Consider the following 144,179-nt stretch of genomic DNA (forward strand, 5'->3'; position numbering starts at 1 on the left):
TTTAAAGACTCTAATAACCAATGAGGCTTGATCCAGATCTTTGATAAGGATAACAAAAACCCTGCAAGGTTAAACACAACTGTGACACCTTTTCAGTTTTGTTCTAAGATACAGCTGCTTTTGATTTGGCTGAAGTCTAGTGAACTGTTTTGTTATTGATGTTATAAAGATAAGAAATTATGAATCCAACATATTGCATTCAATGCTCTGATGGCTATCTTCCTTTAAAATCCACGGTTGACATGCTATATTCCACTGAAGAGATGAGTGTGGTATTCCTCCTCACCCTCAGCTTGGCACCTTGTAAAGCGTGACCTGGAGATCAAAAGCAACGTCTGTCAGCCTGCTGACTAATTCTGCTAAAATCCAAAAGCTTTGACTCAGTTCTGTTATTAGGAAGCTTTCATCACTTCATCTGCTCGGACACTACTGTTTATCAAATCATATCATAATCACAACAAACTCCTTTCAATCTTAAAGTGGACTTCAAAGGTGTAATAGGCATAGTTTTGCCTGATTCTTTTCTTTCTTTGTCGTCCCTTGATGTCTTTACTTACTACAACATCTGCACTTTCTTCCGCTGTTAATATTTTCTGTGCTTCCAATTTCCTTCCTCTTTTCTCTTGCCCTCTCCTTCTCTGTCTCATTCATTTTTCTTCACCTCATTCACCACTTGGCTTCACTTGCATCTCCCCCTCTCGGCCCTCCGCCGTCTATCTGTCCCTCCATCTCTCCCTTCGGTTCTCTCTGATATGTCTCTGGGTTTCCTGTCCTTTGTGAAACTCTCCTTTCTGTCACATCTTGTTTTCCTCATTCTGTCCTGTTTTAATCCAGTGCCCGCCCCTTTGTGCAGCAGAGTCACGCTATTGGAGGAAACGGGTGAACAGTGGCTGCTGAGTGACAGGCTATTCTGAGCCGACCGTGGAGGTAAACATGGGGAGGTAATGGAGGTAAACGTCCGGTTGCTTGGCTGGGTGGTGCACAAACAATAGTCCAACAGGTTCAAGCTGGACGGTGACTCAGTCACAAGAGTGTGTGTGTGGTGCCTGAACATATTAAATATAATTTAAAAAGTTACTTCTTGGGTCGCTGCAGAAGTTTGATGAACACATTTAAGGAACTTTTTGATGGCTGACTTAGTTTCGTCTGAAAACAGGTCACTTGGTTGAAATGTTGAATTTTACCTTCAGTGCTCCTTAATTACAATAAACACAAGACTTTCTCAGAAAATTTGACTTGTCAACAAATACTTACCAGCCACTTTGTTTATTTATTGCTTAACACCAGTAATCACTGAGACAATCACATGACTGCATCTCAATGCATTTAGGTACCTAAAAGTGTTCAGGATCCACTTAGCTTCAGAAACGGCAACAAAGGGGATTCAAAAGACGTGAACATAATGTTACTTGTTGGCGCCAGGTGAAACTGCGAATCCCTGACAGTCACGCTAACAGAGACTGGTGTAAAAAGAAATCATCTCCAGTGAGCTGCATTGTTTGGATAAAAATTTCCTGGCTGATTGTTTTGCACTGCTTCTTGTATATTGAACATATGGCTCTTTCAAGTGTTTGCTTTTAATTTCTTTTTACTCTTTTTATATATATTCAGTACAGACCAAAAGTTTGGACACACCTTTTAATTCAATGAGTTTCCTTTATTTTCATGACTATTGACATTGTAGATTCACACTGGAGGCATCAAAACTATGAATAACACATGTGGAAATATGCACTAAACAAAAAAGTGTAAAACAACTGAAAATACCCCTTATATTCTAGTTTCTTCAAAGTAGCAACCTTATGCTGTGATTACTGCTTTGCACACACTCTGCATTTTCTTGATGAGCTTCAAGAGGTCGTCACCTGAAATGGTTTTCACTTCATAGGTGTGCCCTGTCAGGTTAATAAGTGGGATTTCTTGCCTTATAAATAGTCATGAAAATAAAGAAAACCCATTGAATTAGAAGGTGTGTCCAAACTTTTGGTCTGTACTGTATATATATATATATTTATTATTTTGTGCGAATTGGACAATATAACGTCCCTGAGGGAAATCAATAACATAATCTAGAATCTTATTTTTCTCATGGTGTTTCAGCATTCTCTCCAAACAAGCTAGGGCAGCCAGGGCTTTCAAGCTGGGTGTGCATGTGTGCGTGTATGGTTATTATGGGATTCATTTTATACTTCTCAGGGTGTTTATGTTATGTAAGCTGCAGATGACAAAACCTGCAACCAAAGATAATAAGGGCAGCCTTAAGAACTTCTTTCAGTATCCACTTTAATCAGAGACAAGTAAAAAGATAGCACTTAACAAAAATAGAGAGAAATGTCTTCAGATGTTTCTGTCAGCCAAAACAATTCTGTCAGTCTGTAGGGATTTCAGGTAATAAATGTCTATCTCTCTTGTGCTTTCCTCTGTAGGACTTTTAGGATTTTCAAAAACCTCTGAATTTGCCGGTTGGTTTGATGGATTCTCCTAGGTCAGACTATCTACTTATCTTTGTCCTGTTTTGTTTTGAAGCTTTCTTTCCAGCCCTTCATTCCATCGTGGTACGATAATTTTTATCTATGCGTGCAAACAGGCAGCAGACTGCTACTTTTAAAAAATGTAAATATGGGTCCTGCTAGCATGTGTGTGGTTCTACATTTGTGGTGTATCTTTAAAGTGGGTATTTTACATACACACCCATGCGCACGCACACGCCTATAGCCACACAAAACATGGTGCTCAGTGGGATGTTTCGCCTTTTGTATGGGGTATCGTGATGTTACGGCTCGTTACACTTTAGGAGATGCATGTGAGATCAAAATGAAATGCATGTTTACACCAGAGCCACTGCAATATTTCCAATCATGTCAAGTAAATCAAAAACAATTCTGGGTGCTTAAATCAAATTGTCTAATTGGTATAGCGATGGTGGAGCAGAAGTAATTTTTGTTTGTTTGTTTTTTTTAATCTTGTGGGCTAATGTGTGCGTTGGTCAAAGACAGGGGTGTCCAATTCTGTTCCTTGAGAGCTACTATTCTTCAACTTTTAGCTGAATCCCTTCTCCAACACACCGGAAAAAAAAAATGGCTCAATAATGGGGATTTATATCAGTCATTCCATTCAGGTGTTGGAGCAGGAATGATTTTAAAAGTTGGAGGATATTGAGGACTGATTTAGGGAAACCCAGAGGGTGATTATTGTTGGGAGGCCACCAGTCTGCTTGGTGCCATTTTTCCTGTGCAGGTGTTGTTTGCAGAGAGACTTTGCAATTTTTTGATTGCGGTTGCTTTGTTTTGGCTTTTGTTTGGCGTGCAAAATGATGGCAAATCTATGACTGTGGGCGGTGGTGAACTTGCCCTTTGCCCTTAGATGGTCTGTTTCGGTCCATCAGTGTTGGGGTGTTTGCTAACGAATTTGGGGAGCTGGTCCTGACTTGGTGGAGTACAATCCACATCCTCCCACCCTTATTGTGGGCACACACACATCATACAACACAAACACCATTGATATATAGCAACAGGCGAAATAATATTGTTTCACAAATTAACTAAAGTAGCTCTTAATTCATCATGTCGCTGTGTGTGTGTGTGTGTGGGTGTGTGGGGGTGTGTGTGTGTGTTTTGTAACAATTTATGGAAGAGATTTTTAAAAATAATAGGTGTAATAGTAGTAGGACCTTCACAAAAGGCTGAGGTGGGTGAAGGTGTCAGTTTAAAGTTCATCAGTCAAAACCCCTTAAAATGAATCAGACATACTTTCTTTTCTGTGTCTGGGGGCGTTAAGTCACATGAGGCACACACACACACACAGGAAGTGTGTGAGGCCCTGTCTGTCTGGCAGGCTGCAAGATGATTCTCTGTTTTTGGACCACTTGCTAATTTATTCACATTTCTGGCCAACGTAAACCAACATCTAGAATTACACAGAGATTCAGACATGCGCCAAGTTATGCTCACTCACATTCATATCTGTGGTTCATTTACGACCTGTAACTAAGATCAACCAGAGATCCTCATAAGACGATTACCATAATGACTATTGTGTGACTTATGATGGACTTAATGCTTTTGGTTGTGTGGCTGGAATGCATCAAATCCACACTTTTCATGCCCCAGAGCCTTTACTTTACACAAGTTCAGTAGAACAAGATCGTGGTATTCATGAAAACGGTGAAATGGGTACTGCATTTACATTTATGTCTGTGTGAGGGGGAAAAATGTACAGACTGTATTTGCCTTAATAGATTTACAGTTCACACTCCTGCAGGCAAATTCTATGCAAATGTTAGCATTTATGTGGCATAGTTAGATCCTGACTGGATTTTTGTTTATTTTTTTTCTTTGTAGATATGCAAAAAAAAAAGAAGTCTGACTTCAGGTCAAAAACTTCTGGCACTCCACAAAGGAAAAGATGGTAAAGTAGTGAGGAGAAAAATTATAAAAACTGTGTGGGCAAGAGAAAGGGCTGAATGTGCAGTACAGCATTGTTGAACATTATTCCCAATTTTTGGCTGGGAAAACTGGTGGAGTGCTGGGAAAATCATGTCATGCTTCATACTTAAATCTACTTCTTCAGCCTCACGTGTTCTCTTTTGCTGTCGCAACACATACTCTTTTACAAATCCTTCCATGTCAAAGCTGATATCTTTTATCTGGACACTTTGTTTTTAATTTAAAGTAGAGTTTGAACCTTTTCTCATTAGCAAAGAAGAAGAAAAATTGAGAATGCCAGTATTTGGTTTGATTCAAAGTAACCCCATCCCTGAAAAATTCAATTATATCATTATATTATTAATTTTAAAAAAAGAGCTCAGTACCTTTTCTTTATAACTCCAAGTATATTTGTTTAACAAGGAGCAAAAGTGTCAGATTGTAGCGATAGCTGCTGCTGCTGTTGATGTTGGTGTCACTTCTGAAATTCAAACCACACATCAGGGCCCATGTTTAGGAGTGAGTGGATGGGAAGGGGATGCGGAGGGAGAGAAGTGTAGACTAGGGGTTAAAAGCAGACCTCTGAACCTCCTTGGAGTGTTTACATAGTGGTGGTAGGATATCCTGCTACATGATGAAATCGTTACTAACCTGCCTGTGTGTGTGTGTGGCTGTTGAGTGACCATGCCAAAGGTTAAGACTCTTTGCAGAATCAAAGTGATACTGGGCAGCAGCTCTAGACCCAGTTGGTGCCATGATCTGTGAAAAGGTGAACAGACAAAAGGCACTTCTCATAGTTGTGATTTTTGTTGTTTTACACCTGCAAATAGTTACAGTCCCTGTGAGTCTATGGGTTTGTTTCTAACCGCATCACCAGCTTTACTTTGCGTACGAATTACGCAGATTTTATGTAAATTTCACAAGTTTTATGAGAAATTATATTTATTGCTGCAGATTATGTGTCTACGCATTCACTGGGAAAGGAAAGGCAAGTTTATTTATATAACACCACCATCACAAAAATAAATTCAATGCTGTGCATCAAGGAAAAGAGAAAAATGTTCTCAATATTATTGAGACTTAGAATATTGCACAAAGAAGCACATAATGAAAACAGATTGAGAAGAAAATTTTAAATCCAAGTTTTAAAGTTCATTTCTGATCTTATCTTTAATTTCACACTTCAAACAGGCTCTTCATTAGCCATATTATTTGAATTAAATGTCCAATATGTGTATTTGAAAAATGAATTAAACCCTGATTTAACAGAACCAGCAGCAGAGTTCTGCATGGTCCATACTTGGAAAGCAACTCAAAAATGTATTTCAACCTAAGACCATAGAGTGCTTTATAATATTAGGACTTTTATCCTTTTTATATACAAGAAGGCAGTACAGTAATCAAAGACCTGGTGTTATTATGACTGATTTATTATTATTATTATTATTATTATTATTATTATTATTATTATTATTATTATTATTATTATTATTATTATTATTATTATTATTATTATTATTACACTATTAGACTAGTAAAAACATTTTTTACAGAAGTCTAACCTACTGAAAAGAAAGGCATGCACTAGTTTTTCCATCCCGTTTTCATAGGTAATCCTTTTATTCTGGTTAGGATTTTAAGATGATGGTTCGTTGTTAGTAACAGACCAAAATAGCAAGGTTTCTAGCATGATTGGTTAAAACATTGCATTAAGTTGGAGGAAATTAATTTACATTTTATACCAACACCTCTTCCCTGAAGAAGTATACTGTTTAAAACTATATTTTGTCACTAACATGACAATCCCTTTCCATGTCAGAAAAGGCATTTGTGTTGATTTTTTTTTAGCAAACAAAAAATACAATTTATTTTATTTGCCAAGCAATTGTTGTTAGTCATATAGTGATTTATATTTAAGATTTTAAAGATTTTATCGGTGTCTTTAGCTCTGACATACAATGTAATTTGCCCCGTCGGCCACAAACGTTTTGACGTCAGCAGTGTAACTCCGTATTAGCGCCTTACTTTGAAAGGCTCATGTTGAACTGATCAAAGAAATCCTGTCAAGCTTTAATCTAAAACAATGTAAGCAAAGACCTCAAATCCTGTGTGTAACGTGTGTCTGGCTCTGTGACAACATTAAATTTAGCAACTATCAACTAATGCTGACGCATGGAGGATGTTGGTATTCCTCAGCTCTTTCTACAACTTTAGCCAACAGGAAAGCCTCCAAAGTATTCATGTGCTCCTTTAATCTTCACTGTTAAACCATTTCTATTGTAGTATTTTCATATCCAATCAGAAGCACAACACGGGAAACGGCATTGGTTGCTGCAGCTGCTCTTACATCTTGCGCAAACTGCTGTCTATACAATAAAATGTATAACCTTCAGTGGGCATTAGCACTAATTAAGTACATGCATTTGTATTTATCTCTGTGCTTTGCACAAGTCTTTAACTACGCCAGCTTAAATTGATGTGACTAGCGGGATGTCCAGAGCCTCTGAGCCAGGAGTGTGTACATGAACGGGTATACTTTGTGTGTGTGAGTGTAGTGCAGTTTTATTGTGAGACCTTGTTGTTGTTGATGAGGAGAAATAATCAATTTTGGAATTTAAATACTTTATCAGCTGACCATTTATTTGCCACTATATAGCAGAGTGTTTTGGGTCATCATCGTGTTGGGTCCGATGTTGCTCAAGACCAAGTTTCTCTGCAGGCTGCCTGCAGAGGAGCACTTCAGTTTTAGCAGCCACATCCTAACTAAATTGACTTTAATATCCACTTAAAGCACATTTGCACTAGCAGTGGAAGCTCATGTGAATTTTAATCTTAGTTTTATGTTTCTAGTTGGAAGGAATGAAACTCAGAGAGGCATCTTCTGCTGCTGTAACCCAGTAAGTTTCAAGAATCCATGCGTTGTGGCTGTAGGTTTTATTTGACTCAATATTACTTTTCTATTGTCTCAAACTTGCCTCCCTATTTTCTTTGACACCAACAATGCATTCTGTCCATGCAACTGTCACTCACTGGATGTTTTCTTCTTCTTCTTCTTCTTCTCTGTGTTTATTCTCCATATAGTTGGTAGAGCTCCTTGATCAGGAGCTTTGGAAATACTCCAACCACCCCGTTTGGCCCCAACATATAAGGCACCTTCAAAGTAACTTAAATCTCTTTTCTTCCTCAATCTGATGCTTAATTTAACCTTGAGTAAGAGGCCAAAGTAAACATAGTTGTAGCCATGTGAATAGCTGTGTTGTTATTTGTGTTAACAAGCATTTTAACAGGTGTACAGGGAAGATTTTTTTATTTCTGTACTGTGCTGTGAATCATGTGAAAGCATGGTTTTATTTAAAAAATTGTGCAATGGATATTTTGTTTATTTTCTACTATGTATTTAATGCGCTGCACAGCATAAATACAGCCTATAAATTCTGTTAAATTACATTTTAGCTACAGTCATTTGTAATACAACATTTTAAGAGGGTTGTGAGTCACTGTACAGTACAGGTTGTTTCCAGTCATGTTTTATCGGCCATCAGAATACATTTCCGGTGCCCGTGTTTCTCTTGCACAAAGTCGGCATTACTGTTTGAAGGCAATACGAATGTTCTCCTTCTGTTTCTCTCCAAAGTAAATATGGACAACTTCGAGTTTCAAAGACAATAGCAGGCCAGCCTATGCACATTTCCTTCTCCCATCTAGGAGGAAATTTTATATTGTCACCCTCTGTCTCTCGTCTCTGTGTGTGCGTTCAAGTAATGCGTAAAAGTGGAGAGGTGCTGAAAGCCACAGACGCGAAACATATTCAACAATGTGGTAGAGGCTCACTCTCACAGACACGGAGCAAAAGAGGAAACCAGAGCGAATGAACCGACGAAAGACAGGGAGTAAAAAGCCGTTTTTAAGAGGTCTGTCTGACACACATCACCTGCGTGCACAGCCTTCTTCCATTTGTTAATTTAATAGCTGTTTTTTTTTTCTTCTTCAGCTGAAGAGTAAATAAGAAATGCAGATAAGGCCAATAGTGAATATATTAACTAAAGAAGAAGAATTACTTTATTCATCCCAGCAGGGAAATTATTTCACAGTTACAGCAAGAATTTTTTATACACAGATTAACACACACACGACAGGAGCTGCGTCTGCAGGCAGCCAGCTGAGCCGGCGCCATTTTTGAAGGAGGACATGCGGCAAAGGTCGTCAGGACCGGGAGTCGAACCCATGACGTCCGCGGGTCTAGGGCCTCCAAATGTGGGGCGTGCTAACCCCCGGCGCCACCACAGCACGCCCCAAAGTATTAAACAAATATGGTTGATGGATGGCATAAATGTTTTAACCCCTATCAATACCTGATCTCATTGGGGGGTTTTTGTCTTTTTTTTTCTTGTTTTGTTTTTTTTTTTCTTTGGGGGGAGATCATGTTGTGATGGCTGTCACAGCTACAGATTTATATTAGATTGCTAATCCCTGTTGAGTCCACTGGGTGGTGGTATATGCACACATTTAGGATGCTACAGTAAATGGACTGTAGCATCCTAAAAACGTTGCTTTTACAACATCAACGTGTTGTAAAAGCAACACTCTAATGTGCCCCAAATTGTTTTAGCTACCTCTAACTTCAAGAGAGGAAAATATAATTTCACTTCTCCCTTGTTGTCAGTTTGATTTATTTTGATTGTGGTCCTAAATTTAGAAAAACACGTGAAATGTCTGTAATCTGTTTTCATCACATTAAAAGGCAAGTCCTTCTCATCCATCAGATTACTTTTGATGCTTTCAGTACTGGACTCAAAGAAATACATGAAACCTTTGCTCCCAGACGTTTACATGCGCTACAAAGACGCTTCTCCTAATATTTTACACAATATTCACGCAATATTCTACCACAAAGTGTTCACAGCAAGTAATCGCGTCAAACCAACATTTGGTTTCATGTGTTCCTAGAAAGAACCAATTATGATCCGTTTTCATCTCAGAATTTATTTTACAATCTTTGGTATTTCTAATACCATATGAGCTATTGTCTTAAGGTTTTCAAGGCTGTTGTGCCCACAGAATCATGGATCCTCCACCATACTTCAGCATGGAGCTAAAAGAAATTAGCTTCTATTTCTACATCAATGCATATTTATACCTTAGTGAAACAGAAAATCAGGGGTTACTTAAGAAGTTAATGGAAATGCTGATTAATTTTAAAAAGCATACATTTCAAACAGTTGTATTCAGTTGCATTTATTTTTGAATGAATTGTTTGAAATGCTGACATTTGCGCCAGCAGAGATTTAGATAAGAACTTTTTTTTAATTAATTTATTTTTTTATTAGATTTTTCTCTCGTTTAATAAGTATAATCAAATTAAAAACAATTTTTTTTACACTTCTAACGAGAGATTGGGCTATTGCAGTATAAGCTTGCAAAGTTTCAGATATTAACTATTATACAGTTAGAATAAAAGTATCTAATACCTTTCCCTGAAATCTAAATCAAGAGATTTAGAGAGTTTCATGATGTCTCTGAAAAGCTGTAGGTAAATGTCTCTGGATTGCATGGATCCATTCTTTAATCAAGTTAATGTTGACCAGGAAGTTGTTTGCAAGTTCACCATAGCAACTAAATATAAAGCAGACTCCTTTACTAGAGCTGCCACACACATGAGGTTGAAACTGGACAGTGATTTTATAGTCCAAGACAATTCAGCTTTCTTGTTTTCATAGAAAGCACACTTTTCCTTTGATTCTGCTGTATGCAAATAAACCCTCTTGGAGAAAAACAGGACGTTTAAAAAGAAACAACCTGCTTCCCTGAGCAGGCTCCACGAAGGGCCAGTCTAATGTAGAGAACGAAACAGACGTGGACCAAGCTGTTCCACTGGAAAGGTTTCGCTCTTCATTTCAAGCAGTGGAGACTTTTGGATTAGTACTCACAATCAGTTCGCAACTCTCAAATCATATGACATTGTATCATATTAATTATGTAATATTGATGGTTTGCCTTGGATTGTTGGTTTTGTCATGGATAAAAAAATGCTATCAAAACATTTTCTACATGCATTTCTTGAACTCTTACTGTTCAAGCAGACAGATTTCTACTTTGTCTTGTTTTTCTCAATTGAAAACACTCACTAGAAAACGTTTACAGTTTGTTTTTTTTGTCAGTTATTAGAAAACAAGCAGGATTATATGTTTAATATGACATTTACTACAATTAAAACTTTCACGCAACTAAGCAAGGTCAGTTACAGCGGACAGAATGAGAAAGTCCAAAACCGAAGCCTTAAAGACGTTTTTAACGCTTGCCTAATATTTGCTTAATTATTTTAGTGTCACATCCTTTTTATATTCCCCACTGATCTCCTGTTTAGTCTCAATGTCATTTTGATTCTCTCTTACTCTGCTTGTGAGAGGATCTTTCAATTCTCTCACATATATTTCAAAACCCAATTAAGCTGCTTGAAAGCTGCAGTAAAATCCCTGTAATACCTTTTATGGAATTACGTAACATGTCACGCTCACAAACAGAAAAACAACGACAAAAAGTAAGAAATTTAGAAAAGAACACTTTTATCTTGTTTCATGTTTAAAAAAAACAACAAAAAAAACTTTAATTTATTGACTCAATAAATTAAACATCGGATCAGTTTATTTTTGTCATACATTTGATGCAGCAATGAACAATCAGTAAGAGCAGATTGTTCTTTAGTCAGTTAGTTTAGGGTCAAATAAAGTCCAAATACGGCTCTAGTCACATCAACTTTCCCTAAGCCACACCCACTGTCAACATGGCATCCTTCCTGCTGCGTGTCTCACCCTTCCTCACCCGCTCATTTCAATCTTACCCCCTTAAAGCCCAGACACCCCCCATGTAGCCTCTGCCTTTAATCTTCTGACCATCTTTAAACTATCTTCCCCCAATCTTCTTCCAAATGGCTGTAAGTGACAAGCTCTACAAAACACACGTTTAAGATAACTAGCGCTTAAGAGCAGAAAAATAAACCAAAAACTTAACTACCATTTATTAGATTTTATAGTAATCATTAGAAACGCCAGATACTCCCATATATCAACCGTGAAACGTATGCAAAAGTAATTTATTATAGAATATAGCATTGAGGTCCTGTGCCTATTTGTGTCGGTCCATAAGTTAAAGGCTCAACACAGCAGGGGCTGATTCTTTATTTGGGTCACAGGAGTGTTAGAGAGTTAAACTGGACTGAAATGGTGCAGAGTGAAGAAGGGAGTGATATCAGCTCCAATAACTGGTCTGTCACCCTCGATTCTGCATGCACCCACATCTAAAGGAAGTATTTGGAGATGTTGTCATTTAGCAAAGATGAGACTTTAATGATTCACCTTCAAGAAGAGGGTGTTTTCATGCAAACTTTCCATCCAATCTGAGTGATCTTGAGTTCTTGCTAACTGTTTCAGTGGCCATTTATAGGCACAATTTTTGACGCACCCTGAAAGACGTCCGACTTTAATTGCAATGAGGAATTTTGAGGAGTAAAAAATGAGCGAGAGGATTGGCGCAGTAAAAGCAGAGCGGCGCGGAGAAAAGATGGATTGTGAAACAGACAGAGTTTTAGCTGGACAGAAACAGATATGCTGATGGGGAAAGACAGAGAGACAACCGTGCTGCCAGGAACATTACATAACCCTCTAGGATAGGAGTGAAGGAAGGAAGGAGAGGAAAGAGGATGGAAGGATGAACAGAGGAGAGAACGGGCAGAGAGAGGCGTCATGAATAAACAGAAGCCAGTTTAAAGTGGAAATTCAGCCACACCCGTCTGCTTGGGTCATAAAGATATGTTGTTCAGTTTGAGTGTGGGAGTTTTCATCATAAAACTGAGCTTTCTTTCAACATTTTTAACCAGAGCAGAACCTACATTAAGATCACAGCTTAAATACACTTGAGAGCTCTCACTCACTTCACCAATAAACTGGACAAAGTCATGAAGGCAGCCATGGGTTTTAGTACATGTTTACAGTACACACAATATGTGAATTTTGCAGAGATTATAAACAAGGCCAAATCAAATCGAAGCCATAATCCATGATAATCCTATAGAAACCCCAACAGCCAGCAGGTCATCCAGCTATCTAGCAGCTCAACAGGGATCCAGTCAGTCGACTGTCCAGAATGGGTTTCATTCATTTTACTGCCTGAATAATAAGTCACTCACATGAAGAGTTTTACAATCCTACATTTGTAGGTTTCTCAACACCATTTATTTTATTTGCTGCATGTTGAGATTAATTGCTGTAAAGAGATATCCTCTAGAAAGCATAGTTTGTCACACTCAATTGGAAAATTTTAAAGGTTGCCAAATTCTGAGTAGTCCTTGGAGTGAGATAAAATGTGGAAAATGTGGGTCTGTATATATATATATAATTTTTAAAAGTCAGTGGAAAATATTTAAACTGGGATAGCACTTTCGATCACACATAAGAGAAAATAAATATGGCCGCTTGACTGGTCACATTAGTATTAATCTGGCTAAGCAGTTCACAAGATCAACATAAGCACAGGTTAAGAAGAGGATGATAAAATGACTACATGTTAAGTAGAATCTCAGGATATTCATTTTTTCTTTCTTATAAAAATTTTTTGATTTTGTGTTTCAGATAACGTATTACGTTATTATTTGAATGTTATATACTTATTATTGCTGCCTCCAAAAAAAAATACTAGAACACCAATGAAGGGTACTATGTGTATAAAATTGTGTACAGTAGATAAAATCAAGTGCATGCTTAAACACAGAAGTGCTCTATGCTTGTACTTCCAACACGTCACTATCAGGGACACAGACACAGGAAAGGATGGCTCCAATTGCTCACAACTATATAAATAAGCTTATCAGGTTTGATTATCTTGTTGTGTGTAAAAGTGAATTAAAACTGAAACCTTATAGGGCTGTTGATCATCAGTATATCTGGAAAAGAAGGACTAAAGCATGACAGTGGATCAGTGATGCTCTGGGTTGCTTTACTTCCTCTGGAATTTGACGCTTGCGGTGCAGAATTAAAGGAGGGTTCAAATTTCAGGAAATCCTGGGAGAAAACATTATGTTGTGTGTGAGGAAGCTGAACCTTGGACCTTTATTGAACTTTCACACAAGCAAACCCTAAGAAAGCTTAGCTTAAGAAGTCTTGGAACATACTAGAAAAGCCATCATATTTCCTCAAATTAAAGTAGTGGGATCTGAAACCAGTAATTTCAACACTCAAGCCAAAGATTGGGAATTAACTGGATATCTTTGTTAATGAGGAGAGGAATGGAGGAGTAGAGGTATAATAAATCATTTTGAGACTCCAATAGTTATTGAAAGCGGTGTTTTGTGTTGAACTTGGAGAAACAATATGCAATATTACTTGTGTTGTATTACCTTTTTGTTTCTTTGTTTAGTTTATTTAGATCACCCAGTTTCCATATTCTACCAACACACCTATTTTTCCGTGGAGCTTAAATCGTGTTGGTGAACACAGTTCTTGCACAGTTCTTAGTCTGACCAATGTGCAGACTATTCACATTGGTCAGTGAACAGTCGCACGTGGTTCAGGCGGTGTTGATCAGGATGTGTAGATGCAAATCACCGGTAGGATAGATTTCAGCTCAATTATTGGTTCTTGTACAAAACCGGGCATAGTTTTCACTCTGGTGATTTTCTAATTCATGTACTCTTCAATAAAATCTGCAAATATGCTGGATACATTCTATAACTTTATTCAATAAAGTCGGCTAGTCATGAGTCGTTTCCTCGGAGGTACGTGAACGCATCAGCAGTGTCCGCTATTTGCAGGTTCTAAGCGCTCCATTCTTATTGCTCCCGGCTCCTGATTGGCTGAGCCATTCAGAAAGGGGGCGTGTTTGTGTCCTGGTACCAGACTGCTCTGCAAGCAGCTGAAAGGAAGAGAGATTTCCCATCACACACACACACACTTGTCTTTACAACATAAACACACTGCGAGGGACGAATTCACACGGTGAGTGGCTCATTTTCGCCTATAACTAAGATTCGAGGTGTGTCATCGCGTGGTTCGCGACGGCTGCGTGTATTCTCGCGCTGCGCCATTATCAATGAGTGATGCCATTCGAGCCACGGTTAAAGCGTGATTTAGGTCTCGCGATGCAGGGACGTTAATGTGGGCCTCGCATTTCTCTGATCAGGATGCGTGTATCCTTCTTAGACGTTTGCTGTTGTTGCTGGTTCTCATCCTAATGTAAGAAGATAGTGGTCGTGTGAGGAGGAGAGGGACAGGGGGTGGGGGTGGGGGTGGGGGGGCTGTCTCATGCAGAGGTCCGTGGATTCGTGCCTCTTTGTTATGGTGGTGATGCCGCAGTCGGGATGGTACAAGACTGCCCCTGGAAAAAAAAAAAAAATGCCGACGCTGTAGGAATAATGATGAATTCCCTTTATATCCATTCTTTGGTTCCTAGGAAACGATTCATGGGTGTAGAAAGTGTTGTGACTTTGCTCCAATTTGCCTCTGCTACTGTAATATTCTTATATGGGACTACAGTAAGAGGCAGATTATAAACTATGGTGATTTGTTTACTGCTGCACACAAGCCAAAGTCAGAGGCCTGTTACATAAAGGATTTTTTTCCTCATGTTACAGCAGTAATAAGAACAGCCTGGTTTTCTATAGAGAGTAAGCCGGCCATTATACAGTAATACTCCCATCCCCACTCTCTACAAACACACATATAGGCTACAGACATCTGCATGCACACACACACACACTGTGTTTTCTCTGTGTTAATACTGCTTTATCCTTGCTCATATATTTTTTCTTTCTGAGTGTTTTTGTGCTCTGTTCGCTCTGTGGTTGACAAATAGTTAATGGCAATGTAAACTCAATAAATAAATGGCTCGTTTTGGTTCTTTGTCAAATCTATGACCCAGTTTGTATCTATGCATTGCCATTTCTCCCCCTTGTACTTCCATTTTGTGCCTATGCACTCTAAGCATGCTGAATCATTTTATTTTTTATCATAGTTAAGTTTTTTTTTTTTTTACAATTTTATAGTTCCATATTCATAAAACCATCCAATCTAATGTCATTTAAACTACTGTATATCAGAATCGCTATAATCCCATTCATTTTAGCTATGATCTCTTCTAACATGTCTCAGATTATGAGCTCAGATCAAACCAAAGTATATTATATGCTGGAATAACAAAGCCATATGTCTTCATATGAAAAGAATATAAAGTTATTTTACTTTTTTGGCATGAATGACTAAAACTGCAAAGGTGCAAAATGTGTTGCGTTGTAAAAACCTCCACCTACTACATCATCGACATTTTGCGTGGATACTAACAGGGCCAGCCGACTACAGGTCGCAAAGGGAAAACCCAAATTTCTATTCAAGTAGGATAGGCAAATGTAACTTTGATTTACTGCACTATGGATTAATCAGTGGAAGGTATGGGTAAATGAGTAAAAACAAAATCCTTCTTACTATCTACCACATATTGTCTTCTGCTTATTAAAAATTGGACGGCAGATCCGGGAAGGGAAACTCATCCCTTTACGCAGGAGTACTTCTACTCTCCAGCTCATTCTCAGAGATGCAGGGGCATTCCCAGGCCAGAAGGAATATATAGTCCCCTGGAGGAGCTGCTCTACTTACAGCTCTCCCCAGATGAAGGAGGTTCCCACCTTTATCTCTAAGGTTGAGGCTGGCCACTCTTCAGATTTCAGCTGTGTCCGGGATCTCCTTCATTCAGTCTTGAGCCAAATATTATGATGAGTGAAATGAGAACTTTGTTTTCTGGGTCAGCTCTTTCTTAACCACAGTAGACCAGAGCAGCACCCTCATCACATTAGACACTGTCCCAGTCTGTTTATCTATCTCCCCTCCATTTAGCCTTCACTGCTTGAAGTAGAAACTTACCACCTTTGTATCGTTCCTATGATTAATGCCAGTAAAATTGGGTGACCAAAGTTTTCATTGACTGTGTGGAACGTAGAGTAGCAGAGGATGCCCCCCATCCCACATGTGGATGTGTACTGCTGTTTAGCAGAAAGACTGTTTGGATATCTCTCCAGTTGCAAAACATGGTACCAGCCATGGTATGAAAACTGAAGGAGTGCCGTCCATCACTCCAACTAAGGGAACTGTGTTTTCAAAAATAGCAGCTAACCCAACTAAGTAAGCTGCTCAAATTGTTAGATTTACTTTACTCTTTAAAAAATGTAAATGTCTTAAGAGACATTTGCTAAGGTTGAAGCTGGCCACCCTCAGTATTTGTTTAATATTACCGCTTCAGTCAGAAATCAAAATGACCTTACACAAATGTTATAGTTGACATTATTATAAATGTAGTAACGAATATTCAATGTACTTTTAGCTGTAGTAGGAGTCATTTTTGCTTTCTCTTTTAAATATGAGCAATAACAGCATATAGTATACATTTTGGTTTAAATTAATGTGTTGATACATTGGGTATGTGAAACTCTGGTACTTTTTGCTTGAGTTTATAATATTATAAGGATCTCATAAAGGACCCCTGGCTCATCACAAGTAATCTAGTCAGACAAAACTTATGATGCATAAAACTGAAAACATTTTATATTTATCAGTCTAAAGACTTTTTCTCTAAGTAATATTTTGTTGTTGAATAGGTTTCAGAAGCAATAGTTCACCTTTCTACATGGTACAATTACATATACTGTTAAAGTAATGAGAAACTACTTAAAATTATGCCAACATAATAAAATATATCAGACTTATATTTGACTAGCATTACAACAGTAATGCTTAGAACTAAAAATATTTATTACTTTCAACTTCCACACTTTAAAATCATTCAAAGTAACAAACACTTTGTTGTGTAATTGACATAACAACTGACTAAAGACTATGTTGGATGTGTCATGCAAAAACATCGATAAACAATTCTGATAAAAAGGACATATTATGAGTTGATATATTTGATGTTAGTTGGAAGGCCAGCTAAACCAAATACTTTTTTGGTACCTACACAGCTTTGAACTGACACTGGATACTAAAAAATATGTTAAAGTAGAAATGTTTGTGTGTTTCATGAGAACAACCTTTCGTGTGGCGTGTTCAGAAGCACTTTACTGAAAATAGGTGATATAAATCTGGGGGAAAAACTGGAAGCACACTTGCATGGCTACAGTACACTATTATATAAAAAGTGTCTAATCTGGAGTTTGGTTTATCTTCTGTTGTCTTCTGAAAGCCTGACATAAGTAATATCTTCAGAAAAGTCTGTGGTCTGGGCAAGGATTCCAGTTGGGTGTTTATTCGGGGTTGTCCTTGTCATCTGACAAGCAGACCATTTGTCATTCTGTGTTATTCATTTTAGGTCTTCCAGTTAGTTTTCTGAATTGGTTTGAGTCTGTGGTACTTTCTGTACTAGGCAGTTCTTCAATTTCTTACAATTATGTTCTTTGAATGTTGATTTGGATCACTGTCTTCTCCTTTTCACATCAGTGTCCCACAGTCAGACACTGAACACATCCAGTGAAATACTGGGAGTGAATTTAAACAGCATGGCTTGCTTATCTCAACATTCAGCAGATTAAGTCTTATTTGTTTCCAGGGCTGTTTCCCTTCAGCTGCCTTTAAAAGGAATCACAACTGATCTTTAGGGTTCTTCCTGGTGATAATGGTAGAATGGTACCAATTGATCCGTTACCAATAACTGCATCATCAAAGTAGGCAATCATTTAGGTTGATCCTGGAGCGGGTGGACAAAAGTGTCAGGTGTGACGTGTGGAAAAAATGGTCACCAGCAAGAATGAAAGAAAATATGTACAAGACAGTGGTGAGACCAGCAATGTTGACTGGGTTAGTGTCAAAGGGGAAAAGACGGGAGGCAGAACTAGAGGTTGCAGAACCCAAGATGTTGAGGTTTTCTTTGGGAGTGATGAGGAGAGATAGGATCAGGAGTTAATCAGAGGAACAGTTCAAAGGAGCTTTATGGATGTGGAGAAAGAAGACATGTTAGTTGGTGTGAGGGTGGAGGATGCAGAGTATGTTGCTAAATGGAGACCGGTAGCTGGTGAACCAAAACTATCTATTACACTTGTACTCTGTTACTAATTGAGCTCTTTTTTTGTTGGGTGATAGAATTTTAGAATTTCAGCTTCATCTGTCTTCATCATGTCTTTTAGAGTTGCTAATGCATTGTAGATTTTGGATTAACAGTGATGCATGTGCTGCCGTTACTCAGAAATCCATAGTGAATAAATTATTTAGACTTTAATTACTCGCTTTATACAAGTTTTAGATTTTACGCTGACATCTGTATGCTATAATTCTTATGTCCCCCAACTAGTTACTGCTGCGACCACTGAGGGGGCTTTTCAGATTTGTGTCATCACCTATACACAGATGTTTTTATGATCTTTGCGTCTTAATGCTTTGATTGACCCTTTGGTTTTGAATTTGGATCATTTTGGGGTTTTGTTGTGTTTTGGTGTCCGCCATTCCCAGCTTTTCATGTTCTCTCCTCTGTGCTGACATTCTAATTAATTTTTTGTGGTATATTTTTAGGCCCGAGCAGCAAAGCGCTGGCGCAGGCCTATTGAATTTGCAGAATTTCTCAATTCTTTTTTAAATTATTTTTCATTTTGATGTCGTATTTGAGCGAACTCGTCCTACAACGTTCGAGATCTAGGCTTCAAACTCAGTCAGCTCAGTCTTGAGGCAGTGAAGGTCAAAAGTTATCAAAGGAATTTTTGTACATCGAAGCATGTGGGCGTGGCAAAGCCTCAGATCTGACCATTCGCCATGAAACATCAAAGTGGAATAACTTCCCCATATAAGCTCACAGCTGCATCAAACTTTATTTGTATCATCACAGACCAGAGCTCATCACATTCACATGGTCAATTGGTGACATCAGTTTAGTCCCGCCCCCTTCCAACAGAAAGTGGCCTGTTGGAAGGAGCAGTTGGAACAGTCTTTCTTTCTGTTGGAAGAAAGACTTCAGTAAGTCATACGTGCATTATCCTATTTGCAGTAAACTTGTTAGGCTTGACCTTTGTTAGCCTCTAAAGAGCCCAATAGCTATAAATTGCAATTCAGTTTGACTGCGCTTGTGCGTCGTCAGAATAGAAGTATAGAAGTACTTTATTCATCCCAGCAGGGAAATTAGGGAGCGCTGCGGAAGACGTCAGTGTGTGTTGCCTGGCGGACGGCTGTGGGTACTGCGCGAGATCGTTGGCGGTGGCGAGAGCGTGGCGTTGCTGGAACCCCCGCGGTTCCCACGAGGCCAGAGGCGTGCTTTGCTGCGAGGGCCTCCAACGCTGCTTGCGGCTTTAATTTAGTTTAAATTCTCACTAGTTCACTTGTCCTACCAATTACTTCCAGCAGTTAGAAGCAGGTCAGTTTCATTACTTCCTTGTTAGCTACCCTAGCTGTTTTCATTTCCTCTGTTGTGCTGTCTGCTGTGACCTATTATGTTTAGTTCTCCAAGATGTCCCCCTTCCTGTCTCAGTTTTGTAACAGTAACTTATTTTTGTGCCAATTAATTATTATTATTATTATTTTACTCCAGCATGAGACTGTTTTTCCTATTCCATCACATTCCTTGACAGGTTTTTCTTCTCAAATATAAATTTTCAAATTGCTACTGATATTGCTTACATTTTTGCCTCTGATAATGGCAATAAAGTTTGGGAATTAATATGTTTGATAAAATTGGATTTCAGATAAATAGGCTTGACCTCAGGAAAAACTACAACTCTTTTTGTAGTACTTTAATGCTCTGTGCATGAAAGAAACTGTTCTTAATTCTATTATTTCTCACTGTTGTTTTTATAGATGATATATGGTACATTGCTTTGTGTGTTTGTGTTTATGTCAATATTCATATTTATATTTGACAGTTCAAGTAATTATACAACTTAATACAGATCCATTGGTGGTATTTCATACTTGAATAAGTAACTGGTTGTGACTCAGCTATTTTTTTAACTTTTTTTTTTTTTTTGACCATCAAATGCACAGCAGTAACAATGCAAGTTAAGAGTAAATGTGACCTTGCTGTGAACTAGTAGTTGACTAAATTGACCAAACAGAAACTTTGGTGGAAACATCAAAGGTCATGCTCTCCTGCTGACTGCAAGGCTGAAATTGCTATTAGAGCTGACATCAGACAGCGCAGCAGAATGAAGGATGGGTCAGCACAAAATGTCCCTCCATCAAATCCACTAATGCATTAAAACACGTTCCCTCTGTGCAGGACACAAGCAGGAGGTCTTCATTCAGAGTTGAAACCTTTTCTGTTATCAGAAGGAATCTTCTATGTGGAAACTTTAGGGTTATTCTAAAACAAAGGGATTTCACAGGGTTTGACTATTAGGAATATGCTATTTTAATTATTATAGATTAGCTCTAGTTAAATTACAATTTTATTATGTTGTTTCAACAGTTACTCACTGCACTTATAATGAATTTAGTTTCTTTTGAGAGAGCTCTTATCTAACATATTTACCAGTTTTTATGTGCATCCTCTCTAAGGGATCTGCTTTTGAATAGTTAGATATGATTTGGAGAACATCCAACATTACAAACAGTTCCCTCCCGCCTCCTCATGAATTTTCTCCTCACTGGGAATCTGTATCCAGAAGAGCTTAACTGTGAAGCCAATTTCACCATCAACAGCAACATATCAGACCCAGAATCTCACACAGTATGGATAGGTTAGGTTAAAATGATCTATTATGGAGACGTTTCTTTTGTTTTCAGGTTTTCATCTCCCTGTGACTTTGTTTTATCTTAATGTGCAGTTTTGACTCTTTGGATCACTTTGCAAACACACCCCCACTCACCCCACAGAAAACAGCCCCATTTGACAGATCTGTAGGGTTAGTAATTGGGTTGGTTGATGTGCTGACTGTCTGCACCTTTCTTTTCAATACTGATGTCCTAGATGTGCATTTATATGTATGTGTGATTGGTGTGTTGACACAGTGTGTTGTCAGCAGTAATCTAAACTGCTGCTAATCAGACACTGTGCATGGATGTGTGTGTGTGGGTGGGTGTGTCGGAGCCTGTGCACATCAAGAGGGAAGCACACAGGAGCTGCTGAGTCACCATAGGGACTGGCTGGGCAGTCATCGCAGAATTTTGTTAACTGGTTAGACTCTAAACTCAATCACTCATTTATAAATGAAGTGGTTTGTTTTAATATTTTCCTTCCTTTATTTATTTTAGGCACTGTTTTACTATTATTCTATTTTTATCAAATAGCCTTTCTGCCTTGAAGAAGATATTAACAACAAATTGTTGTAAATTTCAGTAACAAGAACATTACATCAGAAATAAAGGCTGAATTAGAAATGTGAATGTTAGCAATTCAACTCCGCAACCAGTTTGATTTATTGATGGTAGTTATTTGTCTGCCAGATTTACTGGATGCCAACCAATGTGTCGAAAGGATAAGTTTGAATTTTGAAAAAAATTCTTAAGTGTAGCTCAATAAATTAGAGCATTCATACATTTTGAAAATAACCATTCACAGCAGGTAGTAAACATACTTTCATTAGACCCACATTTCTCTATTAAATAGTCTAAGAAATTAAATGTTTTTATTGGATATTGACAGAAAATAAACATGAATAATTTATCTATTGAGATAAATCTAGTCACATATATCCTATGTCACTGCAAATATATGCAATTTCAGTATTCTGTGTTATCTTATTACACATTTTATTCATTTGTCATACTAAAAAGTGCTACTCAGATATGTTTCTCTATACATTCAATCAACTTTACTTTTTGTTCTGTTTTTCTGTTTCTGTTTCTCTTCAAGTTGGTAGAATTTTCTTCAGGAGACAGAAAAGTAAATGGAGGGAAAACCCACATCATGCTGCAGCAAAAATAGGTTCTGTTTGTTGAGACAGAAAATTAGATCCTTTCTAGAGAAAATCTCACAATTGGTTCACAGAAAATAGTGCTCACACAACCTAAGAAGCTCTTTTAGCACATGTTGCAATATTGAAAGAAAAATCATAAATACAAAGTAGAATACAGAATCTAGCTAGACAGAAGTTGTCAAAAATAGTTGTGCTTACTGCTTGGTGGCAGAAGCATGTAATCTAAACCCTTTTGTGCTCTATGAATGGAGATGGCGCTCAGCGGCATTTTTAGCCATCAACAAGCATCCTGATTTTAGGAACAGTTAGTTCCCCAGGGCCATTGACCTCTCCATTCATTGCTGTTACATAATTAGTGCAGCTTTTGGTATTGTAGGCCTACTGTGAATTATCACTGAGCTGGACTGTCCCATACCTCTGCTGGAGAGCTATGCTGTTTCTCACTGAGTGAGGAGCTAAAATTGTTGATTTTGTTTGTTTGTCTAGACAATAATTTCTTAAACTTAATAAATGCAACAGATGACCTTGATGAAAGTTATATTTTCGATAATGAAGTGTGGTGAACGTCCTCTTATTTTCCATCTCTTTGTGTGCATAGTTAGAAAATCGTATGCCCTGGATTCCTACATTGTCTGGAAAAGTATGAGAAAAGCAAAAGTACTGAATGTAGTATCAACCATCTTGTTTAAATCGAGAGTAGTCAATAAGCTTATGCAACTTGCGAAATGTTGTGCATTACATTTGTCACGGCCAAATGTTAGCGAAAACTTCAGCGGCGTCCACACCTTCTTTGAAGCACCTTATTTGTTCGATGTACAAAGCAAATAGTGTAGAACAAGGGGCTTGTGTTTACCAGGCTACTCAATATGTGCGATGCCTGAATAAGCTTCAAACTTGGCTTCTCATCAAGTATAGTGACTATTTGCTAAAACAAAAGGGGTGACCTTTGGCAGACCTAGCCAGATCACTCTGGAAGGACTAAATGTAAATCCCTCTGGAATGCTTTGGGGTCCCCCAGAATGAGTTTGAGGTGTCGATGATAACCTGATCTCAGAAGTTGACAAAAAACCATGAGAATTGACAAAGTACTGAAAAATCTGCCCTGCGATAGACTGGCGACTTGTCCAGGGTGTACCCCACGCCTCACTGGTGCCAGAGATAGTCACCAGCCCCCAGTGAGGCAGCATGAGGATAAGCATGAATAGATGATAGAATTATATAATATCATCTCACAATATCACTAGCCTGTCAAGCCAGACGTTGATTCATTATTTTACCAATGATATCTGATCTAAATAAACTTGGCTTCTGAGTGGTCCGAAGTACTTTGTGGTGATAAAAAGCCAAACTATGTTTGAGGAAAAGATAAAATCCAACTCTCAGGCCACTGACTATGCTGTCTTATGAAACCCCTGCACTGAAGCGATAAATAATGCAGCAAAGAGAGCAACAGAGATCAGGAGGCACCATTTAGGATTGGCTCATTTTTATATTGGAACAGCACTGAGTAAATGCTGTATGTGTGATGAATGCATGGGAAGCAGGGGACTATAAAACTGTGAAGGATTAGGGGATAGATTATAGGGGAGCTAACCATCGATGAGAATTGTTGTGAAAAATGTCTTTGTGTTTGAGACCCAGTGAATGACACAGGGAAAACACTGGTGTAGACAAAACTGATGGAAGACAGCGGGATGAAAGAGGCTCAAATTGAAAGTGAGAGCAGAAGTTGTGTGAGGTGTTCGCTGTGCATACCCCTATCTGTGAAACAATGGCCCACAGTCCTTCCTGAGGCCTGCTAACAGTCTACTGTATGTCTTCCTGCTGGCTGCTGGCCATGTGGTGTGTGTGTGTTACATTTGCAAGACAATGACAGCTTGTTTGCCTGCAGTGCAGATGGAGGGGTAAACAGAAGCAGGGAACAGAGAGAAATGGGGTTCTTGCAGTTAAGGTGTCAGGATGCAGGGTTCATGGAATGGATGCTGATTAAAGGTATATTGAACTCTCCATTAGAGTTTTCTTGATTGCCTTCAAGCGGCTGTCAACTCAAAGTCAACACACAGTTAACACACAGGACTAAACAGTGGCACGCATAGCTCAAAGTTGTACATTTTGTTTGGAAAAGGCTTTAAGTGTGCCAAAACGTTGAAAATATGAAACAAAAGCAAATATTGCCATCAAACAACACAAAATATGAAACAAAAGCAAATATTGCCTTCAAACAACACAACGTGCACCAAAGTGTGTAAACTCTTCCAATCAATCGGACAGCAAAACACTGCATTTGCTTGTCATTGTAGCCTGCTGTATTATATTGCTTTCATGCCTATGCCTTTATCTAGGCTGCGTCAGACTTTTCTTCTTGCAAAAAATTGGATCCAGAATCAGAATGCTTTGATGCAATTTTTACTGATTCCATGGTGATTTCTGTTTGGTTACCATGGTTAAAACAATGGCGCTTGGACTGGTTGAAGGACATCTGTGTTCACTGTTTTGGCAAAAGGGTGTGGAAAATACGTCAGTCCAATGAGAAAGAGTTAACATGTTTGCAAGAGGTTTCTTCTGCTCTCCTGACATAGTGATTATGAAAACTGAATGGATTTCTTTAAGCAGGTCAAAGCAATCAAAAATAAAACCTTTATCAAGCAAGTGGTACAAGCTTTAGCCTAGTCATTGATGCTAAACACCAGTTTTACTTTCCCAGACCTGTGTGTCGTGCTAAACATGGATTATGTATATGCATAAAGCCTCCATATGAGGTTAGCGATAAACACGACAACAAAACACGAACAGTGAACATCAAATCGTATCAGCCTCCTCTTTTCAGCCAAATAGTACAACTTACAGAGAATTTCTTGAAACTGATTAAGGAGGTTCTGCTGCAGCACCACAAAGATGTAATATGCCATTGTTTTTGTATGATGCATGATTCGAGTGACTCATTCGGGGTCAAAGGTTAAGTTAGAGATTGGGCTTGTTATGGAGGTATTATGCTGTTGGAGGGAGTGGTGCACTTCACAAAATATCATCATGGAGAAGGAAGATTCTGCGTAAAGATTGGTAGCAACATCTCAAGACATCAGCCAGGGAGTTTATTTTTTGTCCTTACACAAGTCAAATAATTTTTTTGACTCTATTTATTAAGAAAAACTAAACCTGCAATTTGCCTGAACACTGTGTGAACTGTGCTCACTTGAATTAAGGGGAAAATCATTGGAATGAAGCAGCCACACGTAAATAGTAGCAGAAAGGAGACATGGAAGTAGCACAACACAAAGATGAATAAAGGTGATCACTTTCAAATATCTGTTTTCGCCCCTGCTTCAGGAGTATGGACCTGAGTCTGCGAGATGCTCTGGGTGGAGGTGGAGGCGGGGCTCCAGCTGAGCCCCTGCTTAAGAGAGACTTTGTGGCTTCGCTGGAGAAGGAGAGCTACGACGACAAGGTGGGAGAGACCGTTTCTAAGACCGACTACAGACCCTTGGTGGCTGGAAAGGACACCAAGAGTGGTAAGTTGCCTTTAGTGTGCATGAAGAGCTGTGAGAATGAGCTGTGATCCTGTGCCCTCTGTGAAGCTTCACTTTGAATGAACGAACTGAGAATGAGGCGGCTTATAGGCTTTTAGGAAAGTCAGCTGTCCAGTTATTTTTGCATCACTCTGTTTGTTTTCCTTTTTTCAAAGACTGGCTTCAGGCTTGACTGTGATTTCCTGCAAACGAGATTCAACATTGGTTTTATACCATGTAATTGAAATAAGTTTTTTTAAAAGACACAATTGAGCAGATGTTAAGGCTTGTAGAAATATAATTTTTTACATTTTTCTCTTGTTTTTAGTGGGATAAAATATAAAACACATACATAAAGTGATACATGATCCACAAGTGATGCATTGTTTTCAATAGAAAATATAAATGGTACACAAGCCCCTTTACTGTGAGGTCACTAAATAAATTGCAGTGCAATCAATTGGCTTAAGAAGTGACTACATACTAGATATAGTCTACTTGTGAGTCATTTATATTCGAATGAGTTCAGTTGTTCTGACAAAACCTCAAAGGTCAGTCAATAAACAGCATCATGAAAACCAAGGAACTTGACCGACCTGGTGGAAAAAAGCTGTGGTGCGGCTTAAAGCAGAGGCAGTTCAAGGTCAATGTTTTAAATCACAACTAATAAGTAATTTTAAAATGTTTCCTTTATTATGATGGGTGACTCAAAACTCCTGTTCTTTCTGAAACTAGACAGATTTAGTGAAGTGAAGTTGAGTGCAAAAAGTGGCGTGACAGTGTAGAGAGATTTGTTGACACAGTGGAGATGTCGTGCACTCTTGGTGTCGGCGTGAACAATGAAAAAGGTCCAACAAGAGAGAGCTGAGCTTGTATGTTAAGACTGAAGTGATACTGGAGTAAAGTGCAGGGTGGAGAGAAGGAAAACACGTAACATCGTGTTGCAACCGATGAGGATAATCACAGCTCTTACGGGGGGAGTTGTTCAAATATCAACAGGAAGAGGTTCCTAATAGAGCGTCGCTGTTTGTATTCTGATGATTTCACATGGAGGTATGCTCTATTTATCAAATTTAAAGATATTATAGTTGACCCTTTTCTTGTTTTGCTGAGAAATATTTATTACTTTTTTTCCATTACAAAATAACAAAATTATCTTGGTTTCTTGGCTGTTTTGGTAAACGACAGTAAGGTGGTAACATCACTCTAAATGCAGACTTTTCTTAACATTAGCACCAATTCTTGCTAGAATATCAAGCCAATTTAAAAAAATTTAAACTTCATTAAATATTCTCAGAAGATGTGTGTTATCTTAAATTTTTGGAAAATTGAATGCGACACTCTACTGTTGTTTTTGTTATCACATTATGAATCTAGCTATTGGTTTGATCGGTTTGTAGCAATGTGTTGCTTGAATCTCCATGTCAGTATAGATAAAGAAATCTCTTGAAATATTTTTTTAATGTGATTGTGAGTATGTCATAATCTTATTTTATTAAAAATGATCAGATTACATGGATGGACATTACTTGACCTCTGCTTATCACGTAGTCGGTTACATTCATGTTGTCTAACTATATAATCAAAGGATTACCTGAAGAAAACAAACAGTGATAGATGATTGATAAAAGGAGGAACATTCCCTGACATACCAAGGCATAGCTGGCATGACAGTGAACAGCACACATTGTCAGCCCCAGGAGCTGGTTTTTGGAAAGCAGGGTGTTTTTGTTATGTTGTGAGGACATGAATATGCTTATACAGTGACATTGCAGGAACTTGACTTGGTCAGGGGAAAACAAAAACATTTTTTAACTGGTTTATTTAAAGTCCTTCTTAGTAAAGAACATGTATGTCTCCGATTGCATAAAATGCACTGACCTTCATCAAGGGCATCATCTTTGAATCTTAAAATAAATCCGGGGACACACGCAGCAGTCCAATACACACCTGATGTGTCATATAGGCTACAATAAAGTCTTGAAATAATTAGATACCTTTAGTTGGACAATATGTCTATAGTGGCATATTTTATGCATAAAGCTTAAAAATAAAATGAAATAAAATAATTTGTTACATTAAAATAAATTGGGAGGCATGTCAAAAAGAACCCTTTTTGTTCTACCATCACAAACTCTGGAGGTACCTTAACTTTATATGTAAGCTTTGATCACATTATTGATCATTTCAGCCACAAACACTCCAGGTGGGTGTGTCATGAAACAAAAACTGACTGTGGAAAAGCACTTCATGACCACTGTTAAATATGGTGTAAAGTCTCTTATGCTTCTCGCTCATTTTCTCTTCCATAGCTTCTGGACAATTCAAATAAGAATTTGGTGGAATTGTCTAAAACCCGAAACGGTGACAGTGGGTTTCTAAACAGAACGATAAAGTCAAATATATTGCCAAATCAATAAAGAAATGGTTCATGAGACATAAATCCAACTTTCTTTCTTTCATGGATGTTATAATCCCCAGGCCTAAATTATATAGAAATCATGTGGGGCAAACTAAACGGATGAGAGACGCAGAGAGAAGACCTAGAACTATCTCATAGTGTCCTCTAACCCTGTGAAATATTTCAGATGACAAAATGTTTTTTCTAATGAATTTTTCTAATCTCCCTCAACTTTCGCTACAAAGTTCCCTCCAGCTGGTGGAGGAAATGCTTTTTCATTTTTCCCCCTTTCTTTCAAGAAAGACAAATTAAAATTTTCTTTTTCAGATATTTTGTCAATTTATTGCAAAAAACATTTCAAGACCTATGCAGAAGCGAAAGCATCAGCATCCATGACTTTTTAAGATGGTGCACTTTAAAAACAAGCTATGTGTATTCGACTACGCAGATAGCACAGCTAACTAGCCATCTAATATCAGCTTCTTGAATGTGTCGTACTCTGTAAGGAGCAGAACAACAAAATGTGTTGTGTTCAGTGGGATAAGAGGATAATCAAAATAACTGTGAATACATGTGATAATCTTTATAATCAAAATGTTATGATACACTGAGAATCCTTTTCCAGTGAATGTCGGGTTCCAACTGTTAACAGCGGCTCTTTTCCCCACAGATTAAATGTACTCTATTTAAGAGGTTGGATTTTTTCTTTCTGTGTGTGATTATGCTTCTGCAATAAAAGATGAGTGATGAAATTATTTTACACATCTTTACCAGAAGGAGCCAACAGATATTTCTCCATCTGTAAGTGTTATTGCAAAAAAAAAGAAAAAAGAAATGGAGAGAAAATGTCTAAAAATATTTTTATGCATAAAAACGTTTGAAGTCTAATTAGACTTGTTTTCTTATGTGGATGCTGTGTACATTTTAGTCCTTTTTTCTGCTCGAGTACCTTTCAAAGTTAGATTTATGACTTTGACATTAGAATCATATGTTGTTTTTTTCTGGAGTAGCAGCAGCAGTATCCTGCAAGTAAAGTTTCAGCTGTCTGGGTTTGTTTCTGTTGTGCTGGGACGGACTCTCTTTTGCTGAGGCATGATGACACACTGCTGCTGTATATGCATGTGTTCGTGTTTCTTTTACAGTATGTACGTGTAGCACAGGTACGGGAGGACCTCGCTGCGTTGACAGGTCGAGCTCTGGTGTGCATGTTTTATGACACACTGCAGCAGCATGTGACTGCAGCACCGCGTGCAGCATTAGTAGCAGCAGCAGTTCGGGTGAGGTCACGCAAATAAACACACACCTCGGCTGTCGCTGTAATTAGAGTGTGTGTTGGCTGAGTTCAGCAGATATAGTGAAGTAAAGATGATGTAAGTGAAGTTTTTTTTGTAGCACCTCTTTAGCAGACAGGATTGCTGACGGATGTGACATTTAAGCCAGTAGGACAAGGAGCGACTTTTTATCTGTTAGCCCAAATGGCATTTGGTCTCAGCATTGTCTAAAACCTGAAATGTTGACAATGGGTTTCTAAACAGAATGATAAGGTCAAATATATTGCCAAATCAATAAAGAAATGGTTCATGAGACATAAATCCAACTTTCTTTCTTTCATGGATGTTATAATCCCCTGGCCTAAATCCTGTAGAAATCATATGGGGAAAGCTAAACAAATGAGAGATGCAGAGAAAAGACCTAGAACTACTGTAGGTCTCAGGTGTGACCTACATTCTCTGTGATTGAGGGAATCACAATTATATGCTAGGAACCAGGCAACAGTTTTGATTTTCTAATTTAAATACGATTTAAATATTCAGATATGGACTGTATTAAAAGACAATAGTGCCAGAAACATCTGGGCGTTTCTAGATATGTTGCCGCTCTGAATCTTAAACCACAAAAAGTAAAAGCAAAAACAAAAACAGCTAAACTAAAAATAATGGGGAAAAGCCATGTATCACTGTAAGCTTTATCAATCTCAGTAGCCTGTATTTTACTTGGCCCTGTCTGCAAGTTAACTACTTAGTCCCTGCTACACTCTGCAGCTGTTAATGTGTTAAGATGAAAATTGTAGTGCCATGCAATCACAAAGAAGTCTGTGCTTGATAGCTCAGAGGGGAAGCGGTGGTCTCTGAGGTCTTAGTGTTTCCTCAGTCTGGCAGTCACAGTAACTGGATTGGCTTCATTAATTCAAAGGCCATGGGACTGCACAGCGATTACAGAGCATCTGGAATGGGCTGTTATAGAGTTAGCGCTGTCAAGAAACTGTCTACACCCAGACAAACAATAATTCATCTCAAGATCCATTTGTTTTCTGTTCTAGCTTTGTGTTTCTACTGTGATGTCCTCCCATTTCTCTTCATATTGAAGATGATCTCCCTCCATGTATCCTATCAAACAATAACAACCTAAAATTTAGCTTATTACCCATTTAGGCCCATATAAATGAAGAGTCTCAGACTTACTGTCTGGATCAGACCGCAGGGACTGAGCACATTTTTATTACTGGTCTTGACTCTGAACTCATCTGTATTAACAGCTGAGCATCAAATAATGAAAACCTTCAAGGTTTTTGCTTTGGATTATTACATTATTTCCTCTGCTCTCAGAAACAAGGTCATTCCACAAAAACTGCCTGGGTGAAAGTTATTAGCCTTTCTGATGCTGTTAGTCATTTTTATATCCGTTTATCCTGCAGGTATTTTCTGTAGCTTTTTACAAGCTTCTGACAGCTCAGTCTCCTTTAACAAATAGTTCAGCAATCTCAGATTTGATGGCCTTCTGGCTCGGAGCTTTGTCTTCAGTTCACGCCACAGATTTTCAGTGGAGTTGAAGTCAGGACTTTGTGCAGGTTAGTCAGTAGCTTTCAGGCTGGTCTTCTGTGGGAAAGTCTTCATCAATGCGCTTTGGATTGTTATCATACTGGGAAAAAAAGCTACAACTCAGATCCAATTCTGCTACTGACTGCTTCAGGTTTTCTTTCAAAATCGTCAGTCTGTCTTGAAGGAGTCTTTTCTTCAGAAGAGTATTTTGTTTTTGGCTGAAGCTTTGCAGTCCAGTCCAGTGCTTGTGCCAGCTTGTCCCGTGTTTCTCTCTTGTAACATTTCCTAATGATACTTCTGACTCCAGTTTGTGACAAAGTGATATATTTTCAATATCGTCAAATATAGTGTGAAGTCAGCTAACCACAGCTTTACAAAACCGAGATAGGACATCAACTACTTTGAGTTTTTATAGTGTACATCATACTAACTTTGTAGCTTTGTTGTTCTGCCTCAATTAATAAAAATCATCAATTTGTAATGGCATAAATTCCCATGCTTGAAGAATGGCTTGAAGAAGTAGCTGTTTCTTCAAGGCGCAGAAGCTTTCATATCTCAATCTTCAATCAGTTTAATAGCATATAATTTCTGTAGCTCTTCAAAACGTCCTGCTGCTCCAAAGACACAACGATTTTCACAGATTCAGTATTGCTACCTGGGTCCCTGGCTAAAAGGTCCCAAAAAATGTTTGTTTGTTTGCAGACTGTTGCTTGTGTAGTACAGTCTTAGGCCAAGTCTGTTACTTCACAACTCCCAAAAAACCTCATCCTTTAATAAGTTGTTTGCTGTTTACATGTCTGCCCACAGTGTCCAGACCTATAAAGCTTACAGTTGTTGGATTCGCAAGATTTTCTTCTCCTCCTCTTTAACCCCAGTCCTTCTCATTACTGTCTGCTTCCTACCAACCTGGCTGCTATCTATATATCCTTGCACTTTGACCCCACAGAGATGGATCTCGCAGACAATATGTGTGTTTGTGATCTGCAATAAACTGGGGGCATGGATTGTGGCAGTAACAGGGGCAGAGGCAGAGTGATAGCACAGGAGCAATTTAATACGTTCTACTCTAGATTTTCAAGCTAAAATGTCAACATTTCCAAACTTATTTTGTATTAGTACCAGTCCAGCCATCATAATGGGTTCATGGTAAGTTATATTGCTGGCATACATGGACCGCTCTCCTTTCTACTGTACAATATGTTAAACTAAACACAAAAGCAAATATGAGAATATTCTCTGTTGCAAACATTTTAGTTAAAATTGGACTAAACCTTAATCTGTTTATTATATTTACAGTTTTATTCACTGGATGTTATTGTTTCCTAGTTAAAAAGCAAACAGGAAATGTAATAATAGCCTAAATATTCTCATAAGCATGTCAACAGTAAATCGCTCACCATGACCTTGTTGGAGAATCATGACTTGCATGTGAATGCAGCGTCAGCTGTTCTCTTGTCCTCTGGAAGCTGCACTCAGTGAACCAAATTACATATATGTTCATATCCCTCACAAAATACAATTCATCAATTCAAATGGAGCAACTTGGACAACATTTGAATACTGTGGTCTGAAGGAAAAAAATGTTATTTTACTCTGCAGCTCCGCTCAGTTCCAGTAGCTGTTGCTTATTTTACTGAGTACCAAATTGGTGCTATGTAAAAACGATGAAGGTGGAGCCCGAGATTAAATCTCTATTAATCGACTCTTGTCAACGAATTAGTGAAACTCGATCACTCATTCAAAAGCAGCTCAACTACAAAGTAGTAGTTGGGTTAACTCAAGAACTCCTGAGTTAACCCAAGTTGAGATCAAATAAGACTTTAAAAGATAGATACATAAGAATGGTTTGTACTTGCATAGCACTAAATGCTTCACACTACAGTTAGTCATTCACCCAGTCTTATGCTAATGCTACATTGTAGCATGTAGTAAATGACAGACTTTGGTCAACTTCTCATCCTAGTTTTTTTTAACAAGACTTGCAAGAAGTATGTAGTAATTATCAAAATGGAGAATCTTAAGGATCCTAAATAACCTTCTGTCCTTCAGGCTTCTAACTCACAGTTTATGTTTCATTCAACTCATGTGAAACTTATCAGGCAGAGTTTAATTTATGCAAGTGGAAGAGTTAATGGTGCAACACATAGTGCTGAACTTCACTGATTTATTTCCCTCTGAACACTGTGGGAAGCCCAGCAAATTATTTGACTTTAAACCGGACAAAGATGTTTGTTTTTGTGTTGTTTTTTTTCTGCTTGAAGAAGATTTGAAAGAGTCCCCTGATAAGTGATGCGGAAAGAACATAAAATCCATTCATCCACCTGTTTTCTGTACCTTAATCCCTGCAGGGTTGTGGGATGCTAGTGCCTATCCAGTCAGATGTACTATTTTTTAAACAAGAAGGTGTTTGACTAAAGTCTGCAGCTGGCTGGTGTCCTTGGATGACTGTCTGGGTTCAGACGGTGCCTGCACTCGAACAGTGTCTAAATATCTGACATGGAGGGAGAGAGAAAAGAAGAATCCTTCTAGCAAATTTCCAAAAATAAACTCCTCAGACACAAAGTCGTTGCTCCCCTCCCCCTGCACCTCCCTCCGGTAGTTTTTTTCTCACTGCAGTATCACCCTTTTTTGCCTAAATGTAATTATTCCTTATTCAGTAGCATGTAGCATCATTTAAAAATGTTACAGCTTCAAAAAAAAAAGAAGAAAAAAAACATAAGATTTTGTCATACATTTGTAATAATTGTGGAAATTGTGTTTCCATGAGATTACACAAAGTGTTTTGTACTTCTCTGTAATCCTGTGATATATATATTTTTTCTTTTTTACTCAAAGTTCTCATAGCATGGCAATCTCATACCTGCAGATTCCTATCTAAGTTCAACCAAAGTGTTTCATGATAAGGTAGTCATGGTAACAGTATATCCATGAATGGAGCAATGGATTTCATGGATGAATGTGTAAATACTGGGATTTCATTTCTCCTCATTTTTTTTATTTAAAGAAAATTGAGGTTATTATTACTACTGCTCAGTGTTGCTCTCCTGTCACTGCTAAGACTGAAGAGAAATAGAAACATTTGTAAAAAGTTTAATGCTAACTTAAGGCTTAATGGTTTTAAAATCCAGCACAAATAATTGTAACCCCAGGACTCCAATTTCAAGTTATGTTATATTGCATATAAGGAGAAAAAAGCAGGAAATTGCTTTAGTTTTGATCGATTCCAGTGAAAATGGACATAAAACAGGAAAATGTTGCTGTCGAATAGTAATGGAAGAAAACGATTGTGTTGTTTTCTGTCTTCAGTGACTTTGCAGTTTCAGTGTTCTCTACATGTTTCTCTCTGTGGACGTGTGTGTGTGTGCGTGTGTGCGTGCGTGTGGGTGGGTGTGTGTGTGTGTGTTTCGATCCTTTGCACCTTCACTGGTGCTTGCTTCATGCTGAATTATTCAGGATGTATTTACAACTACACTGATGTGGTGCCCGGTACTAAAAATATGTGTCCTCGTTTCTAATGATAGAAAACAGCTTTAAAGCATTATGGTATGCGTAACCAGTCATGCTGCATGTGCCTCTGAGGAAATGCTGTAATGTTCACTTACCTTAAATTACATTTCAGCACCATGGACAGATACATATGTCTCAGTTTACTTGGAAAAATTCTCTACTGTCCATAAGAAATCTATATATTTCAACTTATGGCACAACTATGCTTCATCAACCTATCCTTATACAAATATAATGGCAGTTTGCCCTGCGCTGTTTATGTTGCATATAAAGAAACCCCAAAATTCTGTTTAAAACACTTAGTGAAAGTGTTTGCATGTCCTTTCAGTTCTGAAACACTTTTGTAAATATCTTAATTGAGCAGATATTGTGCAAGCATTTAATATTGATGAGAATCGTAGACAAATCATACAGTTTCACATTCTCAGAGGCCTGAGATGTTTGAGTTATGCAGATTTCACACAGCCAGCACTCTACATTTGAAATCAAATATTCATGTAGTGAAATTAACAGAATGTACTCTTGCAAGTGTTTGTTTTTTATTTTGACATGATGAAAATTTAAATGTGTAGACAACATATCTTTTGTCTCTGAAAGGATGTAAAGGGCTGCATAATTCCAGTGTCTTCTACTTATTTATTTCATAACACCTTTTCCATGTGATTCCTCCAATCTAATTCCTTTAAAACCTTAAAAGGATTTTCTTTGATTTATGAAATGAGTGCAGCATTAAAGAAACTTGGAGAAAATGAAGAATATTGCACTGGCTCCCTGATTTACCTCTGGAAATGACCTCCATTAGACTTTCAAGCTGATCTACTTCATCATTTTGACATAAATAGTAAATGATATCAATCATAACATCTGTGAATATTTTAAAAAAGCATCAAAAGTAGTTATTTCTATGCTTTTTAGGCTTAGTTTGATGATTATAGAATTGTAGTTTTGTGTATTGAGAACTTTATGTCTACTGATATTTTAAATCTGATTATTTATGTTGGCGTTCTCTATTTTTTAGTGGCAGGTCTATTAGAACCGTTCTGTTTTGGATTTGTACTAATAAATGTCAGTTGTACACTTGACAATATCTGGTAATTAATATTATTCTTCCTGGCTTTTAGATTTTAATCAAATTAACTTTTAAAGTGCTTAGTACGAAGTTCATTATTCTCTATAATGGACCCGGGTGAGTTTCAACTCACGTTGTTTAGTTAACAGCGTTTTTATCGAGCTGCTCTATATGAGCTGATGGAGTCGGTGCAGCAAATTCTCCCCTTACTGTTAAATCATATCGTCCACAGCAGAGTTTAAAATGTGTGTATTTTTGATCTATGCCTCAGCGTATCTGTGTGTGTATCAATTCTCTAAGTCACATCAGCTGACAGCACGCGTTACCAAGGGAACCGCTGATGCTGTCTTCCTCTTGTGCGTAACCATGGCTATGTCCCCTTCAGCGACATGTTGTCTGCTCACCTCAGTGTCAAGCGATGTACCATGCGCACACGCTCAGTGTGGAGAAGGTGGTTTTAGTGAAGCAGCAAACAGCTGAGGGGCAAACAGCTGACGGGGCGACGCATAAATATCTACCTGCAGAGTTCAGGCCGCCTCACTCGCTGTGTGAAGAGTTTTCAAATAAATATGAGATCTGGGTGAAGGATAAGTTACTCCAAACTAATCAGAGTTTATTTCTTAGAAGTGCTCTTGTAGTTTATATCTGTTTAAATGATCCCATTATTCCACATTAGGCAGTGCTTGTAGAAAAACGTAAGATTAAAAAAATGTAAATGATGTTTATTATGGCTGCATGCAAGTCTGTAAAGTCAAAAGTTTGGCATTAATCTTGAACTGATTTTCTTCAGGTTCTGGATTGATGTCTTCTATGATGTCCTCTGTTGGACGCCAGGACCCCCCAGGACAGCCCGCCTTCGGCTCCGACTACCTGTCCGGTGAGGGATTAGAAAGTTGACGCTCTCTGTACTGCTCATTCACTGAAACATAGCTGAGGAGATTAATATTAATAACGAAATATAATTAAGCTGTATTACACTTTCGATTGCAGATTTGTGTTTGAGGAATATTCATCAACAGTTTGCTTTTTTAGCAGAAATTAAATTTTGAATAGTCTGAATCCTCTTCTACCAAAAAGACATGGAGTTAGAAATGCCCAACATATTGGCACCAACATCCGTATTAGCCGATATTAGTCATGATAAATTAAACTGACATTAACAATAGGTATTTATTTCCATCTTGTGGCCGTTTGTTTCTGGAGGTGGAGGGGAATTGATTGGTCATGTGGTATTTGTTGGTCATGTGACACTGATAGATTGTGGGGAGTTTAACTGAAGCAGAGGAGCAGCGATGTTGAAATGGTAGTAAAAATTACGTGAGATTGGTCAAAATTGTTTACCGGCCAGATCGAATATTTTCATGACGGTGCCTCCCTTTGGAGTCATAGGTTGGTTCATTCTGCATTGACGTCAACATTAGTCATGGCTGATAATTCTGACAATAATTGCATTATTGTTAACTAATAATATGTTTACAGCATCTTCCAAAAGTATTCAGCTTTAAACATCTCTCATAGTACCTGTAATGAAGAGATCTTCATTATTGGGACTATTTTTACTTAAATCACTGTATAGCTCCTTTAAAAGTACTTTTTGCAATTTATTAACAAGCACTTTATTTAGCACTGCACTTTAAGCATAGGTTTGCACATCAATAACAATTTGCACACAAGAAGTTTTAATTGTATTTATTGAGTATTTTTAGAGATTAGCATGTAGCCTTTTGTTCTGGGCTCTGCACAGCTGCTCCTCATTGACGAGTGAGGTGGTTCCCTGTGGAGGGAGGATAATTGTTACTCAGAGCAATGAGCTACTGGTGGGTAAAACTCAGCAAATGTTTGTGCATAATCTCTTGGGTGTGGAGTGCTAATGTAGAGTGACTCACCTGTCTTTTCTGTGTCCTCTCCAGGGTGTTTGGACAAATTCTGCCCTGGGGGTCCAGACACCATATATAGTTTCCGGGAGAGGCCATTGAAAAGTGTGGGGGGGATTGTTTATGGGTTTTGTGGTGTTTCTTTATGGTGTAATGATAAAACTTAAAATATTTATAAAAAGTAAATGGAAATGTTTGTATTTAGTAAAAGGTATTTTAATTAAATAGGTGAAGATTGATGAATTGAGATTCCCCTGTGAATTAAAGGTGGTTTGGTCCGTCACAGCTGGGACTATTTAAGACTGCAGCTTCACCTGTGAAGTGTTGTTGATTTTGTGTGAAGAATAAACCGCTGCTGTTTCCACCTGACTCTGCCTCAACGCTTCATCCTCACTGTAAAATCCAACCGCAAAAGGCTGCCTTGTTACAGTACCATCATCCAAAAACATAAGGTAGCTGCAAATCTAAAAGACTTGGAAGTTCAAACAGCTGAGGAGCTGCAGAGACCCATTGAGAAAAATATTGTATTGGGACATTATTACTGAAAATTATACATAAAATACTTCCAAATAAGAAGTATTGCAAGTATTTCTTATTATTTCACATTCCAATAAGCTATATCGAAGTTTGTGTTTGTTACATGAGAAAATAGGAAGTAGAATCCTTTTGCAGGGCACAACTTTATATTCCCATACAGTTACTGTTCATGGAAATTATTACCTTGCAAAATCCCATATGTCACATTGAAACTGTTAACAGGCTGAGCGTAGCTTTTTAAAAGCACAGCTAACAGCACTTCAAGTGCAGTTCAGCAAGAACATATTGCCTGCTGAAATAGTGTGCTGTAAATACAAATCCATTTTCAGGCTGGTCCAAAAATTTCCCAGGTGGATTCTTCCAGGACTGAGGATTGTAAATGCAAAGCAGAGCACAGTGTTGTTTCTATTTTTTTTAATACTGGAAGGATAAGGGAGAAGAAGGTTGAAAACTGAAAAAAAGCACATTTGTGAGCTTTAAAATGAAGCATGTATAGTGCTAATGTATAGGAATACAATCATGTCTTCATTTGAAATGACATTCGCTCTGTCCGTTTGTTGGTATGTGTCATCATGTGCCATTAATCTGTTTCACTTCAAACTGTTGGTTATGATTCAGTCTTTCTGTTGCTTTTCTCTTTGGCCTTCTGTCCCTATTGTTCTTCTTCCCATTTTGCTCGTCTCTGTCTCCCTCAGGTCCAGTGATGGGTGGGATGACAGGACAATGGAGCCTGAACAAGACAAAGGACAGCAGCATGCCTGATTCATTTCTAGGTCCACTTCACTTTTTTAACTCCTGCTTAAAATGACGGCTCCACCTCCGCTCTAATTTTACATTTCCTTGCGAAAGTATTCAGACCCCTTGAACTGTTGGACATTTTGTCATGTTAGAAACGCAAACCTCACTTTGTGCTCAGATCAACAGAGTCGTTCTTCTTCTTTTTTTAAAAAAAAAAATAAGAGTCATAAAACTGTGGGAAACCATTTGCGTTCAGGTTTCCAGAGACAATATAATGTAGAACCTAATTTTGCAGTATTTCCAATTGCATGTTTTTGAAGGTATGTTTCAGGCAAGATTTATGATTTCAGTCTGATAAATATTTTGCTCTGTTAGATTGAATGGAAAGCATCTTGCATATATTTTTTTTTGCAATAAAGTCAAGATATGCTAATTTTGCATTTCTATATCACATTAAAACACACATTTTGTGTTTGTAACATTCCAATATGTGGAAAAGTTTAAGGAATATGAATGCTGTTGCTACGCGCTGCATGTGATAATTTTATTGCACACGTTACGTACCAATTTCGTTCGAGGTTTTAGGGTTTCAACTTACCTGGACAATAATTTTAGGGGATTTTTAAGGTTTGAAAGATATTTTGCCACATGAACAACGTAGAGGGTAAAGGGCGCAAGTCAGAACCTTGTTGCAAGTCGCTGCTTTGCAATTGTTGCACTTGTGCACTGTTTACACTTCACATCTGTGTATTGCTTCAGTCCCTGACCTGCCCATACGTATGTGGGTCACTGCATCACAGGTTCTATCTTTGTCCTAGAAATCTGCTGCTCCACACACATTCGTCCTTACCTTCTGTTTTATTTCTGTTTTTATAGCTTTCGTTTTCCCTCATGAATCCTCAAACGGATGCTTAAGTAAAACATCAATCAACCCCTTTTGGCATCTATCTTCGCTGTAGTTTTAAAATAAATGTCCACTTTATCAAACGACATGAGCATACATTGTGACTACATTGTCAAACATTTGCAGTTGAGGCTATTTCACATTTTCATTGCAGAAAATGTGCGGTATCCCTAGCAGAGCTAGTCTAATGCAAATACAAATATTTACAATTATTCTTTTTCAGAAAAAATGTACTCAATATCAACATATTACATTCACACAGTGTTTCTATAAAGGAGACAGAGTACAGAATTTGATATAACTCAGTAGTTTGTTGAGCTGATTTCTTTCAGCAATGACTTATTTTTGTCTTCTGTAAGAGATTCACAGCCTGTCATTTTGTTTTAGATTGGTTCTGCAGCAATTTGTCACTACTGAGGCTGGTTCTACTGAATCATGGACTGTATTTGCTTTTTTGTCTTCAAAATTATTTGGATCGAAAGTGTGTATATGTGACTTTCATCAAGACTGTCTTTGTTTGCCTACTGACTGATAATCTATTTCTGTGTCCTCTGTTTCTCCAGCAGGATTCTCTCAGTCTGGGATGGGTGGGACCATGGGGTCCGGCCTGCCACCATTCCAGACCACTATGACCTCTAGTCTGGGCCACACTGGGATTAGTCCTGCTATGGACACCCAGAAGAGCTCCGGACTGTTTAGTGTGGAGAACAAAACCGCCACTAGCCTCAGCGGAAGCAACACTTTCAAAACCAGCGATCCGTTTTCGTCCGGTGGCCCAGGAATCCACTCAATGGATCCATCTGCAGGTATCAGAATGCTGCATGTGCGGCTGACTGGGGAATAAGGAATTGGAGGCATTTAGAAAGAGGATGGAGGCATGAAATACAGGGCCTTACAAACATATTCACACCCCTTTACTATTTATTCGTTTTACAACCACAAACCTGAATGTTTTTATTTTGAATTTGTGTGATTCTTTTGAGGTGTGTCTCAGGAAGCTTTGCCCATTCTTTTTTTAATTTAACATAGGGTCTATTGGCTTTTTTGGTTCGGGTCCGCGGCCATGTCTTTTTAGGTTTGTTTGTGTTCCACACACTTTCTATTTTGAGGTGATGGATTAAAGAGAAATCTCCAAACATTGGGAGATTACTTTTTATTCTAACTCTGCTCTAATCTTCTTCCTAACTTTAACCCTGGCCTGTTATCTTTTATCTTTTTCTTATATTTTCTAACAAACCTCTATCACCTTCACAGAACAGCTGGTTTTATTCTGAGACCAAATTACACTCAAGTGATCTCTGTTTAGCTGCTGGGTGACCTTTAAAATTTGCTGATAATTGCCACATTTTACAGATTATTTTTTGTAAAAACCTTTAAAAAAATTTGTTTCATTCCACCTTACAATTATGCTGTATTTTGTGCTGGTCTGTCACATAAAATCCCAAATAATTACATTGAAGTTTGTGGTTGTGTCGGTATGAGAAGAAGTTCAAAAGGTATGAACACTTTAGCAGGGCATTGTGTGTTAATTTGTTTAACCTTTTTGCAAGCTGGAAAATGACTCAGATTTAGGTTATTAAAGAACTTAAGATCAAAGCTCATTTCTCACATGCTGTAAATTTAAACTGACCGCAGTGAAAAGTGGAGCTGGCTGGGTCTGTGTTGCAGGGAAGGGACAGAAAAAAATCAGCTTGATCACACTGGGCAGGCTTTCAGCAGCAGAGGGCAGTCTTTTCTTCTTGTTTCCATTGTCACCAGAGCACCCTCAGCTCTGTTTCTCTAGTCTCTGTCTGGCTCACGGCTTTACATTCTGTCTATTTGTCCAGCGACAGTAAGCAAGTTTTTAAGTCTTTTTTTTTTTTTTTATTTGCTGCACAGCAAAGAGAAAGCAAATCTTTGTAATAGGGCTTGAAGAGGCCTTTAATTATACATTTTTAATGTGTAATATAATTAGTTGCTCGTTGATGAAACTAACAGCGGCGCGTCTGCTAATTTTGTTGTTGCCGAGCAACAAAAGCATATACTCAGGGGGGTGTACATCATGAAAGCTACCATTTTTAGAACGGGGGAGAGAAGCCATGCAATGCCGCCAATACTGATTTCATCATCTAGGCCTGATTTTGAATTCCAGTCAGACTCGCCTGAATGTGTGTTTCACATTCAAATGAGCAGCTTTTTTTTTTGTAGCTTAGCATCCATGATTTTGGATCACTTATTGTTGATGGATTTGTGAGACTCATATATGCTTAAAAGAAAAGTTAAATTGTTTCTCCCAAAAACCAAAATATGAGCAAGGGAACCAGCATGTGTTTGCCCTGCGGTTTTGTCACTGCAGCAGCATTGCTGGAGGTTTCTGCTTTAATGATCTTTTAATAAATGAGGCGGGCAGCTCTGTTTGTTTCAGTCTAAAAATACCTTCCTATCCCCCATTAATTTTTCAGGAAGAGATTGAAGTGATATAACAACGTGCTGCTATTTTAAAACTCTGAGCTGGGCTGACTCTGCCCTCATGCAGAACATCTGTAGTCGTTGTGTGGAGTCGAATCTGTCGACGCTCCTAGTAAAGGCATGAAAAGTGTTAAAATGAAGTATTGTTTTGTCGATGTAATGTTTTATTACTAAAAAAAACCTCAGCCTTTAATTTAAGACTTCTCTCCAATGTAGAGAATAAACTAAAAAAAAACAAAAAACAAATAAATAGTGTGTTTTTTATTTATTTATTTTTCTAATCAAAATTACTTGTAGCACAATTGTTGGTACCTGCCCATTAGACTATTTGTTGCTGAAAAGTTTTTAGCTGGTCAAAGCAAATGGTTCCGGTTAAAGGGTTTAAATTGGAAGTGGTTGAACGGAGAATCTTACTTTGGCATGTTTTTATCTTTTCCTGCCATCCTGCTAATTGTGTTTGGGGGCAAAGTAAAAATAAGTTCTACTTTTGATTATTGATCTGACTATACGGCAAAGTTTATGTGAGTATTTTGTTTTTCTTCCAGCCTTTTAATGTCTTCTTAACATCAACACACACCTAATTGACTTGAATGGCATGTTCTAACATTTCCCATATTTGGCAGAGTTGCATTTGTTTAGCATCTCATTAGTACCCCAGGAAAAACAGAAATCATAGACTGAAAAATGAATTTCCCTAGACATTTGGATTAGTTTGAAGTATAAATGTAAATTATGCGTCGGTTTAATACAGGGGGCAAAGGGGTCCCAACAATTGTGCTGTTTTTTTTCTGTTTAACACATCATTAATAAAGATGCTGATAAATTTGTCAAATTCTGTCAGAAACAGTACATCTTGAAATTAGGAATACTAAATCAAATATTTTTACCTGAAAATGTAATGTAGGTTATTACATTGTGGATTTATTTGGAAGTTATGATCATATTATAGAAAAACAGGGTGAGGAAGAGTTTTTTTTCTCTCTTTGCAGTGCTGGACATAATATCAAAGAGCTTCATCATAAATCTTTTTGCTTGTAATTAATAACTGATAAGCTATCCCTCTCATACTGCAGACTTTTGCCTTTTAATCTAATATGGCTGTTTTTGAGTAAAAGTTGAATGTGAGGGTTTTAACTTTTGCAGGATTCTGAAAATAAATGTCCCCAACATGCAGCTGGTCATCTCATCATGCTCCGCTCTTTGTGGTATTTCAGCTACTGGCAGCTTTACCCACTGTGTTCCTGCGGCGCTACTCTGCATTCACCCTCAGCATGAACCCTCTTTTGCACAAATTTTGAGCTTATCTCTTGGTTTTCTGAAGCAACAAGTGCTCAAACATTAATGTAATTTCTGGCAATTCACCAGAGTTCAAACTAGGAGGAGCACCCATTAAAAACCACATGACATTAACTATAGATGACGATATCCCAGCTGTCTGTTTATAGCAGATTGGAGCTTCACGTCACAGGGAGAAAATAGCAACTTCATTTAATTTACAATGTAGGAAAGGGAGGCAGATTTAAAGGGAAATGTGCTGTTTTCTAGTTTCACTAATATGTAGTGATGTAAGACCCTCTAAAGAGCAAGCTGGGAGCAGAACGATAAAACTGATCTAGAAACGTATTGTAGAAAAACTCAAAGTACATTTTATACTTATGTCTTATTTTTGATATTGGTCCAATCATATTTTTCTTTTTTTTTTGCAAACCAGACCTGTAAAGTGCTTATTAGAAAATAAGAAATGTAATTTGAAAAAAAAAAATGCAAATAGATACAGTGCCTTGTAAAAAATAAATAAATAACCACACTCCTTGAACTTTTCAAATTTTTCACTTTGAAATCAGAAAAATGTATTTTGATGAGTTTCTATGTGATAGACCAAAATAAAATGGTTTATATATACCATATATATATATCTTTACAATCGAAACTGTGGTAAACATTTGTAATCGATCCTTTTTACTCTGATACCCCTAAATAAAATTCAGTACAGTAGGCTTCAGAAGTCACCTAAGTGGCAAATAGAGTCCACCGGTGCGTATTTTATTAAGTATTAAACAAACCTCTGAGAGTCTAAGAGGTTTGTTGGAGAATATTAATGAGTTAACAGCATCATGAAGTCCAAAAAACACAACAGAGACTTCAAGCATAGAGATGTAGAGACATTTAGAAAAGGATTTGATTTCAAAACAAAAATCTTATTTCTGAGAACACTGTTTAATCCATCATTCAAAAATGTACCTGCAGACCTGCCAAAACATGACTGTCCACCTAAACTGACCAATGACAGAGGAGTAATCAGAGAATCCATAGTGACACTTGACGAGCTGCAGAGAAAGCAATGAGAAGTTATATGCAGGGAACAAATATTTCTAAAAAGATGTTCTACTGTCACATGGGACCAAAAATGTAACTTTGTGGCTTACATGCAAAAGACTACTTCCTAGAGCTTCACCTTTCTTCAGGACAATGACCCTACACAGACAGCCAGAGCTTTCTCTTACGTCTCTTAATCCATGTTTCCTTTTCTGTTTCCTTCACAATTAGTTTATGTTGGACTGTCAAATGAAATCCCAGTAAAATACATTGAGGTTTCCGGCTGTATCGTGAAGAAACGCACACAAAAAAACTAATATGAATATTTTTGCAAGGCACTGATTCAAAAGATAAAACAGACAAATAAAGTCATGTATGCTTTGCTTTGTCAAAGCCTGTATGTGTCCTCATTTTGTGGTTCTTTATACCTTTCCTTTTGTTTGAGATGTCCTTTCAGTGTGTCCGTGTGTACATTGGTTGTTGTTATTCTTCAGACACGCATGCATTTGATTTGATCATGCATGCTGCATCCTGTTTGCTATGAGCTTGATTTATTTGTCTTGTTTAGCTTGCTCACGGTCCCGTTGCTCCCAGTGTGCTTGGTTTGTTCCGTTATCTGTGCCTGCTTGATTCACAGGAGCCGCTCGGTCCCTCGGATTGCAACAATGTTGTCTAAAAGAAAAGGATGAGTCACATCCAGAGTTTAGCTTAGCCAAATTTAATTATTCAGATGTTCAAAGCTACTCAATACAACACGATCTCTTTATTAATCATCTCAAAGTCATTGTTTAAAAGAAAATTGATTACTCTCCTGTACAGGTATTTGAACTGTCTATTTTGTTGGTCCAAAACTCACAGAGGAATATGAGGAACAACATCAACAGTGATTTTAGATGAACAATCGTTGCTGCCTGTCAGTCTGGGAAAAATTATTAGGCCATTTCTAAGCGATTTTAAGTCCTTGATGGTACATTGAGAAAGATTATTTACAAGCTAAAAACATTTAAGAAGGTACTTAAGTTTCCCATGTATTGATGAGGATCAACAAATTCACTCCTAAGCTTCTACAAAAGTAGAGATGCTTGTTATGATGCACAGTCCCATAATCAGAAAAAATGTCAATTAGAGCAGTCATAGCAACTGTCAAGCCAGGTGGTGAAGGGTTGATGATATGGGCCAGTTACATGGACACAGGAAATGTTTCTGTCATTGAGTTAACCACAACCTACTCTGCTAATTAGACATTAGAATCAGACCTGAATTCATCTGTTTGAGGCTGAATATTGAGGGAATATTGAATATTAAGTAAGCAGAAGCTACGTTGTAGAGAAAGGTCTGCTAGACTTGCTCTGTAATGATGTGAGAGAGTTTTCAGGTCATGTAGAAAACAACTGCTTCAAGCTACTGCTACTGAGTACTGAGTTCCCTGTCACTATTTTAACTACATACTAATCACCTATACATTTATGTAATATTTCCTAGGAGGAAAGAAAAAATAGCTGTTGAGATAAAAAAGTAAATTGGATGTGCTTAAATGAGACAACATCACCTACAACATCATCATAAATCCTTTTCCCAAACAGCAGTCAGACTATAGAAAGCATCATTTACTTAGAGCTTTGTAGAAAAATTTTGTAGTGAAATGTGTCCAATTCTAAGCATTGATGATTTGTGTTTAAAAAACAAAAATGCAGAAATTTGTTTCATATTTAAAACATCTACAACTACAACATTCTCAGACACAGATAGAGGCAGTTTGTCAGAGTTTGCTAAACTTTTTTTTTTAGATTGTAGGCTACTAGTTGGTCTTATCCAGGCACTTGAATTGTAGATATAAGCACACTGAGTGGAGTCACATTGATTAGTTTTCCTAAAACTTGTTGTTAAAGTGAGCTTCACTCACTTCACTTTCGTCTAGTTTCAGATCCGATCCTCACAGGAAATAAAAATGTCTTTCGTATAAATGCTCACTTAACTACATCCAAGCACAAAAAGTAGAGCCATAAAGCCAATCTTATTATAACATTAAGTCATTAACCCCGTTTGTCTTAGCATGCATCTTTTGTGAATTGATGTCAAGTGGACAGCTCTCATTGTATTTGACGGTGATCTTGGCCACAAACAAATACTTTTGTAGAGTAAATATATCCTGGACTAGACTGATCTTTACTTATTGCCTATGCTGTTCACGTTCTTACCTTGTTTGATTCTTTTTGCTGGAAGAAAGAAACAGTACAGCTAAGACTGATCATAATGTAACTTTTAGAATATTGATAACATAATTTAATAGCTTTGTAAGTTAGGTGGGAAATTTGGGTTTTGTGTGGATCAAATTCAAAGTACTAAAGTTATGCTCTCACTAGGTTGTACTTGGTGCGATGGGTGTTTTAAATATCTGCTCAAAGATGAAAATGGAATCAAATTTACTATAAATTTGCATTTAACTGACAGATGTGACACATGTCATTATCTAAGCACCTTTCAGATTTGTAGCGTAAAATATAAAAAAAAGTTTGGAAAAATATTTGTATTTCCAGATTGCATTCCTCATCTCTTTAAGTAAAAGTTATTTCCATCCATCCATCCATCCATCCATCCATCCATCCATCCATCCATCCATCCATCCATCCATCCATCCATCCATCCATCCATCCATCCATCCATCCATCAACATTTATTACATGTATCTTGGTATTTTTTTTGTTTTGGTGCATTAATTTTTTTCTGTTTCTTTTTGCAAACTGAATTTTAAAGTGTTTTTTATTACAGAATGAAAAATTTCCTATGCGAAATACAAACCATACTCAGCTAAATACAGTGCCTTATGAAAAAATAGTCACACTCCTTGAATCAATTTTTTTCTTCACATTTTGACATTACAATCAAATAGTTGCATTTTGATGAGGTTTTATTTGATAGAACAACTTAGAGCAGCAGACACCTTTTTTATGAATAAAAATGTGGAAAGTGTGTTTTGTATTTGTAATCAGTTCTCGTTACTATGATGCCCCTAAATAAAATTCAGTACAGCTGATTTCAGAGTCACCTTACCATTAAGTAGAGTCCACCTGTGTTTAAATTATGCAGTATTAATCCAGATATTCTGTGAAGCCCTGAGAAGTTTGATAGAGAACTTTAATGAATAACCAGCATCAAGAAGACCATCCATCCATTCATCTTTCCATCCATCTTTTTCTTCAACATTTTTTTTGTTTGTCCCACATTTAAAGCCTGACTACTGTAGAAATATTTGACATATGTCATAGTAAAAAATTGAATTACAATTTTAAGCAAAATATTAGAAATTGGTGTTTGGAAAAGTGGGATCTCTGGCAACTTTGTAATGTGAGACTTTTTTGCTAACCATTGCCTGTGTGGGATCTACTATTCATAGGTATTACATTGGTTCTCAAGCTAATGTTCAACTTCTGCAAGAAAACAAATTGACAAATACAAACTCATGTGTTTGAAGCTGTCTGCTTGCAGTCAATTCACCCAAGATGCTTTAACTTGTACAGTTAAGTAAGTTAACATATTAGCCTTTAATTCATTAAAAATCAGTTCATTTAAGGTAGCCACAATCTGATGGCTGTTTAGCCTATATTTCTCTGACACAGTATATGATTGGTTCCTCCTCTTATAAAACCCTCCCCCCTCGGCAGCTCCCGTCCTCTCTCCCAGTGGCTCAATGGACGACAGCAGTCCCACATCCTCCAACTCTGAGCCCCCCAGCCCAGAGAGAGTGGGGACAGGGGGAGAGACTGGCAAGCTGCGGCGGCAGAAGAAGAAGAGGAAGGGCAGCGATGAGGTCTACGACTTCTTGGATGAGCGGGAGAATAACACTGGCCGATCAGACAAGCACAGGATGCAGGAAGAAGAGGACGACAGAGATGAGGAGGAGAACTGGGAGCGGGAAATCAGAGAGAGTGGAGGAGGGGGTAGGGTAAAAGGCAGGAAGACCAAGAGTCGGGCAAAACTTCCAGAGGAGTGGGGCGCACCCCAGCAACCTGTCTCCCCCACACCGGCTACCGTTGCCCCAAGGTTTCCCCTTGACACAGCCCCTGAACAAATACCTACAAGTTTCACTAACTGCTCCCATGTTAGCCTTGTAGAAGATCCATCTCCACGTGCCTATGAACCCATGTGTGTAGTAGATTACCCTCTGTCTAATAAAAATGGGCCAAAGCCGAATGAAGAAAAAGTTTCAACCAGTAAGCCTGAGGCTAACAGTAGTTTTACCACTAATACTGCCACTAAAAGTGGGGATGTTAGTGAAAGTCTAGCGCTACTGACAGGGGACAATCTGAGCCCAGTCTCCCAGACCTTCTCTTTCCTCGATTCAGTCCTCCAGACTCCTCCAGGCTCTACCCCTGACTCTCAGACCACTACCCCCATCACCAACACCCCCTCTGTTGCCACTGCGTCTCTAACTAGGTCCATTCCTATGGAAACTGCCATGCCTGCTTTGCAACCTCCCTCTGCTTTCAACCCTTCTAAAAGCACTCCAGACCCTGCTTTGACTCCTTCCACCAACCCACCACCCCCAGCTCCTGCAACGGTTGCATCAACCCTCAATGTCAATGCTGAGCCTTTTATCCCCTCAGGCACATTCATGTCCTCCACTGCTGCTTCTGCTGTTAGTTCAGCAACAGCAGCGTTACCAGGTACTCCTGCTCCCATGACCACCACCTCTGCTAGCCTGCTTTGTTCCTCCTCCGCTCCCTTTAAAAATGAAGCCACCCCCTCCTCATCATCAGACACTCCCCAAAAAGGTGTAGGCATGCCAGTTAGTTCACCCAATCTTTCTTCCTCCATCACCCGAGCAGTCCCTCCCTCCTTTCTTGCACACTCAGAGCACCAGGAGTCCTCGTCGACACAGCTTCCCCTTCTGGAAGGTTGGTGAACTACAGGAAAGATAAGAATGACCTTTGGGACTGATTTTAACAGAAGTGTTTATAATTATGCTAGGATAGTCGAAAGCAGTACTGTTTGTCTTTTCGTATGCATGGCTCTGTTTGTGGATTGAGCACCAGGCCTGTTTGGTGGTTGATCCTTTCCTCTTTGGATGTGTAATAGCCAGGGCCCGACAAATTGATCTTCTTGTATTAGTTTTCAATATATTCTTATTATTTAGGAAAAGAAAATCCTCAGTACACTTTTGGAAAGTGAAAATCGGACAGATATTGGAGTCCTGACATGACTTCTCCATACTGCTGGCATGCGTATGGGACAAATGTGTATGTAACAATATTTGTAGTAGTCGGGCCCTCAATAACCAACCCATAAGGGCGTAAACTCTCTTATTTGATGTTCCTCAGCCTGCTTATGTGTATAAGTTTACATGATCATAACAAGTGTATTACCTGACCTGCTGCTTCAGATAGCTGCTCTGCTTGTTCATGTGTCCACTGTTTCATCTGAATATCATCTGCCTGTCTAACCCCTCTGCCATTTCCTTTTTGTCCATAGACGCAAATACCTAACCTAAGTTCATGCATGGCAAAGTCAATTTGCTGTTGCTGTTTTTTAGTGTTCTGAACACTTAGATCTTAACTTACTGTTTAGTGACAAATTGGTGCTGTAAGAGAGCATTAATATGCCTTTATTGCCTTGCAAAAGTATTCATATCCATGAACCTTTCCACATTATGTCACACTACAACAACAAAATTCAGTGTATTTTATTGGGACCAATTCAAAGTTTCCGACGACTGTGAAGTGGAAGGAAAATGATACATGGTTCTCAAATTGTTTTTATAAAGAAAGAAAGAATTAAATGCACCCATTTTTCTCTCGCATCCAAGCTGGGTGGTGCTTTTTAATGGTCTGTCAAATCCCAATAAAATGGGTATGAATAACTTTGCATAGCTCCATGTAACTTTATTTATTAATCAACATAAACAGAGTATAACTTGAGAAAGCACAACTTGCACAATGCTTTACTAGTTTTTAGGCAGTTTTACTACAGACATATCTCTGTTTTTATGTTATTTTACAACCGATGATGAAGAAAAAGGAGCACAGTAATATTCACCTGTATGTGGAAGACTAGTGCATTGTTTTTTTACCTTGATGTTTGACCAGTCAACTCAGCTTTTATGTTAAAGTGTTAAACATTTTCTTTATTTGCATTCAGTTTATAGATTATATAAAATCTATAATATATGATTTTATCGGAATCATCAAAGAATTTCACCTAAGGTTTTCTGCTCTTGTTGCTGTCATAGAATGGTGCAGCTCCTACAAATCTATCATCCACACGCAAAATAAAAACCCTAAGATGATTATATTCTAGTGCTTCCATTGTGTAGTTATGTAGTTTTCACCTGAGCATTCAAACTGAATCCAAATATTGTACAGGAAAAATTATTATTGAATGCAGTTTTATTACTTTTGTAAAAAGTTAAACCTAACCACAGTTCATCTAGGTAAATGCACATTTAATCTTGATTCTCATCTTCTTCACTGACATTTTAACAGACGTGTTTAAGGTTAAATAGTTACAAATCTCTTAAAGCTGCAGTATGTAACTTTTATTTAAAATAAAAAGTTATACTGTGATATTTAGTATTTTGTGTAGTGGAATATGAGACGGATAATCTGAGGAAACAATCTAGCTCCTCTGCCTCCTCCTACTATCTTCTGCAGAAATACACCGATCAGTCAGAAACAAGCAATCAGAGTCGGGAGAGGGGTCAATCACCCTCGTTTATGTGCTGCTCACACCTCCTCCTTGTTCTCTAGCTTCACTATATCTCTATCCCCTCAACAAGGCCTGCCATGAATGCTCAGGCTAGTTAGCATGGCCATTGATGACAGTGAATAGGCAGTTTTCCTGTAATGGCAAGTTGTTTCTCCGCCATTAGCACATAGAGCATCATGTACAGCAGCTTGATTGACAGAGTTAAGACCCTCCTCTTGGCTCGGATTGGTTGTTTTTAACCAGGAGCGTTGTATTTCTGCAGATGGCAATAGGAGCGCTGGGGAAAGGTGGAGGAGCTTGATTTACTTCATTCTATACTGTCACGTTATAGTGACAGTTAACAAATGTGTTAAAAACATATTGTTTTATTAAAATAACATACTGTGGCTTTAACTTGTAGTAAAACTTTAACTTCAAGACGTTTTATTACGTACTTCTACAGCTGACATATGTTGTGGTAGAAGCCTAACACTAGTTTATTCTTAAACATGACAGTGTTTTGTTTGATACAGTCAGGTTCATTCTGGGAGGACTAAAAATGTTTATTTTTTCTTTCTGTCTGCCCTCCCCACTCCCTTCTGTTTTTTTTTTTTTCTTCGTGACGCCGCCAACTACTTGCTTTCCGTCTACAGGTAAGACGCGAGTTTGTCTGCAAATTTGAATATTGAAATTGAGAAGAGTACCGTGAAGTTTGAAAGTACTGTAAAGCATTTGAACAACGTGATAAGACTGAAAAATGTCTGAACTGATTAAGAACAGCTGACTCATATTTAATGATGGGTCAGAGAGTTTCTAAGTTTGCTTTGTTTTAACATGTAAGGCTAATGTTGCACATTGTCTAAATCAGTGTCCTTTTAAGGAATGTGGCCTTTTCCTAGATAAGGAATTGATTTTGTCAAGATTAAAATCAGATATTATCTGATGTGAAAATGATTTTAAAGTTGCTGCACTGTGAGGTGTGGCTCAAAGGATTTTCGCTCCCATTTATGAAAGCTATTCTTACTATAAGTTGTCAGAAAACTGTGATGCACTCTTTTATTCACAACTTTGAGTTTGTATTTACTTGTTTTTGTGAAATGCCTGACTGCTCCACTGAAAGATTCTGTTTATGCCAATTTTTACCAGAGTACATCAAAAGCTGTACTCAGTAATTTGGTTATTATCCTATAGTGCAATGGTAACTGTTTTTGAAAACGGGTACTCAAAAATGTAATAGTGAAACGCAGTGTTTCTGACTTAATGGTTTTGCAAAAACTAAATATTAAAATTATTTTGTTGTTGTTCACAAGACTATTTTCTCATACATGGTTAGTTTTACGTTACTGAGTATTTCAAACACAGATCTCCTTGTAATGGATGTGAGTCCATTGTTATAATCATTGACATTAATATTAGTTACACAGATAATGATTTAGTGTTACTGCACAATGTCATGTCTGGTGAAATTAGATTCCCTCTAATGCTTTTTAAAACAATCTGAGACATTATCTGAATGTTTCAAGCTGTCTGGTGTGATTGTTGGAGGACTGAAATGCTGTTTATCTAGAAAATGGAGGAGGATATCTGTTCAGTTTTAACACTTGAGGTTTGTAGTCTTGCATATGATTTAAATGAAAATGTGTTTTAACTGAAGACATCAACTTTTTTCTCAGCCGGAAGTTTTTAGGCCTAATCCTACCTCAGCATCGGTTGAACCGGTTAAAAAAACAATCAAACTAGGAATCGAGATCTAACTAGAGTGATCTGTGCTTTTCTTACTGACCATCTCATCTGAAAATCAGTGAAAAAAGTTGTTTGAATATTCTATTTTTATTCTCCCTCTCCATCAGTTGACTATTTATACACCTTTATCCCTTCCTTTTCTCTCAACTACATAATTGATGAGCACAACTGCTTTACCCCTGAGATGAAAAAGTGACTCCCAAGTGTTTTTTCTCATGCAAAAGTGTGTATGCTGCTTTGCAGGAGAAGACGTGATGGTCCTCTCTGCTGAGTAGTCTCTGTTCGGCTGTATATTGTCCTTGCATGTGTGTGGAAGGGCGACCTTGTTTTTCTGTACATTGTTTTGTCTTTGCAAGCCAGTCAGAGAAATTGAGATTAAGTGAAATCCATAAGATGGAACTCCACAGGGGACCAATGTGCGCTGTGGATAGCTGTGTAAAGTAGCAAACAGATCCTTACAGTGCAGTGAGTGTAAGCTGTAAAGCACGGAGGTTGTTGTTGACGCTCAGCCCTGCTCGTTGGCGCCATCTGGTGTTGGCCGGTGGAACTGCAGCTGTGGCTGTTCGCTGATGAAGATAAATGGCTTGAGATTCTCAACAAATTGACCCACAAGAAATATTCCAGATGTTTTGCCCTTGAATAGCAGACAGATACAAATGCTACATCAGGAAACTGAGGTTTCTGTTCAGAAAAAATAACTCCAGATTGTGCTTTTGATTTCAAAGGTAAATAAAATAAATTAAAATCCCCTTCTTCATCTACTGTGTGATGAGGTGCTGATTTTCTAAAGTCATTGTTTTAGATTTAATAAACAATTTGGAATTGATTGTCTGGAAAAATATCAAGCACAGTACTTCAGCAGAAATGCCATCATCAGAAAAGTATTCTCTCAGCAGACTGTCCTAGATCAGGGGTGCCCAAAGTCGGTCCTCGAGGGCCGGCACCCTGCATGTATTAGTTCTCTCCCTGGTGGTAGTAACAACCTTCTCAGGATGTCAATGTTCTTCTTAGGCCTTCTAACGAGCCATCGTTTGATCCAGGTGTGTTAAACCAGGGAGAGAACTAAAACATGCAGGATGCCGGACCTCGAGGACCCACTTTGGGCACCCCTGAACTAGATAATGTTGTGGAAAAAAATTGGGCTCAGGCAATTTCTAATTAAGACCTTATTTTAATCATTATAGTATTTTTCTGATCTCAGCACCTTCCATGACGGACAGCTGCATACTAGGTATCCTTCCTCCAAGCAGCTGCTAGTTTTATATATTTTACTTTCATTTATATAGAATAAATCTCTAGAAAATAAACTTGCATTTTCAAGAAAGACCTGTTACTACATTCTTCATAACCATCATCGCTCCCAACAAAACCATTAAAGTTTACATACCTGCTGATATTAGCAGTTTTTATTCACTTCCAATAACATTCCTGCTGTTTCTTACACATACTTGTTGTTTGCAGTTTTTTTTTCACCTGTAACTCTTCTGGGGGGTTTTTTTTAACACAAAAACACATTTGTACATTTCTTTCTTTAAATTACTCAGGTGCACTTTTCTATTCACCTGAGTATGCTACGGTACTTTTCTTTGTAAATTTCCCCTCACTGTACAGTCTATTATTCTTATTTTTTATATCTTTTATCTTTCTGTGAATATGCATGACTTCTCCTTGTCTTTGACTTGCTGCTGGTACACTTGGATTTCCTGTGTGGGACAATGAATCTATTTCTTCTACTTCTATTCATATTTTCATGTCTTGCTTATATTGATGAGATTTTATGCAGGCAAAGTACTTAAGGTGCTAAGCTAATGCTAGCTTGTTTACTAGCTTTTTGTATGACTTGTTGATAGCTCCAATTAGCCATATGACAGAATGATAGAATTTACAGAAAACAAATTCTATCTTGTATTATAAAACTGTAAAACTAGAGACAGAACATCAACAGCACTTACTAGGAGAAGAGTTTAATCAGGTACTCTGATGTTCATTGTTTGAAAAAGCATCAGTCGGGATACAGATCAGTTACTTTGAGTTTGATTTTACATCATTATTTGAATAATATTATGTATTCCAAAACAAGACTCTGTAGCAGAACCAGTTTGTATGTCACTTCATATTTTAGTCTTAGAGACAGAATTGCAAATAGTTCATCACTTCATCTGTCATGGCATTTTATAGATGTAGAAGAAGTATCTAGATATCTTTAGGTCAGACTTCTGATCTCAGGGGTTGCTGCAGAAGAGTAACTATTTGGGAAATTGTTTCACTTACTATAGTAAAACAAAAAACTAAGCAGGTTATTTAAAGTAAAATGATATATCCAGTCAAGTAACTGATGGGTGTTTTAGTAATATTCCTGCACGTCATGCATTTTAAAATACCATAATGTATTATGAAAAAGATTTGTTGCTCTTTCTGCACAGCAGAAATCAATCAACATTCAATTTGGGTTTTATCACTTTGACATTGTAAATTGTGCTACAAGCAATCAGTTTTTGTTATTGTGTTTTCTGTATCAAATTGTTGCATGTGAGGCACCTTATAGAGACCAGATTAATTCCTCTACAGCTGGAGCTGTGCCGCAGTGAAATTTTAAGGGTGGATTATTTTTGCTTCTTGTCCTCCTTTTCTCCCTCTATCTTGTTACCTCCTTTTTTCCACGTTTCTTTTTCTGTCTGTTCCTCCAACCCCCCCCCCCCCCCCCCCCCGATGCTGATGCAATTACAATTTTCCAACTAAGTTTAATCTGCTGTTTCTTTAACATCAGGCTTCTGTTCCTTGATTCCTGTCCTGTCTTCCTTATCTCCTGTGTGGACCAAGCCACCTTTCTTACTCTTCCTTTTTCGCCCGCAGAATCGTCTCCTTCCCATCTCTCCATCCCCCTCCGCGTCTTTGCCCTTTATGTCTCCTCCATCCACCTCACGTCTTCCCCTCTCCCGCTCAGACTCCCTGTGTCGCTGCAGTACTGTAATAATCACCGCATCGACGAATTGGGTTTAGATCTCGCTGGGTAGGGGCAGGGGGCGGGAGGTTTGTTGGGTTGTTGGTGGACTAGGAGGGCGTCGTCAGGGAGATGTGGGAGGCGGTTGCCGTGGAAACAACGAGACTCTGCAAGTGAGGGTTGAGGAGGGGCGGGATGGTCGAGAAGGGTTGGACTGGGTGTGACAGGCAGTGAGCTCAGAGACTAAAAATAGACTCACTCTGACAAGATCCTCCACATCCCCGCAGCCGCCTCCCCCCTCCCACCCACAGTCTTGCTCACTCCTTCGCTCTGCCCAGCACCATGGGCAACCAGCTGTAGTGTCTCCTTTTTCTGTTTTCGTCCTTAGTCAGTCGATGCGATGCAATGCAATCCGTGACCTTCAAAGACGGGACTTTTTCTGTTGTTTTTTTTACCGCAATTACACACCACCCGAAGAGTAATTATTTGTGTGTGATGCATTTATTAGCTCTCTTTTTCTCTTAGCGTTTCCGGTATGTAATGTAATTGTTGCTGAAAGTTTTAGAAGAAATCAACATTGCTCGAGTTGTCAGAGATATTTTGTATTGCATCTGGTCAGATGTAGCAGTAAATTGATAAGATTAATAGTAGCCTAACATCAGCTATTTCTCCTAATGTGTCTCTCACACGTTATCCTGTAAGATGAACTCCTGTAGAAGTGTGATTCATAACAAGAACAAATCTAACACGTGAAGGAGGCACAGTCAGTGTGGTTGTGTTGGTTCATGAACTGACTAATTAAAATAAGCGGAGGGGTGCTAGCACACATGGCTAACATGCATGACTAGCACGGCGCTGCAGAAAGGCTATGTGTGTGTGTGTTAATAATAGAGCTAATCTTATCTGTCAGCTGTGCTGCCAGCTCTGTGATGCTCTGTTTAATGGGACCACAGTATTTAACATTATTGTTGCTGTTATAATCTTGAAGGCAATGTTACATTTTAGATATAGCTAGTGAAGCATTTTTTGTTAGGATGTAGCATGCTAACACATGCTTTCAGACATTAACATTTTAAATATAAGGTCATTTCAAGGTTGAGTCATTTCTTGTTGTGATTTATTCAGCTCCTGTTGGGATGTTATGTAATGGAACGGACAACACGTTTGACCTTGACTGGTAGAAAAGACAGAAGATGTGTATTTGAAAAACGAGCCTTAAATGTCAACTTTGTAGTCTTATGATTTATCAAAGACAACATGTTCCGTCCTTTGACCACAGTTCATGCAGCATAAATTTAAAATGTAAATTCTTTTGTTTGTCTTTGTGGACATTTCCACAAACATATATATATTCTTCTTTTGAAAGAATTTGCTTGACTTTCAGCACGATTAATAGTTTATAAGGATCTGTCCATGTTAGCTGTAGCCTCATAATATTGAACTACTTAAAGTCTCTCCAACTGAACGTTTGGCTGAATGACTTTCAAATGTTTCTGAAAAAATAAACCTACATCGAAGATATTATCCTCTTGTCTTAACCTACGGCGGGGCAGTCTCATAGGCAGGCTAGATTTGAGAACTGAATTTGACTTTCCTCTTAAAAGGGCTTAGACATAACTTGAACTTGGTTAAAAAAAATACTTGTGAACAATTCTGGAGTCAACTAGACCAAATGAGGTTGATGGAAATAGGGTGTAATATAAAACCTTCTGAACATGAAGTTGAAGCGTACATGACATTTGAATTTGTTTCCACAATTAATCAGTGAAGAGAAATAAACTGAAAACAGTGGTTAAGTACTTGGGCTTCAACTGCTTACAGGTACAAAATAAACTAACAATATGATTCTAACGCTGGCATAATTTGTTGGCTGAAAAGCTGGTAACAGACAACTTTACATTATGCCACTATTGCTTTTAACAATAAAGCTTAGCGCTTTGAAGCAAGAATATTTTTGATACAAAGGTGTTCCACCCTTTCTCTCTAAGCAGCTGCAGTGAAACATGGAGCCATTTTTACATGCACAGCTCTCCATTAATATGGTGGCGCCTAAGTGTGTCAATATCATGTCCTAATTAGACATGATCCAAGATCCAGCTCCCCGCCCTGGATCTTTTCTGACCCAGTCAGATCCATCCTCGTAACAAACACACATCCCTTCTAATTCCTCATAAGGTTGGACTACTTAAAATTTTATAAGATGCTCTTAGGAAATGATCTATTATTGTTTTTTTAAAATTTTTTCCAGTGTTTCCAGTTTTAGAGGCATGTCTATATGAAGCATTTGGAAAATAAGCGAAAAAGCAACTGCAGTCTTAATGATTGGATATAATGCTTTTAACAGATAGAAGAAACCACTGCTGTGTTAATCATGTCAGAAAAGGGCTCTAAATCAGCAGGAGTATACATTAAAGGTCCCTGTCAGTTCCACATTTACCTACTGGCTTACATTCCAGCACAAATCCAGTTTGAAATGTTATTACTTAAAAAGTTTTACAGTATTTTACATGTGACATGATAAAATGGTAACCAGTTCTTTGTGTCTTTTAAATTTTATACTAGATTGCCTCCTCTTAAAAAAAAAAACATCCTTGGGTCTAAGATTTAGGGCTTTTGCTCCTTAACCACATAATCCCTTTGAATGTTCACACCAGCAGCCTCTGAGCCGGTTTTAACCTGCTAAATATCCATCCTGTCCTGTATTATGAAATCAAGCAACCCTCTAATGTCTTCCTCTTCCTGTCCGTGGCTCACTGTCCCTCTGTGATTACAGTGGGCAAATTGTTTATGGATGATTATGTAATGAGATTCATTCATTGTCAGTCATGCTTGACGAGCTGCTGCTCCTGGTGTTTCTGCTCAGTCCTGGGTGTATCGAGGGGAAAAAGTGGGAATGCTGCGAGACGGAGGAGAGATGATGGTGGAGTTTAAAAAGCCTTTTCTTTTATTGGGAAAAAAGTCCTCTTTTCAAGAGTATGCTTATATCTGACTTCTTCTGAACTTACTCTTGGTCTTTTAACTTTCGCTTACATGTTCACTGGTTGTCTGAGTCCCCTGGCAAAAGTATACATCCCCCCTAACTTTTTAGTTTTATTTTTCTTCATGCTATTAATAGAAATTTCAATTTATATTTTTAGACTAACCTTGGAATAGACCAAGGTTGTGTACATATGTCAAGTAGGAAGAAAACAATGCAGAGTTTGCTAAATCTTTTTTGTACAGAAATATCTGAAGAGTGTTTTATGCATTTGTTTTTAAGAAACAAGTGTGGAACTACAGCTAAAGGTTTTAGGAATTGTGTCTAAATCAGCCTTGCATGAAGACTAAGTGTTTTTTTCCATTCTTTGTGAGAAAACTCAACTGAACAGCAATTTTAGAACATTAATTTAGATTTTTACTGGGCCGTTTTCCACATGGATCTGCAACTCCTCCCGATTTACCACGAACCTCTTCGCTGCAAAGATAATGAAGAAGGTCGTGGCTCAACTTGAAGAAGTTGTGTAATTGTCAGCAAAATAAAAGTGAAACAGACTTCACCCAACCTTATTTTCAGACGCAGAAAAAAGATTTTTAGCTATCGTTGGAAATGTGTTGTGAACAATGGTGTTATAATATATTCTCTAATAAATACTCACTTATGAATCTTCACTGAGAAAACATTAAAATATCAACACAAAGCTTAGCAGTTTTTTGTTTGTTTTTCCCGTGAAGTTCACATCTCTGTTTCAAACTATTGGTGGTAATACCTTTGATGCTAAGGATTTTAAATAGTAATTTATCTTTTTTTTCCACCATACTGTTATGTACTCTAGAGTTGTAAATGTTTCAGCTGGACTGTGAGGATTTTTATTTTTTTAGTTTTACTCTTAAACTGGCACTAAATCTTGGTATCAGTATTAAAGAAAGGACAGGACTAACACAGGACCAGCAACTGTTTCTGGAACAAGACGAGACATTACTCTTCACTAATTATCTTATAAATCTACAGTAAGACTATCAAGTAAGTAAGTAAGAATATCAAGTGTAAATAGAAGACACTTTGGGTCTTTGCAATCCTCTAACAAGTTCAGTTTTCTTAAAACAGCTGAGATTCCCTTGTGGTATTTTTGGGAGCAGCCAAAAGAAAATACGGTTTATTTTGTGAAAGAAAATGTTAACTTCCATGTGGTTGTACGGCTCTAAGCCTCTTGATCTGCGCCGACCACAGGCTCTTCATGATGCGTGTGCTGCGCGGCTTTGAAACCTCAGTAAAATTTCTTGTCTATACCTGGATTTTTCAATTTGCACTTCCTCGGTGTATAATAATAGCTAAATACAAAACCTCCTGATGTTAGCCCCACTCACAAACACACACACACACGATTTGTGTGTGCTAAGAACTAAAAATGTGTGCGATATGGAAAGAAAAGAGTGGAAGAGGAGACGGTTTGCTATCAGAGGCTCGTTAATCCTGCTTGAAAAGTTGGATTATAAATCCTGAGCAGAGTTTGTGAGATTATTAAACATAATTTAAAAACATTTGAGACACATTTAAACATGGAGGTTTGTCAGTATAAATCTAATTTTAAAAGGTGGAAATTGTCAGATTTTTTTTATTTATGTGCTTAGTTGTAACATGGAGTCCTCTTATAAGTTGCATATCTGCATATGGCCTTAACCTTTTACTATTACACAACCAAATACATAAACAGTAAAATTGCTAAGATGTGAAAGTTTCTGAAATCAGTTGAACGTACTCCCAGTGTCTCCCACTGCAGATGTTGACCCAAATCTGTGTTCAAAAAAAGCTACAAAGTTTTCTTTTTGCTAATTTGGTGTCAGAGGATAAATCAGTAGTTTGTCATATTTAGAACATTTCTAAAACCTTCCAGTCATAAACCACCAGGACGATTGCAAATATCATTTTTCATCCCATTAATGAAGAAACATGACACCCTTTGTAGGCTGGCAGTTTGTAGATAAACTTTGCTGCATAAACCTTTGTCGAAGATCCTGTTTTTAGTTTCTGCTATTTATTCATTTAGAATAGAATAGAATAGAATAGAATTACTATATTCATCCCAGCAGGGAAATTATTTCGCAGTTACAGCAGCATAGAGACAAGACACACAACAACCACCACTGAGTAGCAATTGTAGACAAGATAAAATAAAAATAAAATATAACATGCTGTCAATATAAAAAGCAGCTTAGAGCAGTCCTTGCAAAGATTCAAAAATGCAGATACAGTATGTATATGTAAATATATGTACAGCAAGTGTGCCACAGTGCAGTTGTGCGAAATTGGACTGATTAGTGCAGAACAATAATTTAGCTTTTATTGTACAGTGAGATGGCATGTGGCAGGAAGGATTTCCTGTATCTGTCCCTACGACAGCGGAGCTGGAGCAGTCTATGTGAGAAGGTGCTCCGCTGTCTGTCCACTATGTGGTGGAGAGGGTGCTGTTTATTGTCCATAATAGACAGAACCTTCTTCATTTAGATTAAGACTGTTTGATGGTTGGATCATTAAGTGCATGTATTTAAACACTTTGCTCTAAAAAAGACACTTATTTCAAAGTTGAGAGTTTTTAAAACTTTATAATTTTATAAAAGCAAAAAGAGTCTGATGCAAATGTCTAACCAGTTATGGCTAAATTGTGAAACCCACCAGAATAATGTAGACTTTTTAATAGCAGCTAAAATGCTTTCTATTATTATCTTTTGCATGACCACTGTCTGGCTTGCCTATTAAGCACGCTATACACAGAAGTAAGAGGTAGCCGATGAATTATTAATCCAATGGATAAATCTTGATGCATCTTGTGTCCAAAATTTTGTCTTGGCTCCCTCCAGTCTATAAAAGTCAACCTAAAACACTTACTCTCTTTTTTTAAATCCACTTTTTCCTTTCCTCGCTTCCAGCAATAACTTTGTCTTGGATATTCCTTTTGCATCTGCCTATGTTGCATGTTCATTTTTAATAGTTTTTGTCTGATTTTTTTATTTTATTTTTTTTCCGCTTTAACATGTGGTGTTTTTTTGTAGCAAAACCAACATCCCGTTTTAACGAGTCTATGCAGGGCTGGAACCCAATATTCTGATTGGTTTTTCAGACTTCAGGAGCGGTGCTTTATGAATGTCAGTGAGCATCAACAAAATGAGTCACAAGAATATAATTTTAAAATTCAGACTCTTCTCTAGTGCTTCTCTGATTGTACTGCCTCTGAGGAGTTTCTGAATCCTTTATTATTGTTATAAGGCTCTGTTACAAGGTTGTACGTTTGATTCCAGCTTTTTTCTGCCACAAGTCGATGTGCCCCTGTACAAAGGCACTTAACCTCAAATTCCCACTCAGTTTGAGCGGTCAGTATGACTGGAAAAGCTCAATATAAGTTCAGTCCATTTACTAAGTTAGAACACTGTTTACAATATTTTAATCACTCAGTTGAATATCTAAACTAGTCCAGGTTTTCCAGTTTTCCTTGTTAGTCCAGTTATCAAAGAATAGCTAACAAAATTCTTACATTTAATCAGTATACATAAATAAGGCATTTTGAAAAGTGACATTTGACTTCATTTTTTTTTCAGTATGTGACAATTTCACTGTTGGCAGAAGGAAAAAAGCAAGTACTACGATTTGAATGACTTTATCGAGGGATAATTTGCCGAGGTTAGATGAGTGACTGACTCCTCCAAAACAGAAGCTTGTAGACCTTACCTGATCTGTAGCTGTCTTTATCATGATCATGATCTGAAGCAAGAACAGTGGTAAGCCTATTATAGAGCAATAGATCTTTGCCCAAACCCAAATATTTTCTATACTTCTTTAGGTCATTTTGCAAAGAAGGCCCCAATATGCCACTTACTGCTCCAAGACGTGACATCTACATGTAGCTCCATCACATCTTGAAGCGAGATGTCACAGCACATTTCCAGGCCTCTGGTGGAGTCCATCCCTCAGTGGGTCAAAGTGGTTGTGGCAAAAAAAAACAATCTCTGCTGTTGTTCATAGATTAATGCCTAATCTGTGAGTATTTTATATTTTTATCCAAATGGAATAAACTTCTTTAGGAGTCAACAAAATGAGTCACGAACATTTTTTTATTCTTGCCTGAGTCAGTCAGTCAGGATGATAACAGTCTTCAGTTATGTCTTGCTAATCTCTCCTTGTGTCTCTCACTATGAATCAACATGTGAACAGTGGCTGTCACAAAGCAGCAGAGCAGCTGTGACAACCACAGATCAGTTGGTGTGTGTGTGCGTGTGTGTGTGTGGGCGTGTGTGCAAATGTGCTTCTGTTTTTGCCAACAGCATTGTGCGTGCGTTTGTGTGTGTAACTGTGTACACACTTGTCTCTTAGTTTGTGTCTGCCTGAGCACGTTTGTCACCGGGGGCTGGATGCTGAAATTTAGCTCCAGCGAATGAGGGAATATTCAGGGTGGTCATGTGACTTTGTGATGTCAAAAAGAGAGAGAGAAAGAGAAAGAGAGAACAAGGTGCAATTTAGCCCCACAGCTGATCTGTGCAGCGCTCACAGAGAAGCTGAGACAACCAGACACAAACACACGCACACTTTCGCTTTTTCACTGCCATGCACTTCTTTCCTTTCGCCTGTAAGCACACATGCACTTTACATGCCTGACATCCATGCAGTTACACAAACAAACAACTGCAAGGAATCACTCTAAAGTAGACAGGGGAGCATTTCTTTTCTCTACTTCTCAAGATCACAACTGTTTGGTAAGTGAAGACTCCTCTGCCTCCTGGACAGCAGTAATAGGACACTTGAAGCAGAAGAAAGCAACTAAGGACACAGGAAGAGGAATCAAAAAGGACAACCATAACTAAGGGAGCAGAAAAAGGCTGACAAGCAAACAGGTTGGAGAGAAGATCAACAGAGGAAGACCCACTGCAGTGCATGAGAATGTCTTTCCTTTCTGGCTCACCCTGGCAGCAGCCTGGCATCATTAATGGAAACAGTGGGTATGGACAACCTTCCAGCGGGTATCAGCAGCAGCAGCAGCATCAACAACAGCAGCACAAACCTCCCGGTACTCTCTCCAGTGCCAGCATCCCTGCCGTGATGGCCTCTTCTCCATTGTCACCGTCCAGTCCAGCTGCTCCCCGCCACGGTGACTGGCATTGCCAAGGCCAGATGGCACCAGGAGGAGCCACTGCCACAGCACAGACAGGATCCAGAATAACTTTGATGGAAGATGAGGGGAAATTAGGCCGAGGCAGCACTGAGGGGAATTCATCGGGGATGATGGCATCAGGAACCCCGAGCTTCACCACACCGTTGTTGAACATAGAGGATGACTGGTCTAGACCAGAAAGGCCAAAGGAAGATGGACTTAAGGTGGGAGTGGTTGGGAGTGTATTAGGGAGCGCAGGACAGAGCCCCAACAGCCCCCTGTCGTCACACTCCTCCCCAACTTCAACATCACCTTCCCCTTCTCTCTCACCAGGGAGAGTCTTTTCGAATTCTGTCATTGATCCTAAGCCATTTGGACAGAGCGATCTCCAGCAAAATATGGACGGATTTTACCTTCAGGGATCACAAAAAGCTGTCCAAGGACACATCTTCTCACCGGTCTCAGAACATCAGGAAAAAATACCATTAAATCCATCCATCACCAGAGATACAGTTTCACATGAAGTAAAAAAAGAAGATGAGAGGATAACAACTGGAAGCTTGTTGAAAACTCTGAAGGAAGATTCTAATGCAAGTAAGCCTGGAAATCAAATACTCAAGCCATACTTAGGAAAGTCAGGTACAGAGGTACCTGCTCCTTCTGTGTCTGAGCTAACAGGTAGCAAAGCTAGCACCGCGTTGCCCACAGGACATGCACCTGCATCTCTGTCTCCACCCAACAGAGCTGCTGGTAATGCAGGGCTGAGTGTTGTAGGAGGGTACAGGTCAGACAGAGAAAACTTAAGCCGTACTCAAACGGGAGCAGCAACATGTGCTCCACCAAAAAGCAATGTATCCGAGAAAAGAGTTGTAAGTCCTGGTCCGGAACGGGCTTTAAATCACCATGAGGATACAACAAACAGAGACACCAAAACAACCAGAGGTAATGACATCCCTCAGCGAACTGCAGTGAGACGTGCAATGTCTGACTGCTCACATCTATCTGTTCCCATGGTAATGGCCGGGGCATACCCTACTGGCATGGCCATCACACAAGTGATGGCACCCAGCACGCCAGATTTCATCCCAATGGGAACACCCTGCCATCCCAGACCCTCTTACCCTCATGTAGCTGTCCGTCGATCTCTCACGGTTACAGACGGTTCTGAAGGCTCTGCTTCAACGGCAACAATGATCTCAACTCCTTTAATGATGTCACCTGTGGTGCCATCTTCTCCTCCCCCTAAGAGACATCATGGGAGCTGTGAAACCAATGTTCTACTTCCTGTTCCAACTCCTGCAGGAACACTGGCTAGAGGTACCCAGGACACTATGACAATAACCACCGGTAAGATATATTTCTTGTTTGGTGTGTGTCTGGGGTCAAATAAGAGACTAAAACATGAGCTAACGTATTAGATATGAGAATATCCTCATGTTCACAAGTAACTTAATCTTTTAATGTCTGTTGCTGGTGTCAACCAATTAGAACTAGAACTATTATGATATTAATTTTAAAAGTTCAACTCTGACACTGCATAACCTTTTTCAGTGTAGATGTCTACTGAGGAAATAACGGTCCTCCTAATGTTAATCAGAAAAACTTATTGTAATGTGTTAATCAGGAAAGAAACAGTAACTACTAGACAATTCAACTGTCTTTGGAAAGTCTCCCATTTCTGTGTTTTTTTAGTGATTTTGCTTCATATTTTCTTTGATCAGCCACAATCAGCAGGGTACATTGCCACTGGTTCTGACTTGTTTCTGCTTTTATGGGCAGCCTCAGTCTGGGTCCACTGTTTAACAGTGAAATGTGACTTTGACTCTTCTTGTTTATCGCTTTTATATAAAGTATCTCCACACAATGCCTTTGCTGTTTTGAGGAGAAAGATTTTTCTTTGGATGTACTTGCCATGTCACCAGAGTTGAAAACTTCCAACAAAAGTTCATTGTTTTGATTCTCAGCCATGATTGTCTAGTTAGCCTCTCCTACAGAGGGGAGGAGCAAAGTGTCAGTGTTTCTGTAGCTCTGCTGTCCGTAGTTGAAATTTAAGCTAATCTTCTACAATTATCCTGTAAAATGACATGTACCTCAGACATACAGTAGGTGGGGATTTGTTTGCACTGCAGGCTCATTCGTCTGTTTGGCATCTTCATCGAACCCAAACTCATCAAACGTAAAATTCACACAATAAAATGTTAAAAAATTAAAAGCAGGAAGATGAAGATTTGTTTCTGTTGTTTCCCTAAATCAAAAGTACAGACTGTTCTGTGAAGGCCATTACACTGAATGTAAAACAGCAAATGGAGTTTTTTTTGTTGTATGAATGGGAAATCTGAATTCAAACAAGTAATCTGACTTTCATAACAAGAGATAAGTAGTTTTAATTTGTGATGTTTTGCAGATTGGTGTAGCCTTTTTAACAATCATGAAAAAAAATTGAATCAGAGAAGCAAAATGGGTAATTAGAAGAAAATGATTATATTAGTGGATGTAATGTCTCAAAGCTTATCTGGCTCAAAGATGCTTTCCTCCTTTGACACAACAGCACTTAGTTTAAATCAAGTTAATCTACCCCTAACGTTTTACCAGACAGGGTTAAGTAAACAATCATTTCCATAAAGACATAGAAAATTAAAACCCTACTATTAATATTTTCTTTCCTGACAGGATCTTAACAAGTTAAATCAGTGGGAATGCTGGTTTTCCTTAGGACTCGTAACATTGCTGTATTTCATTTAATTTGAGAATTGTCAAACAATAAGTTAATTATATTTTAATACTCTCTGGTGATGGCTGGAAAATTTTGTTAAAGCTAATGTTGAAATTAAAAGACTGAGATTTGCATCTTTAATATTATAAATCTAGTAACATGCATCAGTTTTCTTCATTTAAAAACGAAATGTGCTATTTTCATTTCCATTGTTTATTTTTGTATCTTCGGTCTCATGAAATCATCCAGAGCACGGTGTTCTGCTTTTCAGTCTACAGCCACCAGGAAAGCGGAGACATTGATTAGACATTGACTCTGACTGTACTCATTCAAATATAGAGCAGCTATTTCTAGCATTGTGTCTGTCTGCGTTTGTGTAGGCACTCTCGTGTGCGCGCGTGTGTATCTGTGCGTAGGTGAGCAGCGTTCACTGACGTGAAACTTACAGATTTTTAAAGGCAAACGCCTACATAGATACACAGAGTAAACATCACGTCCGTACTCTAAGATCATTCATCACCAAAAGAAAGTAACAAACTAATACACACATACAAAAGGTATGTATACAAAAAAGAAACAAATAAGAGTGGCAGACAGAGGTAATACCTTTCTAGCACAGGATTAGCCTCCACTTCACCACTGAGATGTTTTCTCGAATTTTGATTGGGTTTCAGGATGCGTTGCGTTTTGGTATCAATCAGAGCACCAGGGTGTCTTTCAGACAAGTCATTTTTCATATTCATTTCTCATTATATAGCCATATTTAATAGATTGCAATATATCTTATATATATACAGTACAGACCAAATGTTTGGACACACCTTCTCATTGAATTCAATGAGAAGGTGTGTCCAAACTTTTGGTCTGTACTGTATATATACTGGATGTATATATATAAATATATATACATATTTTGTTGATGTTTTCAAGCATTTATTTCTGTTACTTATGATGATTTTATTCTTCCAGCAAGTTTATGTTCTAATTGACTGAATATGACCATACATCAGACACATTGTTTATAATTGTTTGTTTGGTTTTTGTGTGTTTTTTTTTTTGTTTTGTTTTTTTTTGGGGGGGGGGGGGGTTTGGTGCTGGGGGTTAATGGCATGGTGGCTACCAAACAGGAGTCTGGGGTGTTATTGAGGTTCTACATTTTTAAAAATTTGCTCCCCACTTTTGACACAATCTGGCTCCTGTGTTGAAGGGTCAAGACTTTGTGATGCAGAAACCTGAACCTGTTGTAGAATTGTGCTTTACGTCTTCTGGTTGGTTTTGTTTTACATTAACTTATGCAAAAGGAGGAGCTTTCCCTGAGCAGCATTCATGCTAGAACCACTTCTGACGCAGTCGTTCATATCCTCATTTTCTCAGCTACACTGTGTGATTGATAAACCATGTATCTATCTTTGGTCTTATGTTTCTTATAAAATGAGGGCAGATGGAAAATCCAGACGAAAACAATCTGAGGGCACAAAGTTATAGCTCGTTGCTTGTGACCGTCTGCAGCTTGTTATTGTGCAGTTGGAGGAGAGTGAAGGTGAACTGCTCCAGGTGTAGCATCGGAGCCAAAAACAGGCCAACAGGAGGGGCATACGGCATGTTTCCACCCCCTTTATTTCCTCAGAAAAAAACAGTCATAAACACCAATCATTTTATTTATTTAGAAAGGACGCATTTAATGCTCTGATCATTAGCTTAAATGCAAAGCGAAACACTTTTCAGAGTGAAGTCTTGTCTGGGATTCTCTCACTATTCTCTATGGTTAACAAACCCAGCAGCTGCACCATGCACTTATTGTACAGAATCTGGCCTTGCTTTTCGGCATGCCACCGCTTTCTTTTTGAAGATAAGAGCTCAATTTCTGCAGCTCTTATTGCATTTTGTGAGCAAAACTGCAGGCGTAGTTCGTCCCACATACAACAAAAGAGCTATCGATGAATCGAGTTACGGTCAACTTGTTTTAACACATTGCCATTGACTTCATGTGCCACAATACAGAATGTTTCCTGCAAAAGCTTCAAAGGTTTTTCACCTTTTATGTTTCTTGCGATAAAGTCTAGACTTTGAAAACTGATCTGCTGTCAAAGTTGCTGTAAATAAATCTTATTTGTTGATAATATACAATTAACATTTTTTTTTTAAAGTTATATTTTGGATTTCAGGGAGAAGCAAATCTAACATAAAAATTCAGATTTTGAACAGTGACGCTGATACTTATTCAATTAGCAGGTGTTATTTCAGTAATGACATACTCACCCCCCACAGGATGTACAAATACAGCAGCTTTTCGAACTATTTAGAGACCTTGAATTTTTTTACATTCCGTCACATTATGACAAATTTCAATGTATTTGTGAAGTGGAAGGATATTTATACTTTTTACAAATAAAAAGCAAAATTTTTACAAATTCAGCATAATTTTTTTAGAACAACCAAACGTATCTTACAGCCTAAATCGGCCAGACTGCGAGTTAATTTGAAGTCCTCTCTATATATTTTGCTCTCTCCACCACAAACAGTTATTCCATCAGCAGCTGCAGCTGATTGCCGGCAGCTGTACGTTTTAGTCTGCAGTTTTTCAGTCTGCAGTTCAATGCCGGATGAGTCACTAGGCTGATGTTGTTGGGTGCAGTGGCACAGCACTAAAACTTACAATTTTACAAGCAACAAATCACCAGTTTGCTAATCTGAAGCTTTGATATTCCAACCTCTGCTTTACAGGCTAAAATTTTGAGGACAGCTTGTGCAAATTAAGCAGACTGCATATATATTCAGAACAGATATAGCATTGTAACTCTGATTGTCAGTACGTTACCCATACATAATATATTTATAACACAATGTGAGATTTACGGGTTTGATTTTAAGATTTCAATTGATCTAAGTTAGTGTTAGTTGTTTTTTTTTTTATCACATATCAGAACAATGCTTTGCACATTATCGGGTAAGACCAGATCATGATTTATGAGACGTTTTTGAACACAGTGTCAAGGAGGAAACGTAGCCAATGAGCTCAGAAAAGACAGTAGTTGCTACAAATCTGTTTGGCGGTGGTAATTTGCTGGAATTTGTTTTTGTTGCCTGACATGTCATTGTCTTTGACAGTCACCAGAGAGGATGTTCTAGACGTCCCTTTGCTGATTTCTGGTTTCACAGACCTGGATACAATGTGCTTGGATCACAGAAGGAGCTCTAGAAATGAAAGCGGGCCGTGGGGGTCGGAGGGCTCTGGCTGTTCCATTATGTCTTTGAAATCTCTTCTTATTTTTCTTTGCTTTTCTCTAAAGAAAATGGATTCTAATCATGCATATTTCCTTTGTTAGACACCAAAACACTGCAGGGAGTCCTGATCATTAAAATTCATGAGACTACGCTGCAGAGAGGGTTTAGGAAAGAGTAGGAGCAAGTTATGAGTTTTCATCGCACTAAGCTTAACGTTGCCATGTTGGAATTGGCTTCATTACAGCTACAGGGGAAGATGAAGAGGCAGGTCACTTATGCAGATTTGAAATGGCTTTAACTGAACACCAAACGTGTGGCATTTGCTTTTCCATCGCCAGACAACGGCTGCACAGTTTCTTTTCTTTCCTCAGATTGAACACAGCCATGTTTGCTCACAGACTGAGCAAGCATGAAGGCACAGGTCAGAATAACACAATAAGTGTATGTCAAGTAATGGCAGCAAGCAACAGGCTGCATGTGCTATCAGGTAGTCGTGAAGAAGACCGCAGCAAATGAAGACGAATCAAAGAAAGGAGAGAAAAGCAGGAATGATGCAGACGGTTGAGTTCAGATGGAGATGAGGGGACGCCGCATGCCGTGGCTTGGCCTGTCCACTCTCGGTTAGGTAACAGACATGTTGGCTGCCTCAAAGAGCGCTGGTGCTTTTCTAACCCTTTCTCTCCCAGCTGTCTGTCTTTAACCATCATACTTATGTAAACATTGTGACTGAGTCTTTCTCCTTTTGATTATCACTTTGCTCCTTCCTTTTTTTGTTTCTTCTCATCTCTCTAACCAGATATTTTTAAACTCTGCTCCTGTACCAATAAGTATGAGTAGAGTTTATTGGAAAATGACAAGGACCAAATTGTCTATCTGCATGCTTTCTACAGTGCTCCGAAAAAATCTATATATATTTCTCCCGTTTCAGGTTTCTCCTGTTGTTTCTTTATGTCGCACTTAAACATTTCAGGTCATCAAATTTGAAAAATCAAGAGTTCCCAAATGAAGACTTTATTAATTTAGTCAAACTGAACTGATAATTTTCAGAAAAGCAATATTTTGTGCGACTCATCCCGACAACGATTGAATCTTTTACATTGCTTTGGAGAAATTTTTTCACATTATTACTAATCATCATTATTTTAATTCAGCCATACCAGCTGTTTAAGTTTACAGTTTTTGAATCATATTGAAGTCCAAACTTAGACAACTCTTAGACTTAAAACAAACTTTTATATCTTGCTGATAGGTTACTTGTAATTATGTTTAGTCTTATCTTTTTCCCCTGTTTTGTCTTATTATAAATTAAAAATTAATTAATTATGTCTGTATGTAAATTAATGTACACATTTGTGCTTGAAACAAAACAAAAATACTTGGTAAGATTTTGTGTGTCTGGAGTGAAGCTCACTCCAGAAATGTAATTTTAAATTGTTAAGGCCTTTGGGGTGCATTGCCGGCATTGTTCGGATCTTGCTGTTCAGCCCAGGTCCACTTGAGCTTAATGCCATAAATTATTGCTGGACATTGATTTTAAGTATTTTTTTAATGGAGAGCAGATTTCCAGTCTCCATTTGTTATCATCATTAAGATGCTTCTTGGGAAATATGGGATGGAACTTTGCCTCGTTTCAGGTCATCAGTAGTTTTTGCATTGGATCCTCCCATGGAAGCCGTTTTCCTCCGTTCTCTTTCTGTACTTTGCCATAATTGGACCTGCTGCTACTTCTTTGGATGGTTGAGTGCCTTTAGTTAATTTAATTTAGTTGTATATATTGTTATTATTATTATTGTGTGTTTGCTTATTTTTACTGTATATATTTGACCTTTTGCACGGGAGCTGCAATGGAAATTTCGTTGAATTCTGTTCAATGACAATAAATGCTATCTATCTATCTATCTGATGTTGAAACATGAAGCTAAGTGAGGCCTGCTGTGCTCTGCATGTTGTTCTGGTTTGTTTTGTGACGAGTTATTGGTGCATACTTAATGAAATGTTGGTGACTTTGTGACTGATGGTACCGGTGACCTTGTTTCTCATGTGCTCCTGAATTTCTTTAGATCCAAGCTTTATGTGTTGCATTTTGAGATCTTTTAATCTACTTAATGTCGTTAGATGGGTTCTTTTGAAGATTTCTTGATTCTATAGGATTGTAGCACAGTGTTAAGGCTTGACAGTCGCTAGAAAAATTGAACCAGAAAAAACACAATCATAATTAATTTGTGATTTATCAACAGCAGTAATTACTTTTTACAATTGTCCAAATTGCTTTCTTTTGCTCCCACGTTATTATTAAGGGTTATTAAGGCTTTTCATCCTTAATAAAAAGAAAAAAAATAATTTTTAAAAAATATAAATGTATAAAATACAGCCACATTCCTTAGCTGGACTGTGATTGACAAGTATCAGGAGTTGAGCTTTATCAGAGACTCTCCAATATTTAACTGTATAAGCGTGACTCCTTTCATTCAACTGTTTCTTCTCTACAACTTTTCACAGTTGGAGAGAAGATTTAATTTCTACAACTTTGAGGTTAGAAAGAGTTTAAAATAGATCTTTTTGGAGAATATTTCAAATGCAATGTGTTGTTCGCAGTTTGAATTAAAATAAATTTTTTTGGCAGAAAAAGGCTAGCATTTGAAATCCTGAAGTGAGCAGAGATGCTAAACCTCTGTGCCTCCCACACCGTCTACTGTCAGGACTGGGGATGACCGCGCTGACATGGATTTTGAGGAGACAGCCTGTCACCATTGTGCGCGCTTACATAAGGCCGTGCATTAGACTAAATGGGTTGTCCTGTTTACCGAGCAGACCCAGAATCATCTGCTGCCACGACCTACATAGAATCTTCCACTTGGATGTTCAAATCTATAAATAACAGAAGTGCAGATGAAACCAGCAAGTGCTGCGATGTGATACTTTTCTGTCGGTGAAAGATGTTTCACTTATCAGAACCGTGAGGCAAATGTGTTTTTGTTTAGTGAAGGAATTTATTCAGGCTTTCAGTTATTAGATGCTTGAAGTGTTTGAGTTTTTTTGTGGTTTTTTTTGAGTGTGAACATACGTATGTGCAAATGTGAGCTTTAAAGAAAGCGAGAAAAAACTGCATAACCATGTCACTAAAGTCATTAGGGTATATTTAAAATAAGTTAGAGATAATACATCTTTACTCAAGTCAGAATGAAACACGTTCGAGTGGATTCATTTCTAGAACATGGATATTTATTCTGTGATATTATTGACTGTATCAAGGAAATTTAAATTAGGAATGTTTTCATTTCGATTGAACTGGATTTAAAATGTGTTTCTAAATAATCAGAAGCTTAAATGTGTCAAACTAAATTTATGCTTAAAGCGCCTTTTTCATTTGAGAAAAACTAAAATTGTGATGGACAAATTAACATAATTTCATTTTTAGCTTTGAATTTGACATACGTGAACATGTATCTTTAATAACACAGTGAATGTTAAACTTTTCTTCTTCTGTAATCGGTGCTCTTAACGGTCAAACAGTGAGAATGTGTGCTAAGCTTTTGTGATCCTAGCTGTACTGATGGAAACCTGCATCCATTTATTCCACAAAACATGCATTAATTTCCTCCAGATCAGAGCAAGACTAATGAGTTCAAGACACCCCTTGCCAGACTTTGCTGCTTTTTCTGGCACAGTCCAAAAAAATCCTCACTACCTGTCTTTGCAGTTATCTGTAGCCGCTGCTGTCAAAACCTGCCAGTGCCACATGATCGGTGCTCTTGTAATTACAGAATTAGCATGTGAATGCACCCATTTCAATCATCTTTTTACTTGTCTTACATGTCTCTTTTCTAATCAATTCTTTAGTGAGCTATTTTAGGACGTTGTAAAATGTCACCCTCGTTTTTATCCTCTCAACCATTAGAAATGAAGTATTTTAAGCAGCAGCAAAACTCGCAAACTAATCAACTCAGCCTTCAGCTCGAAGCCTTTTGTTTATAAGCCAAACACAGGCCCGTTTGTGTCACATAAATATCAGATTTCTTTGAAATATGACCACGATTTTAAATGCATTTCCTAAACAATAGATAATATATCTGCCCTTATTTGCAGATTAGAGAAAATGTTCACATATTACAAGTTTTACACTTGAAGTTTTCAACTTAAATTATTAATTTCTTTGTTTAATTCAATTCAATTCAATAAATTGTACCTAATCTCATTAACCTGAAATAATTTATATTCTACAACTTGCATATTAATTTCCAGAGAATCTACCAGGATAAAGGAACAAAAAATATACAATGGATGTTAAAGCTTTAGGCATTTTTGTGGTAAAATGTCTAGTTTTGTTACTGTTGACTTCTGGTTTCTAGCATGCTGCTTAATGTTTCGGGTCAGAACTGTCCAAAATGTGGACATGTTTATAATGTAATACAAAAGTAACTGTTTGGTAACAATGGCTTTAGCAAGAAGATGTAAAGGGGTAAAGGTTAGCTTAAGTTTTATTTAACCCAATTTAGTCTATACCAGATCTGTTTTTTATTTACATTTTACAAGATATATTTTAAATTAGGTTATTCACATTTTCTGAAATCTCTCTCAAAAACTTGGCATTTTACCAGCTAAACCGCATGTACTCAATGTATTTGGTATTATCAGCTATTTTCTCGAAGCTTACTTTATTAAATTAAAATTAGCCCAACTTTGACCACAAAACTCTTTCCTTGGCAGTGAAATCTGACAACAAGGAGAAGCAGGAGAAGATGGACATCATCTCCAGCAAGACGGACAGGATCAACAACTTGGACAAGAAGGAAAACAACACTGACAAGAACCAGAAGCCAGAGATGATCCTCAAAAGTGAGGAAAAGATGGAGAAGCTGAACGACAAGGCTAGCGAGAAGCCGGAGAAGGTGGACAAGCCGGAGAAGACCAACAAGGATGAAAAGAAGGAGGAGGATAAGAAGCTGGCTGAGAAGAAGGAAGAGAAGGGAGGAAAAGGCCCAGCCAAGTCTCCCACAGGCAACGGCAGCAAAACCATGCCAAGCGCCGACAGCAAGAGCAAGGTGAGCGTCTGTAACACACCAACCCAAAGTGCCCTTCACACACACACACGCACGCACACACACGCCTACTCACGCCCTGCTCACAAACTCACATCAGTCAAGGTGGCAGCTGATCCAGTGGTAACAGAAATGCTCTTACCACTCCAAAGTAATCTTTGATCATGCAGATATTGAATGTGGGTGTTTTCTGGATGTGCTGTAGTGCGTGTGAGTCACACCTCAGGCCACTTTCCATATCATCTGCTCTCTGGCGGTTGCTCAGTTCTTTTATTTGGTGCTTTTATAATTTACTGCTCATCACCTACACAAGGTGGGTTTCTGGTTGATCTTTTATAATCTTTTTTTTTTTTTTCTTTACGGTTGCCATATGAACTCTGGCTATGCTGCCATATTTCTGTTGCTGCTGAAATTTCACCGCTGCATCCCCCCCTCTCTTTGCCCTCCTTTATTTATTTTTCCCTTCCCTTCCCTTTTGGGTTTTATTTATTTATTTTTTGCTACTCTGCCTTTTTTTTCCCCCCATTTGCATTCATAACCCAGCCTGATGTGGGTCCAACCAAACAAAACTCAGCCAAATCGCGTCCATCCACCCTTTCCACCAATGATGTGGCCAACTCTGCCAAACGCCCGTCCCCCACTGCAGCCAATAAAAAAAGCCCTGTGCCCAAGGCGACCACACCCACCGCTGCAAAACGTCAGCCAACCACAGGCTCGACCAAGGCTGCCAAGGTGAGTTCAAATCCTTTGTGTCATATATGAAATGATACGGCGAATCAATAAAACCTTCATGATGAGAAACTGATCAACATGGTAAACTTTGGCATAGAGGAATAGTAAAACGTCTCAGTAACCAGCCATGCAGTGTCCACTCAAACTTTGTAAAAACTTTATAATCAGGACATTTCACTTCTGCTTGAAGAAGCTCATAAAAGGTGTTTATTTTTTACTCACACAAAATCTCCCGTCTAATAAAACTTTAAAAGTGCTTCTTTTCCTGTGGGACGTCAGACATCATGGACCATCCCTCTGTCCCAAATCTCATTTCAAATCTCATAATATTAAAGCCTCATCCCACCTGCTTTTCTTCATGAATTTCAGGTGTGTGCCTTAACCTTTTATTAACTTTCATCCTTTGTTTTACTCATTGCTGCCTGATTAGAATTTTATAGCCCTGTGTGCACACAGCAGTGAAAGGAAGCATTCGTACCAAAGAGGCAGAAATATACATTCATGTTCATACTGTCACACAAAAGGATTAACATCCTCAGAGGACGCTGTGCATGGAAGCTTAAAGGCCACTGATACTCAGCGCCTCAGTAGGAAATTATGCAAAAACCATGGCGAGTCTTTATCATGTTTAACTGAGATAGAAAAAATCCTCAACAGTAGAGCTAATTCACAAAGCCCTTACTGTAGATTAAAACTCCTACCTCTGCTTGTTGCATTTGACTTCTGATCTTTTGTAATAACAGTCAGTGTTGTTTAAAAATGTGTTGGCGAGTGGCATTTTGGAGAAATTTGAGTTTAACGGTGTTGAAGTTTGTTTTTGTATGACAAACTGCTCTACTCAGGAGTATAAATGGCTTAAAGGTTCTTAAGCACAAAATTAAACTTTTTAATGGAGAAAGAGAATGTGACTTCTGAAGGTAAGAGCGTGGTCACTGCTGTGCTTTTGTGTGCTTGGCTGTCTGTGCGATTCAGCCCCTTGCTTAGATATATAAATGTCTCTGTGGGGTCCCATTATTGAAAATCTCCTTTCTCTCTTACTAAACATGGTTTTATCTGTGCTTTATGCTCAATGCAACAAATGACTTGGTGGCAAACAATTTAAACTGATAAATAATACCAAATCTGCACATAGTTTCTACTGTTAATCAACTGCAGGCAATAAGTGAATCCTGTGGGTTCGCGTGTTTGGTAAACGACCTGAGTGAAGTGGCCCAGCCTCGACTGCCTGCTTTGAATTTCAGACTCCAGAAAATGGCGGCACAGAGAAACGCCCACCCGTACCAAAGGCCACGCCCACTCCTCGGCAGGCCCCCAGTAAGAACGGCACCTCTGCAGCAGCTGCGAATAAAACCACAGGTATACACAGTGTCATCTCTGACAAGACATCTAGAGTTTCTATACTTCCTTCCACACAATTACTTTATAAAAACATTGTTGTCTCTGAGAGTCACTCTAAGAAAACCTCCAACTGTAACTGGAGCAATGAGTCACACTGGCACCCCTCAGGCAAAAAGCTCACCGCATTGCTATCACATGTTGCACTTTAGATTCAAGTGCAACCTTTCCTAGACACCGCACTCATATTTTTATCTGCACATCACAAACAGAATCTCACCTTTCTAAGAAAGGAAGCTGCGAATCAGTCAGGGACACGTTTGCGTCAAACTGCCATCTTTTTTTTCCACCCCTCTTCTCAGCTAGCAAAAGTGACAAGAATGAGAACAAGACGGGGGAGGCCAAGAAACCCAAAACTACAAGTAAGAAAAGTAAAGTTTTATTTTTGGTTACAATAGTAAGAGCTATAGTAAGATGTTAAATAGCATAGTTGAGACGGAATGTGATAATTCCCCCATTCTATATTTCCTATTTCACAGTCGTTAAAAGGTAATTCTCTTGTCCCCTCCAGCGCGTCCTCGCCCCGCATCCACAGCCACTCCGGCTACCCCATCTGCCTCCACCAACGGTGAAGGTGCCGCCACCCATCGCCGCCGCGTCATCACGAAACCCCCGGTGCCCAAGCAGACCCCTCTAGAGAAGAAACCAGCGGCGCCTCGCCCTCCCCGAACCCCTCGACCCATCAATGCTCCGACGCCAGATCTGAAGAATGTGCGCTCCAAGATTGGATCCATCGACAACATCAAGTACCAGCTGGGAGGCGGGAAGGTAAGGGGAACAAAAAAGGGGGTCTGCACCTGAGAGAGGTTAATAAATAATTCAGAACAGAGATGTTCCTGTCAGGATTCCTGAAAGGCAGAACAAACAAGCTGGTAGTTTGTAATTCAAATAGCAGGCAGGTGCTACATTATAATAACATGGTTTGTATTCCAAAAGGCTTTTTCTGCTGTTTCTACATATTGCAGTAATATTACAATTACGTGGATGTGTGTTGATCTTCTTCGATCAGGAAATGGCTATAAAAAGCAGCTTCTATATATGACTAGACATATGTGCCTAAATAGTAATAATTAAAGAACTTTAATAAGACAACTGGAACGACAAACCAAGCTGGAAGAGGGACAGAAGTATTGCAAGTGAGGCAGATAAATCTTCACAACTGCACTAAATTATGCAAATTATGCTTCTGACACACAGTGAAAATGGATGTATATTTAAGAAACACTATTATATAAACTTCTAGAACTGATACAAAGGCCACACACACACACACCCACACACACAGGCACACACAGTAAAAGCTGGAGTGAAATGTTTTCGTAATGAGCTGCAAAGCTTGAATACAGAACCGAGTCCAGGCGTTGCGGATCGTATGGCTGAGAAAATAATAAGGGCTGCTGTTTAATGCCACCCTTTGACCACCACTGTGTTCTGGTCTTAAAGTAACATCAATTAGCTGGTGCTAATCAGCATAGCTGGTCAGACTTTTCTTTGGAGGATCGTTTAATTAAATTTCATACGCCTCTGCTTGTATCTGTTGCTCTATAGTGTGGAATATTTACATCACAATAAAAGAAGCTTTGGCACTTATAAAGGAAACTCAGCCATAGTCGTGACAGTGGAACACATAAGATGTTCAAATAAATAAAATTTTAAAAAGTCACTCTTTCATTGAAAACCAAATCACATAAATCGTGTGATCCTTGAGTTAGTGGACTTTTTAAAAAAGTAATTACCATTATACCTTACAGTTTAATTAAGTGGTGGCGTAATTTCAGAAATGGATTGGGATTATTTTCTTTTGAGAATCATTTTTCAAACGGGGCTTTCTGAAACAGGTTCCATGATTATAATTGTTCTCATAATGAGGAGATAAGGAGCTATAAATCTCTCTGATAACATCTTTCTCTTTCCCGGCATCGGTCATCCGCCGCCCTTTTATTCCTTCATCTTTCTGCTGGCTTCCTCTGTCTGTCAGCTCCATTCAACATGCTCCATTATCGGTGTTCATCGGTGTCTAATTCTTTGATCCACTATGTTTCTCCCTCCCTGTGAGAGTCTATACATGGACAGACACCTGGGAAAACATTTAAACATGCACATGTTTAAATGCTCAAATGAAGACTAAGCAGGATTCGTTCCATGCCAAACACTTTGCCTGCACGTCAAATTTTTGTCATGTGTCAGTGCCCTGACTGGGTTGTCTGTCTCTGTCTCTTTGGTGTTTGTGACTGCTTGTCTTGGGGAGAGAATTGTGTCACTTTGAATCATGGACATGATCCCCTTATCTGCTTGCCTCGCCTGGTGATATTCTGTCAGTGCAGCTCATCGTCGTTTGTCCATGTTCTCCAAGTTTTCTGTCACAGAACCGGGTCTTTTTGGCTACACTTCAAAGGTTTACAGTCACTGGTTGTGGCAATGCATGACGTACTAAGACTAAACTTTTAATAATGCATTTGAAGCGTTCTTTTTTCAGAGTGGAATGGTACAATTTCAATGATCTTATAAAAGGTATAAATTTCCCTCAAGAAGTTTCAGGCAAACAAAAGGTTATGGCATTATTCTAATTCATTTTTCATCACTCACCATGTTAGAATTGGTGGATATTATTAAAGTTAGTTTGTTTGCATATAACCCATGAACAATGAGTTTAAGATTTCGGCCATCCCACAGGCCTGATTTTAATCTGCCCAGTCTAAACCAGTTTTTATGTTTAGGATCACTGCCCTAACTGCACAGACCGTAGTGTCTGAGCTTCACTACTTTGAGTTCTGTGTTTTGGGATGGGCAATGACTTCCAGTAATGCAGAAATACATTTTTAGATTAAAGAATGTTATCTCACAAGATAAAACTGTGGTCTGTTTGAGTTATTGACTGATGTCAGAAATGTATCAGCCAAAGGCCCAATATTTCTAAAAAAATGTTTTTATCATGCAAAATTAAGGATTTTAGGGGCTTTTTTTTTTTTTTTTTGCTTTTACTACATAGTATTGTACAGTTCTAGGTGATGACAATGATGATTGATGTCTCCTGCCATCACCAGAAAACTGATCTTTAGCTATTAATGAGATACATCAAACTCAAATATATTCTTAACTCAATTGTCTGCTATCTTGCTGTTCTTTCATTGGAGGTAAAAGCAAAAATGAATTTCTTCTAATGTTTCATATTCAGGCATGGAAGACTTACAACATCTACTATTCAAAGTGTTGAACTGTTTTGTTTTAGTTAGTACAAAATCATTGTTGTATTCTTACAGATGTCTCTTCATATGTTTTTGCACTTCATTAAATTATGCAGTTCTTTATCCTTTCATTATACTGTGTATATATTTATGCCTTTACTTTTCCTGAGGATAGTGAAAGCTCATTTCAGCTCTTTTGTAGTTAAAGCATATCTACCCCCTGTGAGGCAGTTTCTTGTTATCTAACAGCACAGGAGCAAATGTTGTCCTTCTGTTCTCCTTAAAAGGTGCAGAGCTCTCTGTCAGATCAGTTCATGCGTCATTAACCTTCTTTTGCCTGGTCGTGCTGTGGAGCTGCAGGCCAGGATGCTGCAGTCTGTGGCTGGATGGAGCAGGGTTCACAAACCTGCTCACATCTGTCAAATCCTCCGCAGACCCACAGAGACGCCATCTGCACTGAATTTATCTAAGAGAACAGCAGGCGCACATCTCTTTTGGCGTCACTCCTTTTCATCTTCACTATGACCTCTTGTTTTCCCCACAATTATCAGGTGACCAATGTAATGTTAGATACATTTCTTTAAACTGTATTGGCCTCGGATTTTCAGGCAGATGTGTGTATTTTTACAGGAGCCCTGGGGGTGAATCCTCTGTTATCTTATTTTTTTTGTCAGACATGCTATTTGTCACCTTCCAAAATTAACCACTGCCCTGAATCACGCTTACAAAAACGGTGTATACACCAAGTGTTTCCTTGTTGTTCTTGTTTTTGTTTGTTCTAATTACCGTCCATCTGAGATTTAGTTGTTTTTTTTTATCTCAATACTTTGGAATGGGACTGGTGGTGGTGTATTTGCTAAATTGCAGACCATTGTTGGGATGTCGCCTCATTCTTTGGCTGGTCTCATGCTCTTCTGTGCAGCTGTTTATACCGCCTTGGAAGAAATATTCACACACATTTCAATTTTTTCACATTTTGTCACATTATAACCTGAAACTTCCATCCTAGCTTATTTATTGGGATTTTAGGTGACATAGCAACACAAACTCATAAATAAATACAAATTGTAACAAAAAGGTGAGGATTTTGATTTGTTTAAGGATAAAAATCAGAAAGGTGTTGCATGCAGTTTGTATTCAGCCTCCTTAAATCAGATACCCTTTAATAAAATCCAGTATATCCACCTGTTTTCAGTCCCCTTGTGTGTAAGTTACAGCCAGCTCGTTTATGAAGGCCTGCAAGGTTTATAAGCATCAAGAAACACGCCATGACAGCTTGTAAAGAAATTTAAAGATGAGTTTATGGCACACAGAATCTGGTTAGAAGTATTGGGAGATAAATCCAAGGTTAAGCTAAGAAAAAAAACTAGAGGCTAATTAAACTAAAAACTGAACACACAACAGGAAAACGTGACGTTTCTGTCCCAGACACTCTCCATTCGATTCAGCAGAATTAGATAAGGATGACAAAACCTGCAGTCATGAAATATCACCCCCCCCAAAAAATGCAGAGATATTAAATACAGCAAATATAGCATATTTACAGTGACAGTTATTGAGACGGGAGGGTTGAATATATACTCTTACCACAGTATGTGCTAAATTCTGTTGTTCTGTCACATAAAATCCCATTAAAATCTTAATAAAACACAGACTAAAAAAAAGACCTGAAAAAGTCCAAATTATATGAATACTTCAGCAAGGCACTGTAATTGTTGCTTACCACTGTATATGATTCAGTTTCAATAAATCTGAACTAATCTTCTGTTTTTTCATTGCTATCATTTTGAAGGCGCTCCATCTGCTTCAGTTTCTTACCATTTAAATATCTTCCCTGATCCATTTACACAGACTGTGTTTGTTTAAAATGTTTCATACATCCAGAGGTTCAGTCTGTGGACTAGATATACTTGATTCATGTTGTGTTTCCTCCCACCCACTCCTTGATGTTCATTGGCTGTAACAACCCACACACACACACACACACACACACCGGATTTATCCAGCTGCTCTCCTTTTGATCCACCTCATGGCCCCATGCGGACTTTTGCTCCTCCACATCGTTGTGCTTTGGCGTGTGGTTGGTTGGAGGTTTTTATTGACTAGGGGCCTGGTTGTCTCCCCAGGTCTCCTCCACCCCGAACAACAAGACAGCCGACCCCGCCACCCCCACCGCCAAGGCCAGAGTGAGTCTCTGCCACCTCACACACCACTGCATTCTCCCACCTACCTGCATTCTCCATAAAATGCCAATCATCCTATCTACATCCACTGAACACACACCACGACTTGATGTTCATAAAAACATTACAAGCTACGTTTTGTTTTATGTTTGTGCTATTTCCACTGTTCGTTATTAGAGTTATATACTCCAGGAATGGATGAAAAAAATCTGAACTTAGTAGTAAAAGTGGTAGTTTTCATAATAGTAACACATTCTGCTGTCTTGTGTTTGTGTCGGACAGTGTGGAGCTTTATTTTGATTACTTTTAAGAAGTGAAATATACCGAAACTAATCAATCCCCTTTGCAGACTCTAAAGTCATCTTGTATTTTATCAACTTGATTTCTATAAGTCGAAGTAGTATTTATGATTTGGGCCCAGAGTCCAGACTGGAATCTGATGAAAAATTTGTGGAGAGAACTAAAGATTAGGGTGATGGCAAGGAAGCATTCTAAACTCGAAGACATGGAGTTTACCTCCAAAGATAAATCATCAGAATGCTAGTGAAAACATGCAAAAAGCTGCTACGAAGAGTTAGTTGTAAAGTTAATAAAACATTTTCTACCGACAAAGGTAGAAGTAATTCTTGATACAAATTTTTTAAATAAAATGTAAGCAAAAAGGTTCTTTTTTAAATCATGTTTCTTTTGCATTATTTTATTATCTTTAACATATTGTTGATTTCATTGCACCACAACCAATGCCACACATCTAAGTCAACTAATTCCATTTTTCACACATCTGCATCCACTCACACTGTCTGCAGGACGTACCAAGTGACCCACATTGTTTGATGTGACATCTTGTATAAAATGGAGTCGTTCAAGATGTTTTCTCTGCTCTTCTGTTGTCTCCGGCTTTGCCTCCAGCGACGCCTGATTTAAGTGCAGCCATGGATAAATATCTCTGTTTTTTCCTCCATTTTCTGTGCACTTGTGCGCATCAATCCTAAGAATAAAAAATGTTTCAAAATTACACTTTTGATTAGCAGGCTAAAGGACATCTGCCAGCATGTCGAGCTGAAAATCTGAGACAGTGGCTTTGCTTCCCTTATTGTATGTCTGTGTTTTTTCTGAACCATTTCTTTCATCTCCCAATTACAGTGACAGTGAAGACAGCTATCAACTTTCAAGGCAAAAAAAAAAAACGCCTAAGAAATAAACAATGTGAATTCTGGGTTGTTTTTTGTGGACTTTTTACATTTACTGGCACAAATCTATTTTACTTGGATTTTATGTGACAGGCCAACACAGAGCAGTGCACAATAACGACAAGAAAGAATAATTGGGTTTAGCATATTTTTTTACAATAATAATCATAAGTGTTTTTTGTTTTTTTTAACGAATTCAACCAACCCTCCCACCCACTTTCATACTTTCTAAAATCATCTTTTGCAGCAATTACAGCAGCAATTAGTATGTCTGTACAAGCCTTGCACGTCTATAGACTTGCAGAATAGCCCAAGCTCAGTCAGATTAGACAGCATGAGTGAAAATTAGTTCTCCGGTTTTACCACAGGAAATTAATGTGATTTAGAGTTGAACTGTGCTTTGACCTGAATCATTAACAATCTCTGCTCCTGTCCCAGAGCTACAACAGAGCTGCTCTGTGGATGACTTAGGTGGATGTTCATTTCTTGTTGTTTCATAGCCTAGCCCTGATTTTAAACGTCTCCTCAGCTTGACTTTACTTTGTCTCACTAACGCTGCTTATTCACTGATTTTCTCTAACAAACATCAAACTCTGACAAAAGAGCCTCTCTCAAAACATCTGGACTTATACTGAAATTACGCACAGTTGGACTTTGTTTACTAAGTACTTGATTTCTGAAGAGATTTGATTGTAATTATGGCTATCAGATCAGGAGAGGCTGAATACGAACGCACACCTCAATTTTTTTATGTTTTTTGTGGTTTTATGTTTTGAAACCTTTTCAAACCATGCATCACTTTTCTTCCACTTCTTATACATTACTTTATTTTGGCCTGTCAGAGAAAATCCCTAAACAACATTGAAATATGTGGTTTTGACATCACAAAATGTGAAAACAATATTCAAGACACAAAGAACTTAGCAGGTACCATAATCTCTGTCCAAGAATTTAGTTTTTCACATCATCATATTTAAAGTTTTGACTCGTTTTACCGCATGAAACGAACGAATAAGGTGACTGTGGGTTCAGGTGTCTTGCAATTGAAGGTTGTGGGATCAATTCCTACTTTCACATTTGTCCCTGCTTGGGCAAGGCACTAAGCTGCCTGCTAATCTGTGTATCTTGTATCATTGTGTTTTTGAGTGCGAATGTGGCTCTTGTGTAAATCACTTATAGCAGTCAGTATGACTGGAAAACCGCTGTAAAAGTTCAGTCCATTTACCATTTTAAACAGGCTTTGGCTTTCTTTAATGGCGGAAATGCTGTAGAATATTATCTTATTGCAGTTTATATGATTGAAAGTTGCAGTTTTAGTTTACGACTGCTCATAAACATTAAGGATTAAAAATGAAGCGTAACACCACAGCAACTTGATTTGTCTGCTTGGAATTGATTATTTTTTATATTTTTTTTAGTGCAACATAAACGAGAAAAAAACACAGCGGGAGAAGGTGTTTATCCCCAGCTGCTCCTGTGTGTGTATGCTCACGTGATTAGTGTATATGTGCTGGCTGTGCTTAGTGAGTCATCCATCGCCTGTTCCACCTGCGTCATCATGTTGTGTTTTATCCAAGCGAAGGAGACTTAGACACAAAGAGATTGGAGGAACCCGCCTTACGTCTGCTGCTGGGCGTTTTTATTTCACACTACAGGCACAGAGGCAACAAATGAAATGTTTATCTTTATGTCGAATACGTAGTAGAGATCCATGTGATTCATTTCTGCCACCTTGCTTGGCTTTATTCTCAAACGTCTTTAGTCAATACTATTAATAAAGTGTCTCCTTTAACTCTAATTCATTGCCTACACTTGAGTCACCTCGGTGCACAACAAAAAAAGTGTTTCTTCTGTCATAATATACTTTTATTACTACTGAAGATGACGTGCTTCTTCTTGCCAACATCAAAAAATTTTGCAATTTGGAGCTAAATTTACTCCATTTTTACAGCGCAATAAATAATTTGTAGTTAAGAAGTAATTTTCTTAAGATTAGGATTTATTAAATAAAACCTTTTGAACATTTTGATCATGTGTTTATCAAGCAGCATCATATCCATGTTTCATTATTCTTGATTGAACCAGAAACACCTCCAAGCTTTGGAGTATTTCTTCTCATCTCATTTCAGACGACTTTGAATTTTCAGATGAGATATTCCCTTTTTCCATGTGTAAAAATATAGTAGTTTTGCTGTGCTTACACACAAATGTAAAATATATAACATAATTTAAAAGCTTTTACCTAAAAGCATCAAACTTAGCACTTTCCTACTGTAACGTATTGAATATCACAGTTAAATATATTGTATTTCTATTTTTATCTTGACATGGATTAATAAAAGACCAATAGCAGTTTTATCTAGTTTTTTTGTTTGGTTTTTTTCTGTTGAGCAACATGTGTTTCAGATCATTTTAGCTACTTTATTAGTTGGGCTACCTGTTTGTTAGTCATCCAGCATTCAGCTGCTTTACAAATATGCCCAACAGAGTCTGTTTTTGTGTGTGTGGGTGTGTGTGTGTGTTTGAATTTGTCTTTCTTGTAAGTGTAACAAAAGTGTAGGAGTCTTCTTTCAGCCATCTGATCAGCAGTGTGCAGCAGTAGATTGGGTAGGGGGAGCAGTGAGAGTAAGCAGAATACAAAATCAAAAATCACCGTATTCATTAAATGTTCATCATGTTTCACCTTGAAGGTGAAGGACAGGTTTGCTTTGGAGGTCAGCCTATTGTCTCAGGGTTTTTTTTTCTTCCCATAATGCAAACTTCTCAGCCAAACAAATGTGCATAGCAGCAGGTTGTTTAAAAAGAATCATGGGCACAAGCTACATTATAAAGTTTTGAAAGTTAGCAGCCTCGTCTGTCACTTTCTGTTTCTTTTGTTTTGAGAAGCACCAATTATAAAATCACTGATTCTTTGTTTTTGCTGCATGTGCTCCGTCTCATTTTCTGTGCTGTTTTAATGTAGCTAATGCATTTTATGGAAGCACTCTTGTTATTCTGTCAGAACGCACCCCCCTTTAAAGAAGCATTCCCTAAAATGTGCAATTAACAATGCTTTCAAGAACCACTGAGCTAACAGCAAAGCAACTGAATAACAGAATCTCTTCCATAGTTTTAGTACAAGTCTACTCTGTTTTTGGCCATCTAAAGCCGCCAGCTGATCTGCTCTTTTCTGCTGCTTCTTTCTTTCTTTTTCCTCTCCTTTTTTTTCTCTTCTTTTCTCTTCCTTTCTCTCTTTCTATCTGTCGCTTTTGTGTGTGTGTCCGCCTGCCTGTCTTTAGGTTCAGATAGTGCACAAAAAGCTGGACTTCAGCCACGTCACCTCCCGCTGTGGCTCCAAGGACAATATCAAACATGTCCCTGGAGGTGGCAATGTAAGTACTGCTGGAGCCAAGGGCAAGACTCTGGATCGGTTGGACGCATTTGCATCTCTCCTTTATATACCTCCTTTATATATCTCTCTTTTATATACATATTATGCACAGCCCTCACAGCTTGCTTTAAAGCCAAATGTTTCAAAGAGATCCATTCACTCTGATGCAGAATGGACATTCTGGATCCGTCGATCTTCGCTGATTGGGTCTGATCTAGAAACTATTGGAGTATCCATCAGAGTGAGGAGGAAATTGAGTTCAGCTATAAAGCCGCTTTCTTCTATATCAAACATTTAAATGAAACTGATCATCTTCAAAGTAGCCTGGAATTGAAGCATTGTAATTAGCACATCAGTGGCCCCCACTGTTTGCACTTTTGATTGATTTTACTTTTGAGCGTCCACCCCTCCGGTTGTTCTTCCCATCTGCTTTAAACACCTGCTGCACTATCCCATTGCATCTCTTGGCTGCTCTCAACAACAGCTTTGCCAGCTAAGGCTTGTGAATAAAACACCAAAGGTTTTATTGTATTAATATATAGCGAGGATTTATGTACCAAGTCAGTCTAAAGATTTAGCAAGGCTAATTTTCCCTTTGTTAGACTATCTACCTGCACATATTGTGTTCCATTTTACGTTGATTTATATAAATGTGTGCATGTTGTGATCATTTGATGCCTGAAAAAGAAATCTGAGTGTCTAAAATAAATCCAAATCCCACGGGAGGCCCACATTTCCTACAGTACCATAATTAAAAAGCAGCAAATGCATCATGATAGACACTTTTGTGAGATATATAAAAACAAAAAAAGAACATGACAAATATAGTATGTTCAAAATGTTTCACTATGAAATTTAAGCTGAATGGTATTCTCCTGCATTTTGCATACATACAGTAAAAGCATGATGCTGACACCTCGAAAGGTACATGGGTTTTGCTGTAAAGCTGAGTGCTACGTTCTGCACTGGATCTGGTGATTTAATGGGCAGCATTTTGATTTGTGTTCTCCTCCAGGTGCAAATCTTGAATAAGAAGGTTGACCTGAGCAAGGTGACCTCGAAATGTGGCTCCAAGGACAACATCAAACATAAGCCAGGTTCAACTTTAAACTCTTCTGTTTTTCCTCCCTTTAAACTATTAACTGCCTCCATTGTTCTCTCACGGCCACTTTTGTTTTCCTGCTCCAGGCGGTGGTGACGTGAAGATCGAATCCCACAAGGTCAACATCAAGGCCAAGTCTAAGATCGGATCCCTGGACAACGTGGGACCAGGCAGCGAGCAGACAAATGGACACAAGGTTAAATTTAAACACAGTCTGCAGTGTTGTTTTTTTCATAGACAGCTAAGATTCTCTGGTCCTGCTGACTCACTGTGCTGCTACTGCCTACCGCCACTAGGTGGTGTGAGAGTTCGAGAGTTGGCTGTGAGGAAAACCTTTTTTTTTTTTGTTTGTTTTCTGCCCACCTGTCTGTGTGTGTCCTTGTGCTCATCTATATTTGGCTGCAGGAGGAAAAAACAGGAGAGAAGACATCTTCCCCCGCAAGTGGCGCTCCACAGCAAACAACTGCACCGGCAGGCGTTGCTAAGGAGAACGGCATGAAGGAGCCCACACCTTCTCCTTTCGGAGGGGACGGTCTAAAGGAGCCCCTTAGCATAGACAAACGCATCACTGAGAAAAGTGGGTGAAAAATCCTACACAGTGCTCATTTTGGCAAAATTGAAAAAGCTTATTTGTGATTTTAACTGTTCAGTTGTTGCTTTATCTGCCAAGCTTTATTCTTGCACCACACAGTAATGTGACAGATGGCCTACACTCAGAGGAAAGAGGAGATAACAGCAGACTTCTTGTTTGTGGTTAACAACCCAGAACAAGGGTGTGTTTGAACACAGAGCTGAATCCTCTACTGTAGTCCCTTTCAAAAATCTTCATACTCATTCATATTTTTCACTGTATATCATGGTGCAACCCCTAATGTCACTGTACTTTGTTTTTATTTTATCTGTTAGGCCAGTAGAAAGTAGTGCATATATTTCTTTGCAAGATAGCTGAAACGTGATGGAATGGAGAGCATATATGATCAGCATTTTTCTGGTGTTGCTGCTCATTCTGATTGGATTTAGGTCACGGCTTTAACTAGCGTGTTCCAGCACATGAATTTGGTTTGATCTAAACTAGAGCTGGAAAATATTTGCTAATGAGAATAGGTGAACTTTTTGTCCTGGAGGTTAGGTACCAGAAATGAGCATTGCACTAGCATAAAGATCTCCTCCAAGTCGGTCAGATATTGCCTACTATCTTGGAACCAGTGAGGAGTGGTTTTGGTTGCAATTCAGAAACCAAATGTGAGCAATTTGAAAAACTATCTTGGTTTTAAAGCATATTAAGTTAAGGTATAATTGCAAATGCATCCCGGAGTTTATTTTTTTATGTTTTTGTTTTTTTCTTTGAACAGACCTACGTGGTGTACGTGCTCTGCTGCAGTGATAAAAATAGCCAACAAATGAAATTATGAGGAGACCTTCAGAGTAAAGATTAACAGGTCTTTGAAGATAAATTACTCTTCATTACTGCAACAGGCCACCAGACTGTGAGATCAAAGACAGCAGGAATCTTCTACCTCATGCTGGTATCAGACTTAGCTTATTTGATTTATGGCTGCAGCATTATTTTTCCTTATTCAACCTTTATTTTACCAGGACAATCCCACTGAGATTAAAACCCTATTTTCAAGTGAGTCCTGGCCAAGACGCAGGACTTTGCCTGCCAGTGCCCTTCTACTGACCCTGGTACAATAAAAAAATAAACTTTTTGACCTGCCATTCCAATGAAACTCCACGAAACAGCAGCAAACTATTATCTACAGACCATCTATCCAGTATTTTTTAAGCTCGTCGTTGCCATTTCATCATCTCTCCAGGTTCTGTGTTTCTTGTGTTTTCTGAGTCTGTTGTTTTTGTTTTTCTGCAGACTGAGTCCCTGTGAGCTCCAGATAGTGGTGGGACATGCATGACGCTCACTGACCTGCCAATCAACTGACCAACAAAATTACCACGGCACAGTCACTTCCCTCTGGCCCGGCCCTTCACCTCACCCACTGCAGCATCGAATCAACCGACTGCCTCTCAGTCTTTCTCTGAGGTCCGCCTGCCAGTGTCCTCCTACCGACCCTGATCTTTGACCTCTAAAAGCACCCGAGCTGACATTTTTCCCCGTAACCTACAAAGAAGACCACTTGTTGTTTGTCTACACAGCTCTTTGTGGGGTTCCACCAGCTTAATATCTTGTAACCACAGATATAGTTAAGTTTTACCCCTGTTCACAAAATCTAACAACCCAGACACAGAAAATACCCTTAAGCAGAGTCACCTACTTCAAATATTGTTCAACCTGTGAGTCTCAGTGCTGACTTTTCTCGGATCTCCTTGAAAAGCCTTCACCTTCCAAAACTCCACTGATGTTCTAACCGTGTCAGTAGAACTGTACTTCACTTCCAGTTCAGTCCTTCAGATGTCACTACGTCTCATCTAGTCATTCTTATTGGTATTCAACAGCTCACACTATTTAACCACACTCATATGGTTAATATGGTTTATTCAGTGAAAAAAATAACTGCAGTAATGTTTTTAACTCCGTATTAAAATTTTCCTGATAGACTTGGTAGAAGTGGTTGCAGAGTACACCATGGAGTTTTAATCGACTTAGAAGTGTTCAAAATAAAGTTCAAAATAAAGTTCAAAAGCTTATCTAGTGTATTTTTGTCAGACGTAGGCGGCACATTAGGATGAGAGAAGCACCAAGAAACCAGCTTATGACCAGAATCAACCTGTTTTTCATTTTGATTGTCCACCATAAGTCGGAAATTTAAAAAACGGATCTTTTTCGCGAACATACCATATTTAACAACTTTCTTCAGTGTCAATCTTTTTACTAAGAGAAGAAATCTTAAAGTTAGCTATTTTCACTAGTGAGATGTTTAAAACTGTAGTCAGAGGGATGTGGGAAGCTCTTTAAAGGGAATCTATATTTTCTATGACATGCCAAGATGTGTCTGCGTGTTATTCAGGTTGCGAGAGAGTGATACTTTTCAAGCAGATAACAGTAAGGCCGAACATATGTATTCATAGTTGCCGTGTTTTATTCTTTCAAGCTTTCAAACTCGCTCTTTCAGTTAGACATTAGAAAATGTGATTACCTCAAAGTAATGTTAAAAGAGGAAGGATGGAGAATGTTTGAAGCTTCTCTGAGTGGTCTTGGCTTTAAATTGATGATACTGTTGTAAGTTAGGGTTGTAACAGGAAGACCTAGTCTCTTTGATTGTTACTTTATGTTGCTTCCTTTTAAATCAACAAACATAAAGGAATTGGTACACTGTGTACTTCCTTTAACAGTAATTGCAGACAGTATCTATCATCTGGTTATGGAAAATGACCTGGCAGAATTGATGTTATGATCTAGAAAACAAAGACAGGAGCTTTTCCAGTGGATGTCACAAGCATGTGTTAACCGCAAATACGCAATATTTAGAATAATTCTTGTGCCAAGTTGTACACAAATATGAGTACTAAACAGTCTGGATATAATGCTTATGAAGATGCAGCAATCTTTAGTTAACAGTTTTTTTTTTTTTTTTTACCGTATTAAGCATTTAATTGAGGTTGGTCTTGTTCGGTACATTTGAAAAGGCAAAAAAAAAAAGAAAAACAGATCTCCCACGCCAGACTCATTTAAGCACTTCCAGACATTCAGACATATATATTACTCTGTTCAACACATCTTTCTGCCTTTCTATTCATGGCGCTAACCTTTTTATAGTCCACCACACTTTCCTGCACTCTTGCAACCCCTGTGAGACAGCTGCTACTCTGAGACGTGTCTGGTCTACAATCATTAGAGAAAAGCAGGCATACGGTCCCTTTTTTTCCTCATGAATCTGTTGCCCCTCCTGGTTATGTGCATCACCAGATTTGAGGGTTGAAAGCCCTCACTGTAGGCAATGAACCACTAACACACTCGCATATACTGTATATCTATAGGACAAGCTCACACACACATACACATCGGTGTGCCTGAGCACCGAACAGTCACACACTAAAAGCCACCACTTTGTGGTTGGGTAGTTCACACTAACATACTAATATTGTTGCAACAATGGTTTGTTTCATTGTCATTGTTGCATATTTTCCACACTGGCTTCCCATGTTGCAGCGTCTCTGTATCTCTTTCCTCTTCCTGTGTCTTTCTCCAGCTTTCTGACAGCAATACAGTAACATTATAAATGAAGGCTTCTTGTCACCTGTGCATTTACGTGACACAAAGACAGAAAGAGGACAGAGAACGGCTGAAGTGAACAGAAGTTCGGAGATAGGAGACAGTTAATCTATAGGAAGAGCTACCACTCATGGGGAATAATAACATAGCATTCATGTTTAAAACTTTATGGTCATTTAGGGGTTTTCCTATACACAATAAAATCCCACCGCTTACAGTGAGACTCAGAGGAGCAGATCGTTAGGCTTCAAGTTTTCTGCTGCTCTTCTTAGCACATATTTTACCCTGACATTTGTATTGTAAATAGATGACAAAAAAAAGTTTTTTGTTACATTTTTTTTTGTGTGCAGCATGTTTGATTTACGTTGGATGCCGTTTAAATATACAGAATGTTCTTAAATCATACAACGCTGGACAGCAGGAACTGCCCAGCTCTAAAATGCAACAGTATTTTAGTTAAGCAGATCCCAGAACAGCTCGTATATTTGAAGTTTTCTTTCTAAAATACTTCTCATTTTAAAACTAGGAGAAGCTAAAAGCAGTTTTGTTCACATCGCCACATTTATTATACACATACATTGATGCTTTTTGGAGCAGCTGGCTGGGTTGTTTTAAACATATTCCCTTAAAGTAAATTGCTGTACATTATTTCTAGCGCAGGCTCCCCTCGACACTGTGATGTGGCTTTGATTTAGGCCAAAACATTTCCAAAATGTGCTACGCGTCACAAATCGAACATGAGCAGGCTGTGTCCTTCCTGCTCACAGTGATTTCCAGGTTGGGATGGTCTCTGGTGAATACACTGAGGGATTTGCGACATCTCTGTGGCGTACTGTAGTTGTCAGATGTGTGAAGTGTTACTACTGCATTCATCCTGTAGAGAGCGCTGCTTAGCCTCTTGAACACTGATAGTCTGGCTCTGTGACTTTACAAAAAAGCTAACTGACAAACATCCCCCACCAGATTCCCCTATACTGTACTTATTTAAGCTAGCGCTCTGTTATTGTGTCTGGAACACTAAATATTATCAGCACCACATGGCTCGTGTAAAGGTCCCTTACAGGGAAAAAAAAAAAAGGTTTTGTGCACTTTGAACACAGTCTTGTTCATTTCTTGATGCACTCAAGTGATATAACTGTACTCAAGTTGCTTTACTGTATATTGGTAAAATCTTGTCAGCTGTGTACTGTACGTCTGTGCTTCTGGGAACAAAACCGTCTTGGTAGTTTAGTGAAACTTACGGTGATCAAAGAGCAAGTGATCAAATAGTCAACAGTTAAGTCTAGAAAACTTAAGAACAACATATAGGCGTATTTATTATCGTATCGTTCCTTCCAAACAAATCCCTCGAGTTGCCTGAAAGCAACACACGTCACATGACACATGCGTGGATCATATGTGAAAATAATAATAATGTGAACCTTTCTTTTGTTTTTTTTTGTTGTTGTTTTGGTTTGGTTTTTTTTCTTTGCAGGCAGAATAACTGAAATATCAAAGCACTTTGATAGATGTAGGTGCTGGACTGTGTATAGAGGAATAGGAGAAAGTTGTAGTCTTGTTGTGTCTCAGTAGCTCATTGTAAGAGTGCGCCGTCATATGAGGAGATGAGCTGCTGTTTGGTGGATTTTAGTGGAACTTGGGTTATCGGTGTTGTGCTGCTGGCTTTGATAGTCAAACACTCAGCTCTCCAGGCTGCCCCGATGATATTCTTGTTGACATTCTCCGGGATTTACATTCTGGCCAAACTGCAAGGTCACATTTACTGAATGGAATCGTATATTTTTTATCTTCTGCTCAAAAGGCTCATTGAACTTTGAGCCATCTTTCTTTAATATAGTTTACACTAGGATAGACGTAACAACAAGATGGGTTAACAAAATGTACGTTATTAGCAGAAGATAGTAGCTTTCAAACTTTATTTACATGCATAAAAACTGTAAATACTACGTTTTCCATGTGCTGCCAAACTGACAGACATGTTCAAAAAGTTGTGCACCAACACTTGGACTCAGTTTGGTTTGTTTGTAATGGAAAAATAAAAAAAATGTTAAAAAAAAAATCTAATGTAGTAGCACAACATGACTGGTTTAAGGGTACAGTCAATATGCATTTAATATGACTGCCTTACATTTAATGTTTGGCAATAGTTGCACTTAAAAAAAACTGTTTATCTAAAATCTTTTATAAACAGAGTACTGAAATCACTTTTAATTAACATGTTGCTATAATGTTTAAAAGTGCAAAATGTAAGAAATACATTATTAGCTTACAAGCTAATACAACTTAGCCTGGTTACTAAGTCTCTACCAAATTCAAACATTTTCTTCCTTATTTACATTAACTTTATTTTGACTGATATCGTAAGAAATTGTTCAATAAATGACTTGGTCAAATCAAGGGAAATTGGGAATATAAAATCAATATTTTTCAAAAGCAGGAGTGTTTTTGTCATATTATCTTTTATTAAATAAATAATCTCTACATATTTATTGCACCAGACCACTAAAAATCAAATACTACATAATACTTATTTGTAATGTACAGCTTTCAAACTGATGTTATTATTGCCAAAATCTACAGTTGAAGTGATGAGTAATGGACCATTAAATCTACCAAGATTATAAAGATTTAATAGAATGGCATTACTTATTGTTCAGTACAGCATCATTTAGTGAAAGATGATATGGGAAGAATTTAATGTTGCTTTGCAGCTTGGACAAAAGGTAATAACCGGATTCACTCTAATATCAACTCACAATGGTTCCGAGTCGCCTTTTAACAACACCCTTCCACTAGTATCTCACACTGTCCCTTGTACATAATCAACACTGTGTTTTTATCACCCCAGAAGTATTTAATTAAAGTTAAAAACAACAGAAAAATGAAAAAAAAAATCTTACGTTTTAACGGGATGTTGTGGATGTTGCCAGTTGAACATACCTGTTGATGTAAACCTGCAACAGCTTAGCTCAATAAAAGTGTTATTGTACGGGTGAAAGCATAAGTAAGGAAACATACTTTTTTTCCTTTTTCAGAGTCTGCCTTTTTTCTCCAAGAAAAGGGCTGATGAAGTTTCAAGAATGTTTTTTAAAATGTGTTCAACACATCTGAATACATGTGTGAGGTTGTCTCTGTTCTGTTTTCAGAAGATCGATTAAACACGACGACACTAATTACTGGTTTCAGGAAGTAGTGACGTAATCGGTGTGAAATGCACCGACGCGTACTGGCCTGATCTGTCTGATGTCTACCACAACAGAGTGAGAGTAATGAAAACCAAACTGTGTGTTTTGGCATGTAGTATGGACTCATGTCCTGTATTAGACCTCCCCTGAACTAACACAGTGACATAACTACCAACACAGGACTGAGTTAGGGCAAGTCTTGGACCAAATTGTTTCATCACCGTCAACAGAATTATGAAGAAATCTAAAGCTAAAGTCCACGTTAAAAAAAATTAGAGGTGAAATTGACAGGTAGCATAACTGAATACGTAGTGTGTTGGTAGATATGTACCTGGAGCCCCAACCTGTCTCAGTCCTACAGAGGTTTGTCAACACTCCAGTACTGAAAAAGAAGCTGATTGTTTTATCTTTTATTCCACTCACAGCAACCACTGGCTGGCTGCTCAGTAAAACCAAAAATCTGATTAAACATCAAAAGTAGAGGTTTCACTTCACACTAAAAGCTGTGCTTCGGTCCCCTGCTCATCCTTAAAAACCAACCACAGACTTAATATTTTTCAACAGCAGACAAAGGAGCCTTCCTTTCAGTACTGCTGAGTGGACACTCTGTAGCGTGTGCTGTATTATTGTTTAGAGCACAACACCGTTGCAAGAGCATGCAGGAGACAACAAACCAGCAGTTGGTTGTTAGAAGCATCCGTCCCATTAGATAGCTCTCATCTCCCCCTTCAATTCTGAATATTTGGTATGAAAGAGATGTTCATTGTGTTTAATTGTTAACTAGTGATGTGAATATTAATCATAAAATAAAAAAGATGGGCAAGAAAACTCAGTGTTGTTGCTTCATTATTTCGTGACAAACTGGGTTTTAAAGACGAATGTGCAATTAATAACATCTAGACATGTAGTGAAGGCATAAGGGCATAAAAATTGTTAGTGTTTTTAAACACTAAGGAATGTAATTTAAACACTTGAACTGTTTAAATTAAATTTAGTTTTTTGTAAGCAAGAATTCATAATAAAATCATATGGTCAAATCATCGTGACCATACACGAATAAATTCATTGGAATATCTGATGAAGTTTATTTGTCAGATTAAAAGTCATTTAGTGACATATTAGACATACTTTTTATTCAGTCCACATTTCTGTACTTAAAATGTTTTGATTGGTCTGATGTAATATTCTGATTTATATGTTTTCATGATGTTTCACTGTGAGATGAGTTACTGAAATAAATTAACTTTTAAATAATGTTGTACCTGTACAAGCAGATTCCAATTCGGTTAAATTTTATAAGAGAAGTGTCCCTCCTTTAGAGCTGCTTTGGACTTTCTAAAGCAAACAAAACAAATCTGACAAGATTCCATAAAGCTTGATGGGAAAAGTTATTATGCATTTAGATAGTTTAGTTTTATACTCGGGTAAAACATCACATTTTGAGATGACAAGGTCTGATACTGCTACATGTTTGTACCATAAGTAAAGTTACTGATTTTTAACTTAGAATTTTCTCTTTATACAAGACATTTGTCAGGCCTTTTAAAATTATTTCTCAGTGTTTTAGATAAACACCACTATTACAATAAAATACTTACCCAACAGAATCCTTGCATTCACAGTAATAACTTCGTGCCACATTTTTAATCGGCAAAGAGGCGCTGTTACAAAGAACATAAGATAGTCGTTGTTGTTGTTGCTGTTGTTAATTTTATTGCCGAGTGCTTTTACACGGTCGTGCCGTCCGGTTAAACTGTAAATAAAGTAAAAAAAAACAAAAAAACCTCAATACTTAGTATTGCAGAATTCAATCAACACAAACTTAAACATAGATTTATTAGCTAGGCTTGACTAACCAGTTATAAGGCAGTTTATTCTTAGAACACTTCGTCATATAATAAATATCGGCATTCAACTATCAGTGCAGCAAACACAGCTAGCATTGGGCTAATTAGCACTAGCAAATTCACCAAGCTCACGCTTAGAACAGATAACAAAAAACTCATCTCCCCACAGCTTACAGCATTAATAACTCACCACGTTGGGCAACACTCATGAACGCCAGTAGAATATAATTTTTATTGTAGCTTCAGCTTGTTAGCTTCAGCTAACGGCAGTCTCGGTGCCTGCCATAAGTTTTTTCTCTTGTTTCACCTCCCCTCCACTACCAATGCAAAACAACTACAGAGCCCCCTAGCGGAATGGGAGGAGTGAATCCAACAGGCGCTTTGGTGAAAACTAGTGAAGAAGCTGATGAGATGCAGGTGTGTTGGGGAAACTGCGCCATCTTTCGGTCAACAATGGAACTAGCGGATGTGAAGATGGACGCATATGGTAGGTCTGAATTTTGGGGGTTGTTGTAGACACTGCACTTACAGCTGCACTTATTCAGCTGTAGATACTTTTTGAAATAATGATGTACTGTAGTTGTTGGAGTGAAGGCCGAATAGATTTACTTAATATGATTCAAACGCGCTGGCTAACACGAGCGCGTGTTAGCCGTTACTAACACGGCTTCAACTGTTTACCGTTACTAGCTTGTACAATAAAACTATAGTGTATTTTAACGTCAAGAAATTTAGTCCAAACTTCTAAAGTGAACTTGTAGCTGCTGTTTTTCCACCAGATACATTAAAACAAAACAGGGAGGAAATTGACTTGCAGTGCTTTTCGTGCAGAAATGTGATGTTCCGCACATTTAGCTACAACACTTTTGACACGAAGCTGAAGTTGGTTTCCGATTGCAGCTTCCGATTCGGGGAATGACCTAATTGCGATTCCACCTAATTTTTCCACCACCTTCTACACATTTCATCTACTCTAGTTGAAAAGCTACACATAGACTCTTCAAACCTGGACTAGGTTATTCTCAACTAATAGAATATTAGTTATTATATATTAGTTTAATATATTTAAAACCAAGTTTGTGATTTGTGAAGCCTTAAACTCATTTCAATAAACAATTCAGCACTTTTGATGCAACTGCATCGCACTGGAATTGCTCCAGCTCCACAACTAGGAAAAAAAGGATAAATGCTTTGAAACGGTTTGTGTTTTAAAATTGAACAAATTTGAAAATATTTTTCTTAGCATATTTATAACATGCTAACAAATGACAAACTATTTGTTAGCATGTTTAAGTTGCTCGCTGTATAAGAAACTTTGGTCAAAACATAAAAAACTGGAATTTGGTGTATCATGGCTGTATCCATGATATTTATATGTGCATTACAGTGAAATAAAACACTGCCTGCAGACAATGAGACTACAATGTAAATTTTCTTGGCAAATAGTGATAGTAACTCAATTTTCCACCATGTATTGAGAGCAAGTTGAAATGGTCCCAAAAGTGAGCTGTCCCCTTTCTTCTACCCTTGCTCCTGATGGCTGGATGGCATGGCATTGCAACCTTGGGCTCAAAGATAACCTGTGAAATTCTTGCTGGCTGCCTTCCGAGCGCTGATGTTTCAGCTTACAGTTGAGGGTCAGCGTCTGACGCACAGCAGAGGGACAAAGCGTTCCTGTATTCAGATAAGCAGCAACAGGTGAGGGTTAAGGAATAGACAAGATGCAGTAATTCAAAAAAGGTCTCAAGGGATGAACATTGAAATGACTTAAATCCAGTTTATTTAGAGGGGTATTAGATTTTATTCATTTAATAAGGAGCTACTGTACTGACAACACTTTTGTCATAGTTCTATTTTTACCTAGTAATGATTTTTATTTTAAGTACAGTCAGTTGTTGCTGGTAGATGTTTCCACAATTTTGAGTTACCACAGGTGTGACATTTGGAATTTAACTAATTGTTAATTAATGTTCCATAATTAAATATACAACTGTTTCTGGGGTTTATCAGTAACACTGTGTAATGCACCTTTTACTGACTTTGGGTCTAAATAGTCTCTGAGGGAGAGAGTATTCAAAAGATAATGAGAATGTGGTCTAATATACTTATTGATTCCATGAATCTAATAGTTATAATAGTGTTATGGCAATATTTCTACATCCAAAGATCATATTCATTTGGTCTAAACTGATTCTACTTGATTCATTTAGTGAAAACGTTTTTTTGACTAAATTATATTTGATTATACGTGTTTGTAAAAATCTATGACAAGTCATGTGCTTTTTTAAATCTATCTGGGCTGGAATTTAGGATTGAGAACTGGAGACATAAACCAGGACACAATGTCAAGCAACAACATCATATATAAGGGCAATGTTATAGTTCTGTAGTATATTTGTCATTACAGGAAGCAACTTGCCCAGTCTTACTATCTGGCTTGTCAAACAATATCAAACAAGTCACAGTAAAAGTAAATTGCTTTCCTTTTGTTGAGAGGATATTGCTGATAGAGTGTTATCTTTCAAAGATTAGGAGGTCTATTGGATTTACAAAAGTTGCTCTAAATCTGGATGAAAACACAGCCGTTCACTTGTGGGTATTCATGCTCCTCCAGCTGAAAGTTGTCCTTCCTGTTATCCATAGGATGAATGTTAGTGGGTTGGAGTAGCCTTACTGATGTATAACTTGTGCATGGGTTGTAAGTTTATATAAATTGAAAGCTGGTGTCATATTGTACTTATCAGTACTATATGTTCCATACAGCCTGAGAAAACTCTGGTCACTCCAACAATTTGCCTGGCATCTCAGTATACGATTGGCATAATGCAAAATTTTACAAGTTATCTTTAGAACTTATTAAAACCTTGTTTGATCTTATGACTGGGAACTGGGTATTGCCTAGTTTGTGTCAAGCATATCCTGGTGAAAAGGGAGAGTCACAGATTCACCAAGTATACAATACACCTAAACATGACAGTTAGATAAACCAAGTTTCCGTGAATTTTTCCTACATTCACAACGACTGCCTTTACTGCTTGTGTTTGTTCTTCGAAACAAAAGCTCCTGTTTCTCTATTCAAGATGTTTCAGAAAATTTAGTAATGACATCAGACTTGTATAGTGCTTTTCAACTGTCAAAGGATTCTCGGAGAAGCTTTACAATAAAATCAGTCATTTCCATTCACACACTGATGATGGTAAGCTAATGGATTGTAGATTTTTTTAATAGCAGAAGATGAAGTATCTTATGAAAATAAAAGAAGAAAGGATACATTTTAGGTGGATGTAGAAATATACAAGCAAATTGTAAAAGCTAACTTTATACTTAGTTTTTTTTTAACTGGGCATAAAGAGAATGGCCTGATTTTAATGTCTCTGTCTGGACATGCCTCAACATCTGCAGAGAAAGGAAATGAAATGCTGAAGCTGAAAAGGTAACCCAAACATTTCTGTTGAAACCTTCAAGCGTATCTGAGCTCCATTGGTGGGTGAGTCAGATTACTAACTTTACTGCACCTTAGAGATACTGAGTTTTAAGCATTGAATTTATTAACCTTTTTGATGTATCATACCAAGAATCTTAAATTAATTAGATCAGAACTAGGGGACAAAAAGATAAATACTGTGAGCCAACTCTACAGACCTAAGTGGGTGTACTATCTGACTAGTAGTTTGAATTGATAGAAAATAGATTTTTATTTCACTCAAGGAACTGTATTATTCTACAGAAAAAAACCTTGTTTCGTCTAACTATTTTAAATTGTGACCAGCCAAACATGTTTATTTAAAAATTGTACCACTAGACTGCTGCTAGGCCTCTGATGTGCCAACACTATCAGTAATCCATGCTGGGCCTTGCAAGTGTTTTTTTGTGCTTGCTTCCCCAACATATCCATAATGCACACTACATCTTTGCCTCAACGTAAACTTCTGAACTACTTGACTCTGATCTATTCCCAGCCTTAACATAGCAGATTGTCCTCCATGAAAGGTCCCCATTCCCAGCTGTCCAAAGTCCTTGTATCTCTGACTTCTGTGATCACAAGGGGAGATGTGAAGCACCTTGTCTCTCTTAATTTTGCAATCTATGACAACTGTGGTTTCAGATGAAGTTTCTATTGTTAGAATGCTTGTTATGTTCTGATGGTTACTTGAGGAGGTGTTGAATATGTGTCCCTGCCTCCATATGCCCTTCTGCTGTCTTGCCCATCTCCTTGACTCCACTTCAGTAATAAACTTGTCTGTGACTGCAGCATCACTGCATAAGCTCAGGTTTGAAATCTACTAAAGATTAAAGAAGTACCTTGGTGCTTGGGACTCAACGTTGCTTCAGAAATAAAAGTGAGAACAGGTAGGTCTCGATTGTTTTACATTTTAGATTTCTTAATTTGTGAAATGTCTAAGTATCATATGCTTGTTAAACCAATCTACTTTTTTGTTGTATCCTAGTTAAACTAATGTTTGTAATTCTACATCTCCTCAGTTAAGAATTGGTTACAGTTAATGAACAATAGATATCTAAGAGCTTAAAGAAGTAGTCAAAAAGCATAATATGTTTCTAGGCAAAAATCTACGCCTTTCACAGATATTATCTAGGTTGTTTAAGAATGTAATACTTTCTAAACCTTTTGATTAAATGTTAAAAGCAATAATTTACCATGTGGACGGTTTGAAGTGCTACAGAGTCTAATTCTCTTATTTTTATGTGTTTTTCGATTGAAACATCAAAGACCGATACCATGAAGCAGCATGCATCAGAGGACTGGGACATCCTTCATACCAACATCTCACTAACAGGTAATGCCATTAGGTACTGGGGATCATACTTGGAGCATATTTGCATTTGGTAAAAATTCAGTAGAGCTGATTTTTTACAGTTTGTTCAGCTGGAGGACCTCAAGTAGTAAAGCTTTGATATTTAATAAAAATAGATCTTCTAGAATGGCTTAATTTTTTTTATCCTCATGGAGTTAGTGGGTCCATCATTTGGTTCTGCTATTGTTTCATCTTTTTATGTAACAATCGGCATGCCTGGATGTATGTTGATGATATGGTTCAACCACAAAACCTCCCAAATCCCTCTATTTTCCTGAGAGAATGCAAAGGGTCATAGGAACCAAAACCAAGTCATCAATCCCATTGCTTTGTCACTGTTGGTGAGGTATCACTTGGCTTGACATTTAGTTAAATTTGAAAAAAATCTCTCTACCTAAGACAAAGTATTTTGTTAATATTTAAAAATCCAGTGTTATTGCTTTTCTTTATGCACAAAGTTCACATTTTCTTTTTTATGATGTTGTGTAAAAAATGAGTCATCGCTAATGTCTTTATTTTATATGTCCTATGATCTAGATTATGTACTAGTTCATCTGTTTTTAAGGTTTTGTTTGGGGTTTGGATGCTTCTTTTTTTTTTACTTATTCTAAGTATTGTTTGGTCATGTCAAATTCGACATATCAACCTTTTATTCATTTGTGTTGCATAGAATACTATACTATATACTGTACTTTACCAATGAAATGTTCAATAGTTCATAATTATTGCACAATATTGCATAATTTTAAGATAAATAAGATAACATTATGGACAAAATGTTGAAGTGCAGTCTTCCACATTTTTCAGCAACCCTAGCAAAGATGTAGAAGAATTCTTAAAATAAAAAAATATAATGGATTGGAGGAGAATGGTATTGATCATTTTGCTGCTTCCTCATAAGGAGCTTTGGAGACATTTTCTTACAGCCTTTAAAATCCTCTTCATTGTTTTGTTAAGCGGATGGGAATATTGGTAGTGAGATAAATCTCAAATAATTATTTGGTTAAAGCTTAAATTGTTTTAAACTTTTTAATTTCTGTACTGGCTGTGGACATGGGCTACTTTAGAAAACTAGTTATTCTCGTATTGCCATTGTTTGTCCAATGAAGATCAACATTTATTTCAAAGGCATGTTCTCTTGTCTTTTCCATTTTGAGTGGCAAGGAGTAAATTACTTCTGTGTTACTACACAATTATTCCCCACAGAAACAGGAAGTTGTGAACTTCTAATAAAATACTCTATACTAGTCAATTTTAAAAGGTAAAGCACCAGTAAAAACGCTTCACTATTTATTTTATAAAGGTGATATGGGTGTCAATAATCTTGACAGTCCAAAAACCCAGTTTTCGCATGATTTATTTTTCCTCAACTGAATGACAGTCGTCATATTATGGGTTGAATTTTCATTAAATTTTCCATGAAAGATTAGGCTGCTGCAATTTAGTTCTTACAAGGTTGTAAATAAATATGGAGAGTACAGAATTTATAATGTCTTTGATATTGTAGAATATTAGATAATTTATAGGTAGATTCAAATGTCATTAGAAAAGGATATATTCTTGTTGCTTCCTCAGATGATACAGTAGATTACCCACTAACTGCAGTATAATTGATGTATGAATATAATGGTGCCCCGTTACTACCATGTCAGAGTGACTTGAGTTTCTATATTTTGTTAAAACTAAGAAAATAATCAAAAATCATAGTACAATGCAAGTAGTGTGCATTGTACACTACTTGTATAGTTTACAATGCAAGTAGAAAATAGGAATTAGGCTACACTGTAAAACTGTAAAATAATGTATTAAAACCCTATGAATCAATACAATCATAAATAAAATGTGTATAATATATGAATTTAACAATGGCAAAAGATGCCTTCGTCATTTAGTTTTTTGTAATTTGGTACTTGAAAGTGGAGGATCAAGAAACAGTCATGGCCCACTTTTAGATGCAAATTCATTTTATTCTACTGAACAAACTACATGCATAGGGAGACACCAGTAAGATAAGAAGTGCCTCAGAAGTAGGGATTCATTCCATCTCCTTTACTCTTCATCGTGCCCTTTCTGAAAAAAAAGAGAGAGAAATATATTCAAATAGTTACATAGCTATTTTATTTGTGATTCCTTTTTTACCTGTTAAATGTTCGCAACATTGCAACACATGCTTCAGTCTTGGACATGGTTTACTCAAACCTATTGTCTTTATACTTACAAGATTTTGTTGAGAAAAGTTCTTGCTACTATTTTAAGTCTCATTTAAACATCTGTATATAATAGTTTTGCACTGAATCTTTGGGTATTTTAACCTCAAGACATCACTTAAATATTACAAATTCTAACTTGAACTAACCTTTGACCCCACATCGCGGCTCTTGGCACGTAGTTTGTTGACCTGAGACTCTGCAATATCAGCTCTTTCCTCAGCTTCATCAAGCTCATGTTGAATCTTGCGGAACTTGGTGAGATTATTGTTGGCCTGTTCCTCCTGTTTAGCAAAGTGACATATTCTGGTAAGTGTCACGTACTTTTAAGGTAATCATCACAAAAGTGTTTTTTAATCAACTGTAATAGAAGTTATTACAACTTTGCAAATTTATTGATATACTCTTGTTCCGGATGAAATGTAATTGCATCAAGTCTAGGTGCTGTCTTTTGCCTGTTATCTACTTCAGCTATGAAGCATTAATTACAGAATGTGGTGATTTATGTAACTGAAGTACTTACTGCCTCCTCTGCAGCTTTCTTGTAGGATTTGACTTTTAGCTGTAGTTTGTCCACCAGATCTTGCAGACGGGACAGATTCTTACGATCTTCCTCTGTCTGAAATAAATAAGAGAAACTTTTTTGTTTTTTTTTATTAAATGTTAAATAAAATGTTGGAGTGTCTTTAGGTCATACCTCAGTTTGTCAACTTAGAAGTAGAAGCAAGAAGTAAGTGATCAAGTAATCTCATGAGATGCTTTGGTGACTCCTTGTGATTAATTGTGCATGTCTGGAAAACTTTTGGTGGGTTTGAAAGCCGTTTTTGGCATTTTGTTTGACTAACTTCAGTGTGCCAATTCATATTTTGGTGTAGCATAAAGATGGGTACAATCTTAAGATAGTTGTGGACAGGTTTAGTGAAGTTATGTCCATTTGTTTGTTGTCTAACTGTTCTAACATTTCTTAAAAGAGAAAAACAACAACATTTCCCTCACCTGATATGTCAGCTCTTTGATGCGTCGCTCATATTTGCGAATTCCCTTGATGGAGTCACTGGACCTTCTTTGTTCAGCCTCCACTTCACTTTCCAGTTCTTTGATCTATTGCAAAATTTTAAAAAATGGTGTTTATGAGGAAATTATATGAATCCAGGATGTCAAATATTGAACCAGAGAGATGATTTAGTTGTGTTTTATTCATCAAGAAATTTTTGAAATTACACTCACCCTGGCCTCGAGCTTCTGGATCTGCTTCTTGCCTCCCTTCATGGCGATCTGTTCAGCTTCATCCAGACGGTGCTGCAAATCTTTGATGGTCTGCTCCATGTTCTTCTTCATGCGCTCCAGGTGAGCGCTGGTGTCCTGCTCTTTCTTCAGCTCTTCTGCCATCATGGCAGCATCAGTGATGGCCTTCTTGGCCTTCTCTTCAGCATTTCTGCACTCCTGCACAGCCTCCTCCACTTCAGTTTGAAGCTGAGCAATATCACCCTCCAGCTTCTTCTTCTGGTTAATCAGGCTGGTGTTCTGTTCACATGTAAATTGATACCTTTTAGAATCTTCAGTAATATTTATACGACTTGTGAAGAAATTTCTTAAAATTGTCTCACCTGTGAGTGGAGTAGCTGCACCCGCTCACTAACATCCAGCAGCTCTTGCTCAGCAAGTTTGCGGCTTCGTTCAGTTTGCTCTAAAGCGCCCCGCAGTTCCTCTACTTCAGCCTGAAGCAAGTTGTTGCGTCTTTCAACAATGGCAATGTTTTCCTTCATGTCATCATTGGCTCTCAAGGCGTCGTCAAGTTGGAGCTGGGCATCCTGAAATAGTGACATTTATCTTGAGGAAAATTGATGAATAACATTTATGGGTAAGAGCATGGAATGTGAAGATTGAAATCGCTAGAAGTTAATATGACTTTGCCTAACCAAGTAATGTTGCTTTTCAGACCATAATTAGTAGAAATATGTCAGAACTGGTTCGGAGCAATAATATTATTTTCTAGATCTTGGCAAAATACAATGTCATTGGAATCTAATCTTGTAAATTGTTTGATTGCAGTTTTTCTAAACCAAACAATCTGGATTATTGAATTCACAAAAAACTACTACTATAATGCAGACCTTAAGATGTGAATGAACCGACTTGAGTTGTTTCTGGGCCTCAGCCGCCTGCCTGTTGGCTTGGCTAAGCTGGATCTCCATCTCATTGAGGTCTCCCTCCATCTTCTTTTTCAGACGAAGGGCTTCATTCCTGCTGCGAGTTTCAGACTCAAGGGAGCTCTGAAGAGTATCCACCATCCGCTGTTGGTTTCGCTTTACTTGTTCCATCTCTTCCTCTTTCTCAGCCAGCTTTCGCTCAAAGTCCGCTTTTATTTGGTTCAACTCAAGCTGGACTCTGAGAATCTTTCCTTCCTCATGCTCCAGTGAGGCCTATAGAAACAAGATGAGTTGTTTGAAATAATTTTTTTACCAAATACCAAACACTAGAATATTTTAATTCTAGTAAACGTTTTGCTCTGCACTTTACCTCTGCTTCCTCAAGAGCGGTCTGTATCTCAGACTTTTCTTGTTCCAGCTGCTTCCGTATCTTCTCAAGCTCATGAATGTTCTTTCCTCCCTCACCAATTTGCTCAGTGAGATCAGATATTTCCTCTAAAATGTAATTGACACAATATGTTAATTCTACTTTGTAATTAATTTGTCTGATGTTTTATTGATGAACAACCAACCTTGTAAGTTCTTGTTCTCCCTTTTCATCGTCTCCAGATGTTCGAGAGACTCTTCATAAGAGTTTTTAAGTTTGAAGAGTTCGGTGCTCAATGATCTGGCTTCTTTCTGAGAACTCTCCAACTCTGACTGAGACTCTTCGTATTTCTGTTTCCACTCAGACAAGACCTAAAAAAATGATGGAGATGTAAGTATTTTCTCTTTAGGTGTGGTAAGTTCATACAGCTGTCTCTGTATTTTTCAACCTTGTCAAAGTTCCTTTGCTTCTTGTCCAGAGCAGCAGCAGCAGCATTAGACCTCTCCACATCCACCATGAGATCTTCAATCTCATTCTGCAGCCTGTGTTTGGTCTTCTCCAGAGAGGAGCACTTGGCATTCACTGCTTCAACAGCCTCCTCAGCCTCCTGCAGACGCTGAGCCAGCTTCTTCCTGGATTATTGAAGAATCCAGGAATGAGATTGGCTGCTTTCAAAACTTTGTACAGTCACTGAAATTCAAATGTGCTGTACTCACTTGGCTTCCTCCAGTTCCTCGGTTCTCTGGATGGCATCAGTTTCGTACTTGGTTCTCCACTGAGCCACCTCAGAGTTGGCCTTGGACATGCTGCGCTGCAGTTCAGCCTTGGCTTCCTGCTCCTCCTCGTACTGCTCCCTGAGGAGGTCACAGTCATGGCGAGCAGACTGTACCGCATGGGCTAATGCATTCTTGGCCTGAAAAAAAAGCATATAAAAGGATATAGTCGCTGTCAAGAAATCATCTTTATTTTATGGAGTCTCTTGGTTCCCACTTGCCTTGATTTCCTCTTCCAGTTGTCTTTTGAGGTCTTCAATTTGTTGTGTGTACGACTGCTTTCCTCTGGTGAGTTGAGACACTAAGGAATCCTTTTCCTCAAGCTGCCTTATAAGTTCACCTGAGAATGAATTTAAAAATTAGGTTTTCAATTGATAAAGTTTATATATGCTGTTCAAGAGGTTTAAAGTGCATGTTTATACCATTTTCAGTTTGAAGCTTAGCTTTCTGCATGGTGAAGTCATTGATGGTACGCTGTCCCTCTTCTGATTTGGTTTTATATTCATTCAGCTGATCCTCAAGAGACCGACACATTTTCTCCAAATTGTTCTGAAAGAAAGTAAATACAAGTATGATTAATCATCACCATGTGGGACAAGACAAGAGTAATGTTTTCAGCCAACAAGAAAACATTGGGTTACTTAATATATAGCTTACCTTGGCCTTGACAATCTGCTCCATATTGGAGACTACATCATCCAGCTCCAGTCTAAGCTCGCTCTTCTCCTTCTCCAGCTTCTGCTTGACTCTCTGCAGGTTGTCGATCTGTTCTCCCAGGTCAGCAACAGTGTCGGATTGTTTCTTCCTGAGAGTGGCAGTGGTGGCTTCATGGTGCAGCGTGGCCTCTTCGAGGTCTCTGCGGAGTTTCTGGAACTCGGCCTCCCTCTTCTTGTTCATCTCAATCTGGGCGGATGTGGCTCCTCCAGCCTCCTCCAGTCTCTCACTGATCTCCTCTAACTCTCTAGCCAAGTCTGCTCTCTGCTTCTCCACCTTGGCTCGAGCAGCTCGTTCTGCCTCAAGCTCTTCCTCCAGCTCTTCAATGCGGGCCTAGAACAAAAGGATTAAGGTTGCATATGCTTTTAAAAACTCACAGTCCTTCTTGTTAATATTTTGCCTGGTGAGAAGTTTCACCTGCAGCTCCTTCAGTTTCTTCTGGAGCTGAGCACTCATTGCTTGTTCATCCTCTATTTTTCCATTGAGTTGGCTTATTTCAAAATCTTTCCTATGGATGATAAAAGGTACAATGTATAAAATGATGCCTACTTAGAAAGTAGCTAGTGTTTTTCATATGGGCTTCTTACTTTTTCAGCCTCTCTTCAAGTTGCTGCTTGTCATTTTCTAAGTCCATGATACTTTCTTGAGCCAACTTTAAGTCTCCCTCAAGCTTTCGCTTGGCTCTCTCAAGGTCCATTCGTATTTTCTTCTCTTGTTCTAAGGATCCTTCAAGCTGCAGAGAGACAGACAAATAATCATTTGTAGTCAAATAAACATAATACAGGATTCAGTTGTAATGTTTTAGATCTTACATCGTCCACTTGCTGTTCCAGCTTCGTCTTGGCCTTGGTCAGAGTGTTGACTTTGTCTTCCTCACTCTGCAGGTCATCCAGGGTTTGTTGATGAGCTTCCTGTAAAGCTTTTTTCTCCTTTGTGAGCTTGGCGATGATTTCGTCCAAAGCAGCCATCTCCTCTGTCAGGTTCTTGACCTAGAGGCCAAAAGGTTTTCAGTGTGTACCAATGGTATTTGACATGTGTTTTGGTGTAATGGTTGGTCATTGTGGTACCTTGTTCTCTGTAGCGTGTTTCTCTTTCTCCACTTTTGCCAGAGTTAGCTCTAAGTCGTCAATGTCCTTCTTTAACTCAGAGCATTCATCCTCCAGCTTCCTCTTCTTTGCAGTCAGTTCAGCATTCATCTCCTCCTCATCCTCCAGTCTTTCTGTCAACTCCTTGATTTTTGCTTCCAGTTGAATCTTACTCTTGATCAGACCCTCACACCGTTCTTCAGCATCAGACAGATTATCTTGCTCCTTTTGTCAAAAGAAATTAATATGTTTTACAGAATGGTTATCATAAATTATGTTCAGACATTAAAATCACAGTTTCAACATACAGTTTGGACTTGGAGCTGCAGGTCGTTCTTCTCTTGGAGAAGAGAGACCATTTTCTCCTCTAGTTCCTTCCTACGGGCTTCTGATTTTGCATAAGCCTCCTTGAGTTTGGTAAACTCCTCCTTCATGTTGGCCATTTCCTTCTCAGTCTCAGCTGATTTCAACAGAGGTTTGATCTTGAAGTACAACTTCATCCAGGGCCAATTCTTGACCCCCATGAAGGCACGGATGTTCCACTGAATCACAAGTAGTGCATCCCTGTGTGCATTGGAAATTGTACTTTTTAAGTTAACTTGATGACAGAATTGTGTCTGTAGCAATGTTTCCTTTATTATTATTATTATTATTATTATTGTTATTATTATTGTTATTATTATTATTGGGGTAATTAACCTTCGTTCAACAATCTTTTGGAATTCAACTCGAGCCAGAAGACCTCGTGAACGAGCTTGGATGCCAGTGATAATTAATGCCAGCCGATCATCTCTCATCTCCTCTAGTTGACCCAGAAGTCCAGCCTTGAAAAACACCTTTTAATAGATACAACAAGGGTTTAATCACTGATCTAAGCAGTGCATAGACTTCATTTTCTGTTAATATTTGACCTACTTTGGTGTGCCCAAGTTTGTACTGGTTGTGGTCTATATCCAAAGACCCCAACAATTTCTCAGCAGCTTTTTTGTTGTCAATAAATTGACCCTCAGGAATTGCGTTGGGGTTTAAAATGCGATATCTTCAACAAAACAACAATGTGTCAGCATCAAATCTTTTGAATTAGATTTTTAATTTCTCTTCATCAAAAACAACAAACCTCTGCTTGAAGTCTCCATAGAGGATCCTGTTAGGGAAGCCTTTCCTACAGATCCTGATGCCTTCCAGAACACCATTGCAGCGCAGCTGGTGCATCACCAGAGGATTCTCCATGGCCCCAGGAGTCTTGCTCTCGTTGGGGATGATGCAGCGTACAAAGTGTGGGTGGGTAGACCTTAGATTGGTCATCAACTTATTCAGGTTCTCCTGAATATTCCATAGACAACAAAGTTGAATACTCATTTTTCATATTTAAATGCAAGAATGAAAAGGAAATCCACTTGTTTCATGAAACAATGGAATAGAATCAAAGATAACAGGAAATGTAACAGCCAAATAATACATAAGAAGGTAGAAACATATACAAACGGTTAAATAATAGAAGTAAAACTTATATAACAAGCAAATGTGCTAAAAATATTGCAAGTAAAGTATCTTAAGAGATTACTCCCACAAGAAGACTTGTTGTTAGGGATTTGTCTGGGATATAATGTTGAAACCACATGTGCCTTTAATTCTCATTTCTAAAATTGAGGGAGAAAAGATTAGAATTTATATGTTTGTGTGGGTTGCATTTCTTTTATCAGTTTAAGCTGATAAACTGATAAATAAGCAGTGTACCTTTGAACTTGAAAATGGGTAAACAGCATTTACTGGTGTTAAAATCATTACCAGAATGTTAGCATCAAGATAGAAATGTGTACATGATAATTTACACATGCCTATAAAATAACATTTATTTGTGGAAATGTATGACAGCTATATTTCTTAACTGAAAATAACTGGACTACAAAACAGAGTATACATGATGTTTATCAAATTTTGGTTGATGGTTGGAGAGAATATCTGATTAATACTATTAAAAGTGAATACAATTTAAAACGAGCCAGGGATAATCCTTCTGGATACATTTATAAAGTTTTTGTGAGTACACTGCAATATAAATTTAAAAAGTCTTACCCTGTGCAGAGCAGAAACAGTTTGGAAAGATGAACCTTTCTTTTTGCTTCCTCCTTTGCCCTTCCCTCCAGATTCTTGAGCTACATACAAATAATCAATTTTGTCATTAGAATAGCAATGTAAGGAGTTAGTGATGTTGTGGTAGCAATAAATGCTTTATATTGTGTCTGTTGAATGTTAATGTCCGCATACCTGAATCAGCTCCAGAATACCCAGCAAAAAGTATGGCCAAAAGCTTAACCGTTGACTTCTGGAAAAGACCAACAACTGTTTCATTCAGAGGATCCTTGTTCTTCACCAGCCAGTTGTTGATATTATAATCAACAGTTCCAGCATAGTGAACCAGGGAGAAATGAGCCTCTGGTTTGCCTTTGACAACTCTAGGCTTCTGGAAGTTGTTTGATTTTCCCAGATGATTGTCATAAAGCTTAGCTTTAAATGTAGTATCAGAGGCTTTGGGAAACATGCACTCCTCCTCGAGGATGGACATGATACCCATGGGCTAAGTAGAACAGAAATACCAAAGTCAAAATTTCACCAGAACAAACATGAGAATTTATGATGAATCTCACTAAAAATAAACAATACAAATCACCTTTTCTATCAGGTCAATACAGGCCTGCAGATCCATACCAAAGTCAATGAACTCCCACTCAATACCCTCTTTCTTGTACTCTTCCTGCTCCAGCACAAACATGTGATGGTTGAAAAATTGTTGAAGTTTTTCATTGGTGAAGTTGATGCACAGCTGCTCAAAAGTGTTGAACTAAAAAAGAAAACATATCTTTGTTGTTTCATTTAGATTACTTTCATAGATCTGTTTACTACTTGCAAATAAGATAACTTACGTCAAAGATCTCAAACCCAGCAATATCCAGCACTCCAATGAAGTACTGGCGAGGCTGCTTGGTGTCAAGAGACTGATTAATTCTCACCACCATCCACAGGAACATCTTCTCATAAACAGACTTAGAAAGTGCACCAACAGCATAGTACACCTTAACAAGGAAATGATGACGAACACTGTTAAAACCTAACGATATAGTGCATATAAACCTAAATACACTCAAAGTTCTTTGTACTTACCTGGGCAACATTTTGTCCCTTGGTGACCCACTCATTCCCCACTTTGACCCTTGGGTGACAGAGACCTTTGATGAGGTCAGCAGAGTTCAGGCCCATCAGATATGCAACTTTGTCAGCATCTAGTGAAGTATAAAGAACATGATTATGTGTATAGAAATACACAGATCCATTGAGTAATAGTATATTGCTTTTAAATGGAAATTTTATTAAACTACATTTGATTTCACCAGATCAAAAGGACTGTTGAACAAAGAGACTGGAACTTATGAATTTATTTTTGTAGTGACTTGACTGAAGAAGTTAAGATTGTATAATTATAGTTCCCTCTTGTGGTGTTAATATTTATTTGTTTTGAGCATTTTAAATCTAGTTATCCATAATGCAAATATACTATGATAGTTACCTTCAGTTCCATCTGCTTCTGCCTGCTCTTCTCTCTGCTTTTGCTTAAACTTCATGTTTCCAAAGTGCATGATGGCACCAGTCATTTTATAAATGCTGTTCTTCTCTTCTTGAGTGAAGCCCAGCACATCAAAGGCATCCTAATCACACGTAACATTTTGATATCCAGTTAGTTTTCATCAATTGTTTTTTCTGTATGCTGTTTCTGCTAATATTTTAAAAAGTCAGCTCACATCAGTAGCCATCAGCTCCTCAGAGTCATTGATGGAAGCTACTGTCGTCTCTCCTTGGGAGATGAATGCGTAATCATAGGGGTTGTTGGTGATGAGTAGCATCTCTAGAAATTTAGGAAATACATTAATAGTAAAATGTTTTTTTAGGTAAGACTGTTTAAAAATGCAAATACAGAAATCAGTTTGAGCAAAGTTCACACAATTACCCAGAAGTTCAGGCTTTACTTGAGACAGGATCTGGTAGAAAATGTGGTAATCCCTCTCAGCTTTGAGCTGGTAGGTGACACGTGACTTTTCCAGAAGATCTGTTAGGAAAACAACCTATTATTCTCAGCAGAAATGGGCCATCACTGATGTAGTCACGGTATGTAGTATGTATGTAGTATGTAGTCACGGTACGTACAGGTTTCAATGTCAGCAGAGGCAAGCTTCCCTCTATTGTCGAAGTGGATTCTGATGAATTTACCCTAAAAGAAAAAGAGTTATTGAATTTCTTGACTTTATCGCAGAAATTACTAATTCAAGATCCACAGTCACTTACAAATCTGGAGGAGTTGTCATTCCTGATGGTCTTGGCATTGCCAAAAGCCTCCAGAGCAGGGTTAGCCTGAATGATCTGATCCTCCAGGGTGCCCTGATGAAATCGAACAAAACCACAATATCCACTTTATATAAACGGAGTAAAAGCTTTATATTTTTTTCTGGGATTTAAAACAAGAAATTTAAAACAAACCTTTTTTTCACTTGCAGCATCTTTTTTACCAGTAGGCACAGCAGCAATGCTGGCAAAGTACTGAATGACACGCTTGGTGTTTACAGTCTTTCCAGCTCCAGATTCTCCGCTGTGTAAAAGATACAAGAAAGGTTTCCTGTCAAGATCTACAACTTAGTACCACTGAAGAAATATAAGGTTGCAGTCTGACTCACGTAATGAGGATTGACTGGTTTTCTCGATCTGTCAACAAGAAATTTTAGCAATAAAGTCAAAATTGTCATAAGGGATGTGTGAACAAAATAAGGGGTTTCTGTACCTGCCAGCATGTACTGGTAGGCATTGTCAGAGATGGAGAAGATGTGAGGAGGAGCTTCACTCCTCTTCTTTCCCCTGTAGGCAACGACCACCTCTTGGTTGTAGACTGGCAGCCACTTGTAGGGGTTGACAGTCACACAGAACAGCCCAGAGTAGGTCTGCAGGTAACAATAACATAAGATAATGAAATAATTGTCTTATTGAACATATCTAATAGACTGCATTTCCCTGCAATGTTAGTTTGTACATTGAAGTTTAGCTTTCTTACATAGATCATCCATGCTGCGTAACGCTCTTTGAGGTTAAACAGCACAGCTGGCTCATGGAGGAAGGTGAACATCGCCATATCTTCAATTTTATCAAACTTTGGCGGGTTCTGAGGATGTACATCGCACTCCTTCACTGTGACAGTCTGTAAAAGAAAACAACAAAAACTTTGTTTTACATCTAAACTGAATAATCAGCATCATAATATCTTTATTCCAGACATGTAAGTCCATAGTAAAAAGATAAAACAAACAAGATAAAAAACGTTAAAAGTAAAAATCAAACACCTCTATGGATTATTGATTTTACACATTTTAGTACTGAATATAAATTCTCTTGCCTTTCCAAATTCTGTATCAGCAGTGACTTTGTCACCATCACGACTTTGGACGGTTGCTTTTACGTACTCAACCTCTGGGTCAGGTACGAAGCACTCTCTCTTCATGTCAAAGGGGCGAGTCTGGGCCTCCAGACGCTCCTTATCCGATTTCCTTAGAAAAGAAGCAGCAGCCCCAAATTCTGCCATGGCGGCATCACCCATGTTTCAACCTTTAGGAAAAAAACAAACATCATCTACTATTTAAAATGCTTTTTAATGCATATTACGATTACCCATTTGAGAATCACGAAAAGAAATCAACAAAAATACTTTAACCCCAGAAATATTTAAATCTATTTTGAAAATAGTTAATAAAAAATACAGATCAGTGGCAAACTTTGTTTTACCAACATTTTTAGTAATTACCTTAACTTTTAAAAAACCATCATTTTTCCCTTTAATTGTAAATATAACAATATGTGGGCATTCAAAGAATATCTCCATATAAGTATAGCCTTATATTGATTTTACTCTTAGTGTTAGATTACTGTCACTAAAATTAATTGATTTTACCTGAGCTTTACTTCAGTCCCCCTGGATATGTGAAATCTTGCTGCTCCACAAATAAAAGACAGAACAAAAAAGATCACAATTCTGCAAAAGTGGAAACGGTAAGTTTGTAAAACAATAAGAGATTAGTTCTGCTTACAGACATTAATCACAGACATGGTTTAAAATTATTTTTAAGCCTAGCCTACTGTGCCCCTGGCCAGCCACAACAAAGCAGATTATTACTTGAGTGAATGTTCTTACCTCTTATTGTCAACCCTGTCAAGAGAATGATGGAACCAGTGACTCCCTTTGGGCTTTCTCTCCATTAATAAAGGTTGGAAGTCAACCAAATATGGGTATGAATATCAGAGAAATGGCATCCAGTTTGCTCGTCACAAAAGCATTCTCCAAACTGGGTTGAACCCAGTGCTGCTATTTGTTGCTCTCACCTTGAACAAAAGACTTGTATGCCAGAGTGGACATGACAAAGAAAGAAAGAGAGAGGCAGGAGGTGGGGAAGCAAACTCTGACTGCTGAAGCATTTTGTCTCTCCTAGTGACTTGTATGTGTTATTGTTAGGTATTTTTAAATAATAATGAATGGTAAAGTAGTTTATTAATTTAAATGTATGTCTTGTTTAGGTTTTTCTGAATTTTTGTGCCTGGAAGGATATTCATTTGTTACTTGAACACCAATCTCTGACTAAAGGCCAGGAAGATGCATGGACATTGGGATATTATCTTTCTATCTGCAAGTTGAGAGAGATTAAACAAAGTAGAGCAACACAACTTGTGAAGCTTCACACTTTTTTGGATCTTAGATTGAATAATAGTCTCTTCAGTGATTGGTTATAAAATAGAAATGGAGAACAAAGAGCTGCAGCTGTCGTCTGCAAAGACACAAGACAAGGACAAGGTCACAGTTGTGAGGTCTCTTTATTATCACTCAACACTACTCGTAGTTAAGTCTACAATAGACATCCTCAGAGACAATACTGTCCCATTCAAGTTCATATTACATAAAGGGATACTGAACATGGTGATGCAATGTGTATCTCGTGAGTGGAGTGAGTCTCACTTTCTTCAAATGAAGGACAAATGGTGTTTATTTCCAAATTGCTATTCCTGCTGTGGTTACCCTAGATTGGTGGAGCATAGTGATGCTGAGTTCCTATAAATACTTGGGTGTCTTAATTGATGACTCCTTTACTTTTTAAAACTGAACAAGCTGAGACAGAAACTGGGTTTTTATTATCACAATATGTAGTACTTTTCTTTCATTATAAAAAAACAAGCAATTTGTTTCTCCCATTTTTTGTTGGACTATGGTGACCTTTTGTATATGTGTGCATCTGCCCAGTGTCTTCACAAGAACAATGCAGTTTAACATTCTTACCGTTTAGAGGAAACTGCAACACCTTGACCGATCATTGTGAGTTATATTCTCGGGTGGGAAGGCCTTCCTTGAGTACCTGCAGGCTCCAAAATTGCTACGCTTTAAGTACAAGGCAATTATTGTGTTCTTCCAATGTATCTGTGTTAAGTGACACACAGATATACACAAAAGAGCATCAAGCAATACCCTTTATGTTTCAATGGTTGGTACTTGCTCTCTTTTCCGAATGTTTGCACCAAACTCATAAAAAAGGCATTTGCTTACAAACCTCCCAAAACATAAAACCAGCTGTAAAATGTCTTACATCTTGACAGCTTGATTTCTCCGATCAAGTCAGAAAACAATAGATTTCTCAAAAGTAGCTATTGTTTTCTGACAAATGTTATCAGCATTATAATCTCTTGTGAAACATTACAAACAAAATCAGCAGTCAAGGTACTTTATAATTGAAAAATGTTTTATTATCCTGATTTTTATTTCTGCTTTTTTTTTTATGCATTTGCTTATTTAAATAGGAAATTATTTATTTGTGACCTATAGTCCAGGCGCATACACAGAGAGGGCATTCAGAGACTGCCCTTGTGCTGCTCCTGTTGACATGGCATTGTTTTCTTCTTTTTATTCTTGAGCACAAAGATAACTTGTGAAATTCCTGCTGGCTGCCTTTGAGGGCTTGGTGGTTCAGAGGAGAGCTTGGGGACAGCTTGTGACGCAGGTTGTCAGGACAGTTTTTGTTTGTTTGTTTTTTTTATTGATCGGCAGCAACAATTGATTATAAGTAGCTAAAGGTATAAAACAGTATAATTTGCACGATATGTAATTTAATTTGGGATGATTTATCTTTACAAATTAGATTGTAAATTAATCCACATTTAGCCCAGTGTTAGAATTGTTTGCAAGTTTAAGTGTGAAAATTAATCAAGAAAGACAAGAAGAACAAAACTCAGATATGAACTTGCATTTATTTATGGCAAACAAAACCCTTGGTGTTCAGAATTTCTTGGTTAGACAGGATTTAGCCAAAACTGTGATGAAATCTTTGTGAAAACCTCTATCACAGTGGACATCACATCTTACTCCATCAGGCCATGTCCTGACTTGCCTTTGCACTTGGATTAACATCTCTGTTACTTGTCCCTCAGTCTATTCCAGGCTCTTGGAGAGAACACTTGTCCCTTCACTGAAGGTCTCATTCTCAGCTGTCCACAGCCTTTCTGTCTCTGACTTTTACTATCACATGAGCATCCCAAAGGAAGGTGTGAGACACCTTGCACCACTTAAGTTGAGGAATCTGAGCCAGCAAAGCTATTAGTAGTATTTGCTATTTGCTGTTGTGAAAGGTCACTTCTAAGGGGAGTTGATTGTTCTCGTCCTTGTCTTTGCCTCACTCATTTAGACTATGGGCTTCTGAGTGGACTCAACCTGAATTCTGAATGTGTTCAGATGAGGAAAGAACCAACATATCATGAAATTATGGAAAGGTATTTATTTTTTATTTGTCTGATTACTAGTCTATATGATTCATGCTAAATGTCACTTGAATATACTTTGCAGTCATTAAATCACCTATGTTTTATTTTAATTTATGATTTTTTTGTATGTATTGAGAAAGATCTTACAGGTGGGCAAATTCGTTACCTGATGATTTGCCTTCACCAAGTAAGCTCCTGTACTGTGACACAACTGGGCCTTTTCTGGCACTGAAGATGCGTGCTCCTCTGAGAAAAAAAAGTTTAATTAAGTAATACTAAGGTTAGTAGTTTTAACTTTTTTTTTACATGACATTTAACCATGTTTGTTTAATCTACTAAGATTGACAACAAAAGATTTCACCCCAAAGATAATTTATTTAGAACCTAATGAAATTTTAAAAAAATGAATGGGTAAACATTTTATAGTGATAATGAGACATATGCATGTAAACTAATTACTACATTTATTGCTTTTCATTTCTTGCTCATAGTAGTTTTGTTTCACAGCCACTTTTGAGAACCGTTGTCTGTTAATGCTGAAATCTGTGGTGATGCGAGATTAATAACGCTACTCTAATTGTATATTAAAGTTAGAAACTACAAATAAATTTTTTACTGGAGATTTATCTCTGTTAAAAAATTTATGCAGCATACAAACAACTTAAATGTCTAAAACTGAAATAACCAGGAATTTAATTTCTAGTTTAATTACTCTTGTCCAAACCAGTGATCCCATGTGACATTTGTAAAAGCATGCAGCCATTGATGCTCCCAAATAAATCATTGGTCTCAGTGAAGACAGCTGAAATCTACAGTGGGCTGTGTGTGTAACACACATCTTTTTTATTATTATTTCATGCCAATCTGCTTAAGTTCAAATAAATAACTTTTAAAGTATTTAATGCACTTCTTGCTATAAATCTGAAAATATTTTGTAGAGTGGATTACTAACCTGCCTTCTACAACATCAGATCTATTTGTTACTTTAACTACAGACGTATGAGGCAAATCTTCCTCCTAAAATGCAGAGATTTGCAGCCACAAACCATTACAACAAAATCCCCAGAGTAGCAATTGCTAAACTGTTATAAGCAGACAAAACCTGTATGTATGTCTATCTACTAATTTATTAATTTATAGGGCAAATCAGAGATTTAGTTTAAAACCTGAGCAATTCTCCCAGTTTTCGAACTATGGGTCAGCAAATATGTACATTTTTATTTTCTTATGAAAGTTGGATGATTGGTTTACTATCATTGGTTTACTACTGTTATCTAAACTAATATTTCTGAATGTAATTTACAATTGTAATATAGTTTCTGGCAGTACTTGTTCAGAAAAAAAACATAGTAATACAATTAACCCATTGAAAGTAAATGAAGTGCATTTAAAAACAAAATAGGTGTACATTGTCAGGTATTTGCAGTGTTGCATGTTCTAATCAATATTCTAATGGTACAATAATGTTCTATGTTTAGTTTATCCAGTCAACCTGATTTATTGTATTATGCTCACAAATTTTTTGAATTAAATTATTTTCTTCTGTAAAGGTTCAAAACTATAGGCAATAACAAGTCAAGAGGCTGTTTTAGATGCACATTTGATTTATTCTACTCAACACGACAGCATGCTTAGGGAGGCACCATTATATTAGCAACAGGTGTCTCGGACACTTTATTGTCTGGAGAAACTTTATTCTTCATCAAGTCCTTTCTGAAAAAAAAGAGAACACGGATAAGTGTTGAGTGGTGTTTAAACAAAGTATTAGAGGAGACCCATTTGTACTAAAAGTGTAACTTCCTTGCTGATGACTCAAGAAAAACAATTACCATTTTTGTCTACATACAAACCTTTGACCCAGCATCACGGCTTTTGGCTCGTAACTTGTTGACTTGAGACTCTGCAATATCGGCTCTCTCTTCAGCCTCGTCCAACTCATGTTGAATCTTGCGGAACTTGGTGAGGTTGCTGTTGGCCTGTTCCTCCTGTTGGAAAAGCATCACATATTCCAGATAAGATAATTCCAGATATGTATGACTATGTTATATAATGATCCTATTTTGAAAGATCTATACTCACAGCTACTTCTGCAGACTTCTTATAGGATTTCACTTTGAGCTGAAGCTTGTCCACCAAGTCTTGAAGACGTGCCAGATTTTTACGGTCCTCTTCAGTCTAGGTTTAATAAAATAAGATGGACATTGGAAAAAAATACTTTTTTAATTTATGAAAACTACTACACTGTAAAGGTGTGTTCTAGATTAATAGCTACCTGATAGGTAAGTTCCTTGATGCGTCTCTCATACTTTCTCACTCCTTTTATTGCATCGCTGGACTTCTTCTGTTCACTTTCCACCTCATTTTCAAGCTCCCTGACCTGCAGATTCCACAGCAAAAGTCATTAAACATCTTATTGGTTGAGATTCAGAAAACATTTGATTTGCTTGCTCAAACACTTTGCATCGATGAGCCTTCCTCTACTCACCCTGGCCTCAAGCTTCTGGATCTGCTTCTTGCCTCCCTTCATGGCGATCTGTTCAGCTTCATCCAGACGGTGCTGCAGATCTTTGATGGTCTGCTCCATGTTCTTCTTCATGCGCTCCAGGTGAGCGCTGGTGTCCTGCTCTTTCTTCAGCTCCTCTGCCATCATGGCAGCATCAGTGATGGCCTTCTTGGCCTTCTCTTCAGCATTTCTGCACTCCTGCACAGCCTCCTCCACTTCAGTCTGTAGTTGAACAATATCACCCTCGAGCTTCTTCTTCTGGTTTATCAGGCTGGTGTTCTGCATGATTTCAAAATGAGATATTTATGAGGTATTAGTTCATATAGGAAGTATTGTTAACCTTTGAGATGTAGTCTCACCTGTGAGTGCAGTAGCTGCACCCGCTCGCTAACATCCAGCAGCTCTTGCTCAGCAAGTTTGCGGCTTCGTTCAGTTTGCTCTAAAGCGCCCCTCAGTTCCTCCAGTTCTGCCTGAAGCAGGTTGTTGCGTCTTTCAACAATGGCAAGGTTTTCCTTCATGTCATCATTGCCTCGCAGAGCATCATCAAGTTGGAGTTGAGCATCCTATAAATGAATGTGAAACAGTTTTTTTATCAGGTTTGATGTTTTTAAACTAAGGCAATACCACAATTACGTTTCCCATTACTTACTGACCTTAAGATGTGCATGAACAGACTTGAGTTGTTTCTGGGCCTCAGCTGCCTGCCTGTTGGCTTGGCTAAGCTGGATCTCCATCTCATTGAGGTCTCCCTCCATCTTCTTTTTCAGACGAAGGGCTTCATTCCTGCTGCGAGTTTCAGACTCAAGGGAGCTCTGAAGAGTATCCACCATCCGCTGTTGGTTTCGCTTTACTTGTTCCATCTCTTCATCTTTCTCAGCCAGCTTCCGCTCAAAGTCCGCTTTTATTTGGTTCAACTCAAGCTGGACTCTGAGAATCTTTCCTTCCTCATGCTCCAGTGAGGCCTATAGAAACAGGATGAGTTGTTTGAAATAATTTTTTTACCAAATACCAAACACTAGAATATTTTAATTCTAGTAAACGTTTTGCTCTGCACTTTACCTCTGCTTCCTCAAGAGCGGTCTGTATCTCAGACTTTTCTTGTTCCAGCTGCTTCCGTATCTTCTCAAGCTCATGAATGTTCTTTCCTCCCTCACCAATTTGCTCAGTGAGGTCAGATATTTCCTCTAAAATGTAATTAAGACAATATATTAATTCTATTTTGTAATTAATTTGTCTGATGTTTTATTGATGAACAACCAACCTTGTAAGTTCTTGTTCTCCCTTTTCATCGTCTCCAGATGTTCGAGAGACTCTTCATAAGAGTTTTTAAGTTTGAAGAGTTCGGTGCTCAATGATCTGGCTTCTTTCTGAGAACTCTCCAGTTCACACTGAGACTCTTCGTACTTCTGTTTCCACTCAGACAAGACCTAAAAAAATGATGGAGATGTAAGTATTTTCACTTTAGGTGTGGTAAGTTCATACAGCGGTCTCTGTATTTTTCAACCTTGTCAAAGTTCCTTTGCTTCTTGTCCAGAGCAGCAGCAGCAGCATTAGACCTCTCCACATCCACCATGAGATCTTCAATCTCATTCTGCAGCCTGTGTTTGGTCTTCTCCAGAGAGGAGCACTTGGCATTCACTGCTTCAACAGCCTCCTCAGCCTCCTGCAGACGCTGAGCCAGCTTCTTCCTGGATTATTGAAGAATCCAGGAATGAGATTGGCTGCTTTCAAAACTTTGTACAGTCACTGAAATTCAAATGTGCTGTACTCACTTGGCTTCCTCCAGTTCCTCAGTTCTCTGGATGGCATCAGTTTCGTACTTGGTTCTCCACTGAGCCACCTCAGAGTTGGCCTTGGACATGCTGCGCTGCAGTTCAGCCTTGGCTTCCTGCTCCTCCTCGTACTGCTCCCTGAGGAGGTCACAGTCATGGCGAGCAGACTGTACCGCATGGGCTAATGCATTCTTGGCCTGAAAAAAAAGCATATAAAAGGATATAGTTACTGTCAAGAAATCATCTTTATTTTATGGAGTCTCTTGGTTCCCACTTGCCTTGATTTCCTCTTCCAGTTGTCTTTTGAGGTCTTCAATTTGTTGTGTGTACGACTGCTTTCCTCTGGTGAGTTGAGACACTAAGGAATCCTTTTCCTCAAGCTGCCTTATAAGTTCACCTGAGAATGAATTTAAAAATTAGGTTTTCAATTGATAAAGTTTATGTATGCTATTCAAGAGGTTTAAGGTTCATGTTTATACCATTTTCAGTTTGAAGCTTAGCTTTCTGCATGGTGAAGTCATTGATGGTACGCTGTCCCTCTTCTGATTTGGTTTTATATTCATTCAACTGATCCTCAAGAGACCGACACATTTTCTCCAAATTGTTCTGAAAGAAAGTAAATACAAGTATGATTAATCATCACCATGTGGGACAAGACAAGAGTAATGTTTTCAGCCAACAACAAGAAAACATTGGGTTACTTAATATTTAATTTACCTTGGCCTTGACAATCTGCTCCATATTGGAGACCACATCATCCAGCTCCAGTCTAAGCTCGCTCTTCTCCTTCTCCAGCTTCTGCTTGACTCTCTGCAGGTTGTCGATCTGTTCTCCCAGGTCAGCAACAGTGTCGGATTGTTTCTTCCTGAGAGTGGCAGTGGTGGCTTCATGGTGCAGCGTGGCCTCTTCGAGGTCTCTGCGGAGTTTCTGGAACTCGGCCTCCCTCTTCTTGTTCATCTCAATCTGGGCGGATGTGGCTCCTCCAGCCTCCTCCAGTCTCTCACTGATCTCCTCTAACTCTCTAGCCAAGTCTGCTCTCTGCTTCTCCACCTTGGCTCGAGCAGCTCGTTCTGCCTCAAGCTCTTCCTCCAGCTCTTCAATGCGGGCCTAGAACAAAAGGATTAAGGTTGCATATGCTTTTAAAAACTCACAGTCCTTCTTGTTAATATTTTGTCTGGTTAGAAGTTTCACCTGCAGCTCCTTCAGTTTCTTCTGGAGCTGAGCACTCATTGCTTGTTCATCCTCTATTTTTCCATTGAGTTGGCTTATTTCAAAATCTTTCCTATGGATGATAAAAGGTACAATGTATAAAATGATGCCTACTTAGAAAGTAGCTAGTGTTTTTCATATGGGCTTCTTACTTTTTCAGCCTCTCTTCAAGTTGCTGCTTGTCATTTTCTAAGTCCATGATACTTTCTTGAGCCAACTTTAAGTCTCCCTCAAGCTTTCGCTTGGCTCTCTCAAGGTCCATTCGTATTTTCTTCTCTTGTTCTAAGGATCCTTCAAGCTGCAGAGAGACAGACAAATAATCATTTGTAGTCAAATAAACATAATACAGGATTCAGTTGTAATGTTTTAGATCTTACATCGTCCACTTGCTGTTCCAGCTTCGTCTTGGCCTTGGTCAGAGTGTTGACTTTGTCTTCCTCACTCTGCAGGTCATCCAGGGTTTGTTGATGAGCTTCCTGTAAAGCTTTTTTCTCCTTTGTGAGCTTGGCGATGATTTCGTCCAAAGCAGCCATCTCCTCTGTCAGGTTCTTGACCTAGAGGCCAAAAGGTTTTCAGTGTGTACCAATGGTATTTGACATGTGTTTTGGTGTAATGGTTGGTCGTTGTGGTACCTTGTTCTCTGTAGCGTGTTTCTCTTTCTCCACCTTTGCCAGAGTTAGCTCTAAGTCGTCAATGTCCTTCTTTAACTCAGAGCATTCATCCTCCAGCTTCCTCTTCTTTGCAGTCAGTTCAGCATTCATCTCCTCCTCATCCTCCAGTCTTTCCGTCAACTCCTTGATTTTTGCTTCCAGTTGAATCTTACTCTTGATCAGACCCTCACACCGTTCCTCAGCATCAGACAGATTATCTTGCTCCTTTTGTCAAAAGAAATTAATATGTTTTACAGAATGGTTATCATAAATTATGTTCAGACATTAAAATCACAGTTTCAACATACAGTTTGGACTTGGAGCTGCAGGTCGTTCTTCTCTTGGAGAAGAGAGACCATTTTCTCCTCTAGTTCCTTCCTACGGGCTTCTGATTTTGCATAAGCCTCCTTGAGTTTGGTAAACTCCTCCTTCATGTTGGCCATCTCCTTCTCAGTCTCAGCTGATTTCAACAGAGGTTTGATCTTGAAGTACAACTTCATCCAGGGCCAATTCTTGACCCCCATGAAGGCACGGATGTTCCACTGAATCACAAGTAGTGCATCCCTGTGTGCAACATTTTGTATTAAAGCACTGCTGAAATGTTGTGAAACTATTACTATTTTATATTGCATTGTATATCTTTTATACTGCACAATATTTGTTTTCTCACTTTCTTCATATAAGTTATAACATTGTAAGTCCTTCTAAATCAGTTTATTTAAAATTAACATATGTACTTGATTTTTATTACCTGCGTTCTACAATCTTCTGGAATTCTATTCTTGCAAGAACACCTCTTGATCTTGCCTGAATCCTCGTTATAATGAGAGCCAGACGGTCATCTCTCATCTCTTCCAGTAGACCGAGGAGCCCAGCTTTGAAGAACACCTAATTTATTTAAACATGTAGATACGTAGTCATGTATGGGAGTTTTCATGTGTAAGATTCTGGCTCATTTAAACTTTCTAAGTGTGTGATTTAGATGTGATCTCAATATCGGATCTAAATATAAAACAAAAAAATAAATCATTTGAATTGGCTGACTTTTACAGATATCTGACATATGTTTACACAACATAGATTTACTTACCTTGGTGTGACCCAATTTATACTGGTTATGATCGATATCTAGGGAACCTAGAAGCTTCTCTGAAGCCTTCTTGTTATCGATGAACTGTCCCTCAGGTATGGCATTTGGGTTTAAGATGCGGTATCTAACAAAAGTAAAAGATCACTTGTGTAATGTCTTTGGAATAAAATGCTCAACTTCAACTACCACTCATATATTGAGGTTTGTTAAATGGTATTCAAATATTTTGTAAAACCCAATGAACTTCAACTCAACAATAGAATCTATGAAGAAAGACATACTCAAAGAATATAAACAATCTGGGACAAATAAAAGTTGGAAAAGAGTTTTTTAGGTCCTTTCACTTTGAAGCAACACGTACTTAATAAACTTTTTTGTAGACCAGTGTCTTTTGTAATCAACTAACCCAAGAAGAGAAGTTTGATTTATGTAAATTATGTTCAAAATGCAATATTTGTAACAAATACATCCAAATATGGTCATTTTTGTTCTTTAGCATTTCTATGTCTGACTTCTAATCAACAGCAAACCTCTGCTTGAAGTCTCCATAGAGGATCCTGTTAGGGAAGCCTTTCCTACAGATCCTGATGCCTTCCAGGACACCGTTACAGCGTAGCTGGTGCATCACCAGAGGGTTCTCCATGGCCCCAGGAGTCTTGGTCTCGTTGGGAATGATGCAGCGTACAAAGTGGGGGTGGGTAGACCTCAGGTTGGTCATCAACTTATTCAGGTTCTCCTGAAAGCACATGTTTATTGTCAATGGATGTCTCACATCCACGTAGATGGTGTCTTTTAAATATTTTATGACTGTTAAAATCAAAATAATCTTACCCTGTGCAGGGCAGACACAGTTTGGAAAGATGAACCTTTCTTTTTAGTCCCACCTTTACCCTTTCCTCCAGATTCCTGAACTAAAAGTTATTAACACAATATTAAATAGAAGAAATAATAAAAACCATATGTAGATATATTGTTTTCAAATGACCCAGTTGAAATAAAGCAAAAAGAAATAACATATGGATTAAAGATGCACATTTCTGCATTTTCTCCATGTCATACTTATTACCTATCCACCCATTGTTTAAATTGGTGATCTCCATAGCAACTCATAATGTTCATGCTGCCACAGAGGAACAAATATGCTAACATCTACTGCTGCCCAGACATTTATCAACAGTTTAGAGGACTTTATTTTTTGGCTTTAAACTTCTTTTATGATTTATTTGATACCACATCTCCATATTTTAGCACCATGAATGATGATGAATCAAATTATCATGTTTACATATATTTGGGTGCCTAATGTTGAGTTAATATCATTTAGTTAGATTCGTTAGTTACCATATAATAATTTTGTTTGTCTGATGGAATTCTGCGTGAATGGTCACATGACAAATACGTTTCACGTTTGAATTTGATTCATTTTTAAGATCTTTACAAGCAAAATGGAGCCAAAAAACCGTATATGTCCTTATATAAAGGGCCATCTACTAGGCCCCCTTATTTAATAATAATATGTGTTTTAAAAGGAGTAACTCATACCTGACTAAATACATACCTGAATCAGCTCCTGCATAATTTGCAAAGAGAATACCAAGCAGCTTGAGTGTAGACTTCTGGTACAGCCCAACAACAGTCTCATTCAGAGGATCCTTGTTCTTCACCAGCCAGTTATTGATATTATAGTCAACAGTTCCAGCATAGTGAACCAGGGCAAAATGGGCCTCTGGTTTGCCTTTGACAACTCTAGGCTTCTGGAAGTTGTTTGATTTTCCCAGATGATTGTCATAAAGCTTGGCTTTAAATGTAGTATCAGAGGCTTTGGGAAACATGCACTCCTCCTCGAGGATGGACATGATACCCATGGGCTGAAAGGGTAATAAAAGTGGTTTGAAACACAAATGACCTTTTACCTTCTCCATATTTTTGATATTCTGATTCTCACCTTTTCAATCAGGTCAATACAGGCCTGCAGATCCATACCAAAGTCAATGAAAGTCCATTCAATTCCTTCTTTCTTGTATTCTTCCTGCTCCAGCACAAACATGTGGTGGTTGAAAAACTGTTGCAGTTTTTCATTGGTGAAGTTGATGCACAGCTGCTCGAAGGTGTTGAACTGGAGAGATATTGAGAGTAATTAAAAATGAACTCTTAGAATAAAAAACTCAGCAAGTATGCATTGATTCCTATCTAAACTCACATCAAAAATTTCAAACCCAGCAATGTCCAGCACTCCAATGAAGTACTGGCGAGGCTGCTTGGTGTCAAGAGACTGATTAATTCTCACCACCATCCAGAGGAACATCTTCTCATAAACTGCCTTCGACAGGGCTCCAACAGCATAGTACACCTCAATAAGGGTGTGACAAGGACATTTATTAAAACTAAGTAATGTATCATCAAATGATACTCATAAAACACATATGTCTTTACCTGGGCAACATTTTGTCCCTTGGTGACCCACTCATTCCCCACTTTGACCCTTGGGTGACAGAGACCTTTGATGAGGTCAGCAGAGTTCAGGCCCATCAGATACGCTGCTTTGTCAGCATCTTTGGAGAATTAATGGCATTAATATTATTCAAGGCTAACATCCTTGTTTGAGCTTGATAACATGTTGTGTCATTGACTGTAAACGGTTTAAAAAGTAGAAATGTCTTACCTTCGGTGCCATCAGCCTCTGCCTGCTCCTCTCTCTGCTTGTTCTTAAACTTCATGTTGCCATGATGCATAATAGCCCCAGTAAGCTTGTACATACTGTTTTTTTCTTCTTGAGTGAATCCCAGCACATCAAAAGCTTCCTGAGTAAGACATGTTACAGTGGTGAACTTTCTAGTTGACATTTAGTGTTGTTTAAAAAATGTTTGTCAGAATGCTCATCTTACATCAGTAGCCATCAGCTCCTCAGAGTCATTGATGGAAGCTACTGTTGTCTCTCCTTGGGAGATGAATGCGTAATCATAGGGGTTGTTGGTGATGAGTAGCATCTCTACATTTACCCAATTAAAATATAGTTATATCAGTAATGTTATACTTTAGAAAACATAATTGCTTTGAATATGTTGCCTACACTCACCCAGAAGTTCAGGCTTTACTTGAGACAGGATCTGGTAGAAAATATGGTAATCCCTCTCAGCTCTGAGCTGGTAGGTGACACGTGACTTTTCCAGAAGATCTGTTAGGAAAACAACCTATTATTCTCAGCATAAATGGGCCATCACTGCCTTGAAGTATGTAGTCAAGTTACGTACAGGTTTCAATGTCAGCAGAGGCAAGCTTTCCTCTATTGTCAAAGTGGATTCTGATGAACTTTCCCTAAAAGAAAAAAGAGTTATTGAATTTCTTGACTTTATCTCAGAAATTACTAATTCAAGATCCACAGTCACTTACAAATCTGGAGGAGTTGTCATTCCTGATGGTCTTGGCATTGCCAAAAGCCTCCAGAGCAGGGTTAGCCTGAATGATTTGATCCTCCAGGGTGCCCTGATGCCATCAAACAAACTCACAATTTCAGATTTAAAACAGAATAAAAAGCTCTCGTTGACGTCTGTGACATTCTGAATGCACTGCATTTTTCTGATGTACAATATGTAAATATTAATACAAAGTGTATATAAATGTAAATATTCATATTAGTTGTGGGACTCGATTAAAATTTTTAATCGAGTTAAATACAGGGTCTGTAATTAATAATAAAAATTAATCATATTTTAATCAAAAACTATATTTGGACAAAATAAGTAACATTTTCAATTCAGAACCCTTTATGCTGCTAAATTTTTGAATAAATAAATATATGATCTCAATGAGAAAGATATTTATTGTTTTTAATCTGTTATGTCTGTTATTTAGGTTATTCAATCATCAGATTGGTGCAAAGTGCCATTGTACCCATTCAGCTTTCAAGTGTTTATGGAGTCATTGGTCATTCATGTATTAAAAAAAAACAACTGTAGACTGTGAATGCTGACTTCAACGTCGGGGACATCTGTGCTTGCAACATGTCTTTCATTGAGATGATATTTTAGGCTTGAATAGCTTTGGTGATATGTCAGCTCCTTTTTGCACAACTTGCAGTCAACAATAGTCTTTTCCAGCTTCAAAATTGTCTTTTGAAGCAAAAACTAACCTATTGGATTGAACATAACAAAGCAATTATTTGTATAAAAACTTTTAACACATTAAAATCTATCTCATTAATGAATTAAAACTAGTGCATTAAGTCCCAGCCCCAAAATATATATTTTTTTATTGCAGCAATTTTTAGCTAGAGCTTTTTAGTTGCATTTTTAAACAAACCTTCTTTTCACTTGCAGCATCTTTCTTCCCAACTCCAGGCGCAGCAGCAATGCTGGCAAAGTACTGAATGACACGCTTGGTGTTTACAGTCTTTCCAGCTCCAGATTCTCCGCTGTGTAAAAGATACAAGAAAGGTTTCCTGTCAAGATCTACAACTTAGTACCACTGAAGAAATATAAGGTTGCAGTCTGACTCACGTAATGAGGATTGACTGGTTTTCTCGATCTGTCAACAAGAAATTTTAGCAATAAAGTCAAAATTGTCATAAGGGATGTGTGAACAAAATAAGGGGTTTCTGTACCTGCCAGCATGTACTGGTAGGCATTGTCAGAGATGGAGAAGATGTGAGGAGGAGCTTCACTCCTCTTCTTTCCTCTGTAGGCAACGACCACCTCTTGGTTGTAGACTGGCAGCGCCTTGTAGGGGTTGACAGTCACACAGAACAGCCCAGAGTAGGTCTGCAGGTAACAATAACATAAGATAATGAAATAATTGTCTTATTGAACATATCTAATAGACTGCATTTCCCTGCAATGTTAGTTTGTACATTGAAGTTTAGCTTTCTTACATAGATCATCCATGCTGCGTAACGCTCTTTGAGGTTAAACAGCACAGCTGGCTCATGGAGGAAGGTGAACATCGCCATATCTTCAATTTTATCAAACTTTGGCGGGTTCTGAGGATGTACATCGCACTCCTTCACTGTGACAGTCTGTAAAAGAAAACAACAAAAACTTTGTTTTACATCTAAACTGAATCATCAGCATCATAATATCTTCATTCCAGACATGTAAGTCCATAGTAAAAAGATAAAACAAACAAGATAAAAAAATGTTAAAAGTAAGAATCAAATACCTCTGTGGATTATTGATTTTACACATTTTAGTACTGAATATAAATTCACTTGCCTTTCCAAGTTCTGTATCAGCAGTGACTTTGTCACCATCACGACTTTGGATGGTTGCTTTTACGTACTCAACCTCTGGATCAGGTACGAAGCACTCTCTCTTCATGTCAAAGGGGCGAGTCTGGGCCTCCAGACGCTCCCTATCTGACTTCCTTAGAAAAGGAGCAGCAGCCCCAAATTCTGCCATGGCGGCATCACCCATGTTTCAACCTGGTTTAAAAAGTAGCCTTCTTTAGATTGTCAAAATTATGTTAAAAAGTCACTGTTGAATGTTTCTGTAAGGACTTGTTAAGACCACAATCTTATTCTCTGACAGGATTAAAAATTGGATATCATATGTCAAGTTACAGGTTTAAAACTGATTAGTCATTTGAATTTATGATTATTTATTGCTGTCAGATCAGTTTTTTATATATATATATATTAGAGAATGCTCATTTTTAATTGCTTGACTTGTTTTGAAACTAGGAGTCAACAAGGAAAGTTGCTTCTAAAAATAATAATACAACTTAACTTTGAATTTCTAATTCATCTAATATAACAAAAAATGTATTTCAATCATATTGTCATCAATATTTTTCATTATACAACAAAAATCCTTTTGTAGCCAAAGCTGGTTTTTACCTTGGGTGGGTTAGACTTCAAAAGATCTGAATCAGTCAGAAAAAACAAAAACCAAATCAATTCATGCTAATAAAAATCACCATTTGTTATTCCAAATGAAAGATTTCACATTTATTTGAAGTTTTAACTAGGTTAAGAATCAAATTGTACCAAATAATGTTAACAATGTTTATCTTACCTTTAACTCTTAATCTGTAAGCACAGAAAATGCTCAGTGTCGTGTCGGACAGAAGCCGTATCTCCTTAAATAAAGCCTGTTGATCCACCAAATATGGCATAAATATTTGGATAAAGATTGCACATAAAAAAAACGTCCTATTTGGGCAGGATGGACTGCTGCTATTTGTTGCTGTAACCTTATGTCAAACAAGGCGAGGACAATACATGGTACAATGAAAGGGGAGGGCAAAAGGTGGGGATCAAGGACAGGGTTGATATCAAGTGACTCCTAATTTAATCATGTGAAATCATATTTAATTTCTTCATGCTATTATTATAGATTTGTTGATGGTTTAATTAAAATGTTTTTATTTTGAAGTATAATTCTGTTGGTATAAGTAGTTTCTAAGATTCATTTAAATGGAATGTTTGCATGTTTTACCTTCCTCTAGCTTGGGTTTGTTTAAACCTGAAATCTAAATGTTATTTTCATCTTTTTTATTAACTTAATATGTTTTGCTAATATCTATTGGAGAAAAATATGAGATTTTATATCAAGTGTATCTTTTTAAATTCACAAATTTTTTAATAACAACATGCTTACAATTGTGAAAGTGGACTAAAATCAAGGAATCCCTCTACTTTCCTTCACTGTCTCTATTAGTGTGCTGAGTAGGCGTGTTTAAACCCTCACACAGAAGATTGATGGACAAGGAGGGTTAATGACAAAGATTAAGACCAATTTGTTCCTGAAACAATGTTTGTGGAAGAGATCTTGACTCGTTGGCCCTGTTAAGATTCCTAATCTAAAAGATAAACTTCAGCAAAGTAGAGCGGCATCCAAAGTCACTGCTGAGACAATGAAGAATTGCAGCTGCCATTTAGTGAAATCTCTGGTCAGAGACTTTAAATTATCACTCACCACTGTTCTGCCCCGCAAGGTCTACACCCTTTGTCTCATTGTATCATGGCAGTGTTCCCTCTCCTTTGGCCTTGTGGACAAAGATAACCCTGTCAAATTCTTGTCTAGATTTTTCCTCTGTGACTGTGAAGGACAGCCTTTGAGGGCAGTGATAAAGTTGAACTGCAACTTTATGTCATGATAGATGTGAGGAAGCAGGTGCACTGCACTGAAAATGCTCTCTCTGGCAAAGAGAATTTTTATTCATATTTCTTACATTATTAAAAAATTTATTGCGTAATATTATTACAGTTCAACTAAATTAGTATTTCTTTTCTGTTTAAAAACTGAAACTCAATTAAGCAAGTTTTAAACAATAAATCTTGCTTCTGGATTTCCCTCACAATTGGTGGGATTGACCTAAAAAGTAGTCACTTAATACAGCCTTCTTGTGTTTTGAATACAGGATATGATTTTATATGTTACATTATCTTTTGAATTAATACATTTACTAAATATTGCTTTATGTTTTTCAAAAGAGAAAATACATTTCTGCTGTCTACCAAAATTAAAGTAGCACAAATTAATTTAATTGCACATGTGGAGTTCTATTGATGTGGACTGATATAAAAGGAAGAAGTAAGATGTTTAATGTAGCCTTCTTGTAGTTTGAATTTATGTAAGAACTTTTTTGGCCTTTACAAATGAGAATCATTTCACCTGTTTAAGTGGGTAGGATTATTTAAAAAGTTTTGAAAGATAGAAATCTTCTGACTCCATCACACTTAGTTCTGTGTTGAAGTGTGATGCTTTGCGAGGCATCAGTAAACAATGCAAACGTCTTTAAGAATTTGATTTCATATTATTGGATTATCATTCTCAGCTGTTTCCATCCCATTGGAAATGTTAACTCATGTCACCCCACTGACTTTCATTCCAGCTTCAATCTATAACTCCTCTTAGGTGGCTCCAATTGTTCTTAAGCTGAAACAACAAATGGTGTCACCTCAAAATCCATCTGGTTTTAATATTTGCCACAGTCCTTGAGCCTTTGTAAACATCGCTGTCCTATGTATTAAGCAATTAACAAATTAAAGCTTGTAATACAATTGTAACAACATCTAAATGCTACTATGGACTCAGGGGGACATTTAAGCAAACAGAGAGATTTGTTTGTATTGTATGGATGACAAGATTCTTTTGTTGTCCTGTAATCTTTCTGTAGTTATTGAAAATCTTTGGAGGACGGAGCCATGTGAGATACAGATCAAGCACTCGGTGCCAGCTTGCATCCATCTTCTGCCTCACTTCTTCATATGCTGACAGTCTCTCTGTGCCACTTTGTACAGCTACAAAACCCGAAGGAAGGTAAGCTGAAATTTACCGATAATGCTACTTAAGCATCTTGGCATACCTGCATGCTTTATGTTTGATATTTTATCTATTAAGGTGATTTTCCCATTTTAACTAAAAATCTGTTTCCCAAAACAAAAATGTAGCTGATTGTTTACTAACTTGTTGCAGTAGTGATTGTTATTATGTTTGATTGGATGTTGCATTGTACGTCTTTCAGTTAACATAAAAAAATACAGCACTATTTAATTAGCCCTTAAATAATTGACATATACTCTTACATTTTCAGAAACATAAATATCTGAGTTGGAAGAGCATTACTTTGATTGTTTTACTGCAAGTGTTTTTCATTATTTTACCAGCATCATGAAGTAATATGGATGGAATGATATACATTCCCTTTGTGCTAAAATTTAATGCCTAAGAATACTACTATATATACGTATATATTTGCGTCACAAGACATTTAAAATTTGTTAGTGTTTAATCTCTTTATAAATAAAATCATTGTATTTTTTTTCATTCACAGTCCAGCTACGTTATATGTATGTTTGTTACAGTACATCTAGTTGTCACAAAGATTTTCTGATCCATATGTCTGCAGCAGACGAAATCAGCATTGTATAAGCATGTTGTACTGTATAAATGTAAAATGTTTTCAGTGCAAAATAAATGTATCAAATGTTCGTTTTTTTTAAGGACGTATACTGGACCTTAGACGCTTGTATTATCTTCAGCTGGTTTAACGTATAATTTCGCCCCTTTTCTCTGTGAATGTAAACATTACTGGTATACAGGGAGAAAAACGAAGTGAAGTTACATCCCCAACTCACCATGGCTTTTATTTGCCCCAATGTTACTAACACTCCAGATCTTCTTCATATTACTCTCATAAATGATGTACGCACCTGCAGACATGGTAAAAACAAAATGCCCCCTCTCAAATTAAGAGATTTAATTCCTAGATATCCTGTTTTACGAGGTTCTGAAGCTACATTAATCTAGTATAAAGTGTACAAGAACGCACTTCACATCATTTTAAACAAAGAAAAAGCAAAAAAGTTTGTAACAAACACAAAGTACACTCCCAATTCTTTAGATACATATAATTAGCCCTAAAATTTAAAGGAACGTTTATCTTTTTCCCATGAAAATAAGGAATAAGGATTATTTGGCTCCTTATGTAACAGTAAATCTGTGCTTCATATTAATTAAATACTTTGGGGGTTTTTAGGGGGAAGTGTGTTTGGGGGACCCACTAGGCATTCAGAAAATATCTACAACACATCTTGTCAACACAAGGGGGCAGAATCTGACCACTTACTTCATGTCCCTTTTGTTTGTGAACATAGGGCATTCATTAGCTGTACAAAGATGGTAAATATTTACCTCTATTCAGATTGCTACATCCATTGTTTAGTCATAAACTGAAAATGGAAAATCTTGAGCTTCTTCTTGCTAGTCTTCCATAAAAGCCAAATTTGTGGAGCATATTACCTAACAATTTTCCAGTTACAGATTCTCCAGTTACCTTCTGCTCCTTGTTCCTTTAATTATTGCCCAGCCTGTCAGTTTATGTCATGATCTTTAGGTCTCTAGGTTTTGATTTCTTTAATATTATTTAAAAAATCTTGTCTTATATAGTTAATTTCCCTCTGAACACATTTCTGTGGGTTCCTTGTTGTTAGTAAGGAATTGCCTTATTAGTTCATTCCTTTATGTTTAGTTTCTTAGCTCTGTCTTTTTGCCATTATGGATTTATTGGATCAATGTTAGTCTCATCCCCTGAGTTTGTACTGTATGTATTTGTTCTCCTCAACAGCCTCCCAATTAACTAATTACCACACGTGCTTTCAGTGTCGTTCTCTCTTTCCTCTTTCCTTTGTATATAAGCTCACAGGTTTTCCTTGTTCTTTGCTCCCATTCCTCTTCCAGTACTGCATGTCTTACTCATAACCATGACTTGGTAGTTCTCACTCTTTGAGATGCTCAAACCTTGGGACATTTTGTTCCTGGGTTACACAGCTTTCAGCCTCTCAATGACTTTATCTTCAATATGTCAGCTGTTTACATTCGTATTCATGATGTTGGTTGTTTATTAATGTTTTCTGACAAACCTTGGATGCTAAATACGGAAATTAAATAATACACAAATCAACAGTATTTATTCAGTGACTCCTAAAAGCAATGGAATGCACTGTTGGTGTAAAGTTCTCCAAATACCTTAAAGACTGTGGCTTAAGCATAAAGTGCATACTCACTGGCCATTTCTATATTTTGTAGTTTAAATTATGCTATTGGTATTCTGTTGGTCAGAGTTGTCATTGAACATTTTTTTCTGCTGTAAACAATGAGAAAGGACTCCTTTTGTTAATTTGAATGCATTTTGCTTTATTCTACAGTAACATTGCAGACAAGGGGGACATCACAGAAGATCCCAAAGGTCTTAGGTGGCCATCACTGTTTCATTCCTCATCCAGCCCTTTCTGTGATGAAGAATGACAAAAAGGGAACAATAAGTGATGGATTAGTAACTAAACATTGAGTAAATTCAGTAAGGGTTACACAAAATGGCCCACAGAGTTTGAAAAATATGTGTTGTAAAATAATCATAACATTGTTTTCGTTACTTTCTTTGTAACTATAGAATGTCTTTTATTGAGGCACGATGTCTTAAGTATAAATTGTTTCACTGAAAATAATGTAGAAAGTTATGGGACTAGATAATGCAGATCATAATGAAAATAAATGAAATAAACACACAGTACTGAATAGAAGCAAATTTATGTTTTTCTGTGTTTATGCAAAGTTATGTTTATGTCTTTTTAACAACATTTTCCACTGCTAATCTCAAGGGTAATAATTTAATCCGTCTAAATCAACTACCTTAACACATATGTGGATAATATAGTAACACATTGAATGTCGCACTAACTGCATGAAAGCTATTAATGCAAAAAGACTAATGAAAAAAACAGTTGGACAGCTGCATGAAGTCCTGTCGCTGATTGTTTTCTGCTCTTTCTCATTTTGTTTTTACCACCATCTAACTCACTATCTAGCCAACACTCAGACCTGTACTTGAAAAGTAATCATCTAAAATATAATTAGCTCCACATCTAAACCAGATGTTTTCATACACTGTGTAAAAAGATTAATCTTCTCTCACTGTCTGACAATGAATCTGACTAAACTGTTTCTGGTTTTTGTCAGTTAGGTTAAACAAAATGATTTTTCTTTATTTAATAATAATGATAACTAGATTTTTTGAAACGTTTTTCTTTTTTATTATTACTTCTTTCAAAGTCAAAGCTTTACATGCCACATGTTTAGTGTGCATTTAAACATTAGGAACGCCCAGGTGACCATATGGACTTTTGAAGTTCTAATTGGTTAGTTCACAACATTTTGTTCATCCAAATCATCCAAAAATATCTAACAACATTATGTAATATACCCACAAGTGTGGTTTAGTCTTGGGTATGATTTCCAGATGCCTGTATTCATTTGTTCAGAGGACTACATGTAAATATATAAACACTTTCTAATGTTCAAAAAGAAGGCAGGTTCCAGAAAATGACTGCGAGAAGCCCGAAACATCTACCCAAAATGTAGAGTTTAAAGCCAGTCCCACCAAATAAAGGACGTTTATTTAAACTTTGGATTTTAAAGAAAATAAAATTCTGAAAAAAAACGCATATATGTGTTATATTATTTTGGCCTTTAGATGGTAGAAATTGTTCTGACGAACATAACTGATCTAAAACGGGAACAATTGAAGGTGATTTATTGTCAAAAACACTTAGAGAAAAACAATATTTTTTATGTGAGTTCAGATTTTAATGGCCCATCCTGTTATGAAAGTACTTACTTCTACCATAAGATCAATATAAACATTCTTTTTCTTAAAGTGTTACAAATAGATAGATAAAATTCACTAACAAGAAAATCACAGAATAAAATTTATCTGTAAAACAGACTGGTCTGATTTATTTCGTTTGATTTTTTTTTTACACACTCATTCACAGGCTCACTCTATCACTATAATTAAAACTTGGCCACCTTGATGAATATCACTTAAATAATTGTTTTTGTTGATAATTACTGAAATAGATGTCAAAATATATTAAGTGGATGTTTTTGCATGTAGTTAAGGTATTTTATTTACACTGATTTCAAGGAAAGATGTCAGTATTTAACCACAGTCTCTTTTCTACTTGTTCTTATTCTTAGTATTGAAACTGCAGAAGCTAGAAACACTGCATTCAGGAAAATAAACAAAAAGTGCATTACCACATTGAATTATTTTTCATGCTCAAATCTGGAGGAGTCTCTGACCTTTGACCCCACATCGCGGCTCTTGGCACGGAGCTTGTTGACCTGAGACTCAGCGATGTCAGCTCTCTCTTCAGCCTCGTCAAGCTCATGTTGCAGCTTGCGGAACTTGCTCATATGAGTGTTGGCTTGCTCCTCCTGCAAGATACAACAACATCGCACTCCTGAGCAAGCGCTTTAAGGTCTCTTGCAGAAAACTGTCAAACACTGAAGCAATAAAGCACATGCTCGTCCTAAGTCTACCACATTTCTAGGAAATCCCAAACTTACAGATTCCTCAGCAGCTCTTTTATATGCCTTCACTTTAAGCTGCAGTTTGTCAACCAGATCCTGCAGACGTGCAACATTCTTGCGGTCCTCCTCGGTCTGCATAGATCATTGAATGGGAATGTAAAACATGATTTATGAATACTACGTTCTCTTTAGTCTGATTCTTCTTGTCTGAATGTTTATAGTCTGATTCTTCCAGTAGATGGAACATATTTAAACTCTTTTAAGTTCAATTAAAAATGCTTGGTAAAGATGGATCCTTACTAATTGGACAAATATTTCCAAATTGAAATTTTACCTGGTATGTGAGCTCCTTGATGCGTCTCTCATATTTGCGCATTCCTTTTACTGCTTCTCCACTTTTCTTCTGCTCTGACTCCACTTCGTTCTCAAGCTCCCTCACCTGGACACATCAGGACATAATATCTTTATTTTCTCTGTTGTATCAAGAGCAAAGGAGATAAGTGTTACACACACAGCGTTTGTCCAGAGTGGAGAAACGCTGTAAATCTATAAAAAATGTTTTATCTAAATAACAGGTACATGAGGTTTCAGTCATAAATGGCTCATTGTTTCAGCTCAAATTTGTATTATATGTTCAGTGATTTCACTCACCCTGGCCTCGAGCTTCTGGACCTGCTTCTTGCCTCCCTTCATGGCGATCTGTTCAGCTTCATCCAGACGGTGCTGCAGATCTTTGATGGTCTGCTCCATGTTCTTCTTCATGCGCTCCAGGTGAGCGCTGGTGTCCTGCTCTTTCTTCAGCTCCTCTGCCATCATGGCAGCATCAGTGATGGCCTTCTTGGCCTTCTCTTCAGCATTTCTGCATTCCTGCAGCGCGTCCTCCACTTCAGATTGAAGCTGGACTGTATCACCCTCCAGCTTCTTCTTCTGGTTTATCAGGCTGGTGTTCTGCATGGTTTCAAAATGAGATATTTGAGAGTTTGTGAAGCTGTTATTTTTTCCATACAGGGAGTGTTGTTACCTTTGAGATGTAGTCTCACCTGTGAGTGCAGTAGCTGCACCCGCTCACTAACATCCAGCAGCTCTTGCTCAGCAAGTTTGCGGCTTCGTTCGGTTTGCTCTAAAGCGCCCCTCAGTTCCTCCAGTTCTGCCTGAAGCAGGTTGTTGCGTCTTTCAACAATGGCCATGTTCTCTTTAAGGTCATCATTAGCCCGAACCGCCTCATCCAGCTGAATTTGGCAATCCTTTACAAAATGGCATTAACCATGAGCACATACATATATATTTTTAGAGTATCTCTTGAAATGAGTTTATTCTGTTTTAGTTTACCTTCAGATGTGCATGAACAGACTTGAGTTGTTTCTGGGACTCAGCTGCCTGCCTGTTGGCTTGGCTAAGCTGGATCTCCATCTCGTTGAGGTCTCCCTCCATCTTCTTTTTCAGACGAAGGGCTTCATTCCTGCTGCGGCACTCGGCCTCAAGAGAACTCTGCAGGGTGTCGATTGTCCTCTGCAGGTTCCTCTTGCACTGCTCCATTTCCTCATCTTTCTCAGCCAGTTTACGTTCAATATCAGCTTTTATTTGGTTGAATTCCAATTGGGCCCGTAAAATCTTGCCCTCTTCGTGTTCTAGGGAAGCCTGGTGGAAAGAAATGTACAGAGGTTTACAGCACATAATGACGTTCTTTTGAAATGCCTTTTATCCCATAACAAAGATATATACCTCCGCTTCTTCAAGAGCAGACTGAATCTCACTCTTTTCTTGTTCCAGCTGTTTTCGAAGCTTTTCCAGCTCATGGATATTTTTTCCACTCTCACCAAGTTGCTCAGTGAGGTCAGAAATTTCCTCTGTGTGACACCAAGCAGAGTAAAAAAACTGGGTGATATAATTTCACACAGAACTTTTTAAAAAACTTTTGCATGGCGAGCAGTACATCTTACCCTGCAGATTCTTGTTCTCCCTCTTCATGGTCTCCAGATGGTCCAGAGACTCTTCATAGGAGTTTTTAAGTTTGAAAAGCTCAGTGCTCAAAGCTCTTGCCTCTTTCTGGGAGCTTTCCAGCTCACACTGAGATTCTTCATATTTCTGCTTCCACTCAGACAAGACCTGCAGAGGAAAGACAGGTGAACAATAATCATTATTCTCTTTACTGGAAGAGAACTTGAAGCATAATTTAGTCATATCCACCTTTCAACATTAGCTAGTCTACAAAGAAACCCTAGATATATTGAATCTACTTCATGGTATGTAAACTAACAGGACTTTACCTTGTCAAAGTTCCTTTGCTTCTTGTCCAGAGCAGCAGCAGCAGCATTAGACCTCTCTACGTCCACCATGAGATCTTCGATCTCATTCTGCAGCCTGTGTTTGGTCTTCTCCAGAGAGGAGCACTTGGCATTCACTGCTTCAACAGCCTCCTCAGCCTCCTGCAGACGCTGAGCCAGCTTCTTCCTTGAGAAATTGTCATTAAAAGCAGTTAATGAACCTGAAGTTTGATAAATAATGCATAAGAAAATGTAAGCACCAGTTGCAAGGTCATCCAACAGACAAACTTTTTGTTCGTCTTACATCTTAGTAGGAACATAACACAAACAAAAAGCTGATCTGCTAGACGAAGTGAAATGTCTGTTTTAGTATTGTGTAATGGTTCTAGATTGAAGCTCAGCATCTTACTTGGCTTCCTCCAGTTCCTCGGTTCTCTGGATGGCATCAGTTTCGTACTTGGTTCTCCACTGAGCCACCTCAGTGTTGGCCTTGGACATGCTGCGCTGCAGTTCAGCCTTGGCTTCCTGCTCCTCCTCGTACTGCTCCCTGAGGAGGTCACAGTCATGGCGAGCAGACTGTACCGCATGGGCTAATGCATTCTTGGCCTGTTACCAAAAAGTAATTATGCAACATGTGAAAATTAAAGACACTGGATAGTCTGTCAGGCCCAACATTTCATTTACCTTTGTCTCCTCTTCAAGCTGCCTCTTCAGATCTTCAATCTGTTGAGTGTAGGACATTTTTCCTCTTGTCAGCTGAGACACTAATGAGTCCTTCTCCTCCAGCTGCCTAGAGAGTTCACCTAGGTTTTTTTTTAAAGTGGTAAAAATTGTGTTAATGTTTCTTTTGGAACTTGTACTGGACTATAAATTCTTCAAGCTTAAACATTATTCAGACAAAACGTTTTTCTTTGTTTATTCACAAAAATACTGTACCATTTTCTGTTTGAAGTTTTGCTTTTTGCATGTTGAAGTCATTAATGCAGCGTTGCGCCTCTTCAAACTTGGTTTTGTATTCGTTCATTTGATCTTCAAGAGTTCTGCAGGTTTTCTCAAGATTGATCTGAAATTTCAGAAATTAATACAAAATATAGCATCAATCTTTTGTATGTACCATTTTCATAAAGGCATACGTGAGTAGCATTAGTTCACCTTGGTCTTCAGAATGTGCTCCATATTGGAGACCACATCATCCAGCTCCAGTCTAAGCTCGCTCTTCTCCTTCTCCAGCTTCTGCTTGACTCTCTGCAGGTTGTCGATCTGTTCTCCCAGGTCAGCAACAGTGTCGGCTTGTTTCTTCCTCAGAGTGGCAGTGGTGGCTTCATGGTGCAGGGTGGCCTCTTCGAGGTCTCTGCGGAGTTTCTGGAACTCGGCCTCCCTCTTCTTGTTCATCTCAATCTGGGCGGCTGTGGCTCCTCCAGCCTCCTCCAGTCTCTCACTGATCTCCTCTAACTCTCTAGCCAAGTCTGCTCTCTGCTTCTCCACCTTGGCTCGAGCAGCTCGTTCTGCCTCAAGCTCTTCCTCCAGCTCTTCAATGCGGGCCTGTTGGAGGATAATTCTTATGTTTACAGACTTTATTCATTGTTTTGCCTACTTTTCAAATGTGTTATGGTCTGTTGATTACTTGAAGTTCTTTCAGTTTCTTCTGAAGCTGAATGGCAATAGCTTGCTCATCCTCAATTTTGTTATTCAGTTGGCTTAGTTCAAAGTCTTTCCTGTTTTGAAAAAGCAAAGTTATAAATCCACCATACTGGGTATATTTTTAGATTATTCTTTGTTTGGATCAAATAAATTGTTCAAATATTTTTTACTTTTTGAGACGCTCTTCAAGTTGTTGCTTGTCATTCTCAACGTCCATTAGACTTTCCTGGGTCAACTTTAAGTCTCCCTCCAGCTTTCTTTTTGCTCTCTCAAGGTCCAGTCTAATCTTCTTCTCTTGCTCAAGAGATCCCTCAAGCTGAAAATTATCAGAAAATTAGACAATAATCTTTTTTATACTAACAGATGTATACATTAGTTGGAATTCTGATATTTGACCGTTAAAGTCTCACATCGTCCACTTGCTGCTCCAGCTTTGCCTTGGCCTTGGTCAGAGTGTTGACTTTGTCTTCCTCACTCTGTAGGTCATCCAGGGTTTGTTGGTGAGCTTCTTGTAAAGCTTTTTTCTCCTTGGTCAGCTTGGCAATGATTTCATCCAAAGCAGCCATCTCTTCAACAAGGTTTTTTACCTGTAAATTAAGCAAATAAGAAAATTAAGACTTGGATTATGGACTAAATAATTCCTGTTTGTTTTAACTTTAATAAAAAGTCACAATTCCGAACCTTGTTCTCTGTAGCGTGTTTCTCTTTCTCCACTTTTGCCAGAGTTAGCTCCAAGTCATCAATGTCCTTCTTCAACTCAGAGCATTCATCCTCCAGCTTCCTCTTCTTAGCAGTCAGTTCAGCATTTATTTCCTCTTCATCCTCCAGTCTCTCAGAAAGCTCTTTGACTTTTGCTTCCATTTGAATTTTGTGTTTGATTAGCCCCTCACACCTCTCCTCTGCATCAGCAAGATTATCTTGCTCCTAAATGGTCATTATATTTATAAAAATCGTTTGAGCAGAAACACTCAATATAAGTATGATATGTCTTATTGAATACACGTGATGCTGGGAGACTTACAGCTTGGACTTGCAGCTGCAGGTCATTTTTCTCCTGGAGAAGAGAGACAGTTTTCTCCTCCAGCTCTTTTCTGCGAGCTTCAGATTTTGCATAGGCCTCTTTCAGTTTCAGGAATTCTTCCTTCATGTTGGCCATCTCCTTTTCTGCTTCAGCAGATCTCAGGAGAGGTTTGATCTTGAAGTACAACTTCATCCAGGGCCAATTCTTGACCCCCATGAAGGCACGGATGTTCCACTGGATTACAAGTAGTGCATCCCTGTAAAAAATTAATTGCTGCTGTTATAGTAATTTTCAAAGTTATGAAGTTCTTGTATTTTGTGTTATTTTAAAGGTCCCAATTCATACCTTCTTTCAACAATCTTCTGGAATTCAACTCTTGCAAGTAAACCTCTAGATCTCGCCTGGATTCCGGTGATAATGAGTGACAAGCGATCATCCCTCATCTCCTCCAGTTGACCAAGAAGACCAGCTTTAAAGAACACCTTTAGGGACATGGAACAAGATGTGACTATGTACTACTTATTAAGATACCTGTACAGTGTATTTGTAACCTTAGAGAGACAACTCTGTCTTACAATCGTTTTAGTTATGACAGTTTGAAATTGTAAATCGAATACATCCCAAAATTGGAATAGGCTTAAGAGTGTCATCTTATACTTCAACTATATAATATATTAATATATATTAAATCACTACAAATCATTTTCTGCAGTCTATTGAAAGGTAAATACAACATTTGGTCTGTAGTTCTGACTTTTTAATGTTTTATTTACCTTAGTGTGCCCAAACTTGTACTGGTTATGATCAATATCAAGAGATCCAAGAAGTTTTTCGGCTCCCTTTCTGCTGTCAATGAACTGTCCCTCAGGGATGGCAGCAGGATTCAAGATACGATATCTGGGAAATCATATATTTGTTAGCAGGACATTGTAGAGTACAACTCCTGGGATGTACTAAGGTAATACCCTTTGGATGTACTGATGTAATACCTCTGCTTGAAGTCTCCATAGAGGATCCTGTTAGGGAAGCCTTTCCTACAGATCCTGA

The 144,179-nt window shown here is 38.0% G+C and overlaps 4 protein-coding genes and 1 long non-coding RNA gene across 10 annotated transcripts in view; 2 read left to right on the plus strand and 3 right to left on the minus strand.

Moving 5' to 3' along the window:
* The first annotated feature begins 14,272 nt into the window (after positions 1–14,272).
* Positions 14,273–96,209, plus strand: LOC116721254 (microtubule-associated protein 4-like). Its single transcript, XM_032564870.1, has 17 exons — positions 14,273–14,410; positions 25,621–25,802; positions 36,386–36,472; positions 38,702–38,779; positions 40,212–40,454; positions 48,075–49,307; positions 74,540–74,874; positions 75,415–75,603; positions 76,845–76,959; positions 77,301–77,360; positions 77,510–77,766; positions 82,310–82,369; positions 86,835–86,927; positions 87,942–88,023; positions 88,115–88,224; positions 88,434–88,605; positions 89,896–96,209. The coding sequence occupies exons 2-17, from the start codon at positions 25,625–25,627 to the stop codon at positions 89,898–89,900; spliced, it is 3,297 nt and encodes a 1,098-aa protein (XP_032420761.1). The 5' UTR covers positions 14,273–14,410; positions 25,621–25,624; the 3' UTR covers positions 89,901–96,209.
* Positions 96,210–101,399: 5,190 nt separating this feature from the next.
* LOC116721862 (uncharacterized) lies at positions 101,400–137,616 on the plus strand. Of its 4 annotated transcripts, none has more exons than XR_004339687.1 (7): positions 101,400–101,578; positions 101,958–102,024; positions 118,095–118,179; positions 118,307–118,450; positions 125,920–126,103; positions 133,510–133,652; positions 136,040–137,616. It is a non-coding gene; the product is annotated as an uncharacterized LOC116721862 (long non-coding RNA). The 4 variants fall into 4 exon arrangements; XR_004339689.1 differs by having other exon boundaries at positions 101,402–101,578; positions 118,311–118,450; positions 125,920–126,088; XR_004339688.1 differs by having other exon boundaries at positions 101,402–101,568; positions 118,311–118,450.
* On the minus strand, positions 103,987–115,659 carry LOC116721860 (myosin-7-like). Of its 2 annotated transcripts, XM_032565878.1 has the most exons (39): positions 115,565–115,659; positions 115,325–115,364; positions 114,773–114,981; positions 114,434–114,577; positions 114,167–114,323; positions 114,063–114,090; positions 113,869–113,977; positions 113,677–113,769; positions 113,539–113,602; positions 113,342–113,440; positions 113,136–113,239; positions 112,904–113,042; positions 112,501–112,619; positions 112,263–112,412; positions 112,010–112,180; positions 111,607–111,916; positions 111,415–111,494; positions 110,456–110,661; positions 110,254–110,377; positions 110,038–110,174; positions 109,647–109,902; positions 109,321–109,563; positions 109,066–109,242; positions 108,841–108,986; positions 108,671–108,761; positions 108,197–108,586; positions 107,962–108,088; positions 107,761–107,879; positions 107,483–107,679; positions 107,215–107,398; positions 106,972–107,137; positions 106,770–106,894; positions 106,364–106,672; positions 105,857–106,060; positions 105,477–105,773; positions 105,246–105,350; positions 104,773–104,868; positions 104,399–104,533; positions 103,987–104,112 (listed from the first exon to the last, which is right to left on the minus strand). In XM_032565878.1, the coding sequence occupies exons 3-39, from the start codon at positions 114,971–114,973 to the stop codon at positions 104,092–104,094; spliced, it is 5,823 nt and encodes a 1,940-aa protein (XP_032421769.1). In that variant the 5' UTR covers positions 114,974–114,981; positions 115,325–115,364; positions 115,565–115,659; the 3' UTR covers positions 103,987–104,091. The 2 variants fall into 2 exon arrangements, with proteins under 2 accessions (XP_032421769.1, XP_032421770.1); XM_032565879.1 differs by lacking the exons at positions 114,167–114,323; positions 114,434–114,577; positions 114,773–114,981; positions 115,325–115,364; positions 115,565–115,659 and having other exon boundaries at positions 113,677–113,771; positions 113,870–113,977.
* Positions 119,757–130,810, minus strand: LOC116721859 (myosin-7-like). Its single transcript, XM_032565877.1, has 37 exons — positions 130,602–130,810; positions 130,262–130,405; positions 129,995–130,151; positions 129,891–129,918; positions 129,694–129,805; positions 128,785–128,877; positions 128,646–128,709; positions 128,471–128,569; positions 128,280–128,383; positions 128,057–128,195; positions 127,828–127,946; positions 127,595–127,744; positions 127,340–127,510; positions 126,953–127,262; positions 126,226–126,305; positions 125,925–126,130; positions 125,395–125,518; positions 125,056–125,192; positions 124,613–124,868; positions 124,287–124,529; positions 124,032–124,208; positions 123,807–123,952; positions 123,637–123,727; positions 123,163–123,552; positions 122,925–123,051; positions 122,724–122,842; positions 122,446–122,642; positions 122,178–122,361; positions 121,935–122,100; positions 121,733–121,857; positions 121,327–121,635; positions 121,033–121,236; positions 120,656–120,952; positions 120,443–120,547; positions 120,250–120,345; positions 120,021–120,155; positions 119,757–119,883 (listed from the first exon to the last, which is right to left on the minus strand). The coding sequence occupies exons 1-37, from the start codon at positions 130,800–130,802 to the stop codon at positions 119,863–119,865; spliced, it is 5,826 nt and encodes a 1,941-aa protein (XP_032421768.1). The 5' UTR covers positions 130,803–130,810; the 3' UTR covers positions 119,757–119,862.
* Positions 136,008–144,179, minus strand: part of LOC116721858 (myosin-7) — a 13,550-nt gene continuing 5,378 nt past the window's right edge. Inside the window, exons 18-39 of one of the 2 annotated variants that reach the window (XM_032565876.1) lie at positions 144,122–144,179; positions 143,906–144,029; positions 143,478–143,614; positions 143,133–143,388; positions 142,793–143,035; positions 142,522–142,698; positions 142,282–142,427; positions 142,095–142,185; positions 141,623–142,012; positions 141,407–141,533; positions 141,155–141,273; positions 140,880–141,076; positions 140,474–140,657; positions 140,147–140,312; positions 139,929–140,053; positions 139,536–139,844; positions 139,247–139,450; positions 138,858–139,154; positions 138,541–138,645; positions 138,243–138,338; positions 137,976–138,110; positions 136,008–136,123 (exon numbers count right to left, since the gene is read on the minus strand). The exon at positions 144,122–144,179 is cut by the window's right edge and continues 148 nt beyond it. In XM_032565876.1, coding sequence (XP_032421767.1) covers positions 136,103–136,123; positions 137,976–138,110; positions 138,243–138,338; positions 138,541–138,645; positions 138,858–139,154; positions 139,247–139,450; positions 139,536–139,844; positions 139,929–140,053; positions 140,147–140,312; positions 140,474–140,657; positions 140,880–141,076; positions 141,155–141,273; positions 141,407–141,533; positions 141,623–142,012; positions 142,095–142,185; positions 142,282–142,427; positions 142,522–142,698; positions 142,793–143,035; positions 143,133–143,388; positions 143,478–143,614; positions 143,906–144,029; positions 144,122–144,179 — 3,707 coding nt within the window. In that variant the 3' untranslated portion in view covers positions 136,008–136,102. Of the gene's footprint in view, positions 136,124–137,930; positions 138,111–138,242; positions 138,339–138,540; positions 138,646–138,857; positions 139,155–139,246; positions 139,451–139,535; positions 139,845–139,928; positions 140,054–140,146; positions 140,313–140,473; positions 140,658–140,879; positions 141,077–141,154; positions 141,274–141,406; positions 141,534–141,622; positions 142,013–142,094; positions 142,186–142,281; positions 142,428–142,521; positions 142,699–142,792; positions 143,036–143,132; positions 143,389–143,477; positions 143,615–143,905; positions 144,030–144,121 lie in introns of both variants that reach the window. The other variant, XM_032565875.1, reaches the window with a different exon arrangement.

This window comes from Xiphophorus hellerii, chromosome 6 (genome assembly GCF_003331165.1).
Source record: "Xiphophorus hellerii strain 12219 chromosome 6, Xiphophorus_hellerii-4.1, whole genome shotgun sequence".
NCBI classification, from domain to species: domain Eukaryota; kingdom Metazoa; phylum Chordata; class Actinopteri; order Cyprinodontiformes; family Poeciliidae; genus Xiphophorus; species Xiphophorus hellerii.

What these genes read in the sequence shown, in the direction of transcription:
- LOC116721254 (XM_032564870.1), top strand. Translation starts at nt 25,625, where the DNA reads ATGGACCTGAGTCTGCGAGATGCTCTGGGTGGAGGTGGAGGCGGGGCT. An exon ending in CGGCTCCGACTACCTGTCCG is followed by an intron (nt 36,473 to 38,701) that starts GTGAGGGATTAG and finishes TGTCTCCCTCAG; the next exon opens with GTCCAGTGATGGGTGGGATG. An exon ending in ATGTCCCTGGAGGTGGCAAT is followed by an intron (nt 86,928 to 87,941) that starts GTAAGTACTGCT and finishes GTTCTCCTCCAG; the next exon opens with GTGCAAATCTTGAATAAGAA.
- LOC116721860 (XM_032565878.1), bottom strand. Translation starts at nt 114,973, where the DNA reads ATGGGTGATGCCGCCATGGCAGAATTTGGGGCTGCTGCTTCTTTTCTA. An exon ending in GTATTGACCTGATAGAAAAG is followed by an intron (nt 111,917 to 112,009) that starts GTGATTTGTATT and finishes TGTTCTACTTAG; the next exon opens with CCCATGGGTATCATGTCCAT. An exon ending in TGCAGCTACTCCACTCACAG is followed by an intron (nt 105,774 to 105,856) that starts GTGAGACAATTT and finishes ACATGTGAACAG; the next exon opens with AACACCAGCCTGATTAACCA.
- LOC116721859 (XM_032565877.1), bottom strand. Translation starts at nt 130,802, where the DNA reads ATGGGTGATGCCGCCATGGCAGAATTTGGGGCTGCTGCTCCTTTTCTA. An exon ending in ATGCTGCAAGTGAAAAGAAG is followed by an intron (nt 128,878 to 129,693) that starts GTTTGTTTAAAA and finishes TGATGGCATCAG; the next exon opens with GGCACCCTGGAGGATCAAAT. An exon ending in AGAAGTCTGCAGAAGTAGCT is followed by an intron (nt 120,156 to 120,249) that starts GTGAGTATAGAT and finishes CTTTTCCAACAG; the next exon opens with GAGGAACAGGCCAACAGCAA.